Genomic DNA, 121,896 nt, shown 5'->3' with positions numbered 1-121,896 from the left:
CACCCCCCTGCTTGTGTTCCCTCTCTCGCTGTGCCTTTCTCTGTCAAATAAAAAAATCTTAAAAAAAAAAAAAGACCTGTACCAGAGAGAATTAGCCAAGGTTTTCTAGAGAACCAGAACCTATAGGATATATATGTGATAGGTAGATGATGATGAGAGAGAGAAAGAATTGGGGAGGGGAGAGAAGGAGGGGTGGGAAGATGGAGAGGGAGATTTATTTTAGGGAATTGACTCATTCGATTGTGTTGGCTGGCAAGTCTCAAATCTGTAGGGCAAGTCAGCAGGTTGGAAATTCAGGTTAGAATTGATGTTTCAGTCTTGATCTAAAATCTGCAGGGTAAGTCAACAGTCTGGAAACTGAGGCAGGGTTTCTATGTTTCAATCTTGTAGCTGGATTTCTGCAGAGGGAGAATCTGTTATGCCTCTTCCTCATTTCTGATGATTTGTTGGCAATCTTTGGCATTCCGGGCTTGTGGATGCATCACCTCCATCTCTGTTTTCATTTTCATATGACGTTCTTCTGGTGCATGTGTCTGTGTCCAAATTTCTCCTTTTTATAAGGACACCAGTCATATGGGATTAGGGGCTCATGCTCTTCTAACATGACTCATCTTAACTAATTATATCTGCTACTATCCTATTTTTAAATAAGGCCATATTCTGAAGTACTGGGGGTTAGGACTTCACCATATGATTTTGGGAGAGACCCACTTCAGCCTATATCACTATTTAGAGTGATAGCTGTGAATATAAGAAGCAGGGATACTCCAGTGTTTTTGACCTGAACAAAAATGATCAAGTTGCCATTCACTGAGATGGAGGAGAAAGTCTGGAGGGTAAAATTAAGAGTTCAGTGTTGCATATAATTCAAATAAATGTATGTATATATATATTCAAATAAAGACCCACCTCCTATCTTAAACTCCTCACTCAGTTAACAACACCAGCAGGAGGGCAAAGAACCTGTTATCTCTGAAAGAACTGAGCAGAGAGAACCTGCAGTGTTTCCCTTCCCCAGACATACATGTCACCTAAGTAGCCCTTATTTCTGGTCCCCTCCACTTCTGTTCCTAGCCCCACCTTCCTCAGTATCAATGTTTCATTATGTAACATCTACTTATAACACCTCCATATAGGTCCTAGGCATAGATCCACTTAAAAAGTTATTAAAAGAATGAAGTCAGAACTAATTATGAGCTACAGAGATATTCTTTTTAACAGTTGTATTTTCACTAAGAACATCAAGATTCGAAGTGAACCCTAATAGAAACAAGTTATTAATAGTTTGGTTGGCCTCAAATTAATATTAACCTGTGACTCTAATATCCATGATCGGTCTATTTTATATCTTGCCATTTCCCAACCTGCATGCTTTATAGTCAGCACAAGCAAAGACTTGCCATTAGAGTTTTAAATCACTGCCAATTAGGTTCTTAGATCCAAGTGGAGGAATTGCTTCTCCAAATAATGGAAAATAAAATGTATAATATAGCTAAACCAAACCAAACAGAATTTTAAAAAAGAGAGTCCAGGAAACATAACATAATAAAAAAATTATTAAAAAAATAAAAATAAAAAAGAGTCCAGAAAAAAATAGGTCATCTCATAAAATTAAATCTAATTTCAAATTCCATTCTAACTGTGATTTTAATTCTAAAAGTTCTGAGAAATTTCTGGTTAAAAGTAGTTTAATTCTGTCATGGATGTTTCTGTCATGGAAATGACACTATTTAGGGGTGAATGAAAATTTTCAATTTGCCTTTTAAAGAGATGAGATTTTGTGTATATTTATTTGGGTGTGGTGATTGTTTTTCCTCTGCATGGTTCAATAGCCAATATGATTCATTAGGGAAGTGGATATTCGATCTTTATAAGTATTGCCTAAGTCTTCTAGATCCCTAAGGAGTGGTGCTTTTAGGAATACAGATTCCAAGATGATTCTGTTTTGTGGCTAGTATTAATGAAACCCTCAAGACTGTCATCTAGAATCTGGCCTAAAAGGAAGACAGGGATCTCTGGAGCACTGCAGGCAGCTGAAGGTCTTTCCTCAGATAACCTTCTCAGATCGAATTTTGTGACTACACTGATACTCCCAGGGCTCTGTCCTTACCAGGAGGAACAGAGGAAATCAGATTTCAGCACACTGCACCTATCATGCTTCACACCCCTGCTTGTTAGGGAAGCCTGTGGTCCCTGCCCAGACTTGCTCTGACTGTAGAGTGTGTCCAGACACCAGCCAGAATTGGAGAGCAGGCTGCTGATCCTGAGAGAAAAAGACCAATGTAGGGAAGGGTAAAAGCTGAATGTATCCAAAGGAGCAGTGGAGCCAGAGCTTTGTGTTTCTGGGGCTGAGTTTGAGACTTTTATTCTGCCTGAACATTTCCACTATTTTCCTCACAAGCGTCTCTGTCTTGAGGCAAAGGACCGAAGCAAAATGCCTAATGAAGCGTGATGGGGGGGAAGGGGCTGCAAGTGACTTGGGAAGAAGGACTTGTGAGGGAAGAAGAGAAAAGGGTCAGGTTACCGGTTCACACATTCACACAAAACCATTTGAAAATATGAGCTGGAGAGGCAAATTCTGGGACCCACGGAAGTCCCATGAAGCTTCCCTCGGGCCCCTAGGAGTGGGGCATGCGACGCCGAAGTGTGCCTGCAGCTCATTTTCAGCGATTTAAGCTTTGCTCAAGCCCTCGAATGAAGGCTGGTCGGGAAAGGTCGCGGGTGGTCTTAGTCAAGCTCTGGGTCGCCAGGGGCTGAACCGGTTCTTTCCTGACTTCCTTTGCATGGGGTCCTTCAAGGCCCCGGGGCTCGCATCCCCTTAGGTTTCTGCTGCCATCGAGCAGCGCGCTCCGGACAGACGCGGCCGCGGCCCACCATCACCGGCAGGTGCGCACGAAGTTAGCTGTGAACCGCCCAAGCCCAGCTTCCCGCAGCATCCGAATTCTATTGGCGCCGGCGGAGCACCCACCCAACCCCAGACCGAGGGCCTGGTCCCCTGTCCTCCTCCCCGGCGCCAAAGCCCGCTCCGAGCGTTTTCTGAATCTCTCATTTCCCCCCGCCTCGAGTGAGCTGTTGGCACTTCTCCAGAAGCCTCCCCGGCTCTCAGCTCCAATTCCTAAAATAAACTCACGGTGCCAGAAAGCGGGGGAGGGGAGAGAAGCATATGAACGGGGAGAATCAAAATACTAGGAGAAAGACCCAATTCTCCAGGAAAAGGTAATAAGGGGAAGCGAAACAGTGTGAACTCACTCGGAAATGCAAACCAAGCTCCACTCTTTCCTGAGCGCATACAAACGACCGAAAGACAAATCAGCCAACACGCTCAGCGACTTCCCAGAAAGGGCCTCATGAATGAGAATGGGTTGCTAGGTTTCCTCCCTGTCTCCCGACAATCGCTTCCCACAAGACTTCACCGCCCAAAGAAAACAAGCTGGGCCTGGCAACTGCAGCGCGGGGAAACCTAGCCAAGCCCGTGGAAGCCGCCAGCGGCCGCTCCCGCCTTCAGGACCCTGGAGAGCGGCCGCCGCGCCCTTTGGGACTCGCGTCCCACCCCGCTCGCCTAAACTCCTCCCGCGCCTCGCCACCCTGTCACTTGTATTCGCTGCTTCCTGCCTCCACCTTCAATTTTCTTGGCAACCACCACTCTTGTTTTTCACAAACAGATTAAATTGTCTTTTTGTTTTGCTTGAGGGAGCTGTTTGGATTGGCTGAGTTAGGTTCTGGATTGTAGCTTCTCTAAATGTTAGTGGACCAAGAAGCTCTAAGAGCTCAAAAATGAGAGCCTGAGGAGGCAGGTGATCTTAAGAAGCCACTGAGTTCAATCCCTTTACTCTATAAATGAAGCAGATAAATTCAAAGAATAAAGAGCTTTCCCAAGGTTAGCCGTGGAGTTAGTTGCAAGGCTCAGTTTAGAATCTTGGGCTTCTGACTTCTAAAGTAATGCTTCCCTCTACTTTCAAAGAAAATAATAACAATAATCTTACCCTTCTACTGGCCGTTTAGATATCCTAAGCAACAAGTGGAAGGTGGAAGACCTGTGTTCCTGAGAATAAGATGGACACATAGAGTGCAGAAAAGGGTCCTGCATAGTGTGCACTCATGAGACCCAACACAGTCCTGGTATCCCACTATGCCAACCAGCACAACCCAAGTCAAATCAGCCAGTCCCTTCTTCGACCCAGCCTGGGTCTGGGATTGCTCAGTCTTCTGACACTAATCAATTCTCCCCCCAGACACGTCTCACAACAGAACCTAGTAACCAAGTCCAACTTCAGTGTCTCAGCAGGGAGAGCTCTAGGCACGTTAGGAGGTGGGAAATGTCAGAAGGAAAGCAGGAGAAGAGCAAGAGTTGCAAAAATGAACTAGAAGATGTTCATTCACTAGGAAATCCTAAAGAACCAAGAAGTATGAATAAAGATGCTTCTATATACTGTATCTCACATTTAAGGTGCATGTGAACCCCCTGGGAATGTTAACATTCAGATTCTGGTGCCGTAGCTCAGGATAGGGTCCCAGATTCTGTATTTCTGACAAGCTCCTGGTTGTTATTAAAGCTGCTGGTCCAAGAACCACAATGAGAAGCATAGAATTAGAAAGAGAGGAGGGGAGGAGGAGGGAAAAGAGCGGGAAAGGAAAGAAAGGGGAAGGAGAATCCAACCAAAGGCCTTTCCTTTTGCTCTCACCTACCTTCTCTTGCAACTCCAAAGTACAGCCTCAAAATGCTGTAGTAAATGATACTAAATGCACATTTTCTTCGGTCTGTAGCTAGACCCAACAGTAATGGTGTGTTTGTTTTATTTCTCTCCCCCTACCTCTTGCCCTTCCTGCCGCCGGCTCTGCACAGCTCCCAGACTCGCCCGCTGCCCTGAAGCTGCTCAGCCTCCTTTCTAGCACGCTCTCTGGCCTCGCGCGATTCTTCTCTCACCTTCTCCGGCGACCCCCTTCTGGGGCTCCCCAGCGGCGCCCGGACTTGTCCCTCCTGCTTCCTGCTCGCTCCCTGCCAGCGGCTGGGCTCTCGCGGGGGCACGGGGAGCGGCCAGGCCGTCTCTCGCTCCTGCTGGGGGCAGCCCTGGCACTGCCCAGCCGACCCCCAGTGGGACGCCTGCCCAGGGAAGAGGACGCCTGCGCTGGGCAGAGCTCGCCCATGCCCGTGAGTACAGTTGTCTCCACCACGCCCCACCGCCACCCTCACCCAGACACCAGCATCCCCTGCTCCTTCCTAACCTCGACTGACCTGAGCCCCGGGCTAGGCGGGGCTCCCGCCGGCAAGGGGCTAGGGCGGGAGGGGTCGGGGGAGGGGCAGAGAGTTTTGCTAGTTCAAAGAAAAGGAGCCGGCGCCTAGCCTGACACCCCCTTTCCGCAGTAGGCCCTCGAAGCTACTTTTTCCCGGACCATTTCCTTCCACTGTCAATGGAAACTGTGGAAGTGGGAGGGAGTCCTCGCCCTTTCTGAGTCTCTTCTCAAACTCTCGTTCTCAACGTGTCGCTCAACCCCCTTCCTACCAAGCCTCCCCCCGACGCGCCTCCGCCCCCTCCTCGCGCTCCCACTCCCCTGCCCTCTCGGCGTCTGCAGGCTCTGGAGGCCGGGGAGGAAATGACGTGATGTTATTTTTGTGTCAGGTCAGCTTCCAGCTTCAGTTTAGCCCTCCAAGCTCCCGCGCCGGGCTCGGGCGGTCGGTCGGCGTCTCGCTCCCGAGGGCACACGGCGGGATCTATAGGGATACGCGGTGCTCTGGGCCCGCGGAGCTGGGCGGCAGCGTTTTTCCGCTCCACCCCCAGGTCTCTCCCTAGCCCTGGACCTCGGAGCCCCTGGGACGAAAGGCAGCTGCCAAGGGTCTCAGCGGGATCCGGAATCCGGAGTTAGCCACCCACCCCCACCCCTACCCCCAACCTAGTGGGGCCTCCGGCTCCGGCGGCAGGAAGAGGGCGTGGAACTCCTTTCCAGTGAGGGACCAGCAGAGGCAGTACCGGGGTGGGACGGGTGCCGAGCTCGGAGAAGCACCCGGGGAAAGAGAGAAGGTAGGGGGCGGCCCTCCAGAGGCGGGGTAGTCCACGGCGTGACTCTCCAGGGATAGAGCACGCCCTCCGCGCGCGGCGCCCCCCCCCCCCCGGTACACTCACACTTGCACCTCCCTCCGCCCCCCTTCATTCACAAGGTCTGAGCACGCATTCCAGCACAGCCGAGTCTCGCTCAGCCCCCGCGCGCCGAAGGGAGGGAGCGCAGAGGGGGTCTTGCAGACTCTCTCTGCGCTCGCCTGGTTTAGGGCCCACCCTCTGGATTCTGCCTAATTCCGGGCTGGAGGAAGGGGCTACAGTCCCGCAGCGGCTTGGGTCCAGTTTGGAGCTCGGAGCGACCCCCTCAGCCTCCGCCGCAGTGGAGCGCACGGCCGCCAGAGGGAGGCGAGACCGGGATAGCCCGGCCGGGGAGGCGGGAGTGAGGGGGCGGGGAGGAGGCAGAGCTGAGGGAGCGTGAGAGAGGGAGAAGGTGAGAGGAAAGACCGAGAGCCAGAAGAAGAGGAAAACCGGGGAAAGCAATCGCGGGCGTAGTAAGGCCACCAGTTGGTATTGTAATAAAAATAAATAAATAAATAAGGCACACGCGGGACGCATGCGCACGGTCGACGGAGGCGAGCTGGCCGGAGCTGCTCGCCCGGCGGACGGTGAAATCGTGAGTACCCAGCATCTTCAATCCTTCTTTCCCCCTCTCGGACTCACTCTAAGGCCTCGGGCTGGGAGGTGGCCGGGGCCAAGCGGGGCGCGCACGCAGGGCAGCACTTGGAGCTCTGGTCGTCGGCGCGATGGGGGGAGCGGGTGTAGGTCGGTCTCCTCATCCGCCGGTTCAGCCCCGGAGGTCAGTCAGTGCGTATTGTGGGGCTGAATGGGCTTAGGGTGTGATTGGGTCTGAAGGGGGGCGTCCAACCACCAGGATCAGTTTCTGCCGGGTCCAGCAGGGCGTCCGCAGGATTCAGCCTCTGTGGCCTGGGGTCAGTGAGTGGGTAGGGGACGCGAGAGCCTAGACTTTAAAGTCTAAAATGCGTACTGACCCCCGAAGTAGATCGGGGGAACTCCAGGAGGTGGAAACGTAGGCGTTCTCACCGGGCCGAGCGCCGGAGGCGGGCAGTTTGAGCGCAGGTAGGAAGAGGAGACACTCCCTGAATCGCAGAACCTCCCTTTAAGAAAAGCGCAACTCAGGCGGGGGACCCGGGAAGTGCCTGCACACGCGCCCTGGAGGATCTGACTCGGTGCCCGCATTTACGCTCTTGAAAACCTAATGGACTGAACTGTTGCCCACCCTTGGCCCGCGCCAAGTTGGTTAAGGTGCAGGCGCCGCGGGTGTTTTTCTTGAACAAACCCGGGCGATTGAGTCTTCCGCACTCTCGGAGCTGCGCTCGGTAAGTTGGAACGTGTCGCGGCGGCCAGGCTGCGGAGACTGGAAGGGGGCGTGGGCGCGCGGGGGACCTAAGAGGGGCGTCGCGCCAGCGGGAAGGGATCGGGGGACCTTTTAGGGTGGCTGTGCGTGGCGACTCCCCTCCCCTAGCTGGGGGGAGTGGGCGGGGGGAGGGGCCTAGGAGCTAGCCGGAGCGGGTGGGCCTTTGCGGGAGGGGTCTGTGTGCTCCACGTTCGGGGGAGTGGGCGGGAAGCGGTGGGCACTGGGGAGTCTCGGCTCTGCGACCTGCCCACCCAGCGTGGGTGGTGAGTGGGCGGGAAAGGGCCCTGCGGGAGGCGGCGCTCCAAGACAGGAATGGGTTTCCCCGACTCGCCAGTTTCGGAGGAAAATCCGGGCAAGCAGCCAGGGCCCTGCGCGACCCCAGCGGCGGGCGGGACGCGGCGGTGGATAGTGCTCGGAGCCGGCGACGCGGGCGCGGCTGGGACCCCTGGGTGCTAGTGCAGCACCCTCGCGGCCAGCAGCGGACAGTTAGAGGAGTGAAAGTGAATGCAGTTTCTATCCAGGAGGAGGAGAGCGCTAGAGGGAAACTCTCTCCTCCCTTCTTTTCCTTCTGTGAACCTGGCGGAGGCCCATGGCTCGTCATTTGAGAGGCAGTATTGCCTGATAGGTCAGAGCTCTGGGTTCTGTAACTGTCTGGATTCAAATCCCAGCCTAGCTGTGTGACCTCAGGCAAAACTTAACGTTTTGGTGCCTTTGTTTTATCATCTGTAAAATGAAGAGCTCTGTTACATACCAAACAAAAGCTGGTATTACTATTACTGTATTTATGCAAAATTGGCTAAGTAGTCTTCAAAATACTGTATAAGATCAGGAACAAAATGTATTTTGGGGGTAAATATAAAGAGTATATATAATAAAGTAGAAGATGTCCATCACCAAAATTAGAAAAACAGTAAATACTTTCTATGTTGATAAGTAAATTTTAAATACAGTGCATTTCTACACCATCTGGGCCCTTTTTATTTCAAATAATTATGAAATACTTATATACACATTTCAAACAGCATTTGTTAAAATTACTCTAACCTTCAAAAAATGTTTCACTTTGTAAAACAGATGTGCATAAAAAATACACAGTAGGTCATGGTATATACAGAAAATCCAAGGTTTACATTAAAATACTGCACCAGGTCAGTTGTATTTAAAAGAATCTGGAAACTTACCTTGGAAGCTAGAAATGCTAACTTCTCTAAAATGATTGTAAACATTTCAGCCAAAATACTCATAATATCAAGAATATAGAAAGATAGGGGTGCCTGGCAGGTTCAGATGCTTGATCTCCAGGTTGTGAGTTCGAGCCCCACAATGGGCACAGAGACCACTTTAAAAATAAAGAAATACATAGAATGATAAAAGTCAGATTCCTTCATTTTACAGCTGAGGAAACATTCAGAGAGGGTAGAGGTCCCTACTGGAGATCTCCAGCTAAATAGGGCCCCAAATAGGATTAGAGTTAGGTCTTCTGACTCGACCCCCAAGGCTGTTATACACCACACTGATGTGTTCCTGTTTACTACAGATTTATGAACCTTTAACAAATAGGAAACTAGAAGTCATTACATGAGGGAAAATATACAAGCATGTGTTATATACAACACAAGAAAGACCAGACAGTAATTTGGCTACTATCCCACAGCTTCATCATGGTCCCGCACCGTAGAAGGTAGGACTGCATAACTTAGGTAAAGTAGGCTAAGATTACAGATTAAGCTAGAGGCTGAGCCAGCACTGGAATTCAGGGTCCCGCTGGAGTACACATTTTGGTTGCATATTCTCTTAATCCCTTGTAGCAGTTTTTCCTTAGAAATGACTTTTGAGCTTTTCTTAAATTCTTAAAATCTCCTTCCTGCTGACTTAAGAGAGCTTTTTTGGAAAGGCCTTCAAAATTACATAGAAGGAGATTTTATTAAGCCAGATTTTGTGGACAAGCAAGAGTGAACGGGAGCAGGGGGAAGGGAGCTTTCTTATTTTAACACAGTGGCTTGGTGAATAATGGTTTCCATTCCAAGCACTTGAATATCAGTTCCTAAAATCCTACAGTTCTTTTATTTCTGCATGCGGCAGTATAATGATATTCACCTTCCACAGACAGGTACAACAGGTAGTTTCAAGGTCCGGCCCTCACACGAGCAGTTTAGGAATTGTAGACAATGGCAGAGCCTTTCAAGTGAGCATTTGGCCTTACAAAGTTATTTAGGATTATAGGAATGATGTGTCCTTCAGAGGAAGCACTTCTAGGAACTGTGCTTGCATCCTTGAAAAAGGAAACCATGGTTCTCTCCAGTGCATGAACTGGGTATTTTACCCTTGACTTTGCACCTCTGCATACTTACCAGGTGTTTTTAGACAGAAATACAGGGCATTAAGTAGGGAGTAACTTTGTAGCAATGTCCCAAACCAGTTCAGCAGAACCGAGTTTTGAAACCACATGTGTTAAGTCAAGTCCCAGTAGGATTAGATTGTGAATGTGAATTAGATTAGAATGTGAATCACTGTCCAGTTGGGAATATTTCAGATTGGTTTTCAGTGTACCACCAGGTGAGTCACCGTGTGAGCTTCTTCTAGTCAAATACGTATAGTATCAGTCAGCAACTAACAGGGTTCACTCTGAGTCAGAGCTTAGCATTTAGTACAATAAGTGTGAGTCACTGACTACCTGGCACCTATCTGAGATGGTCCCTGAATTTTACCTTGAGCAGCTCAAGAATCTGGACAATGCTGCATGGGATGAGTCAGTTCATAGTACAATCGAATGGGCTTTTGTGGCAGCCATTCACAATAAAGTTTGATGTGACTGAAAGCACAAGGGAATATTACAGGATGATGGATTCATAGAATAAATTGCCCTGATTCTAATCCCAATGATTAGATTCTAGCTATTTGCATGGGGAATCATTTGTGAAATAGGAGTAATATGCTCTGTTGCCTAGCAGTGATATTTTACTTCAGTTACCTCAATGATTTTTAAAGCCAGTTAACTGTTCTGGTTTGGGATGTGCTCGATTTCTACTTATTACTTCATTTTACTCTCTAAACTGTAAAATCCTTTAAAAAATACATGTTAGTATTTGGAATTTAGACAACCGCATCTCATGCAGTTACTTAGCAGTTTGACTTCCTGGGGTCCTGGGCTGTACAACAGCAGGTCAGCACAACAGTGAAGTAGAGGGGTACACCTTGTTCTGTGGTTTGGTTTGGTTTGTGCCTGTCACCTCTAACACTAACTGAACAGTATTCGCTATACAGTAGACTGTATAGTTAAGTTTGGGGACAGTCAAAATTTATAGGCAAATTTTCAGCTGCATGGGGGCAGTCAGCGCCCCAACCCCCATGTTGTTCAAGGGTCAACTGTATTAGCTGGGCCTTTTCTGAACTTCAGATAGAATTTTATAGTACATATTCTTTACATCTGGTTCTTTAGCTCAGCATTATTTTTTTGACATTCTCTCATTGTTGCACATATTGTGATGTTTCAGTGCTGTCCAGTGTTCCTTTGTGCTAACACAATACAGTTCATTTATCGATTTCACTATTGAAGGACGTTTGAGTTGTTTCTAGTATGGGGCTATTATGAATAATGCTAATATTAATATTCTTATTCATGTCTTTTGACAAACATAAGCCCTATTTCCATTGGATGCCCAGGAGTGGAATTGCTGGATAATAGATCCAGTGTATGTTTAGCTTTACTAGATACTGTCCGTTTTTCAAACTGTTTTTGCTCTCCAAACTAATTTACAACCCTACCAGCAATGTATTGTTTCATGTCCTCACCAACACTTAGCATTGTCCACCCATTTAATTTTAGTCATTCTGGTGGCAGTGTAGTGGTAATGCATTATGGTTTTAGTTTGTATTTCTTGGGGTTCCTGGGTAGCTCAGTCAGTTAAGCATCTGCCTTTGGCTCAGGTCCTGATCTCAGGGTCCTGCAATAGAGCCCCGCATCGGGCCCCCTGTTCACTGGGGAGTCTGCTTCTCCCTCTCCTGTTCCCCCTGTGTGCACTCTCTCCCCCTGTCAAATAAATAAAATCTTTTTAAAATTTTTATTTCTCTGATTGCTAATGATGTTGAGCATCTTTTTGTTGGCCATTTGTATATCTTCTATTATAAACTGGCTCTGCTAGTCTTTGGCCTATTTTTCCATTGTGTTGTTTGTCTTTTTTTCATTCAGAAGAGTTCTTTATATATTCTGGGTATAAGTTATTGTCAAAAATGTGCATGTGTCTGTGTGTATTGCACATCCCAGGCTGTGCCTTGCCTTTACTTTTCAAACCATTATTTTTGACTTCTGTAGTTTCTGTTGAAAAGTCCTGCTTCTCTGAAGGTAACATGGCTCTTCCTCCGACTGATTTAAAATTCTTTTCTTTGTTTTTAACTTGCCACAGTTAGAATAAATGTGGTGTGATTTTGTATCTGTCCTGCTTTCAAAGCGCTGAGCTTTTTTATCTGTAGATTGATATCATTCATCAATTTTGGGAAATGTTCACTCAACATCTTCTTGCCTGTTTTCTCTCTTTCTTTTTTTTTTTTTTTAAAGATTTTATTTATTTATTTGACAGAGAGAGACACAGCGAGAGCAGGAACACAAGCAGGGGGAGTGGGAGAGGGGGAAGCAGGCCTCCCGCTGAGCAGGGAGCCCGATGTGGGACTCGATCCCAGGACCCTGGGATCATGACCTGAGCCGAAGGCAGACGCTTAACGACTGAGCCACCCAGGCGCCCTGTTTTCTCTCTTTCTCTCCTGCTTCTGGGACTCAAATTCTACATATGTTAGACTTTCCTTTTCTTCCCCTGTGTTTCTTATTCTGTGCTCTGTTTTATCCTTTTTTTTTTTTTTTTTTTGGTCTTTCTCTCTTTTCTTCCATTTGAATACTTTCTTTTGACCTATGCATTATTTTATTTAACCTGTCTTCTGCTGTGCCCAGGCTTCTGTCAAGCTATCCAGGGAGATGTTAGTTTCAGAAAGTGTTTTGTTCACAATGTATTAGTCTATTTCATTCTTTTTAATACATTTAAATTCTCTGATGAAATTCTCCCATCTTTTCATCAGTTTTGTCCAACGAATTCTCATCTACTAAATCCAATATTGATATTTTTTGTGAGTCTATATCTATTATTTGTTTCTTCTGTCATATTTTTCTGTCTCTTCACATACCTCCTAATGTTTACTATATGTACACATCATATACAAAGAAACTGTGTTGATTCAGATAATATCGTCCACCAGCAAGGACTCTCCCTTGGAGGGGTTTCCTGTGTGAGGATGAGGGGCTAACCACTTCAGTACTAACAGGTATTGGAATGACTTTGGGCCAGTTGCAATTTTAATAAGACATAGGTAGCCTCTGGCTTTTTCCCATTTTTCAAGCGTTTTCTCCTGGGCTTCAGAGTTAGAGCCTAGTGGGTTTCTAACTCCTCAGTCTTGAAAGACTGAGAAACTTAATATCCCCTTCAGAGGTTTTGAGCTTGCTTTCTGTGCCCACCTTCCCCAGGTGGCTTCCATATCTGGTAAATGTCTTGAGGAGGCCAGGCATGTGTTTTGAGGATGGCCTTGTTACACATGGGGACTGGCTCTCCCACATGAGACTATGGAGTTCCTTTATATTCTCAACCCAAGCCTAGAGTCAGCAAGTGCCCTCAGGGGAAAAAACACCTGATGACAGACTGCTCGCTTTTGAAGAGCTCCGTCTCTCAGAAATTTCAGTTAATTTAATCTTTTTGCTTCCACAGCTCTTTGATGTCTTTAGAAATGTGATTCTATTTATATGACCTTTTGGTTGGTGCAAAGAAACTGTGGTCTGCCCTGACCTATTGTCTTTTTTCTTGATGATATTTTTCCTGAATTAAGTTTCTTTTTTTTCTTTCTTTCTTTTTTCTTTCTTTTCCTTCTTTCTATCTTTGGATCATATTTTTATCTTTCTATAACGTCATTTGTTTCCAATATAACTCAAAAAATTAACATTAAAAATCTTGCTCTTTTAAAAAAATCTTGCCATTTACAACTATAAAGTGTACTATATGTTTTATGAGTTTAAAAATGCTAGAAGGAAAAGAAGTATGGTATGATCCCTGCAACTCTTTATGCTTCACATTGCAGGTACATAGTGTAAAAAGCATGAGCTCTGGTATGAAAGAAAGCCAAGTTTGAATTCTGATTTGCTCACTTAGTTTTCTGAACCTCCAATTCTGAATATGTATAATAGGAACAATTACACTTACTTTATAGTAAAAAATGTGCAGCAGAAGGTTCAGGAGAGCATTCAGTAAGTGGAACCTGTTATCATTATTCCTCTAATATTTATCCATCATTATTTTAGGCCCCTGAATATGTATAATTTTATTTTAAACACTTATACTGATGTATTTCTATCTGGTACAGATTTTAAGATTTTTACCATTCAAACAAGGTTCTGAAAAAGTTTTTTTTAATATATAAAAAGCCTATACTTATGACTTAATATCTATGAAAATATTACTTAATAAGTTTATGAATTCATATTTTGCCAAAATTTTTGTGTTTTATAAGACCACAAAATAAATAAAATTTAGTAACAAAGAATTATATTCAAAATAGTTTGCTCTCTGTAAATCTACAACTGACTACTTGGTGTCATATCAATATGGTTTATTATAAGATGTTGCCAATAAGAAAACAGTATTAAGAAATACTTTAAAAAGTCTGCCAGTATTCTCTGGAAAGGACAGCTGGTTCATTTTTGAGAGGAGAGTCTGTGTGGGGGCTAGGAGTAATTTTAACATTATCTCCATGAATGATTCAAATATAATTAATCTTCATATTAAATTTTCTGTTACAAGCCACACTTTTATTTTGACTTACGCATTTGTTTCTTTAAAAAAAAAAGATTGCATTAGAGGCCCCTGGGTGGCTCAATTGATTAAGCGATTAAGCGTCTGCCTTCAGCTCAGGTCATGACCTCAGGGTCCTGGGATCAAGCCCAGCATTGGGCTCCCTGCTCAGTGGGGAGTTTGCTTCTCCCTCTGCCCACCCCCCACCCCCACTCATTTACATGCTCTCTCTCTCTCTCTCTCTCTCTCTCAAATAAATAAAATCTTAAAAAAAAAAAAAGACTACATTAGTATATGGAAACATAGAAGGTGAAATAGAAGGTGAAAATAGTAGTCTTAGAGGCAGATGGGTGTTTCTGGGATACACAGGCATCTCCTAACCCGAGAGAGCACGACAGCACCTCAGGTCTGTGTCCCCAAGGCCACAATGTCTTTAGTTCCTCAGCACAGTGAGAGTGGGCTTCGCTGGTCTGACCTCCAAATTCAGTTTTGTGGGCAGATTTAAGTCAAAGCATAAGAATTATAGGATCTGGTTATGCAACAAACTGGAATTTATCAAATTCCTACTAGAGCTAAGGCTTTGTTGAAGTTAAGTCACTTCTGGCCCTTTAAATGACTAGTTAGATTGTGCTATTGTTTCGGTGAAATCAAGTACTTCCTAACAAAAACATCTGAACATCATGACCAGACAATGTTGAATAAATTTGGGTTAACAGTGGGTGAATGAAGGGGTGCAAAAAGGTATGAAAAAGGTAAAATTCTGCAAAATCTAATAAAGTGAAAAACTCACCTGGGCATATTAAACAAATGTCATAAATGAAAGAAAAGGCTTTATTTCTTTTCCTTATCTTTCCGTGATGTGTTCAGAATCATGAATGTATTAAAATTATAAATACTAATTTATGGAGCCCCTGGGTGGCTCAGTCAGTTCAGCATCCAACTCTTGATTTTGGCTCAGGTCATGATCTCAGGGTCATGAGATCGAGCCCCACGTCCCGCTTAAAATTCTCTCCCTCTCTTCCTCTACCCCCCTAAAAAAACTATAAATACTAATTTAGATAGAACATTTATTTATTTAAAATATATCATATGTATTCTGAGAATCAGGAGCTACATATAGATTATATTTTCTTTTTTTTTTTGAAGATTTTATTTATTTGAGAGAGCATGAGAAGGGGGAGCATCAGAGGGAGAAGTGGGCTCCCTGAGGACTCGATCCTGGGACTCCAGGATCATGACCTGAGCTGAAGGCAGTCACTTAACCAACTGAGCCACCCAGGTGCCCCTAGATTATATTTTCTTAATGGAAACTGGTCATCAGGGTGCCTGGGTGGCTCAGTCGGTTAAGCATCTGCCTTAGGCTTAGGTCATGATCCCGGGGTCCTGGGATCGAGCCCTGTGTCTGGCTCCCTCGTCGGTGGGAAGACTGCTTCTCCCTCTCCCTCTGCTCCCCTGATCCTGCTCTTTCTCTTTATCTCAAATAAATAAATAAATGAAAAAAAAAAAAAAACTGGTCTCTGAGCCTTTTTTTTTTTAAGATTTACTTATTTTAGAGAGAGAGACAGAAAGCACGAGCTGGGGGGAGGGGCAGAGGGAGAGAGAGAAATCCTCAAGCAGACTCCCCACTGAGTATGGAGCCCAACGACACAGGGCTCTATCCCAGGACCCTGAGATCATGACCTGAGCCAAAATCAAGAGTCAGACACTCTCTGAGCCTTTTTATGTATCCCTTAGGATAGGGGTTTTATTTCTGGATCTCTGTATCTAACTGCCTTATATTGTCTCACAAAAATATTATCAAATAACTATGGTACTACAGATAGGCCAAAATGCATAACCATTAACCATTTCAGTTCTTTGAATTTTTTTCAGTTTTAGATGTTTGTTTTACATTTCTATTTAACACTTCATGCCGAGGGGGGATGGGAACCTAAAATTCAGTAGCTATTTTGGCACAAATTGTAGAAAACCAGAACCTTGAGGACCAGAGATTCTCCCACACATACGCTGGGAAGAGCAGACAAAAACATTACATCAGCTCAGCCCCCAGAGACTGTCTTGGGAACACTACGAGAGTATGGAACTGGTGGTACATTGGAGTTTCCATTCTAATGAGAAGCAGCCCTGCTAGAAAAACGACTCCAGAGGCATTTACGGATGGGCATCCAAAAATAACCCAAACCTGTCTAACTGTGGCCCATGCACAGCTGTGGTGTGAAGAGCAAGGCACTATGGGGTGGTGGGATGGACCTGAGCCTAGAGCCAAATGATCTAGATTTAAGTCTGTTTGGGGACTGACTTTGGGAAATTGGGCATATCACACAAGCTCTGTGAGTGTGAATTCCCCACTAATAAAATGGGATCTTGAAATCTGCTCCACGGAGTCATTTCACGAATTAAATGTAAGGTGTGATTACTACTACCTTTGCTTATATAGATAAAGGAGAAATTGCGTTATTTGGAAACCATATGTGGAAAAAGTAGGCTCTGATAAAGAGTTTAGATTTTCTTCCAGTGTCATCGATTGCCACTGAAGGCCACAGGAGGGGACTCACAAAATGTGGACTCTATTGTAATCAGTAAATATTTTAGACTTTATGGGCCATGTGGTCTCTATTGCAACTACTCAACTCTTGCCACTGTAGTGGAAAATCTGCAGGCAATAAAGTACAAGGGGTATTGGGGCTCTCTATAGTGGTCCATGCAAGAGATGGTGCCCACCTGGGCTGGGTGGACAGTGGAACTGGAGGGAAGTGAGTAGACCCTGTGTCCAATCTGGAATGGCAAGCTTGCCAATGACTGAGCAGCAGAGAGAAGAATCAAGGTGATTGCTCGCATGTGGGTGGATGGCGGCACCATGTATGGACTTGGAGAAGATTAGAGAGGAAACAGGGGACAGAAGAGGAGACTCTTGAGTCTTGAGACCCTAAAGTCTTAGATGTCCACAAAACCTCCAACCGTGGCGGTGAGTAGGCAGTTGGTTTGATGTGTTTTGAAATGAAGGGATTGGCCTGGGCTGGAGGCAGAAATGAGCATTTGTTAGACTCTTTATGATATGTAGCTTGCTGTGCTGTGGTACATACATTCTCATGAGGTTATAGTGGGAAATTCTTTGGCATAATCAATGGGATATTACTGCCCTAGAATCTGCACTTCCTTGTCTAAATCTGTGAACAATCTACTGAGAGTTTCTATATATTTACTACAGAGGTCAGCAAACTAGGGTGCATGGGCCAAATCCAGACTGCTGCCTGTTTTTGTATGACCTGCACACTAAAAATGGTTATTACATTTTTTAAAAATTATATGTGTGTGTGTGTGTATGGAGAGAGAGAGAGAGAGAGATTTATTTTGAGGAATTGGCGCACATGATTGTGGAAACTTGGCACATCCAAAATCTTGATGGGTTAAGGCTGGCAGGTTGGGGACTCAGGGAAGAATCATAGTTCAAATCCAAAGGCAATCTGCTAGCAGCATTCCTTCTTGCATGGAGGAAGTCAGTAACCCAGCAACAGCCCAGGGAAGAGATACCAAGGACAGGCATGGGGGGAGGTGTGTGGAGCTTCCATGCCCTCTGTGGGAACACCACCCTCCCAGCATCTAGATGTGTTAGGAAGCTCAATGTTTACATTTTTTAATTGCTGGGGGAAAAAATCAAAAGAAGAATATTTCATGACATATGAAAAATGTTATGAAATTTAAATTTCAATGTCCATAGGTTTTATTGGAACCCCGCCACATTCATTCAGTGACATGATGTCTGTGACTGCTTTTGTGCCAACAGAGGCCGAGCTGAGATGTTGCTATAGGGACCATAAGGCCCCCGAAAGGGCTATAGTATTGACTCTCTGGTCCTTTACAGGAAAGGTTTGCCTCCCTCTCATCTATAACCTAAACGTAGGTGTGAAGTATTACTACATTTTTGTAGGAAACCGTCTGTATGAAAGTAAATCTGACATTCAACCACTAGCAGTGTTATTTCTTAGAAAAACTGTGCACTCGGGCGCCTGGGTGGCTCAGTTGGTTAAGCGACTGCCTTCGGCTCAGGTCATGATCCTGGAGTCCAGGGATCAAGTCCCACATCGGGCTCCCTGCTCAGCGGGGGGTCTGCTTCTCCCTCTGACCCTCTCCCCTCTCGTGCTCTCTATCTCTCATTCTCTCTCTCAAATAAATAAATAAAATCTTTAAAAAAAAGAAAAGAAAAACTGTGCACTTTTAAGAAAAAACAAGACCAAAAATTCAGTTAAAGACAATCTCCTATAGGAAATGAAGTCAGAGGATCTAACTTAAGGTTCCTTTTGGTATCCACCACTTTAACATTCAGCATTTTCATGTGAACAGGAAAACTTAAGGGCATTCAACAAGCCCCAAAAGTACTAAGGAAGAAGGGCCCGAGGGAAATAATATGCACAAAGTCTGTGTGTATAACTCAGATGCTAGAGGCTTTCAGAGATTCAAATCACTTACAGTCTAAAAGCTTTAAATAGGATGGGAGCTTGCTCTCATCACAAGATGAAAACACCTAATAATGGACATGAGGCAAAGTTTGAGGATCCAATGCTTCTATCCCCTGAGGGATCGTGGAGAAGGTAGAATTTGTGGAAAAAGAGACACGGCAGAAAAATTTGCCCAGACAGACCTGTAAGGAGTCCAGAAGGCTAGTTACTTACTTAGGAACACAGATTTTTGTACACTTTCATTATCCTTAATTTGCATGTACATTAACACATTTCACAACCCATCTGCTGTAATTGGTGAAAAATTCGTTCTTCAACTAGCAAATAGTCATCCAGGCCTAATGTCTGTAAGATCTGTGGCCAGCATAAACAGAATGGGTTAGGAAAACCCCAGCAGACTGGACCAGAGTGGTGGGGGGCTTCTGCAGCCCTGGGTGAGGACTTAACTCTTGCTTGTGCTCAAAGAAGGAGGCCTTGTCCGTAAGAGTTTCCATAGTTCCAGCTAATTGCTTTGGGACAATGATAGGAAGCTTCATTACAAATGTTACTCATTAAAAGACAGTTAAAATAAAAATGTTACTTTTAAGAAACCTAATAATCTTATAATAAGCGCATTTAAAAATATAATGTCCATATAATAATAGCAATGCCTTTGTCATACCCAACAAAATTAACACTATTTTAGCATCACTTAACATCTGTATTCATTTGCTAGAGCTGCCATAACAAAATACCACCACCTGGGTGGCTTAAACAACAGAAATTTATTTGCTCACAGTTTGAAGGCTACAAGTTCAAGATCAAGGTGTCAGCCTGTTTGGTTCCTCCTGATGACTCTCTCCTTGGCTTGGCACATACACTTCTTTGTCCTCACACGTTCCTCCTGTATGTGCACGTGCATCCTCCGTGTCTTTCTCGTGTCCAAATTTCTGCTTCTTATAAGGACACCAGTCAGTTACGATCGTGGCCCCACCTCATTGGCCTTATTTTACTGTAATCACCGCTTTTAAAGACCCTGTGCCCAAATACAGTCACATTCTGAAGTACTAGGGATCAGGACTTCAACATAAAAATGAGGGGGACCCAATTCAGTCCCTAACACTAGCCATATCACATTGTTTCTCCATAGTCTCTGTCTGCTTCGTCTACTCTCCATCTTCTTTTTCACACACTAACCTGGGGAAGAAACTGGAGCCACTGCCCCGTGGATTGTCCTATATCATGAATTTATTTACTTCTTCCTCATGATGCTGAACTTGTTCCTCTGCTTCCTAAATTTCTGCAAACTAGATGTCAGATCCAAAGCCTGGAATAGACTTAGGTTCAGTGACTTAGTTCAGTGACTTCCTGGGTGGTGCTTGAACTTCCTACTGCATCGCATCAGAAGGGCACCGTGTCTGTATGACCAGCCCCTTTTAGTCATACTAAGAACATTATTTCCTAAGGGCCTTTCGAAAGCTTGGTAGGTCAGTTCAACATTTGCAGAGTGGCTAACAGGCACAAGGTATGTCTGGGCATATGCAGCAAGGGTAACAGGAGCCTCTGTTTGCCAAAGGATCTTGACTGTGTGTGCTCCAGGCCGGCCCTTTGATGTCCTGTCCCTCAGCAGGGCTGGAAGGCCTCCTTGATCTGCAGTCCTCCACACCCCCCGCACCCCTACTTCCTCCACCCCTCCTACCCCTCCCATCCCTGCCCTTTCACAGCCTCCTCCTGGCTGCAGCTTCCCTGGCTGGCCTTGAGCAAGGATGATGGTGATAATGTTGCATTTCCCCTCCACATTGTTAATTTGGAGAACTCTCTGGGTTGAGGACACTGTATCACCTCCAGAAATGCATCTGAGGATATCAGATGTTTCCAGACCCTGTCCTAGTATGGAAAGGTATCCAGAGTGTACCTGAGAATGGGGGGGGGGGCAATTAGGAGAGCACAGAGGGGCTTTATCCATTTTCTTGTTGGGAGGGTATATTCCTTGTATCACTCAGAACCAAAGAAGAAACTGGCTTCACTCTTAATGTTTCATCCTTACTTTAGACACTTCCGTAAGTGTGAGTTTGTAGAGGATTTAAAATCACATCAAATTTCAGTTCACATTTTTAGGGTTATATTGAAGCATGCATAATACATGATACCCTCTGGGCCCTAGATTTATTTAGATTTCAACACCAGAGAGAGAGATGAAATATGCACAAGATTGAACACAGTGAGGGCCAATGCAACATTAATTGCACTTATTCACTATCTTCTCTATCAAATAAAATTTGAAATGTAATTAGTTAAGCTTCCCGCATTTCTGTTTCTCCACATGCACTTTGGGAACCACTTCTCCACTGTTGGTAGGAAAGACTATAAACGCGATCATTCTCTGGCCGAAAGAGCACTTGTTGTGCTTTTAACCAGGGAAAGAGCTTGCATTCTGGGTCTTTGTACCAACCAACTTCCATATACAAGAGAGCACTGAAATGCTATGTAAGGTGACTGGCATGTTCATCTGAATTTCCCACTGTAACATGATGTTTGGGGAAGTATTTTCTTTTTTTTTTTAAGATTTTATTTATTTGTTAGAGCGAGAGAGAATGCAAGCAGGGGGAGGGACAGAGGCAGAGGGAGAAGCAGACTCCCCGCTGAGCAGGGAGCCCGATGCGGGACTCCATCCCAGGACCCCGGGATCATGACCTGAACTGAAGGCAGATGCTTAACCGACTGACCCACCCAGGTGCCCCTGGGGAACTATTTTCATGACACTTCCTTTTTCAAATACAGACTTGAAAAACTCTAAATATTAGGCACTGTACACAGTTCTGGGCCATGGTGTAGCATTTCCTCCGGGAGTCGGGCAGCTTGTCCACGCTCCGACTACACCCCAGCGCCCTACGATGCGCCCACAGCCCTGTCCCCGTCGCCGCTTGTGAGCCTGTGTTACTGGTGCGTCGCTGTTCCCAGCGCACTATACAGCACACCTGCTCCTCCCCGCCCCGTGTTCTCTCTCCCTATTCTTCTTCCCTCCGTATTTTTCTTTCCTTGTCCTCATGTGTCTTGGCTCTAAGTCATGGAATTCCTTTGTCATACCTAACATAATTAACAATGCCCAGTTAAATACCATGCCCAGTGACCGTTAACTTGTCGAAACAGCAAGTGGGAAAGACTCCGCCACCAGAAGCCCAGCACGGGCGAATGACTTATGTAGAGTCACCCCGTTAGGGCCAGAGCTGAGCTTACAACCAGTATCCCTGCTCTTTTGGACATGCTGCCTTTAAAGTAAATTGAAAAATGGCATCTAAAAAAAATTGCTTTAATTGTAGTTGACACAGTGTTACATTCATTTCAGGTGACAAGTCTATATAAAGTAACAGCATTTTAATAATATTTTATTGGAAGATAATTTACAATACCGTACAATTCACCCATTTAAAGTGTACAGTTCAATGGCTTTTAATATATTCAGAGTGTGTAGCAATCACCATAATCCATTTTAGAACATTAGATGATTTCATCATTGAGAAGAAACCCAACACCCCCAGCTGTCACCCACCAAGCCCCTGTGTCCTGCAGCCCCTAGCAACCACTGACCTACCTTCTATTTCTACAGCTTCGCCTCTTTTAGATATTTCATGTAAAAGGAGCCCTACAGTATGTGGCCTTTTATATCTGGCTTTTTTCACTCAGCAATGTTTGCATGCTTCACCTGTCTAATAGCATCTTAGAATAAGAAGAAAAGCTAGTGATCATCCTTCAATTGGCAGACAGGAAAACTGAGGCCTGGGAAGGTGGCCCATTGCTGAAGTCACAAAGCCTGACAGTGGAAAAGTCAGGGCTGGATTCGGACCTCTTCCTGCCCAGGGCTCAAGCAGGTTTTCTCCCCAGGCTTCCCCGGTGAATGTGCAAAAGCTCCTTAGCTCTGGTTGGCAAGCTAACACAACGACACTCCTCTTTGAAGGTCTCCCCATTCTTCCTCTTCTCAGCTATTTTGTTACCACTTGCAAGCAGGAGGAGGCATTTTAGGTTTCTTCTAGGTTTGTGAATGGTCCAGGGGCCAGATGTCTGAGGGTGGATAAGTGGGGACCCTGCTGTTTCACTCTCTGCTAAATATAGATACAAAGGTATAAGATGGATTTGCTTATGATCTTAAAACACAATTTGGGGGGGGGGCACCTGGGTGGCTCAGTCGGTTGAGCATTGGCCTTCAGCCCAGGTCATGGTCTCAGGGTCCTGGGATCGAGTCCCAAGTGGAGCTCCCTGCTCAGTAGGGAGTCTGCTTCTCCTTCTCCTTCTGCCCCTCCCCATCCACCTCCTTCCTCCTACCCCTCCCCCTGCTCATGCTCTCTCTCTGAAAATAAATAAATAAAATCCTTTTTTAAAAACACACAATTTAGGAACACCTGGGTGGCACAGTTGGTTGGGCGTCTGACTCTTGATCTCAGCTCAGGTCTTGATCAAAGGTCGAAAGTTCAGGCTCCACCAGGGTTGGGCTCCATGCCCAGCGTGGAGCCTACTTTAAAAAAAAAAAAAAAACACATATACACACACAATTTAAGGACTTCCCATATTTGTCATTCTGTCTTCTACATGACATATCATCAGTGAGTACTAAGTTCAACTAATAATAATAACGGCATTAGAGTAGCACTTAACTAGTTTTCAGAGACCTCTCACAGGCATTCTCTCATTTACGACTTTCAGCCGGTCTCCAGGTGGCTGATATCTGGATGAGGAGGTGGAGGCTTAGGAGGATGAAGTAGTTTGGTCCACGTCACACGAATGGCAAAGGTCAGAGTAGAAGTAGACCCTCTAACTTGAAGCCCCGTGATCTGTTCCCTACATGACACAGGTCGCCACACACCATTGTAGAAATTCTGGATCAATTTTATTTTTTTATTAATTTATTCTTTAAGATTTTATTTATTTGAAAGGGTGGGGGGGAGCACAGAGGGAGAATCAGACTCCCCACTGAGCAGGGAGCCCGATGTGGGACTCCAACCCAGGACCCTGGGATCATGACCTGAACCGAAGGCAGATGTTTAACCGACTGAGCCACCCAGGCGCCCCTCAATTGCTCATTATTGTTCAATGATTATTCTTTAAGTGCCAGCCCAAGACTTGCAGGACTTCTCCAAATAAACCTGGTATTCCCACTTGGCTTCTGATCCTGGTCAATACAGGGATGCGCACCTCCGTGATCTGGCTCCATCACACGCCCCTCTGCCTCCTGCCCACAGTGCTCTCTGGAACTCAGTCTGCCAGCAGAATGAATGCCCCAGTTTTTCACAAGTGTCTCACCATCCCTTCCTTCTCTCACTGAAATCTGGCTACTCTCGGAAGACAGCACTTTCCCCCATGGCCCTGGTAATTGCAGATGTTTTTCCACTGAAGTTCTACCACTTAGTTCCATTCTTAGAAGTTAGGTGGGTGTCTCTGTGGCCACTTCCAAAACATTCTTCCCTCCAACACCCTACTCTTAAGTTCCGACACGAGCTACAAAATGAATGAACCTTGAAGACATGATGCTACGTGAAATAAATCAGACGTGAAACGACAAATACTGTATGGTCCCACTTATTCAAGGTACCTAGACGACTCATAATTTTAGAGACAAAGTAGAATGAATGGTGGTTGTCAGGGGCTGGGGGGAGGTGGGGATGGGAAGTTGGTGTTTCATGAATTCAGAGTTTCAGTTGGAGATGAAAACATTCTGGAGACAGATGGTAGTGATGGTTGGAGAGCAGTGTGAGTGTGTTTAGCGTCACTGAACTGTACCCTTAAAAATGGTTAAAATGATAAATTTTATGTTATGTAAATTTACCACAACTAAAAAAAAAGAAAATACTTCTTTCAAATGCATGTCCTTAGAGTGAACCTCTGCTTCTGCTCCTTTCCGTCATCTGCTCACCCTCTGGCCCCTGCCCTCAGGTAGAAGACTCTAGCACGTGGGCATCATCTCCTCTCCAGCATTGGCCCTGTCTTCATTCCCTGTTTCTTCAACATCCCTGTAAATGATCTGTGCTCCCCTCTGGTCTCTCAGCTTCTTGATTTCTCAGTTCCAGAAGGCTTTTCCCCTCCCACACCTCTGCCCTCACTCATGTGACCATCCGTGGGGTCAGCCATGACCCACTGCACCTCCTCAGAAACCTCGTCCTGAAACCCATGCCTGTGACCCATCCATTGGCTCACTCTGGTGCTCCCCTCCAGAAATTCTCTGGTCTCTGAGGCCTCCAGCCCATTCTCATCTCCCTGACTCATGTGTCCTCAGCGCCCTCCATCCCTTCCATCATTCACCACCCTTCCTGCATGTTCCGGGGACGGGCCAGTATCATTTGTATTTGCAGTTCCTTCTTAGAAACATCCCCCCCTCAACATTTGTATGCACCCGCCTCCACATCGTTGGTCTCACTTCAGGTGTCCCCTGCTCAGAGACCCTCCCTGGCCACAACCCCTCATCACGCTATAGGGTATCAATGATTTTAGCATCTCACCTATTTGTTGTCATGGTTTTGTGCTTCTCTGCCTAGAACATAAGCCCTTGGCAGAGACAGGCAGGCTCACCCCGCAGCTCCCCCACCCACCCCCCACCTGCAACACAGACTGCTTCGGCTGGAGCTCAATACATGTGTGACCAGTTGAGCAGGAAAACCCTTTGAAAACAAACAACATGGTCATATTTTTAATCTTTTTCCCTAGATTTATAATCCGGTCATTCTTTTTTTTTTTTTTTTTAAGATTCTATTTATTTATTTGAGAGAGAGAGAGCACAAGCAGGGGGAGCAGCAGGCAGAGGGAGAAGCAGGCTCCCTGCTGAGCAGGGAGCCCCACGTGGGGCTTGATCCTAGGACCCTGGGATCATGACCTGAGCTGAAGGCAGACGCTTAACCCACTGAGCCACCCAGGCGCCCCCCTAATCAGGTCATTCTTTGCCTGATCCTCCTGCAACATCATCAAAGACTCGGCATATTTTCCACATTTGAGAAACGGTGAAACGAAGCACCCAGGAAGGATGTGAAGAGCATATCCCTGCCAGCATTTCCCAGTGTCTTGTGGACACTATCCAACAATGCCAGAGCACACAAAAATCTTTCACAAGGCCGTGATTGTGCTTATTGGGCTCCAGATTAATGCCAAGAACTTGGTAGGATTTCTGTATGAAATGGACACCATCTCAATCACTATTACACATTTTGAAAAGTTCCTCCTCCATAATGCTTTCTGGCCCTCTGACAGAAGGGTCAAAAACATTGAAAGCACAAGGCAAACACCTTGCAGTAAGAGTAAACCAAGAAGGAGCGCTGGAAGAGGAGAGAGGAGGCAAGCCAGCACGTGGAGGCTGGCGTGCAGGTTGTTGGTGCTGCCAAATCTTCCCAGGCGCGTTGTTCCCCTGCCTCATGGTCCCTGGAAGGCTCATGACGTCAGATGCCCTGGCAGGTGACAGTCATCCAGATAATTAGAAACCTCTCTTCCACCCGTCTGTCATTATCATGTCTCTAGCCTGCCTTGTCTTCATTTTAGCTTTCTTTAAGACCATGCCATACAAACAGAAAAGGGCACATAGGATTTCATCCGTCTTCACCACCTCAGCACAGCCCTGTAACCCGCACCCACACCCGCACCATGGCAGCAGTACATTATAGGTTCCCAGAAACCTCCTCACTGAGGTGAAGCGCTGCTCTGACTCCTAACAGTGGACAACGGTTTTGCCAGGGCTTGTATTTTTCTTTTAATGGAGCCATGCGGTAGGTAGTCTGTTTTGCCTGGCTTCTCTTACTCAACGTTGTTGGTGAGATTCGTCCACATCTTGAGGTAATTGTAGATCAGTCATTGCTGAATCATAGTCCGTTGTATGAATATACCACAATTTATCCATTCTACTATTGAGGAACATTTGAGTAGTTTTAGGCGATTATGTGTAGGACATCCAAGAATATCCTAATGCATGCTTTTGGTGCAACCTCTCTGGGGAGTGGATACTAGGGACTGAAATGGCTGGGTCAGAGGGTGTGCATATGGTCAGCTTTCGTGGATTGTGTGAGTGTTCCAAAGGGTCGTACCAGTGTGAACTCCCATCAACAATGTAGGTTGCGCCATATGATCACCACACTTGGCATTTTCTTCATTATTGTATCTCTTCTGGGGGTATGTGTGTGCCATTCCCTGTTTTAATAGTTAGGTTATGGATTGCCATGAAAATGAAAAAGCTGAATTCTGTAATTTGCAGCAATTCACTCATATATTCCTGTGAGAGAGCCTGTTCCTTGCTGAGAAACAGTAAAAAAGCTGGCAGAAATTCTCAAGCAAACCGTTAATGACTGCCTGACACATTCCTTCATGATCTGAAGATTTCCTAAAGCAGCCCCACAGACAAAAGATTTTAATACGCAGTTAGTACTTACAAAGGTGCCCCTGACCTAGGTTATCATTGGGAATGCACCCATCTCCATTCTCCTTGAGAAATTCCCCGTGGTCTCTTGGGATAAGGAAAGCCCGGGATAAAGATTTCAGTCAGTACTCGCAAAATGTTCTTTAATTGTTGGTTGATATTAAGAAAACAAGTTAAAACATGCATAATTGATTAATTCCCTTCAGATCATACTCTTATTATTTCTAATATTTCCCATCAGCCATCATAAAAGTTGAGTTATACAATACATCCATTTAATAACAGCAGAAAAGAAGAGAAAGACATTACTATTATAGTCTTAAACTTGGTGGCAGCTATTTAAACAGGAGAGTAAAGATTTCCATTCAGAGACACTGCAAAACAGATGGTAACATACGTATTTTTTTAAGAGGTGAGGACATGTGTAAGCATCCATCTGGAAGTAATTCTAATTCTAAAATGTCTATTGTTATTAGTAAGCTTTCAGTTGACTTCCCCTCCTAGAACAATGAACTAGCTTTTTCTTAAAATAGCCCCCAAATTATTCAGACAATAAAAAGACAAAAATTTTTGAAGACTCATAGTTTTGCACAGAGGAAGAGCTAAGATCTCCCACTAACCCATGAGCTCCTAAGAACTGTTAGCTCTCTGTGTCACATAAAGTGGAAGATACAGCTCTGATTGGAGTTTTGGTCCATTTGACTATGTAGAAGTCAGTGCAAGTAACTTCCAGTTCCTCATTAATATTTCATGAGCTGGAGTGAGTTGGACTTCTTTCTGGTGGTGACTGTACCACAGGGTAATGTGCCAACATTCCCTCAAACTTGAAATGGTTTTATTTCAGGATCCAGCTAAACAAAATGGAAACATCACTGTTGACCTGGGTTCAGCTTATTTCCCAGCAGCTAAGAGTAACAGGCAGAAGCCTTGGGCAGGCAGTGGGCTTGGTTGTGACTTAATTAGCATCAGGTGATCTGGTATTAACGCTTGGACTCTGTGACTCAGAGAAAGCTTCGTTCACATGTTGGTGTCTTCAGACTAAGTAGCTGAACCCAGGGAGCGTTCAGGAGTGAAGGGATGGGCCCTGCTGATTTCAGTTGGTCTGTTTTTCAAGCTTCATGGCATAGATTCTTGAATGAGAGAGACGTCTTGTGGGTTAACCAGCCTCAAAGCCAAACACCCTCAGAAGCAACCCCCTTCAGGTCCTGGAAGCCCAGTGCTGATCACACCCAATTTGCACCTCCCTCTAACTTGTGTAAGGACTTTGAACACTTCCATTTCCCCAGCCTGGTCACTTGAATTCTTCCAGTTCTTCGGAAGTTAGGCGCCCTCTGAGAGGGACCTGGATCCTAGCTTCCTCCACTGCCCCGGGCCAGTGAGCGCCCAACTTGAAGAACAAACGTGTGCAGCACCTACAGGAGGCTCACACTCAGCCGTCTGCCACGTGGCTGCTGAGCACACCCTGGGTGTGCTTGCCCTGTGGCAGTGTGGAGGAGAATGTAGAATATAGACCTACAGGTGGCATCTGTGAAAACTCATCGTGCATCCAGGGCAAAATAATGTTAGAAAAAGCTTTTCCAGGCTGGGGAAACTTAAATGGCAGGAAGATCCAAATCAGGGTAAAATTAGGAGAAATGCTGTGAAATACTCAGCAGTGTTACTGCAGAACAAGGAAACGAGAGCGTCTCTTGAGGCTGCAGCACAGAGAATATTCCTGGAGTATCACCACCGCTCTTTTGATGGGGCTCGGCGCCACTGGCAGTGAGAGGTCAGCAAGCAGTGCAAGGCAGATGAACAGAAGTGGCTCCGAGGAAGGGAGCATTGTTCCTGGTACAGACCCAATCATTTGAACAGGGTGAGAGAGCTACAGGGCATGACGGGAAAGAAGGGACAATTTGCGTGCGCCATTGTAGTGCAAGAGGAAGCTTCACGCTCAGGGTCTCACGCTCAATTTGTAGTCAGCCTAGAGAGTCGGTATATTTGGAGTTGCTAAAGCTACAGAGTACCAGAAATAGTTTTCGGCCTTCACCTCCCACCCCGGCTGGACTTCATTTGTAACTCCTTCATTGTGAAAGCCGAGGAAGGGCAAAACACAAATCGGTTACTTCTGCAACATCTGGTAAGGAAGGTGTGGGAATGACTGAGCTCCTGGGTAGTGAGGATGCAAGATGTCCTGTGCTCTGTGCCCACCCCATTCCCACTCTTCCTTATCTCAGATGAGAGGGCTGCATAACAATTCCTCCCACTCATAAACCATCTTTCTTGTGAAACATTTGATGTTTTAAATGTGTCGACAGCCTTCTTATCTGTATTACAATTTAAAGAATCTTTCCAAAATATTTAAAGAATCAGAGAGACCCCACTGGTCCGGGAGGTAATGATTCCACTGTGAGGCAAGTGACCAGGCTAATGGGTTCTTGCATCCCAATGACATCATGATCCCAGAAAATGAATGGAAAATTCTAGAGGTGGCTACCTACTGTAGGATTTCATTTATACGACATTCTGGAAAACATAAAACTAAAGGTAAGCAAAGCTACATCCTTTTAAACCTTGAAAGTTACCCCCAAATCTCAATATAGTCAAAAGTGGGAAAGTCATAGGGGCCACATTTTCTAATCAGTGCAAAAATATATATAAGCTAATGACAGGCTAGTCAAGAAATTAAAAATAAACTTCTGAAAAACCTTGGATAAAAAGAAATCTGAGCTTACATTTGATCTGAGTTCTTTGGATTAAACAGTAGTGCCACATATCAGAACTCATAGTTATGATCAAAGCAGTAATTGGATTAAAATGTGTAGCCCAAAATGCATTAATGAGAAAACAGCAATGATGGAAAATAAATCAACTAAGAATTTAGTGCCAGAGGTGAGGGAGAAAGCTAACAAAGTAGTTTTCGAGAAAGTTAGATAAATAAAGAATAATGGAAATGAAAACAGAAGTTCATGAAATTTACAGTGATAAAAATAAGTTATTTTACCAGCAAAAACAGGTTTATTCAAGAATAGCAGAGAATTACAATTTAGGACAGGCAAGCCATGGCAAAAAAAACTGTAGGCTAGTCCCCAACAAAGGACAGGAATGTTGTTGTATGGAGAAGGAGGAAGCTAAGGGAGGGGCTGTTTTGGAAAAAAATGTCCATTTGAGAAAAGCAAGAGTTCAGGGTGATGAGGGTTTCTCATTGGCTGGGTTGCTGGGGTAGTTGATTTCTTGGAGGAGATGCAATGTGTATCTTTTCCTGTTGTGGCCTGTAATTGATGATTCTTTCCTGTTGGGGATTCTTCAGTTGGAGTGTGTAATTGGCAATTCTTCCTGTAATTGACATCAACTGGTAAGGGGTGAGAGCTCCTCCTTCTGGTCTCCCGACTCCATTTTAGTGAGGTTTCCCTTTATTAATTTTCATACACTCATGATCCACAATGGAGAACTGCCCAATGGGAAAATACTTCGAAAGCCAAGGTGTGTTAAAGAAAAAGGAACTCAGAGGCTGTATAGATGGAGTTGAAATTTGGGTTGCCCTCATGGGAAGTTGGCCTCTCTAGTTTCCTTATACATTGGTTTAACTTTCAGGGCCCTGAACTGTCCCCTGATGGTAGGATCATCTTCTAAGAATTGCTGAGGATGGTTCTGAATTTATGCCCTCTAAGGTTCTTGGTTCTCCTTCATTGGCATCTTGTCTATGAGTCTGTACCCTTGTCTATGATTCTAACAGGTCTTAGGCCTTAAGAAGGAAGGTTTTTTTTCATACAGTAGTTGATGTGTCATCATATTCCCAATGTGTAATTCAAAAATGACTGTTTTCAGAGGTTGGAAACTATAATGAAAATAAACAGCTGTTGATGATCATCCAAGCACCAAGTTTAAGTTTACCAGAAATAACTTTTCTGTGCTAATTAAGGTCAGGTTATATTTTTTTCTAACAAGATACTACTTTTGATTCCAAATTACTAAAAGCGTATGATCAAGATTAAGAGTTTGCCTTGGCTTTTGCTTGAACTTTGAAAGAATTCTCTTAAATGCCAGGTTCCTAGGAATTGGGAAAAGCCATGTTTGAGTAGAATTATCTTTTGGTTAAAATCTGACTATTTAATAAATTGTCAACCTAGGTTATTCCCATTTCCTCAGGCTGCTCTTTAAATGCCATAAATTATAGAATAAAGCCTCTGAGGTCACTGACATTGGTTTTGTATTCATAGAACTTCTCAAACAAAGGCAGGCAGTCACTGGGGCATTATGCCTGTGACATCCCCACACGCACTGAAATGATGCCCAGCAGTCCATGCCATATACATGCCTAAAGAGGAAAACAATAGCAAAGATAAAGGAGCACTGACTCCATGGTATTTAGAGAGAATTAATGGAAATGAAATGTGTACAGAGTTCTCCCACAGATACAGTAAAGGCAAAGGAAAAAAGATACATGAAGCTAGTTCGGCTAATCAGATCATATGCCAGTGTCTGAAAGGACTAGCTAAGCTAATACATACCAATGGTATATTTAAAAAATCTTGTAAATAGGTAGCATTCATTCAGTATATGTTTTTAGGGACGCCTGGGTGGCTCAGTCGGTTAAGCGTCTGCCTTCGGCTCAGGTCATGATCCCAGGGTCCTGGAATTAAGCCCCACATCGGGCTCCTTGCTCAGCAGGGAATCTGCTTCTCCCCCTCCCTCTGCAGCTCCCCCTGCTTGTGCACTTGCTCTCTCTCTGACAAATAAATAAAGTATTTATAATACATGTTTTTAGGCCTCATATTAATCAGCTATCACGTTGAAAAATTAAGTCTCTACAAATATTTTATGACCCTAAATATACAACTCTCCCAGAAGCAATTACACTTTTGTCTTTCAAACAAGCAGGCAGTAACTTAAAGCATCGCATTCTGACAGTGGTAAGATGACTATTAATAATGAGTTTCAGTAAATTTGCAAACTAGATGAAATGGATGGATTTTTTACAGGAGATGAAAAATATATTGACTCAAAGAAAGGAAGAAAATGAAAAAACAAATGAAAGAAAAAACTGAAAATATAGTCAACAAGCCACTCTTGAGAGATTTCAGTAATTTTACCGGCAAATTCTGCAAATCTTCACGACAGACAAAAATAATTTCCTAATAAAGATAGATAGGGGTGCCTGGGTGGCTTAGTCAGTTGGGCATCCAGCTCTTGGTTTCTGCTCAAGTCGTGATCTCCGGGTCATGAGATCAAGCCCCACGTCGGCGCCATGGAGTCTGCTTCAGATTCTCTCCCTCCTTCTCCTTCCCTGCCCCTCCCCCCCAACCTCGTGCACATAAATTAATTAAGTCTTTAATCTTAAAAAAAGATTGATTGGTTTTTTAAAACTCCTTATCAATCTCAGCGGTATAATAAAAGAATAACCATCTTTTAGACCCAAGAAGAGTTTACTTAGTAAGGTAAAGTTGATTCAAAATCAAGACATTCATTAATCTCATTTACTTCATTCACTATTCAAAAGGGAAAATTCATATTCTTAATAGATTCATATTCTCAATAGATTTTTTAACTGATAGAATTTAACATTTTAAAAACTTAAAGAAAATTTTCAAACATACTTAAGTGTACAGAGAAAGGGGACGCCTGGGTGGCTCAATCAGTTAAACATCTAACTCTTGATTTCAGCTCAGGTCATGATTTCAGGGTTGTGAGATGGAGCCCAGGGTTGGGCTTAAGATTCTCTCTCCCTCTCCCTCCCCACAGCTTGCATCCTTGCTATCAAAAAAAGTTTTTTTTGTAGAGAGGAAGGTATAACAAAGTCCATGTGTTAATGACACAATCCAACAATATCAATATTTTGCTAATATTTAATATTCAGATTTTATTATCACTTTTTGCCTTTTCTCACACTTTCCTATTCCACCATGGCTCAGCAGGGCATAAATCATCAAGACTAACTACCCTCCACTGAACATTCCAGCACCTAGTAATTGAGTGAAAACCATTGTTATTCATTTAGAGATTTTAGCACTGAGAGGAGATAGGTTGCTCGGAGATTTTATAGGAATAGCATACATTTCTTGTTTATCCAAAGTTCTAAATGATTGAAGATGTCAGCGTTACTAAACCACATGTCAGGTTTCCAAGAAACCATACAAGAAATTCTAATGTTAGAGGAAAAATTAAATAGATTATGAAGCTGAGTTGAAACTCTATGAAGATGAACTGAAACATGGAACACTGAGAAAAGAAAGGAAGAATTGTAAGTGAGGAAAATACTTAACAACCATGACTAGTCCAAGAAATATGAAAAGAACATAATCATCCAGCATTATTCAATGTGGAAGAACAAACTAGAAACATTACAACTGTATACAGTGCTGTAAATTTTAATACAATGTCAGTCACGTGCACCTCTCATCTTGTCTGATAAAAGACTTCCGTGTTCAAAAGAAGACAATGCCTTATATATATATATAATCCTTTCCGGAACCATCAGTAAGGTGTAAGGCCTGCAATAGGTGCATGGATAAGCAAATTGTGTACATCTAGACAATGGAATACTCAGAAATTTTTTAAAAAGGAATGAATGATTGATATACATAACCATCGTGAAATAATCAGGCTGAGTAAAGGAAGCCAGCCAAAGAAGATTCCGTTTGTATAAAATTCTTAAAAAATGCAAATTAACAGATGGTGGGAGAAAGTAGATCAGTGATTGTTGAGAACAGGCAGGAGCGGATGAGGGGGGCCTGCGGGAGGGAGTCCTCAGGGGTGTGAGGACGCTTGCGGTGGATAATGCGTTCATGATTGTAGTGGTAGTTTCACAGGTCTGTGCGTGCCAAAACTTATCAAATTATGCCCTCTAAACAGTATGTGCAGACTGTATGTTTGTTCCACCTTAATAGAGCTGTTTTAAAATGTGTAAGAAGAGACTTGGATGTCATTTGCCTTTGATTTCTGAAGGCTGCCTTTAGTCATGAGCAGCCCTACGATGTTCTCTCAGAGGAGTTTGCTCACTAAATCATTAAGTCTTCCCAGGATTTACAAACATGAGGTGTGTACAAGCAAATAAAATGTGTTAACTAATAAGATACGCAGGAGGGGGCAGGTGGCGCCTGGGTGGCTCAGTCAGTTGGGCAGCTGACTCTTGGTTTCGCTCAGGTCATGATCTCGGTGTCCTGGGATTGAGCCCCGCAGTGGACGCCACGCTGAGCTCGAGTCAGCTTGAGAGTCTTTCTCCTGCTCCTCTTGCCCCTCCCCCCCCACTCACACTATCTCTTAGTAAAATAAATAAATAATAAGATAAGCAGGCACAACTTATTTTGTACTATGTAACTAATAGAAGAAAATATGCTTAACTCCGTAAAACTGTCTTCTTCCAGAAACCTCCAGCACACATTACACATATGGGCAAAGTGCCATCAGTCTTCTCATTAAAGTCATGAAGAAGTCAAAGGTACCTACAAGTACTGCTACTTTTCAGTATTTACAGATCTTCCTGGCCAATGAAATAAGACCAAGGCAAGGAAGCATCTTGGACTTGGAAAGGTACAGAAAGTAAACCGACAAGTGTGACTATTTATAGACCATATGATCATCCGCCTAGAAAACCCAAGAGGATCAGTAGAAAGACTACTAGAATTAACGAGAGAAGTCAGCGGGGAGGCCAGATAGAGTACCCTTAGCCTTCCTATGCACCAAAATAACTACTTAGAAACTTGAAGTGGGGAAGTATTTACAATGCAAAAACAGATCCATAAAATACTCAGAAATAAACCTATCAAAAATGTGCAGGACCTGTTTGAGGAAAGTCTTCAAAATCTACCAAAGAGAGGCTCTCAATGAACACGTATTTCATGTACTGATTGGGAAGACCCAGTGTTGCAAAGATGTTGGAAAAGTAGTCCCTTGAAACCCGCAGATGTTACCACGTCACAGTCCTTCCTTCTGGGAAGCTATTGGGATTTTTTTTCTTGTTAAAGAGACCAGTTGCATCAGTAGCTCGTAGAAAATAATTGCTTGGGGCATCTCCTGCTCCCGGCACCTTTGTTTGGAGGCTGTGCTGGCTCATCCTTGCCCCTCAGTGTCCTGAATGAAGGGAAACCATCGTGTCTCTGCTGCAATGGCGCAGATGCCTGGAGGAGCCCCAGGTTTCCACCCTAGGGGCATTAAAGGGGGCTTGTCTCCCCACGACGTGAGCTGGACAGATGTCTGTCTCCACCCTTTGAACAAGTGAGCCGCCTCAGTGCGGGCATCCTGGACTGCTCCGGCTGGGCACTGTGGACGGGAGTTGTGAGCGTTGTTCCGGCTGTGGAGGAAAGGACGCTAAACACTTGACTGCGTCTCTCTTGCACTCTTGGAGCTACATCCTGGATAAAGGGCTACTCCAGAGGATTCATCCTGATTTGGCAGGTACTCAAACGGATGTCATTTCTCATAAACAGACATATAAATTCAATGTGGTCCTACTCGAAATCCCAGCATGGTATTTCTGGACCTAGAAAAGCTGATTCCAAAATTTAACTGGAGGAGAAAACAGACATGAACAGCCAAAAACAATTCTTTTTTAAACTTGTGAAGAGAACTTCACCTACCCAATATAAAAACATATACGAAAACTATAATCATTAAAACAAAGTCCAGGGGCACCTGGGTGGCTCAGTCAGTTACATGTCTGCCTTCGGCTCAGGTCATGATCCTAGGGTCCTGGGATCAACTCCCGCATCGGGCTCCCTGCTCAACAAGGAGCCTGCTTCTCCCTCTGCCTGCCGCTCCCCCCCACCCCCGCCCCTGCTCGTGCTATCTCTCCCTCTGACAAATAAAATCTTTCAAAAAGTCCAATAGAATATAAGAATTGGTAATAGTAGGAAGAGCTAAATCTACTGCTGGAATAGAAGAACACATCCAGAATTTAATCCCAAAGTCCTATTAAAGGTTCTTTAATGTAGCTTTGGTATTTTTTGCTTTTACTTCATCGACATTTGAATCACAGCATCAAATAGAAAAGTGCACTCGGCAATTTCTTGTTCTTACGTTGCTTTTATGCTTCTCTCCTTTAGCCATTCTCATGGTCTTCAGAAAAAGGGGAGGTTGAAGGGCGTAGACCTTGTTTGCAATGGCTTGCGGTCCACTGGGACAGGCCAAGGGGACTGTCTCTGCAGATGGCAGGACAGGTCAGAGCAGGCCAGGGTCCCCAGCCCTCCCTTGCTTCCTGGGAATAATTCAGCAACACTAAGTAGCAGGTGGGGGTCTGGGTGCTTTGCACATATTGGAGCGGCATAACTTCTTCAAGGTTTCACAGCTAGTTAAGACTTGGACCTGTTAGTTAGTGGGGTCTCAGAACCCGACGGCCTCCCAGGACTTCTGTCCTCCCTCTTGGGACGTTTCCTCTTACTGCCTTGTTAACATGCCTGCCATGCTGGCCTGGCTTCCTCCCACATGTATGCTCTGGCCCACAGTGCTCACACAGTCATGCCTTGTGGGCATCCCTAACTCAACTGTCACCCGGGACTGCTCCCTGGCAGTTCAGCCCAGAGGAAACATCAGGCCTGCAAAATGCCCTCATCGTAGCTGTCACCGCCATGGCTTCCCATAGGTGATGTCAGTGTTTGTCTGAGTCCTCTCCTGACCTGGAAGCGCCTTAGAGCAGGGACTCCGCCATTCGTCCTTTTATTCACAGTGATTGGCAGATGCTAGACAGGAAACGTTGGCTCTAGAAAGGGATGATAAGCACCAAATTTTGCCAGAATTCTCAGAAATGACCTGGAGAGAGTCATAATTGCATCTGTTCAGCGGTCCAGACAACTGACTCTTTGGCCTTGTGTGGTGGTAACTGGCCCCCCTTTTGCTTGCACGGTTGCAGCCCATGCGATCTGAGCGGACGGAGATGCGGAAACGGCAGATGCCTGCAGCCCAGGAGACCACGGACTCCACGCCAGGCCAGCCCGGGGCGGGGGACCGCGGGTCCAACACCTGCTGCTTCTGCTGGTGCTGCTGCTGCAGCTGTTCCTGGTAAGGTCGGGCCTTTTCCGTCTTGCCCTCCTGACGGGCACATGCGTGTCCCTGAGTAGTGCCAGCTTATGATTAACTCTCTAGGCATTTTTGGTGTTATTTTTTTAATATTTATTTGAGAGAGGGAGCGAGCACGAGTGGGAGGGGCAGAGGGAGAGGGAGAGAGAATCTCAAGCAGACTCCATACTAAGTGTGGAGTCCAATGTGGGGCTCAGACTCACGACCCTGAGATCATGACCTGAGCTGAAAGCACGAGTTGGACGCTTAACTGACTGAGCCACCCAGGTGCCCCCATACATGTTTTTAAACAACTACTATATGCCTGACACTGATTTGGGATCTGAAGGACAACAACAAACACACACACACACACACACAAAGGGGCTCTGTATTCCAGCTCAAGGGATTTCTATTCAAATCCCTGAAATCAGGTTAGTGTGTTAAACAACTAAAGAATAGTCTAAGGCCGCTGGTGATCAAATATTAATATTTGGGCAGAAACAATAACTAGATGGTTAGAAAGGAGTGAACTCAAGGCAGTCTACTTGGTAATAAAGGCTTTGTAGAGGAGTTAGAATTTAAGGTGGGTCTTAAAGGTTAAGGTTAAGTAGAGGGTGCCTGGATTTTATCTTCTGCTTTTCTTTCATGAATGTCATGTTTTCATAAAGAGAAATGTCAAAATATATGCTTAACAGAAGAATATAAAAATGTAGGCTAACTTACTGGTACAGTAAGATACACAATCTTTGCTTCAAAAGAGAGATACACAACTTGAATGGAAAGTATCCTTGACCATTTGAGTCACTGTCAAAGGTCTGGAGAAATTGTATAGAGTTTACACCTAGAAATCATAGGAACGTTAAGTGGCATTTCTGAAATCTTGGCTACAAGAAGTGCTTATGCCCACTAAATGTGTGCCTAACTTTAGGCAACTAAATTATTGTATGTTTATGTAGTCTTGACCACAAGTTGGACCAAGCCCTCACTCCCCAGAAGAGAACATGACCAAGTGATAGCACAGCTATCAAAAACAGTGGCGGGACTGTTAGAATTGGGGCGAAGCAGGTGGAGGCTGATATTAAATGTCCAGGAAAATTTGGTCTCTTGCTTGATTTGAGCTAGTGTTAACTTCCAAGAAGTCCCCATCCGGTGGATGGGGCCCAGCAATACCACACTCTGAGGCCTGCTGGAGTCATGATGGTGGGTGCTTGGCCTGTTCAAAGCAAAACCCCAGACGGAAAGTGGGAATATGAGGGACGTGGGAGCCAAGCAGTCTGGCGCTCCCGCAAGGCTTCAGCCCCGAGTAGGCATCTAAAGGACTCGGCAGGAAACCGGAGGAGAGGCCCATGTTTGCACACCATACACACGTGGGTGTCCAGGACCCTCCCTAGACCGGGAGGATACTCCCCAGCGGTGACGGGGTTTCATTTCAGCCCCTCTTCCAGTCTTTCACTCCACTCATCAGTTTCAGTGAGGTAATTAGAGATGATTGTGTGAGAGTTGGGCAGAGATATCTTGGTGCGGAGAGACTCCTGTTGACCCCGTCCCCCTCCCTTCTCTGTTGCCTCAGAGGGACACAGGAGGCCGAGATGGTGGCCTGAACAATGTACAGCACTGACGGTGTGAGTGAGCATAGCAGATGGTGGCTGCCGTTTCCAGAGCAGGCTCCTTCTCTTGGCACCAGCTAGGGTGAATAAATGACGGAGCTGTGCTTAGACATCATCATCATCATAGCCAACACTCCTGCAGCACATACTGTGTGTGTACTTAACAGACAATAGAGCAATGAGAAACAGTGTTGAATTGTTACATTGTACACTGAAACTCATACAACACTGTATGTTCATCGTGCTTCAATTAAAAGAATACAATAGAGAAATGTCTTCAAAGAACTGGAGAAAAGTAATGGAAAACTTAGTCAAACTATAATTCAAGAGTGGGGGGTAAAACAAGACATTTTCAGACATACAAAGGCCAAGAGAGCTAACGGTCTTCAGACCTACCCTAAAAGAACAAGAAAGGGTGTACTTCGGGAAGAAAAAGTGAACCCAGAGGACACGTCATGGGAAGCAAGTAACAATCATGGACACAAACTGATCAAATATAAAACATATTTAATTTTAAAAAGAATCCAACATTGTAAGCAAATAATCTCATGTTCATGGTAGACAAATGAGGTAACTTCAGACTTCCTTAGGAAAAAAAATTACATTTTCTTTCCAAATTAATGGTATTCTTGATTAGTTAGAAGTATAACAGACAGTTTCCACATCGATGGAAGACAGTAAAATATAGAGAACTAAAAAAAAGAAAGAAAGAAATATAGAGAACTATCAATATAGGACAAAAGTGATTTTAACAAAAGAGAATGAACTATTTTATAAATACCAAGATACTTGGTATTAGGGTGACCAGCTCATCCCAGCTGCCTGGGACTGTCTTGGTTTTAGCACTGAAAAGTCCTATGCCCCAGAAAGCCCATGAGTTCCGGGCAAACCAGGAAAATTGGTCACCCTACCTGGTATCCAAATCCACAAAAATACTTCTATTCCTATATTGCAGCTCATGCAAAACCCAATCTCTCCCTACAAAAAAACCCCAAAAAAAACAAAAAAAAAAAAAACAAGATCAATTCCAGATGGTTTAAAGCCCTAAATGTGGGTAGCCAAGAATAAAATACAGGATATATCTTTCTGATCTTGGTATTGGGAAGAACTACTTTTTAAAAAGATCCATAAATCTGACTACATTAAAATATAAAAATGTGTCTAACGAGAGATAGAAACATATTCTACATAAAGACTTATACATGAATATGTATAGCAGTGTGATTAATACTAGCCAAAAAGTAGAAGCAACCCAAATGTCTATCAGCTAATGAATGGAAAAACAAAATGTGGTATATCCATACAGTGGAATATGATTTGACCATAAAAGGTGTGAAGTATTGAAACTGCTAAAACATAGATGAACTTTGAAAAGATGATGCTGGGCGCCTGGGTGGCTCAGTTGGTTGGGCGACTGCCTTCGGCTCAGGTCATGATCCTGGAGTCCCGGGATCGAGTCCCGCATCGGGCTCCCTGCCCGGCAGGGAGTCTGCTTCTCCCTCTGACCCTCCTCCCTCTCATGCTCTCTGTCTCTCATTCTCTCTGTCTCAAACAAATAAATAAAAAAAATCTTTAAAAAAAAAAAAAGAAAAGAAAAGATGATGCTAAGTGAAAGGAGACAGACACCAAAGAACATATACTGTATGATTCCATTTATGTGAAATGTCTAGAACAGATAAATTCACAGAGACAGAAAGTAGATTAGCAGCAGTTCCCTGGGCCTAGGGGAAATGGGTGCGGATGTGTACAGTTTCATTTTGCAGTGATAAACTGTTCTAAAATCATGGTGATGGTTGCACAGTTGTATGAATAAACTAAAACCGTTGACTTGTACCATTTAATTTGTGAGTTTATGGTGTGCAAATTATATCTGAATAAAACTTTTTAAAATGTGTTTAACAAAAGATCAGAAGTAAAATGAACAGATAGAACATACTGGGAGAAGATAGTTACAAGGCATTTAGCAAACAAAGAACATAAACCTAGAACATATAAAAAAGAACTTATAAGAATATAATAACCAAAAGAAAAATAAACAAATGAAATGAAACAAAACATAATCCACTTGTGCTCCTACCAACAAGGATCGGATATGTGAAAGCTAAATATATAGCCTTCTAAATATAATACTCTACCCTAAAAAAACCTCTTGCACATAGGCAAAAAGAGACCTGTATGAGAGGATTCACTGAAGCATTAATCTGATTGAGAAAAATTGAAATATCTCTAAAGTTCATGAACAGAGAATGGATAAATATATTGCAGTGTAGTTATACAATGCAATACCACACAGCATTTAAATGCATGTGCTGGAGGGAAAAAAAAAATGTGGGGCACTTGGGTGGCTCAGTTGGTGAAGCATCTAACTGTTGATTTGGGTTCCGGTCATGATCTCAGGATTGTGGGATCGAGCCCCAAGTCGGGCTCCATGCTCAGCGTGGAGTCTGCTTGGAATTCTCTCTCCCCTCTCCCCCTCCCCGTCCCTCTGTCTCAAATAAATAAACAAAATCTTAAAAAAAAAAAAAAAAGATACACAGGGCACCTGGGTGGTTCAGTCAGTTAAGCGTCTGCTTTCAGCTCAGGTCATCATCCCAAGGGTCCTGGGATCGAGTCTCGCTTGGGCTCCTTGCTCCGCAGTGAGCCTACTTCTCCCTCTGCCTCTCTTTCTGTCTCTCTCTTTGTCTGTCTCTCATGAATAAATAAATAAAATCTTTAAAAAAAAGAAAAGGTACACAGCAAACTTTAACTGTTTCAATGTTTAACTTCTTTGATTTTTTTTCTCAGTATGCTTTTGAGACTTATCCATGTCAATAATACATAGTAGAGGCAATTTTTAAGAAAAGAAAAAGGAAATATGTTTTCTAAGCCCTTGTATTATCTTTCTCAAAATTCTGCTTCATGGTCTTCTGGCATTTTGTTTTATCAAAGAAGTCATGCTGATGCTGAATTTCTTAAAAATAAACTTTTTTTCCTTTGTAAAAGATTGAAGAACTTTTTCCTCTTTGTAGCTCAAAAATTTACCAAAATATGTCTAACCATGGGGCTCCTTTTACTGACTAGCTCTTAAACATGATGAGCAACTATTTTAGCTTCCAGCAACCTTTTCTTGTTCTACTATAACAATAACAATACACTCAGGTTAAAAAATTGACACAAAATATATTTTTCACTTTTTTAAGAACACATTACCTCACTGAGAAATATTCTTACTTTTAAAAAATAAGACATGGAAAAATGTCAAAGCTTAAATAAAGATTGTATTATTTAATTCACAATGTAATTTCCAGTTCTCTTAGAATCTTGTGTCAAATTCATCCTTTCTTTTTCTCTTTGATTTTTCTTACCCATTGTGTACTGATGTTTTCTGCTTACAAAAGAAGCCTAAGAAGTCAGGCAGTATTAATGCTCCTGCAGCGAGAACACCCTCCAGATGCCTCTTAAGTTATTTTTGTTTCAAGAAACCATTATTTACTGAAACTGGCATCATGAAAGCAACAAGTCAGAAGAGTTCCTGCATTTCTAATGACTTTGCATTAACGAAAAACAGAGCTGCACACACGCACAATTATGAAAATCCATAAAGCAAACGTGCTATAAAACTAGGCTGAATTACTCTTCTAAAATGGTGGAAAGAGTGGAAAGGAAAGCTATAATAAAAGAAATAGAAGAGTACAGGAGCAATAGATAAAGCAAACTCAAATAACCAATATAAAAAATCCATTTTGAAATCAGTGGGGAACTAAAAGCATTCCTCCTGAAAGCAAGAACAAGGCAAGGATGTCTGTGCTTTCCCCTCCTGTCTAACATTGTATTTTAGCTATCAGTTGATGCAGTTGGACAAGAGAAAACAATGTGAGGCCTAAGAATCAGAAGAGAAGTGTTAAGACTCTCCCTATCTGCAGAAGATATGAGAGTATACCTGGAAATCCCAAGAGAATGGTTGCTAAACTAATGCAAACAAAATAATTCAATAGGAAGAAAGATACAGAATTAGTGTAAAAAAAGAATAGCCTTCAGAATATAAAGAACTCTTACAATTCAAAAATAAAAAGACAAACCAATTTATAAGTAGGCCAAAGAGGGACGCCTGGGTGGCTTAGTCAGTGGAGGATCCAACTCTTGATTCTGGCTCAGGTCATGATCTCAGGGTTGTGAGATCGAGCCCCAAGTTGGGCTCTGCGCTCAGCAGGGAGTCTGCTTAAGATCCTCTCTCCCTCTCCCTCTGTCCCCTGCCCCCACTCTCTCTCTCTAAAATAAATAGATATATCTTTAAAAACACACACACACATTTAGGGGCACCTGGGTGGCTCAGTCGTTAAGCGTCTGCCTTTGGCGCAGGTCATGATCCCAGGGTCCTGGGGTAGAGTCCCGCATTGGGCTCCCTGCTCAGTGGAGAACCTGCTTCTCCCTCTCCTCCCTGCCTGTGTTCTCTCTTGCTATCTCTGTCTCTCTCTTTCTCTCAAATAAAATCTTTTAAAAAAATTTTTAAAAGATATTTAAATAAAAATAAAATAAGTCAAATTAAAAAGTAAAAGTAGGGGGGCACCTGGGTGGCTCTGTCGGTTAAGCATCTGCTTTCGGCTCAGGTCATGGTCCCACGGAGCCTGCTTCTCCTTCCCTCTGCCTACCGCTCCCACTGCTTGTGCTTGTGCTCGCTCTCTCTGTCAAATAAATAAAAATCATTAAATAAAAAATAAAGTAGGCGAAATATCTGAGTAGACAGGTCTCCAAAGAAGACATACAAAGAGCTAATAAATACATGAAAAAATACTCCATCTCATCAGCCATTAGCAAAATGCAAGTCAAAACCACAATGAGATAGTACTTCCTACCCCCCGAGATGGTGAGAATAAAAAAGACAGACACTAACAAGTGTTGGCAAGGATGTGGAGAAACGTGAGTCCCTCCAGCATCGCTGGTAGGAGTATAAAACGGTGTGGCTGCTTTGGAAAACAGTTTGCGACTTCCTCAAAATGTTAAAAATAGAGTTACCATAGGAAGGCATTTCCACTCCTAAGTGTCTACCCAAGAGAAATAAAAACAAACATCCACAGACAAAACCTGTACATGAACATGCACTGCAGAATTGTAATAGCCAAAAAGTGCAAATAACTTAGGGCACCTGGGTGGCTCAGATGGTTAAGCGTCTGCCTTCAGCTCAGGTCATGATCCCAGGATGCTGGGATCGAGCCCTGCGTCGGGCTCCCTGCTCAGGGGGGAGCCTGCTTCTCCCTCTGCCTGCCACACCCCCTGCTTGTGCTCTCCCGCTCTCTCTGTCAAATAAATAAAATCTTAAAAAAAAAAAAAAACTATTAATCTAAATGTAAACTCTCCCTCAACTAGTGTAGACCACAATATTATAATTTGTTTTGCTAATATTTTAGCATCATAAAGATACTTTTATTTATTTGAGAGTGAGTGAGCACGAGTTGGGGGCAGAGGCAGAGAGAGAGGGAGAAGCAGGCTCCCCGCTGAGTAGGCAGCCCAGTGGGGCTCCATCCCAGGACCCCGAGATCATGACCTGAGCTCAAGGCAGATGCTTAACCAACTGAGCCACCCAGGCGCCCCTAATTTTGGTTTCCTTAAGAAAACCAGTCAGGGTCAATGTTTTTCAAGAAAAGAAAGAAATTCTACTTGGTAATCTGGAGTTCCCTTTAAAATATTCCTTGATGCAGAATGATCTCAACTGACATATAAATGTTTTGTTTCATGCAGTCTTACTGTTAGAAACCAAAAAGAACAGAGACCCAGGAGGCCCTCCCATGAACTCAGACGAGAAGAGCTTCCAACCTGTGAAGAAAGGTAAATCTCGTTGTTTAGCTCACTAAATTGACAGAAATGCCAGCCTTATTGTTTTGATTTTTCATCATTGTAACAGTTTCTCTAACTGCAGTTTAATAATATCAAATCATAATGTGGCACCCCCTTTCCACTCTGTAGAGTTCACTGTGTGACAGGGAGAAAAATTAGTCTCATTATTAATTTCATCCCTGCTAATCACAAACATAAATTGATGCTTCCTGACAAAATATGGTGTTATCCTATTTTCGTATGATAGACTTTTTAAAATAAAAGACCATAATAAAACATACATGTTTGGTTTTCAGAAAGTTTTAAAAGTCCATTTTTTTTCTTAACTATATACTCTAGCTAATGTAGATTGTCTTAATTTAAGTATTTTTGGAAAAAAAAGTTGGGAAGAAAACACATAAATTGCTTTCCATAATGTCAGATTTTAAAATTAATCTCTTTTTGTTCCTGTATTATCAGTTGGCTTACTTTCGCTTACCTATTCTAATATCTTTTCTTGGTATTATATCTATATAATTACAGATACTGGACAAATATCCTAAAAACATTGTTCAAATAGGCCTTGTATTAAACTGCTAATTTTTGAGGGGAAAAAAACAAGTAGCCGAAAAGGTTACTTAAGTGTTTCTTTTTCATTCTTTATCTTATTGATCCTTACCCAGATTTTTCAAAGTCTGGGAAGCATATTAAAATCTTCCACAATTTGGGATGCCTGGCATGCTCCATTGGAGGAGCATGAGACTCTTGATCCTCAGGGTCATGAGTTCAAGCCCCATGTTGGGTGTAGAGATTTCTAAAAAAAATAAAAACTTTTAAAAAATCTTCCACAATTTCTGAGCTTGTTTAAAAATAGCTTTTATCAAGGGGCATCTAGGTGGCTCAGTGGGTTAAGCGTCTGCCTTAGGCTCAGGTCATGGTGGGGAGTCTGCTTCTCCCTCTGCTCCTCCCCTAACTTGTGGCTCACTCTTTCTTTCTCTCTCAAATAAATAAATCTCAAATAAAATTAAAAATTAAAAAAAATATTTTTTAAATAGCTTTTATCTTGAGGCACCTGGCTGGCTCAATTGGAAGAGCATGCAACTCTTGATCTCAAGGTTGTGAGTTCAAGCCCTATGTTGGGTGTAGAGATTACTAAAAAAAAATAAATAAAATTTTTTAAAAATGGCTTTTATCTTATATATTCCGGTATATTGTATTCTGTACTAAAGCTTTGAGGCTCTAGTATCTAAAACGAGAACGCCTCATTGAGGCCTGACGCTAACCATCCTGCCAGTGGGACCTTGGGCACCCCGGGATCATGACCTGAGCCCACGGCAGACGCTTAACCGACTGAGCCACTCAGGTGCCCCCCAGATTCCCCTTTGTATAAGATTATCAGTCCTAGGGGCGCCTGGGTGGCTCATTCGTTAAGCTTCTGCCTTCTGCTCAGGTCATGATCTCAGGGTCCTGGGATCGAGCCCCGCATTGGGCTCCCTGCTCAGCGGGGAGTCTGTTTGTCCCTCTCCCACTCGCCCTGCTTGTGTTCCCTCTCTCACTATCTCTCTGTGTCAAATAAATAAATAAAATCTTAAAAAAAAAAGAATATCAGTCCTGCTGGATCAGGGCTCATCTTAATCACCTCATCTTAACTTAGTTAAATCTACAAAGACTCTATTTCCAAATCTAGTCACATTCTGAGGTACTAGAGTTAGGACATCAGCATATCTTTTGGGGGGACATTATTCAACTCACAATACCCTCCTACAAAATAAACACTAGATCCAATGGATTTTACAGTTTGGTTCCACAAAGCAATTCTGGAATTAATCATTCCAAGGTTATATAGGTCGTGTATAACTACCGAAACGTCTCAGAAATCAATTCAGTAGGGATACCAAAACCAGATGAGGACAGTACAAGAATGGAGAGTTGGAGATAAATCCTGCGTGCTCAGGAACTCTGGCCACATACAGCCACGTGGGCGAATCTTAGACAGTGTTGGGTGATGAAAGCAAGTGGCAGAAGACAACATGGAGTCAGCCATTTTAAAAGTGAAGAAAAAAAAAACACTGAAGGATAGATATTCTTCAGGGATATCTACCTACATAAAAACAATGAAAAGAAAGGTAGGGGGAAGGAAATCATTTAATAGCGATCATTGTTGAACAGACGAAGCTTTCTGACCTCAATATAATTACAATATAAGTAAAAATAAACTAAACCAGGGTGAGTCCAAAGTCAAGCCTAGCAGTCCCTCAGGGTGGGGGAGTCAGGAGAGCAGGGTGCGGCCATGGGACCGCGGTAGGTGCGGCTGGTGGTGACCAGCTGGTTCTCACGGTGAGTGCTGAACTATAGTGTGTGTTTATTATCACCCTTTATAGCTTGCAGTTATATAACATAATCTTTCCCCTTTCTCTCTAAAATTCTCTTTCAAGTTTTAAAAAACCACGAAAAGAGACACAGCCGTGTGGCTGCTCTGGAAGGTGGTATGCTGAGGTCTGACGTACTTCTGTCACAAGTGACTGGGAAATCTTGGTCAGATGCTTCTGGGATTTTTCTTCACTGTTACAGTTGTAAGCTTTGCCAGGACTCATTGAGATGTGAACAAGTACGCTCTTGGCAGTTCTTCTAGAGATCGGCCTGCGAGCATTTGGCCAGCAGCCATGCACTCCAGCTAAACAACCTGAAGGGATCCCACTCGTGTGTTTTTGCCAAAGGCCGATGGAAATGAGCACAGCCCTCTCCCTTCCTAAAAGGGCCGAGGTGCACATTTTCATCCTCAGAAGGGAAAAAGGTTTGTTTCTAGTGAGGAAATGCAAAGTAACTACCGATAACCTAGCTCCCTCTCGCCCCTTCCTTTCCGTCTCCACTCAGCCCAAGTCCCACTCTGGAGGAGGTCAACGCCTGGGCTCAGTCCTTCGACAAGGTAATGCTTACTCCAGCGGGAAGGAATGCTTTCCGGGAATTCCTCCGGACAGAATTCAGTGAAGAAAATATGCTTTTCTGGATGGCATGTGAGGAACTGAAAAAAGAAGCTAATAAAACCATCATTGAAGAGAAAGCAAGGATAATCTATGAAGACTACATTTCTATTCTTTCTCCTAAAGAGGTACGTACCCCACAAGGGGCTTCCTCCCGGGAGGCCATTGGTAAAGTGAACCCTGTCAGTGTTGGGTCACCCAGGCACAGTGACAGCTATTCCAAAACAGAGATGACCACTCCGCCCGCACTCGTAGTATCCAGATGCCAGGGATCGTGGTCCCACAAGCGGGCTCTCAGTGGCCCCTGAAATCTGTGAAAGCTTTTGTGCCTCTTTCTGGAGAAAGTATTCCTGACTTTCACCAGATTCTCCAGAAGGGGGAGTCTATGCATTTTATTGTAAACACTGTTTAAAAACATTATACCCTGTAAGCATTTCTTTAAACAAAATTATCCTTTTATTCTGAGCACCAATATTTTTTACAGGTATTTTTATTTGAATAGAAATAGCCTCGCTAATATGACACAGAGGTTTTACCTGGGTTGTCCTTCCCTTAGAGCAGAGAGACTGTCGGGGGACATCAGTCAAGCTTCCATCCCCCAGTTTTTGTTCCTTCAAATCTAAAATCTATGGGGTCAGGGTGATTTTCTTACATTTTTTGGAGATTTATTTATGTGAGAGCAATGGTGCGAGTGAGTGGGGGGAGGGGCAGAGGGAGAGAGAGAGAGAGAATCTCCAGCAGACTCCCTGCTAAGCATGGAGCCCGACACGGGGCTCGATCTCACGACCCCGAGATCATGACCTGAGCCAAAACCAAGAGTCAGAAGCTCAACTGACTGCGCCATCCAGGCAACCCTAGCTCCTTCTTTCTTTAAATTCCAAGTAGAATTCCAAATTCTTTACATTCTTGAGTGGAATAGTAAGGTAGACCAGGGTTATTCATGGAAGCAGATCATAAAGACCTCCTAAGTTTAAACTTTGGACTTACCCTGAGTGCATGGCCAAGTCAGTGCCAGGTCTGAAGTTGGAGAGCCAGAATGGGGTTTGTACTTTAGAAAAAGCCCTCTGACCAACCAGTGGGGTGATTTTGAGGGGCACTCAGGAGGCAGGAGACCAGTTAGGAGGCCAGTGAACCAATCCAGCAGGAAATGGTGAGTGACCTCCCCAATGGGCTTGGCAGAGAAGAGGGACGAGGTGGAGAGACCTGAGAGGGGTTAAAGAGGCAGGGTCCCCGAGACTTTGTGACTGACTACAGAGCCAGAGGGAAAAGGAAGGATGAGAAGGACTTGGAATTGGATGGACATAAATAGTTCTCTTCCTTCACAAGCTACACAAGAAAGAGATCTGGAGATGCAATCTGTGTTGAATGTAGAGTTAGCCTTTGAACAGCACGGGGTTGTGGGCACTGACCCCACACAGTCGATAGTCTACTAATAACTTTGACTCCCCGAAAACTTAACTACTAAGAGCTTACTGTTGAGGCGCCTGGGTGGGTGGCTCAGTCGTTAAGCGTCTGCCTTCGGCTCAGGTCATGATCCCAGAGTCCTGGGATCGAGCCCCGCATCGGGCTCCCTGCTCAGCGGGAAGCCTGCTTCTCCCTCTCCCACTCCCCCTGCTTGTGTTCCCTCTCTCACTGTGTCTCTGTCAAAAAATAAATAAAATCTTAAAAAAAAAAAAAAAGAGCTTACTCTTGACCAGAAGCCTTACTGACAACATCAACCGTCAATTAACACGTGCTTTGTATATGTATTCTGTACTGTATTCTTACAATAAAGTTACAGAAAAGAATGTTTACTCAGAAATCGTAAGAGAAAAATGCACTTACAGTATTTATCAAAAAAAAAAAAAAATCCGCTATAAATGGACCCATGCAATACAAAAGCATGTTGTTCAAGGTCAACTGTATTGAATTACCTGTGTGTGGGCACAAGGGGCTTTCCAGGAGGAAAGTGGGTGTATGCATCTGGAAAGATAGATCACTGAAGTCAATATTTACTGATCTAGCTAGTCCTATTTTCAGGTTTATACGAAAGAAGAGTGTGTGCGTCGTAGAGCATCAACACTGTCATGGCCTCCTGGGGCCGAGCTGGTCCGGCTAAGGTTCTTCGCACAGAAGAGAAGATGTCTATGTGTGCATCTCTGCAGCCTGTAGTCTTGTTTATCTGGCATCCTACGGGGAGAGTCTGAGCCCAGGAGCTTGCTCTGGTCTGAGACAGCCTTTTCTAGGATGAGCAAAGCATCAGAGAAAAAAAAACCCAACTTCTTCTTAAGGAACTTAATGAACTCCAAGGACCTTAAATTAATTCTCATTAAATCCCCACCAACTACCATCTCCATTATCCCCTTTATGGAGGAGTTCATTAGGGTGCAGCTTACTTTTTGCCCCAAGCCCCACAACTAAGCAGTGACATAGCTGGGACTTAAACACGGGCCCTGACATTCCGCATGGAGCACTGGGTGTTATGCACAAACAATGAATCATGGAACACTACATCTAAAACTAATGATGTAATGTATGGGGATTAACATAAGAATAAAAAAAAAAGAAAAACACGGGCCCTGTGCTCTTAACTCTTCCACGGCGCCACAGTTAGCGTCCGCTCACCAGCCAACCTGACGCTCATTCCCAGAAATCTGCGACTGTGTTCTAGCTGGCTACAGCCTGGGACCTCTAGGGTTTAGCCCTAATGCTATTAGGAAATTAGCAAGGGGTAAGTCTGTGCACGCTACTTTTTTCTTCAAAGGACACAGTACAATCACTTTAAAGAGGGAAAACAATGTTGTGGTTTTCTAAAGCAGTGTGATCCCCACCAGCGCTACCCAGAACTTGTGACAAATACACATTTTCAGGCCCCTCCCCAGACCCACTGAGTAGGAAACTCTGCAGGTGGGGGCCAGCAATCTGTTCAACAGGCATTCCAGGGCCTTCTTTTTTTTTTTTTTTTAAAGATTTTATTTATTTGACACAGAGAGAGATAGCGAGAGCAGGAACACAAGCAGGGGGGTGGGAGAGGGAGAAGCAGGCTTCCTGCCAAGCAGGGAGCCCGATGTGGGGCTCGATCCCAGGACCCTGAGATCATGACCTGAGCCGAAGGCAGACGCTTAACGACTGAGCCACCCAGGCGCCCATTCCAGGGCCTTCTGACACTGCTGAAATTTGAGAACTCCCTGCTCATTATGTGTTCAGTTTCTTTTTCAGCGATTTAGATTTTTGGATGACTCTGTTTGGTTTGGGATTTTTAAAAAACAGAACAAGCCATGGTGCGTTGAGGGTGGATTTCCAAAGAGAAGTATGTCTAATACCACTCTTATGTGTCTACTGACAGGTCAGCTTGGACTCCCGAGTAAGAGAAGTCATCAACAGGAACATGGTGGAGCCATCCCAACACATATTTGATGATGCACAACTCCAAATCTATACCTTAATGCACAGAGACTCCTATCCCCGGTTCATGAACTCTGCCCTCTACAAAGATCTGCTTCAGTCCTTAGCTGAGAAATCGGTTGAAGCATAGGATGTTATCAAATATATTTATTATTAATAAAATAATAAAAAAACTGATGGACTACATCTAGTACAGGGAACTTAGAGGTAGTAGTACCTTCTGCTAGAGTAATACTTGGGCTGTTTTAATAAACAGATGCTTGCTTTTACAGAAGACTATATATTCACAGTGTAAACAGTGGCCACCTGTAGTGATACTTTTGAAAAAAAAAAACGGGGTATGGCTATCTTAGAAAAAGATAGGATATTTACATTTACGGTCATCGCAGCATGTTGTCAATGGCAAAGGACACTCTAGAAGACTCTCTACTGCCTGGGGCGTGCACGTCCTCTGGAGCCAACCAGACCGCCTTTGTTTTGCATGAGTGCAGTTATCTGATGACTCTCCTCCCAAGGAAAAGGCGTTCAAGTGTTTCTTAGCTACTCCTTCCTTCCGTCCAGCTGTTTTGAGTATTTTGCTTCTCAGTGCCACCACAGGACCCAAATTCCCATTTTATAAAGATGTGTCACCACTACTCATAAAAATGGAATTTCACTTTTATCTTAGAATCCGTGTATGTATGTGCACGTGTGTCTGTAACGGTTAATGAAAGTCCTGTGCTCTTAAGTGGATCGGTCGCACCTGTTTGGTAAGAGAAGTAGTGTTTAGAAAATTCTTTTGTTGAAAAGTTAGCATGATTTTATTATCAGAATCTGCCAACCTAAAGAATGAATTTTTAATTCACAACTTAGTCGCGTTCGTAACAGAACTTTGAAATGAGCATATTTCCATTTTTATTATTCAAAGAAATACAGGCATTTTCAGTCTAAAAAAATAAAGCACAAGAGTTTTAGCTCCATTTTTATTCCACATGTTAAATATTGGGGACTATAAGATGAAGTAAGTAGGGAGATATGCAAGGTATCATTTTAGCTCCCAGACTAGGATTCTGATTTTAGATCCCACTATTTTTTTTTAAAGATTTTATTCATTCGTCAGAGAGAAAGAAAGAGAACACACGCACAGGCAGAGGGAGAAGCAGGCTCCCCGCAAGCAATGAGCCTGATGTGGGACTCAATCCCAGAACCCCAGGATCATGACCAGAGCCGAAGGCAGACGCCCAACCGACTAAGCCACCCAGGCGTCCCTAGATCCCACTATTTTTAATTGTAGGCAAATGGAATAACTTTAACAACTTCCAGGTAAAACTAGTGGTTTGTATCCCTGAGTCATCCTGAAGAAACCCATCACTGCAGTGAATGGGAAAGACATCCAAAATCTGGAACGGTTTGAGTAGTGGGTTAGAAATTACATGCAAGGGGTCCACAGCAGGCTTCACCCTATTGGGGGGGGGGCCCTCTTTCCTCCTGGTTACCCTCACCTGGCCTGACGATTACTTCATTACTCTCTTCAAGCCCCAGACTAAGCCCCTTGCCCTCATTCTCAGTGAAACATCTTACTTCCTACTTTATGGTGAAAATGGGTCCCCACCAGCTTCATCTTCCCATGTAAACTACAAATATGTCTGGATGGGCATCTGTTCTCACCTCCATCAGTCCAGTCCCAGGGAATAATGTGCTCTTTCCTCCTTTTCAAGGCATCAACCCCTTACATGTGCTTTTAATGCCATAGTCTACAGCTCATTTTTTCACTAGACAGAGGACATAATTGTGATTGAGGTTATAAACTCTGCCCTCTGGTTTACATTTAAGTAAGGATGACAGGTGTCCATGGCTGCTACAGTATACTTAGCAAGTACTGTAACAGGGAGGAACTGAGCCAGAGAAGTCTTGAGGGGCTATGGATTTTGGCAGAGGGTGTGACAGGGGGTGGGGGTGGGGGGCGGTGGGGGGTGGGGGTGTAGGGAAGGCATTTGTAATTGAAGCAACCCCAGATGAGTCTAGTTGCAGACATGCAGCGTATGAAGTGTCTGTAAGACAGAAGATGTCAAGACCTCAGTTGGACGGAGGGACCTGGGTGGCCAAGATTTTAGGCTGGAGTATTTGGGATTTTTCCAACACAGATGAGTAAGATTGCCAGGCGAGTTCTAGCATGAAAAGAGCTGAAGGTAAATCCTGGCATCAATGGACCAAGAAACAAAGAGTTTCCAAAGAAAATTTAGAAGGATTTGCCTTCTCGGTTCTGGTAAGAAAGTGGGGATATGGCAGCAAATGAACGTGTCGGGGGCACATAGTGGTCAGTTAAACGCTCTTACCTGGAACTCCGTTCCCTCTATACCCCCACGCTCCTGTGTCCTCAACTTCACCTTGGGTTTTTCCCATACCATGTGCATCCTCTGATTCCCCAACTAAAAACAAGCCTGTGTCACATGAATTGCTGACTCCCCTTCCTCTCTCAGCAGACTCGGCACTCCTGCTGTCTCTATTTGCTCATCTCCGCAGGCACTCCTTGAACCTCGGCAGCGCACCCACCCCCCATGGCGGGGTCTCCACGAGCCCAAGCCTGACACCACCGCGTTCAGGGTTGAAGGCCCAGCTCCCTGACACTGACCCTGCCTCACCGGAAACACTACTTCCTTGTCTTCCATGCTGCTCTCGCTGTTCTCCGTGTCCTCCTCCTCTCCCTCCGCTCCCTTCCCAGCCAGTGGGGCACAGCAGCTAAGGGTTTGGGCTGTGGAGCCAGACTGACTCCTGCTCACGGCCTGATGGTGGGTACGTAGTCTTCGTGGGCCTATTTCCTCGTCTATACAAACGGGGATAATAATGGTACCTTATCCCTAGCATTGCTGTGCAGATTTGTCCCCCCAAAGGAGGCAGAAGTTCAGAGAGTACAGTGAAAGGGAGTGGCGGGCAGGACAGCCAAGGAGAGACTGCTGGCTTGCTGTGCAGATTCAAACTAACGCACATGGGGGCACCTGGCTGGCTCAGTCAGCAGGGTATGCTATTCGTGATCTCAGGGGTGTGCGTTTGAGCCACGTGTTGGGTGGAGAGATTATTTAAAAATGAAATCTTTAGGGGCGCCTGGGTGGCTCAGCCAGTTAAGTGTCTGCCTTTGGCTCAGGTCATGATCTCGGGGTCCTGGGATGGAGCCAACACGCTCATGGCTCCCAGATCAGGACCTGGGGTACACTTCCTGTCGCTTTTCATAATCAGCTGCCAGGTCGACATCTCCCCTTGCATATCCCATAGAGGAGTGGGATTCATCTAAATTCTGACTTGTCATCCCACTGCCCCCTTCCCTCCAAGCCCCACCCCTGCCTAAGTCCCCAATCACTCAGCCAGTCACCTAAGCTCTTCTCTAGGTGCTAACTTCTCCCTTCTTTCTCCTTGCAGACACAGTCACCGAGCCCTGCTGATCTTAACTCTGAAATATTTCTCATGTGTCTTTCCTTCTGATCCCCATTACCTCACACCTGCCAGTATCATTGCCAAGAGCCTCCTAACTGGTCTCCCTGCCCCCATCTCAGCATTTCAAATCCACCTTTCAAAATGCCACAAGGTGACCTTTCTCACCGCAAATCTGCTCGTCACCCTCCATCTGCTCCTTAGAATCTTCAGTAATTCCTGACTGCCCAGAGTACAAATACCAAATTCTTGGTATGGGATACATAGTCAGGCTACTGGCTTCCTAGCCAACCCCACACAGGGTTTAGACTCTAGAATATATATAGACAAGTATATATTCATCCTTTCATACTGCTCATACTGTTCATACTTTCTGCTACCCCTACCCCTCTCTACAATGTCACCCTTCACTCAGCGAACTCCTGTCATTCCTATAAGATTTACCTCACACATCACTGCCTCCAAGAAATCTTACCTGACCTCCTGATTCATACTTCCATTGCACTGGGTGCCATTCTCAGGTATTCCAGGATTTTCCAGTAGAATACTTATCATCTGAGTTTACAAATTATATTGACATACCTGTCTTTCCCATTAGACTATAAGCTCCAGAGTCATTGAAAATATACCTCATCCCTCATTATATAAATATATAGATGTAATTATGGAACAAAAATTCCATTCAAAATTTGTTTCACAATATGTCACATCTCAGAAAGAGATCATTACAGCCCACGTGGCTATAGAGCTCACTACCACTACATATCAGTCCAGTGGGTAAATCGCTAGTGACTTCTACGTATATGAAAGAATCCTGAAGCAGCCCCAAAAGGATCCTACAAATTCAATGCAATTCTAAGGTTTTTAAGAATTCTTAAGTAAACTTTGAAAAGCTTATTTTGTTGGGATGGACGGCGCTCCTTTTGGGAAAAAAAAAAAAATGGATATATAAACAAATATGAGTTCCAAACCATTTAAAAGCTTTTAAAAAAGAGAACATTGTAAGAATATTGGAAGAAAACGTAGGCAATATTTTTATAACTTCAGATGGAAAAGGTCTTCCTAAGCAAAACATAAAACCCAGAAACTATAAAATACTAATAGACTGGATTATATGAAAAAAATTTAAATTCTGTGCCACAAAGACAACATAAAAACAATTAAAACACAAATATCAGGCTATAAAACACACTAAAAATTACTATGCAGCATGCATTAGGAGTGCCTACAAACTAACAACTCTATAGACTAAAAAGGAAAGACAATAAAAACAATTAACAGAAGATCAACTGGCTATAAACAAAGATGAGCATAATAAATACAAAAAGATAATCATACGAACTTGAATTAAAATGAGAGGATACTGGTTACTATTTGCTCCCTAGATTTGCCCAAACCAAAAGGTTTGATAATATCTAGTATTAGCAAAAGTGTCAAGAAATGGGCCTTTATATCCTGTTTATATCTGTTATATCCTGGTAAACTAGTTTGACTTTTTGGAAAGCTATCTGGCAATATCTATTATTCTGAATGTACATATCCATTAGCTAGCCAGCTAAACTTTTAAGAATCTATCCTACAAAACATCAAAACAAAAACTACCTACAGGGAAACAGTCTTTAAAGGAAATGTTATATATGCGCATAGACTGCTCTCTGGTGAAAATGTTGTTTTTTTTTTTTTTTTAAAGATTTTATTTATTTGACAGAGAGAGACACAGCGAGAGAGGGAAAACAAGCAGGGGGAGTAGGAGAGGGAGAAGCAGGCTTCCCCGCAGAGCAGGGAGCCCGATGTGGGGCTCGATCCCAGGGTCCTGGGATCACGACCTGAGCCAAAGGCAGACGCTTAACGACTGAGCCACCCAGGCGCCCCTCTCTGGTGAAAATGAATCCCATACATCTATATGCACTCACAAGGAGTGTTCTCAGGTCAACTGTTAAAGGAAAAAAACAAATTGTAGGATATGTATGTGTGCCTATTTATGTTAACATTATGGCCATTTGAGAGGCACCTGGCTGTCTCAGTCAGTGGAGCATTCAACTCCTGATCTTGGGGTCATGAGTTCGAGTTCCATGTTGGGCACAGAGACTACTTAATGAAAAAATATATTTTTTTTGGGCGCCTGGGTGGCTCAGTTGGTTAAGCGACTGCCTTCGACTCAGGTCATGATCCTGGAGTCCCGGGATCGAGTCCCGCATCGGGCTCCCTGCTCGGCAGGGAGTCTGCTTCTCCCTCTGACCCTTCCCCCTCTCATGTGCTCTCTTTCAAATAAATAAAATCTTTAAAAAAATATATATATATATATTTTTTTTTAAATGGCCATCCTAAAAAAATTCCCTCATTGACCTAGCTGGGTACTGTTTCAAGGTATTTACAAATTATTGTTTGGCCCTTCTTACTCACAATTCTAAGGTAGGATGGTGTTCCCCTTTACAGAGGTTAAGTTCCTTGTTCCAAGTCTCACAGCTCTTAACCACTATGCAATGCCGATTCCCTAGGAAAGAGGACTAGAAAGCCTAGTATGAGCCCGTACACACAAACACAGAGACACAGAGAAAATTACAGAGCCAGGGAGATCATTTTCTTTAGTTCATGATTTTGACCTAAAAGACAAAGGTAATAAAACCAGTTTCATAGGTGGTAGTTAAAAGTAGCCTTGACCTATCTCCTCTGCCCTGATAACTCATGAAGGCTCTGGGGTTTTTATTAAACATAACATGACAAACATTTATTAAAAATCAGCCTTCATAAAAAATTTTTTTAAAAAATAAAAATCAGCCTTCATATATAAAAATACTACTACTGTCTTAGACAAGTCAGGTTTTTTTTTTTCTCCACTGGTTACTGAATTTGGAGCTAAACCATCTAAGCTTTCTTTCCTGGCAGGTGCATAAGCAAAAACTTCTGTTTTGAGTCATCTAAAGTACAATAGTCACCAAACAGGATTTTTCCTGAGTAATGTCAACTTAATTTCATGGGAGATGAAGTTGTGGCCTTGGCATTATAAACTATCGACTTGAATTAACTGTCCCAGTGGAATACACTGGAAAAGCAAATAATCAAAATATTAACTATAAGAAAAGGAAAAGTTAAAACTTGATTAGCCTAAGAATGAGAAGTCTGAGTAAAAGAGAATTATCTACTTAAGCATAAAAATTTTAAAAATTAACAGTATGGTGACTATAGTTACCAATGCTGTATTGTATATTTGGAAAGTTGTTAAGATCTTAAAAGTTCTCATCAGAAGAAAAAAAATACTGTAATTATGTGTGGTGAGAGATATTAACTACTTATTGTGACAATCATTTTGCAAAATATATATATATTGAGTCATTATGTTGTACACCTAAAATTAATACAATATTATATGTCCATTATATTTCAAATTTTTAAGTATTTAATGAGGAGTGGGATACCTGGGCAGCTCAGTCAGTTAGGTGTCCGACTCTTGATTTTCGCTCAGGTCATGATCTCAGGGTCATGAGATCAAGCCCTGCGTCGGGTTCCATAACGGGCATGGAGCCTGCTTAAGATAATTCTCTCTCCCTCTCTCTTTGACCCTCCCACCCCCCCCAAAGAAATTATAAATAAATAAATAAAGTTTTTAACAGGGAGAGGCTTGAGCATTTGGTCTTATGGACATGTTCTGATCAATTTTAAAACAGGACTAGGACTGCAATCATTAAGAAGAGAAATAATGGACAGATTAGCGAAACAATCCTGAGATAAATCAGGCTGATAAAGAACCTGTGACTTTAATTGCCCTTCTAGATCACTTATGCTACTTCTGCAATATCTTGGAAATCTTAGTAGTACTCTCAAAGGTTTTGATATTCTGATAGCAGTACTTTTATTTAGAATCATTTTACATTTACCCAGTTCAAATATTCATCCAAAACAATTTAGGATTTAAAAATTTTTTTTCAGCTGTTTGTTACAGGAGTCTATCTCAAACTAGCTTAAACACAAAGGAAACGGATTGGCTGTCATAAGCAGGAAGTCCAGAGTAGTCCCAGCTGCAGCAAGATCGGATCCAGACCTTCTCTCCATTTCTACCGCCTTTGGCTGCTTCACACACAGAGGGATTCCGCAAATTGTCGGCAAAATGGTACAGCAAGGGGTGGCACCTGGGTGGCTCAGTCGTAAAGCGTCTGCCTTCAGCTCAGGTCATGATCCCAGGGTTCTGGGATCGAGCCCCACATCAGGCTCCCTGCTCGGCGGGAAGCCTGCTTCTCTCTCTCCCACTCCCCCTGCTTGTATCCCCTCTCTCGCTGTCTCTCTCTCTGTGTCAAATAAATAAAGTATTAAAAAAAAAAAAAATGGTACAGCAAGGCCCAGATGCAGCCTCCTGCTAATTTAGCTATTCCGGTAGAGACAGTGTTTCTCATCTTTCAGAGAGCAATCCCAGGGAAGGGGCATGATATGGAGTGGGACAGTCAGTGACAGACCCCCAAGGTCATACAGAAGTGAGAAGGCATCCCCTGAATGAATCTGACAAGATGTTTGGAAATGACTGCCAAAAAGACGAAAGGTAGAGCTAAGCCATTCCGGTCAATGCTCTCATGGTTTTTGCTTTTGTATTGTACATCAGCTATACTTTCAAATGGAATTATTACAAAAATAATTTGGATACATACTGTAAACCATATTTAAGAGTTTAAAAAAAACTTTTAGGGCGCCTGGGTGGCTCAGTTGGTTAAGCGACTGCTTTCGGCTCAGGTCATGATCCTGGAGTCCCTGGATCGAGTCCCGCATCGGGCTCCCTGCTTGGCAGGGAGCCTGCTTCTCCCTCTGACCCTCCCCCCTCTCATGTGCTCTCTCTCTCTCATTCTGTCTCAAATAAATAAATAAAATCTTTAAAATAAATAAATAAATAAATAAAAATTAAAAAAACTTTTATTTCAAAACAGCTCAGTCCTCCAATTTTGGAAACACTTGGGCTAATTTAGCTGGATTATATGGCAGGTCACATATGAAATGTTGCTATCTTTGCAGTCATGCATTAAGGGAAAAAAATAGTAATAATAAGCTCTTTTTATGGCACCTAGGGAGAGGAATCAGAACAAGTCATTTGAGGTAGTCATCTGTGCTTTCATTTTCCATCCACCAGTTGGGTAAACAAGTATAAGAGTACACAGGTCCATTTGGAGGGAAAAAGAAAAACAAAAAACAAAAAACCTTTTTTCAGTTAATAATAAAACTGTTGCTGGGGCACCTGGGTGGCTCAATCGTTGGGCGTCTGCCTTCGGCCCGGGTCATGGTCCCAGGGTCCTGGGGTCGAGCCCCGCATCGGGCTCCCTGCTCCGCAGGAAACCTGCTTCTCCCTCTCCCACTCCCCCTGCTTGTGTTCCCTCTCTCGCTGTGTTTCTGTCAAATAAATAAATAAAATCTTAAAAAAAATAAATAAAACTGTTGCTTCACTTTGCAGAATTAAGGTGTCAAAGAGATCTCCCAAGACTCTAGCTCATTACATTTCTTCCTTTAAGGTTAGGAGTCTAAAACATTGACAACCTGGGGCGCCTGGGTGGCTCAGTCATTAAGCGTCTGTCTTTGGTTCAGGTCATGATCCCAGGGTCCTGGGATCAAGCCCCGCATCGGGCTCCCTGCTCTGTGGGGAGCCTGCTTCTCCCTCTCCCACTTCCCCTGCTTGTGTTCCCTCTCTCACTCTTTCTCTGTCAAATAAATAAAATCTTTAAAAATAAATAAAATAAAACATTGACAACCAGTAGTTATCTATCCTGCTTCTGCTGGTCCTCAACACGTGGAATATTCTTTACATCTCAGCTCCTATATGGTCAAGAACAAATGTAATGCACAAACACAAAGATAACCAGGAAAAACTACCTCATGAGTATCTACTATGTGACAAGTATGCTTGTAGGTGTTAAAAATACAGCAGTGAATAAGTTTCCCATAAAAACTTACCGACTCCATCTTTACTAAGTTACAGCTATTGGTTATCTAGTAAAGCCACGATGAGATTCTTCCAATACACGACTCTTACTACTTTTGACTGACTTCAGTTAACTTAACCTTCCTGCAACATAATTCTTCCATTACTGCCTAGGAACTTGTCAATCAGTAATTCTGTTCTGTTTACTGTGAAGCAGCATCTTCAATGTTGGTACTTTTCTTATTTTTGAAACTGACGAAAATATGTGACTTTTATGTCAGTGACTATTAACATCATATTTCCCAGTGGAATATTCAACTCTTCTTAAATGGCTAATTTTCTATAGCTAAATGTGTGTGTGTGTGAGTGGGGCTGGAGGGAGAAGAGTAATTGCTGATTAAAACTCTTTAAACCACAACACTCTAATTGCAGTTTTTATTTTGAGAAGTAAATTCAATTCAAATCCCTGAATTACACTTTGACCTCTAAGAACAATCACTGTGTACCTATAAAACTTCAAAGTATAGCCTGTTATTTCTCTTGGTATCTTGTTAATACTTTAAAGTTATTCTCCATATGTTTGGGTATATATAAATACTTCAGGAGTGCCTGGATGGCTCAGTCAGTTAAGTGTCCGACTCTTGGTTTCAGCTCAGATCATGATCTCATGGGTCGTGGGATCAAGCCCCGCATCGGGCTCTGCGCTCAGTGGGGAGTCTGCTTGAGGATTCTCCCCCTGTGCGCCCCCCACTCACTCTCTCTCTCTCTACTAAATAAATCTTTAAAAAAAAGTATTTCAGAAGTTTTGCCATGCCTTAGCAAAACTTGTAAGCCAGTGCTCATCACCTCTGAGCTAGAAAACCAAGATCGTTATTTTCTGCTTTCCCAGGATGGTTCTTAATTAATTCCCACTACATATGTCTCATTTAATTCTTCTGTATATTCATTTAATGTATAATCATATACGTATATTCATTTAACACAGTTATTTTTATTTCCCATTAGTTGACAACTGGCTGGTATTTTTCACTACTAAGACTATGTGGTCTCTCATATTAATGTTATGTGCACACACAGGATGTGCTTGATGCTCTACTGAGAACCACTCCTGCCTCCCTCACCAGGAGTCCAGGAAAAGAGAAGAGAAAAACATGTTCCATACTACTGCTCAATACTAGTCTTTACTTAAAACTAGGCAGGCATCACCTAATTAAAACTATCCTTTAAAAAAACACCTTAGTAGTTGGGGACATCTGGGTGGCTCAGTCGGTTAAGTGTCCGACTGGTCATGATCTGTCACGGGATCGAGCCCTGCTTTGGGCTCTGCACTCAGCATGGAGGCTGCTTGGGATTCTCTCTCTCTCTCCCCCTCACACCTCTCCCTGCTCGCACACGCATGCACACACACTCTAAGATAAATAAATAAATGAAAAACCACCTTAGTAGTGGGAGAGACTTTTGAAACAAAAGGTAGAGCGGGTGTCAGTATCTAAATAAAATGACAAAATGTGATACATGTTTAATAACAAGAAACTTTATTGAATTACAAATTTAAAAATGGATCACTTAATTTAAAAGTGGGACTATTTTAGTTTTATTCTTCCAAAACTCATTCTTCCAAAAATGCACTTTATTTTTCAAGTGATAAAGGTTAATCTGTGAAATGACAAAGTAGAGACAGGATGGTACCAGTGGGCCAATGCTCATATATAAGGTCATAACATGGACCTTTAATGTTGCTTTCTATATTACAACAAATTGATTTGCATTAAAAAAAATGGGAAAAGGGAGCAAAGGGGAGTGCAAAACGTGTACTGAAGTCTTCCTATAGGAGTCTGATAGAATACAGATTTAGCATAATAAAATGTGGCTTTTGTAAAAGTGGCCTTTAAGATGTGCTAGAGCAAGTGTACCCTAAGGAACCCATGTGAAAATCATTTTTCTTATTCCTAACAAAACAAATGGTACACATGTAAAAAAATTTAATTATAAGATTTGTATTATAAAACCAATTGCATTATAGCCCATATATTTTGCTGAACAACCTCATTCATTGTGTAACAGAAAAAGAGCAAATTTGATTCAGGACAAAAATATGTTCTATCAACCTCCATATGGAAAGACCACAGCTTTAATGATTTATATAGTCCTTAAACTTAATCCTTGGTCAGCAAAGATCTCCAAATCAAAATCAAGTCATAACTGTTTATAGTAACTATACTGTACTAAAATGCTAATATTTTCTTCCCAGGTATGTCTTCCTATGAGGGGAAAAATGGTCAGAAGCTTTCATTCTTTGCCTATGCTGGGATTTATGAAAAACCTACTAAACTACAACAGTGTTCTGCAAAACTAAAATACACTACAGAGTCAAACGGGTAAATAAACAACAAAACCAAACTGATTTCAACAAAGTCATGTTTCCAAAAGTAAAATCTATTAAGAACAAGTCATAAACACGTACAAGAAATTACAAGAAATGATTATCACGATTAGTTACAAATGCAAAATAATATCTAATTATCCCAGACTTGTGAACATAATAATTAAGATCAATCTCATAGGCTAGTTCAAATATTATGTACAATTTAGATAAGTTGCTCAAGTAGTATCTGAATACACACCACATGTGATAAACTTATATTACCTCTTCTCCTCTTTTACTATTTGCAGGTATGTGCCAATATGGGGGGAAAAATGTAATTTCCATTTATATATTAACTGAGAAGAATAGTATTTCTACTGTGTATGTTTGGACTCTAAAAAAGTTAAGGTACATTTTTCTTTTAAAAGAAAAAAAAGGTAAAAATAAATTGCCAAAAGTTTAACTGATAAAAGTTTAATACCAACTTACTACAAAAATGAAAAAAAAGTTTTGAAACAGATACCATATAATTATTATGTGGTCTCCCTACTGATCTGAAACTACAGAAGGCATTTAAGGAAGGAATGCTATGTCAAAAACCAAGACTAACCCAAGGGATGTATGTTAACTTTAAAAATCTGATTTGCAGGAAAACTAGATGCTTGGCCTAGTTTTAAAGCTAATTACAAAATCCATTTTTTAATGGTCCAGACACTTTGCCATTTCTTCCAACTCAACAGAACTGTCAAAAAAAAAAAAGAAGTATTTCGTGAGACCTTTAAATACATACAGTGGGGTGTATCCCACCCCCATTTAACACAGTATATACCTTATACTGCTAAAGAAAGAGGCATTTTTGAAAAAGATGCTGTATTTCTCAGACATGAACAGACACCTATCCTAAGTGACTTTTCCAATTTGGAATCAGTAGGAATATATAACTGAAGAAATAGTATAAAATATTTTATTAACTACCCCTCTTCTTAATGTTTTTAGGTTAAAAAAATGAATTCCAAACTTGAACTTCTAGAGTAACCCATCCTTAGGCATCAGCTTTCTACATTAAATTGAACTTTCTTAAATCCAAGAAGTACTGTCAGAACTATGCTGCAAACTGCCTGTATTCAAAACAAACTGCAATATGCCCAATAATATAGAAATCATCATCAACATCATCATCATCCATTATGCAAAATAAATCTAAGAGCTAGCTGGAAAAGCCAGACTTGCTCAAGAGGACCGAAAATAAATAATTAAAAAATGAATGTTCCTCTCTTAACCAATGTAAAAAACTACCAACTCAGGATAGGAGACTCTGTTTCAAATCATGATGACACTCTCAATACCAGTAACCTTCCCAGCTCAGAACTAAGTCCTTTGTGTATAATAAAATGGGTACTGGTCTCAACCCCTAAAATAATGTCTAGGGCCAAAGTCCTATACCATATTTGCGTAGAATATTCCCCCATTGTCTAGCTTTTAATTCACTTCTGATTTTCAGAAAATGCTTTAACTTGGGTGAGTAATTCAAAATAAGCATTAAAGGGCTAAAGCTAAGTATAGCTTAAAAAAAAAAGAAGAAGAATCACACAAGCTTCACAAAAACCAATAAATGTAACCAGCATTTTTGGAATACCAACAATTATCAGGCACTTTTTAAATATATTATCTGTACTCTTCACCACCGCCTGTGTTGTAGATATTATTTACATGTAATATGTGAGAAAATCACAGTTCACTAATGACAAGCAGCAGAGTTCAAAGCCTATTTGGCTCTGAAGACTATATTCCTACTACGTGAGCCTCCCCAACCACACACCCCTAGCAGCCCCATCTATGGTAACAATAAAAATGGTCTCAGAAGTGATGTGTAATTCTTCTCCCAAGCTTAAATTATATTTCTGTGGCTCACAAAAATACTCAAGAAGGGATCATTTAAGTAACATACACTTGCCTGTGTGGGGCTCATTCAGAGTATAGAGGTGATATGAAGGCTCAGTGAAAAGCCTACCAAACCATGACAGTACTCATCTGTTAATTCCTAAAATAAACACTAAAACCATCCTGCTGGATTTCAACAAGGTAAAGTAATCTTTCCAGAATCAAACTCTATGAAGACAATACCCAAAATCTATGAAGACAGATTTTCTGGAAGTACAAGAGTCAAAGCAATTAAATGAGTATAGTATATATAGGACTATGATACAGTAATTGCAGTTAAGATTCAATCCTGTTACTCCTGCACCAAAACAATATGAAAATAGGAAAATTAAGTTAACATTCTTAATTTCTAATAGAGCACAATATATTATATTCCTTTACAAATGGTTCGTCATGGACTTCTGTAGTACTGGACAGAATGAGCAGATGTATATATTTAGATACCACGGTAGCCTTATGAAAAGACGTGAAGAAATCTTTTATAAATGGGTAAAATATGAATATAAGAAAAAGTCATATACCTTCCATCGATTTCCACATTCATTGCAGACAACAAATGTTGTCATCGGTTCATCAGCACTACGGGTTTGTACCTGCAGCAAAATAAAGTGAAAAATACTACTTTTTACAATACTATAAAAAGTCTGACCTAAATAAGAACATTCTACATTAAGATATACAGTAACCACAGCGGTACCACAATAAAATGTATAAGAGCCTGAAACAAGTTCAAATAAGCTAAGTAATGTCAAAAGGATACATATTTCAAAACTTCCTTTTTCTAAGTCATTCCTTATCTTTTCATGTTTAATTTATTCCAGATAAGTGGGAAAACCATCTAAAGTCACACATACTTTTTATAAATGGCTAATAAATATTAAAAAATTTCATCATAAGAAGCATAAGAAATGTTAATTAAAAGATACGTCAATTTTCTCTTATAAATTAGCAGAGATGTAAAAATTATGAATTTCATTCTGAAAAATACTGTCACAACCTTTCTAAACTTTAGGCAGCAACAAGGTAAGAGCCTCAAACATCCATTCTCTCTGACCTAGGAACCTTACACCTGATCTATTCTAACATGGTAATTAGAAACAAAAATAAAGACCTGTGTACAGATCAACATCACTGATCATTAGGGAAATGCAAACCACAAGGAATTATCACCTCACACCTGTTAGAATGGCTATTATCAAAAAGACAAGAACAAATATTGCTGAGGATGTGGAGAAAAGGGAACTCCTGTGTACACTGTTGGTGGGAATGTAAACTGGTATATCCATTATGGAAAACAGGATGGCAGATCCTCAAAAAATTAAAAATTAAACTACCACACAGGGTAGTTTATGGTAGAGCATGCAACTCTTGATCCCGGGGTCATGAGTTTGAGCCCCACACTGCGGGGTAGACTTTACTTTAAAAAAAAAAAAAATCGTAGAGCCAGCATAAAAAATAAAATAAAATCAACTACCTTATGATCCAGCAATCCCATTCTGCATATATATCTGAAGGAAATGAAATCAATACCTCAAAAAGTTATCTACACACCCGTGTTGACTGCATTATTCACGATAGCCAAGATATGAAAACAATCTAAATGTCCTTCAGCTGAAGAATGGATAAAGAAAAGTGATATATATACACAATGGAACATTATTCAGCCATAAAAAAGAAGGAAATCCTACTATTTGAGACAACACGGATGGACCTGGAAGGAATGCTAAATAAAATATGCCAGAGAATGACAAATACTATATGGTATCACTTATATGTGGCATCTTAATAAATAAAATAAATAAATAAATGTGGATTTCATAGAAACAGAGAACAGATGGTAGTTGCAGGGGCTGGGAGAAGGGGGAAATGGAGAGATGAAGGTCAAAGGATATAAACTTTCAAGTATAAAAACAGTAATTTCTGAGGATCTAAAATACAGCACAGTGACTAAAGAGTAGATCTTAAGCATTCTCACCACAAAAAAAAAAAAAAGTTAACTCTGAGATAATAGATATGTTAATTATCTTGATCTTGGTAATCATTCCACAATGTATATATACATCAAATCATCTCACTGTACACTTTAAAAACATTCAATTATATGTCAATTATTCCTCATAAAGTTGGGTGTGGGAGATCTGTGTACAGGGATGTTTGAAGTGTAATTTTATAATAGTGCAAACACTGGAAACAACTTAAATATCCAACAGGGAAATAATGAAATAAGAGCATACCCATCTGATGGAATATTATACAGCTATTAAGATGTTTACAAAGGTTTTGGGTTGTTGTTTTTTTTTAATAATTAAAGGAAAATACCTACATTATAGTAGCTAAGTGAAAAGAAGTACAGTTCTGCCTTGAACAATGTGGAGGTTAAGAGCACCAACTCCTCATGCAGTTGAATATCCACATCTAACTCCCCCAAAACGCAACTGCTAATAGTCTACTGTTAACTACAAGCCTTACCAACAACACAAACTGTCGATTAATATATATTTTGTATGTTATACCTACCATATACTGAATTCTTTTTTTTTTTTTAAGATTTTATTTATTTGAGAGAGAATGAGAGAGAGAGCACATGAGAGGGGGGAGAGTCAGAGGGAGAAGCAGACTCCCTGCTAAGCAGGGAGCCCGATGCGGGACTCGATCCTGGGACTCCAGGATCATGACCTGAGCTGAAGGCAGTCACCCAACCAACTGAGCCACCCAGGCACCCCATATACTGAATTCTTAAAGCAAGCTACAGAAAAGAAAACGTGATTAATAAAATCATAAGGAAAATACATTTACAGTATTGGACATGTATTTGTTGAAAAAAATTTGTGCGTTAAGTGGACTCATGCAGTTCAAACCCATGTTGTTCAAGGGTCAACTGTACATAAAATGGTTTACAGGGGTGTATGAGTGGCTCAGTCAGTTAAGTGTCTGCCTTCAGCTCAGGTCATGATCTCAGGGTCCTGGGATTGAGCCCTACACCGGGCTCCCTGCTCAGCAGGGAGTCTGCTTCTCCCTCTCACTCTGCCTCACCCCACTGCTCATGCTCTCTCTCTCTAATAAATAAAATCATTAAAAAAATGGTTTAGGGCGCCTGGGTGGCTCAGTCGTTAAGCGTCTGCCTTCGGCTCAGGTCATGATCCCAGGGTCCTGGGATCGAGTCCCAAATCGGGCTCCCTGCTCAGCAGGAAGCCTGCTTCTCCCTCTCCCACTCCCCCTGCTTGTGTTCCTGCTCTCGCTCTCTCTCTGTCAAATAAATAAAATAAAATAAAAAAAATCTAAAAAAATGGTTTACATTATTTAGCTACAACTAAACTAGAAAAACTTCACAAAATACTGCAGGCACCAAAATACTGACCACTGTTCTTTCTAAATGCAGATTAATGGATGATTTTAAATTTTTTGTTCATATTTTTCTGCATTTTCCAATTTTTCTATAAATAGGTCCTTTACATTGCTTTAAAACAGCTAACGTAGGGGTGCCTCAGTGGCTCAGTTGGTTAAGCATCTGACTCGATTTTGGCTTGGATTATGGGATCTGGGCGTGGAGCCTGCTTAAGATTCTCTCTCTCTCCCCTTCCCTCTGCTTCTCACCAACCCTCTCTTTAAAAATAAAAAATAAAAATTAAAAAAAAAAAGAAAAAAAAAGGTCACTCAACCCAGAAATGCAACTCCTGAGAAAATACCCAAAAGAATGGAAAGCAGGGTCTCAAAGAGGTTATTTGTACACAGAAGTTCATAGCAGCATTATTCATAATAGCCCAAAAGGTGGAAGCAACCCAGTGTCCATCAACAGATGAATAGATAAAAAGAATGTGGTATATACGTACAGTGATTATTCAGCCTTAAAAAGGAAGGCAATTCTGGGGTCGCCTGGGTGGCTCAGTTGGTTAAGCGACTACCTTCGGCTCAGGTCATGATTTCAGGGCCCTGGGATCGAGACCCGCATCGGGCTCCCTGCTCGGCAGGAAGCCTGCTTCTTCCTCTCCCACTCCCCCCTTCTTGTGTTTCCCCTCTCGTGGTCTCTCTCTGTCAGTTAAATAAATAAATAAAATCTTAAAAAAAAAAAAAAAAGGAAGGAAATTCTGATATATGCTATAATATGGATGATCATTTATGAACATTACATGGTTTTAATTTGTATTTCCCTGATGATTAGTGATGTTGATCTGTACACATTTCTTTGTGTTTGTAATTACTAACTTAGAATAAATCATGGGCGCCTGGGTGGCTCAGTTGGTTAAGCGACTGCCTTCGGCTCAGGTCATGATCCAGAACTCCCGGGATCGAGTCCCGCATCGGGCTCCCTGCTCGGCAGGGAGTCTGCTTCTCCCTCTGACCCTCCTCCCTCTCATGCTCTCTGTCTCTCATTCTCTCTGTCTCAAATAAATGAGTGAAATCTTGAAAAAAAAAAAAAAAAAAAAAAAGAATAGATCAGGTATCAGAAATAAGCCAGGGACAAAAAAAGGACAAATACTGTTATATGGTACCATTTATCCCTTTGACTACCTAGAGTAGTCAAATTCAGAGACTGGTGGATGCCAGGAGCTAGAGAAATGTACTTACTATCTAATGGGTATAGGGTTTCAGTCTTGCAAGAGAAAAAGAATCCTGGAGATTGACACAATATTATGAATGTACTACTACTCAATTGTATACTTAAACATGGTGAAGGTGGTAAATTTTAGGTTATGTGTATTTTGCCACAACTAAAAATTTTAAAACAAAAGAGAACTCAGGAAAAAATAATAATAAATAAGCTAATATGATTTTTTAAAACTTTATCAACATAAGATAATAGACTTCCAAAGTTCTCAAAAAAAATAAAGTTGTAAGTTATTTTTAGGTTTAAGTTACGGGGGAGATGAGAAGATGGGGGAAGGCAAAACCTGAATACCAACAATATTGCATTCTGAATAAGGTCTATTTAAATTTAGTGTGGGGTGATGAAATCCAGTATATTACTGCCTCAAAGGTGAGAAGCACACAATATTTGTCAACTATCAACATGATTTTTAACTCAAAAGCCCAAAGGGAGAAAAAGAAGAGGCATTCTCAAAAGAATAGCATTCTGCTTATTTAAGGCCTTCAGATAAAAATGGTTTGAAAAATCCTTCTGAAATATTCTCATGTATTTATACCTAGATACTTGCTAACTAGGGCCCTAAAAGTACATAGATAGGAGGAACTTTTGCCCTCTGGGAAAAATGTTCATCTCCTGGTAGGTACATCTTAACCAAGAGTCAAACTTCAGTCTTTTATATCTGTTATTTTGCCAACTTTGGAAATTTTCTATCTATTGACAGAATTGATTCTAAGAAAATCATACTGACTTCCTCTTTAGACTAGATTCTTTCTATTTTTTTTTTTTTTTTTTTTTTAAGCAGGCTTCCCGCTGAGCAGGGAGCCCGATGTGGGACTCGATCCCAGGACCCTGGGATCATGACCTGAGCCGAAGGCAGACGCTTAACGACTGAGCCACCCAGGCACCCTAGGTTCTTTCTATTAAAAGAAACTATTTTATTCTAGCTGATTATGTAAATATATCACTTCTTCGTATGTTTTTTTTTTTTTAATTTATTTATTTAGAGAGAGCATGCACGCGCACAAGGGGAGAGGGGTAGAGGGATAGGGAGAGAGAACCTCAACTAGACTCCACACTGAGCGCGAGCTCGACATGGGGCTTGATCCCAGGACCCTGAGATCATGATGGGAGTGAAAGCGAGTCGGACACTCAACCAACTGAGCCACCTAGGCGCCCTGACTTCAAATGTTTTAAAGAAGCTTTGGCAGGCGCCTGGGTGGCTCAGTTGGTTAAGCGCCTGCCTTCGGTGCAGGTCATGATCCTGGAGTCCCAGGATCAAGTCCTGCATCAGGCTCCCTGCTCAGCAAGGAGTCTGCTTCTTCCTCTGACCCTCCCCCCCTCATGCTCTATCATTCTCTCTCTCAATAAATAAAAATCTTTAAAAAAAATAAAATAAAGATGCTTTGGCTTTAAATACCTTTCTATTTATACTTAATACTTCCTACTATGCAGCATTTTCAGGACAGAATTTTTATTGTTGAGACTTTTCTGCCTAATCGAAAGAAAACAGAGCAATCCAAACTCAGAAATTTCTGAAGCCACTTTCATATGTTAATATATTTTAGTGACTATCGGTAGTAATAGTTCCATAAAACAAAATATTGAAATATCAGATCTATAACTATGATTAAATGAAAGACTTCAAAAAGAGGACTTTGGATTGGTTAAATAGAGCATATCTGAAAATGGGAGTGTTATGTACCTTTAAAAACTAAAAGAGGCAGAAGTTTATATAATGTGCTACCACATGTGTTTAGGAAATGGGGAAACAGGGGCGCCTGGCTGGCTCCGTCAGAAGAGCATGGAATTCTTGATTTCGGGGTTTTAAGTTTGAACCCCATGTTGGGTGTAGAGATTACTAAAAATATATAAAAAACAAATGTAAAAAAAGGGAAAACAAAAATATATTCATATTTGCATGTATATGCATAAAACACGTAGAAAGCCACACAACAAATAACCTGGTTTACCTCCAGGGAGGTGGGACCAAGTTGCTACAGGTAAAAGTGGGAGGGGAATTTTCCACTCACAATCTTTTGTACCTTTTGAATTTTTAACCTTGAGAATGACACCTTCTAAAACTTAAAAAAAAAAAAAAGGTTCCTTTGTACAACTTATATACAATTTAGTAATACTACTTTCTTAACTGCCTAATTTTCTATCAGAAAATTCGATTCCCTAAATCCATTACCCTAAAACATTAACTGTAAGTTGTTCTTTAAGGAGAAAATTTTGAGTTTAGTAGATTACAGACACAGCACAAAAATACCTACTTGACAAATGAAATTAATGACAGTGATAAACCATTTTCACATATGTGGCTCTTTTCAGCTTTCTTTTTGTCCAAGAACAAAAAGGAAGGTTAGTCGCATCATATGTGAAAAGTCATCAATACATTGCAGAAAAGGATATCAGTATCTGGAAAGCAATTAAGCAAAAAGTACCTACACCCAAGTGAGGAAGAGTAAAGAACTTTCCTTAAATTATATGATCCTGCCAAATAAAAAGAATTATAACCTGTTTATATACTAACCAATAATCAACTGCTCAACTCTTAGAATGTGGCCATTTCATTAAATCCTACAATGATTTTTATAAATTTTATTTAATTGATACAGCTTTCACAGTAACAACTTCCATGAAAGTATAAATATATCAACTTATTTTCAATTAACTGGAATGTGTTAGTATTAAGAAAGCATTATCAAAGTACTGGTAATTATCTTTACCACTGGTTTTGAAACAGGAGTTGCAAGCATTCTACTTAATGTAGTTAGTTTTAATTGGATTATAATTGACATACAATATTATATTAGTTTCAGGTGTACTACATAGTGATTTGGTATTTTATACATTACAAAATGATTATCTTTATAGGTTTAGTTACCCTCTGTCACTATACAAAGTTACTACATTACTGACTATATTTTCTATGTTGTATATTACATCCTTGTGACTTATAACTGGCAAGTCTGTACCTCTTAATCCCCCTCATTTATTTCATGCATCCCCCTACCCCTCTTCTCCAACAACCACAACCACCACCAGGTTTGTGCTCTGTATCGGAGTCATTTTTTTTCTTTTTAGATTCTACATATAAGTGAGATCATATGGTATTTGTCTTTCTCTGACTTACTTGACTTACTAGCACAATACCCTCAAGCATCCTTACGTGAAAATAAGAATCTATAAATAATCACCAACCTGTGTGTAAGTACAATTCTTCTTTTTACATTTGCCACATGTGAATAAGTCAGTCTGGGTTCCACCTGTCTTGGCCATCTGATGCTCTCTGATGGCTTCTTTGGTCAAGTTTTTCCGCATCTCTTTGAGTTCATCACTAGCCATTTCCTGTCAGGGAGGTGGCAATACCACTCAGTTATAGGCATTTTCTATATATATCCTGAATGTTTTTTTTATGTTCTATAAGCTCAATAAACCAACTTTTAAAGTTTTAAAAGTGAAAAATTTTTCCTCAAAGAACTCAGAGTTTCCTTTCTTTTAAAATTTCATCAAATACTTGTAAGTTTCTATGTGAAAATTAGATTTAATTACCTCTTAAAGGTTATTAAACAATGTAATAATACTGTAGCAATGAGCACCTCTAGTATCCAGATTGTTGTCTATACCATTGCCCTCCTGAAAAAGGAACCAGGCATCTTTGGAGGAATATCTGGTTTCCATTTTGAATCAAGAAATGCAGAGGATTTGGGGTGCCTGGGTGGCTCAGTCAGTTGAGCATCCAACTCTTGATTTTGGCTCAGGTCATGATCTCAGGGCTGTAAAATCCAGCCCATTAACTCTGCTCAATGCAGAGTCAGCTTAGGATTCTCTCTCTCCTTCTCCCTCTGCCCACCCCCGCGCCCCTGCTCACACTCTTAAAGAAAAAAAAAAGAAAAGAAAAGAAATGTACAGGATAAGCCAAGGTCATCCTCTTGTGCCAGAGAAGCATGGAAGCTACCAAAGACTTTTTTGTTGGTTGAGTCATATGGACGAGGGGCTACCATGAAGGAGCTCCCATTAGCCAAAGATAGGACAATTTCTTCAGCTATCAAAATAAATTACTGTAAAGAACCAATCCCCACTGGATAGATGAAAATGTCACAAGTCCTGGGGCGCCTGGGTGACTCAGTTGTTAAGTGTCTGCCTTCGGCTCAGGTCATGATCCCAGGGTCTTGGGATCGAGCCCCGCATAGGGCTCCCTGCTCGGTGGGAAGCCTGCTTCTCCCTCTCCCACTCCCCCTGCTTGTGTTCCCTCTCTGTGTCTCTCTCTTTAAAAAAAAAAAAAAAAAAGTCACAAGTCCATGATACTGAAAAAGGAGAGCACAAGCATGCAAAAAAAGCAACAAAGTCCCCCCTGGCAGTTACTAGGGCACCAACTCCTCATTCTGCTGTTAACTAAAGGGAAAGAGTTTCAGACAACAGACAACATTTACCTGCCTTTCCTATCCAAACCAAAGGGGTCACCAAGTGCCTGAGTTTACAAAGGAAAATGCTTCTTTATTAAAGAATCTAGCTAATAAATGTCAAAGGAAGGACAGAACTTTATAAATCACTATTTTGCAACTCCTAATAATTTAACCAATTCAGGTAAGGAAATCAGTGGATGAATGAATACATTAGATGAAAGGTCAAAGGAGAACTTTACAATGGAGGAATCAGACTGTTAATATCCAAACCCACTGATCAATCTCAGCATGCTAACAGTAAAGCAACAAGACATTATGTGTCTCCTAATTCAATACGAAGTAAAAAGCACCAATTACAAGTATTTATGTGGGGAAACACAGTTGAATTTGTATGTAATTGAGCCTATAGAACTAGCTTCCAGTTCCCAGACAAGAGAGGGGACAGAAAAGTTAAATAACATCCTGAGGAAAAAAGAGACAATTCATACTGTGGGATACAGAAGAAATAAATTGGTTTCTTCAACAGGTCAGTGTCATGAAAAAAAAAAAAGGGGTCAGGGGCAGGAAAGAGACTGCAAGGGATTTAAATATATATATATACAAAATCTTTAGAAACTTAACTAAAGGTAATGTGCAGACTTGGATCCTAATACAAAGAAATGTAAAATCAGGAAAATATGAATATATAAATTAGGAATTGCTTTTAGCTTTGTTGGATGTAGTGATGACAATGTAGTTATGTAAGAAAACTATTTTTTAAAATCATCAAATTTTTAAAGATATCGCTCTTAGGTTTATAAAGGTAAAAAGAGGGGTGCCTGGGTGGCTCAGATGGTTAAGTGTCTGCCTTTGGCTCAGGTCATGATCCCAGGGTCGTGGGATCAAGCCCCACGTCAGGCTCTCTGCTCAGCAGGGATTCTGCTTCTCCCTCTCCCTCCCCCTCCCGCTCCCCCTGCTTGTACTCTCTCAGGCTCTGTCAAATAAATAAATAAAATCTTTTTTAAAAAAGATGATAGCTTATAGAAAAAAGGTAAAAAGATATAATGTCTGCAATTTGTTTGAAAACAATTCAGGGGAAAAGAAGGAAAAAGAAAAAAGAAAAAAGGGATAGACTGAAAAGGGTCACAATTTTTTTTTTTAAGATTTTATTTATTTGGAGAGAGAGAGAGCATGAGTTGGGGAGGGGGGTAAAGGGAGAGAGAAGCAGACTCCCCACAGAGCAGGGAACCCAACGTGGGGCTCAACCCCAGGACCCTGGGATCATGACCTGAGCTAAAGGCAGACGCTTAACCGACTGAGCCACCCAGGTGCCCCAAGGGTGACAAATTCTTGAAACTACCTGAAGCTTGGGTGATAGATATATAGGAGTTCATTACACTATGGTCTCTAATTTAAAGTTTTAGGTTATTTTAATGAGGTTTTAAAAAAGTGAATGTTAAAAATATAATCATTTTTATTTAGCTATATAGAAAGACAAACAGACTCTCTTGGATGTGTAATATAATAATGAGACTGCAGACTGAACAGCTGTGTCTATAAATAGCAAGCTCTGAATTTCATTTTCTCCATCATTCCCTAAAAATTAAGGAATAGTCAGTAAGATGTGACCAATTTTATGGGGTTTAACCATGAAAAGAACTTGCAATTATATATTCATATATTTATATATTTATATATTCATATATTTATATATTCAAATCTTCAATTCCACATGAATCCAAAATAAGTAAAACAATTTCATTTTAGACAATGATTTAAGGCAATCAACCAAAGATTATGGTATAGTTGTGGAAGAGACAAAGTATTGACACCAACAGATTCAATCACGTTAAATCTAATATATTATACATATAAATATATCAGAATAGCTAATAATGATTTATTATAAATGTAGTACTTATACAGTACTTCATGATTTACACAGACTTTTGACTTGACATCATATAATCACATCATGAAAACATAATATTCACATATACTCACCTCTGCTGTCATTCTAGCGAATAAGTCAGGAGGAATATTTCCACACAGTACATTTTTCCTTAAATTTGGATTCTTAGCATCTTTAAGATTTGATATTCTACTTCGTACTCTATTTTTGTATTTCATGTCTGTATTCCTTATTTCTTGATATATAGGTACTAGGCCATTAAGGAAAATAAGTTAAAATACAGAGTATTTTTTTTCCCATTTCACCAAAATAAGAATTCCTGAAGTTTCTAAGCAGTTCTCCAAAATGGTCTCCAATTTAGAGTAAGCTAACAAGGCAGTGTGTCTACCTCATTTCTTGATCTGTAACTGGCAAGTAACAGTAATCCTACTTTTACACTATGAATGAGCAATGCTTTCTTAATGTTTAATGCCAGTAGCACACAAATTAAAGACGTTTCAAAAAGTAACTTAGGTACTCCGTCTGAGTGAGAAAACTTGTGAAAAGAAGACTGCATTTATATAAACTTTCACTTGCCCAAATCTGAATTCTACAAAGGATCCCAAAAGGCTTGATGACTACACAGTTCCTTTGGGCGCCCTCTGGGAAGAAACCATTCATGGTGGCCCAAAGGTTCATTTCCTCCCCCAGCTCAGCAAGAAGCTAGTTTAGCAGTTTCTTTTCTCAACAGAAAAAAAACTTCAGGCGAGCCTGAAAAGCAGCACACTTTTTTCCAACAAGGCCATTTCCAAAACTAGGAGAGTTCCATGGTCACGTGGTCACCCAGATGTGCACGACACCTCTTCCGAAGCCCCTTCCATGGTGCCCAGGACAAACACACTTCCCTCCTGGGTAATGAACTCAGGGGACCCCGCATGCTTTGCTGAGATTCCCCCAAACGTGAAACCCTACTTCACATGTATAGTGTGTGTGTGTCTTCCATGTTCTTTTGCACAAGTTCAATTGAGATGCCACATTCTCAATATGCAAGGAAGAAATATAAAAATACTATCAACACGTTTTACTTTTGAATAACAAGAAAACAAGAACAAAATGATATAGATGGCCCTATCCTTTTCTTGCAAAATAATACAATGAAGATAGAAACTGAAAAATGAAACTCCAAATTCTATACAGGAGAAAGAAAAATATAATCTAGCAGATTATTTAAACAATCATGAATATACACACAAAGGATATCTTCCTCAATTTGAGATCCTAATTCTTCCTCATCAGCTCCAATAGCGACGTAGTCATCTAAATACAGGCACAAAGAATTGTCAAAAATAAGTGATTATGACATATTGAAAAAAAAATTTCAATACAGAGTAAATTAAACTGTATTTCTATTTCAACCCCACTGCCCTAATAGTCCTTTTTATTTAGTTTCATTAGAATCTGTTCTCTTTCCTACCCACTAGACTCCTCCTCTGGATTCACCTAATGTCCACAGTGGTTCTGCATTGACGACTCCTTATCCCTCAGGAGTGGGGAAGTAATTGATCTAGCAGGAAATTCCTCATTTCACAACTCCATAAATTCTGGTTGCTCCAGCAGAGAGTAGAGAAAGTTATAGAAAGAACTGTCTTGTCTCCTGTGACTCAGGCTTCAATGCAAAGAAACCATTCATTTCATCTGCCAATCACATATACGGACACACTCACAAGACTCCTATGCAAATATTCAAATAGATAGAAGGAAATAAAAAGAAACTAGGAAGAAAAAGAAAAAATATATAAAGAAACAGTAAGGGAATCAAAATAGAAAGGGCAGAGTAAAGAGAAAAATAGGTCATACTAACTATGGTTCAGTATAATAGAAAAGGAGTGAATTTGTATAAGATGATAAATATTCCTGTATCTGATACTTTAAGAATAACCAAATCAGATTAAGGTTCCCATGCATATACATAAATCAAGATCTCTTTTCCACTTAAAAAAAGTAAAAACTGGAATTATGAATATAAAACAAATACTATTTGTCATACTAACATTTAACAACAGGACCCAAATACATTACCATTAACGCTCAATCTGGGGAGCAGTCATTACAGTTGACCCTTGAACGACACAGGGGTTAAGGATGCCAACTCCCTGTGCAGTCAAAAATCCACATTTAACCTTTGACTCCCAAAAAACTTTAACTAGTAATAGCCTACTTTTGACCAAAAGCCTTACCAATAACATAAACAATTAACACATATTTTATATGTTACATATACTATACATTGTATTCTTAGAGTAAGCTAAAGAAAAAATGTTATTAAGAAAATCATAAGAGAAAACAGATTTACATTATTGTACTGTTTTTGTTGAAAAAAAATCTACATTATAAGTAAACCCAAGCAGTTTAAACTCATTATTCAAGGGTCAACTTGGATTAAAGTGGGGGAAAAAAAGATTTGTGAAAAGCCTTTAAGTTACTCTGAATCAAGGGGAAAACATCCATATATTAGAAGGAATCTCCTTCTTGGAACTATACAGTAGTGAGCAGAGGCCCCAGCATGCCTAGTGCTCTCTGCCATCAGTAACCCCTATTTGCCACAACGTCTTCCTGAACTAAGCAGTGCAAGCAGTTATCACCGGGATGCCGCTGGTGAAACAGAATCATGGAGGTGGACATGGCGGCGGCAGTGGTGAGGAACAAAGGACTTGGCAATGAAACAGGGTACACTAAACTTACCTCCCGTTCGGAGAGCTGCGGCAAGCATCTCCCTACACTTTAACCGTACAGAATCAGAAGTGCTTGGTGCCCGAGGAAAAGATGAAACATAAGTATCTCGAGCATTTGTCTCATCCTTTCTGCTGCTTACGTTGCCACTGGAACTACTAAAATACACATACACACACACACACACCAAAAAGAAAACAGGAAAAGTTCTCTTAAAGTTACATCATTACTATCACTCTCTAAAAACAAAAATTTTTGGACTAAATAAATGGGATCATGTTCAGTGACTCTTAAATGAAAAAAGAAATTGCATGCATATAGATTTTTAAAAAGTTAAAATTTTAGGAAATCTGAGACGCATTTCATGTTTTTTTAACCAATTAAACACCTTGATTATCCTTTTAAACATTAAATAATATTTTTGATAAATACAATACACATCACAGCTCAATACAATAAATGAAAACAAGGATCTTGGTTATGAGAAGGGCGAGGAGATGATACCAGAGAATATGACAACTCTCAACCAAGACCAGAGGGGGAAAAACAGTGTTTGAAAAACCTTGTTCCAATTAGACAACCAATGACGTTTATATTTAAAACACTCCCTTCTGGATAAAAAACATGTGTAGTGAGAAATGAGTTCTAAGAATATGAAAATGTCTAATTCCTCCCTAGAAACATCAATTCAACCAGGACAGCTTAACAGTTTTCCAGTCAACCTAATCATTTCAATTGCTTCTAACTTCTTAGAGTCTCACCAAAATATTTTCTGCAGGGTTTCAATTAATGTTTATCACATTGAAGATATCTGCCACAAACCTTTCCAAAGACACCATTCACCCTCCACGGAGTAACTTGCTGAACTGCTCCAAGGAGATACCTCCTCCTCTCCCTCCACATAACCCACTATCAAACTGCACAAAAAGATCCCCAAGGACAGAACAGTCCTTCTGTTTACCTTCTACTTTAATCACCTGCTTCCTGAAGCCTTGTCTTCTTCAGAGAGAGAGTGTAACTGTGCGTGTGTATGGATAGATACCAACCACTTTGTCAGACTTCATATGTGATAATTCTATGCATTTGTCAATAGGCTCGCTCCCTAAACTTCAATTACATAAAACAAATAAAAATATACTAGGAACTTCTTCCTACTCCAGTATCTACTTAAAATATCTGCCTATACTTTTATATTTTATATTCAAGGCACAAAGTCAGCGACTTTGAATATAACACAACTGAAAGCATTTGTTAAAAATGTCATAAACTGGGGCACCTGGGTGGCTCAGTCGTTAAGCGTCTGCCTTTGCCTCAGGTCATGGTCCCAGGGTCCTGGGATCGAGCCCCGCATCGGGCTCCCTGCTCAGCTCCCTGCTTCTCCGAGACTCTCCCTCTCCCCCTGCTTGTGTTCCCTCTCTCACTGTGTCTCTGTCAAATAAATAAATAAAATCTTTAAAAAAAAAAAAGTCATAAATTATAGCCTATACTTTTCAAAAATATTATGGTCGTGACAGATTGAAGAATTACTCCAGATTAAAGGAAACCAGAGATGATAGCTAAACGCAGTATGTGATCCTGGATGGTATTATGGAAAAATCTTTTTCCTCTGCAATAAAATACTCTATTGGAAAAACTGCTAACATATGAATAAGCCCTACAGATTAGGAAAAAAGTACTGTATTAATCCTAACTTCTGGACATTGGTATCCGTATTGTGCTTAGATGTGAGAAAGCGTCCTTGCTCTCAGAAAATACACACTGATGTATTTACGGATATAAAGGACTCTCATTTGGTTCACAATAAAATTATTCATGTGTCTGAGTATGTACACACACATATATATACGCATATACACACATAGTGGCAACTGGGAGTTCTCTGTTCTGTTCTTACAATTTTCTAAAAGTCTAAAACTATCTCAGAAGAGTTAGAAAACACTGAATACATTTTATTAACAACTGATGTTTACCCTTTCTTTAGCTTACCTCTTTTATCATCAAGTTTAGTTAGTTCTAATGCGTAAGACAATAGTGTATGGGATATTAATTATTGTTACTGAACCAATGAGGGGTACATTATCACTTTGGGGAAAATACTAAGAAATAAATGAAGTTAAAATAGGTAGCCTAAAACTTGAGTGCATTATCACATCATTATCACATCAGAATCACTTAAAAAGCTCGTTAAAACCTATTTAGGGGCCCCACCATCATAATTCCTGATTCAGTAGTTCGAGGGTGGAGCCCAAGAATTTGCTTTTGCTAGCAAGTTGCCAGGTTCTCTGCTCTTAAAGGGACCACACTTTGAGAACTATTGCTCTACATCAGAGTCAAGTGTTAAAATACAAGCTTCCCAAGAACAGAGGAACTGTATTTAACCTACTAGGCATGTCACCTACCACATCAACATGCTGGATATTACACAGTTCACTCATTATACGTGACAGGAAAGAATAAATGCAAAGGCCTCACGAAAGCTGAGGAACAATTTGAACCCTTCATTACTGAACTTCACATTTTAAGTTCTTATGAAAGATAGCTAAATTGAGAAGGAAAAAATTTGCATAAAAAGGGAAACAGATACAGGGCCAAAAAAAAAAAAATCTAAAAAAGAAACGTGGTAAATAAGGGAAGTAACCACTTGAATCCTTAATCAGTATCTTCCTTATCAATTCTATTAGTGCTATCCCAGGGATTCCATTCAATTAAGCTTGTTGAATACAGTGTAAGTAATTTCTCCTTATTTATGTAGTGTCTTCTAAGTTTCTTTTAAATTTCCACGAAAATCCTGTAAGAAACCTTAGAATAGGGCGCCTGGGTGGCTCAGTTGGTTAAGCGACTGCCTTCGGCTCAGGTCATGATCCTGGAGTCCCTGGATCGAGTCCCGCATCGGGCTCCCTGCTCAGTGGGGAGTCTGCTTCTCCCTCTGACCCTCCCCCCTCTCATGTGCTCTCTCTCATTCTCTCTCTCTCAAATAAATAAATAAAATCTTTAAAAAAAAAAAAAAGAAACCTTAGAATATTCTATTGGGCTATATACATTTACTAATTCTGTCTGGTTAGAAAATAGAAAAAGGAGTACAGATAGGAGATAGGAGACCATAAATAAGACCATGGAGGAAGTGACAGTCAAATACAACTATGACTTCCAACAGAAATGAATTTCCATAAAGTGACATACCTTTCTTCTCTTGCTTCAGGGCTATTCTGTGATGTAATTGCAGTATCTTTTTTCTTTTCTTCAGGGTCTTTATCTGTTGATGGTCCATCTGAAAATTATGAAATCCCTCAGTTGTTAGCATTTGTTAAAAAAATTACAAAATGGAACTACTGCATGTTATCAGGCTATTGATGCAACAACAAAAAAACAAAAATCCTAAATTTTCAACAGTAAATGAAGTTTATATAATCTATCCTATTAGCATATGTACTTGGGTATTTTTCACAATGCATGCTTAGCATTCCCAAATAAACTCCCTCATTTAGTGGGAAGCACAAAGTCGTACGGCAGTGAGAAGCTAAAATGGCGAAAAATATGTTTAAAAATACAATCTTTAGGGGCGCCTGGGTGACTCAGTTGGTTATGCGACTGCCTTCGGCTCAGGTCATGATCCTGGAGTCCTGGGATCGAGTCCCACATTGGGCTCCCTGCTCAGCAGGGAGTCTGCTTCTCCCTCTGACCCTCTCATGCTCTCTCTATCTCATTCTCTCTCAAATAAATAATAAATAAAATCTTTAAAAAATAAAAATCTTTAAAAAAATAATAAATAAATGAAACGGAGAAAAATCTATAGAACAAAGGAAAGAATGCGGAAATAATATCAGTACTGTCATTTTAAAAATGAAAGTGCAAAGCATATATATTATTTTAACAATTTTTCACGAAGTCAAAAAAAAATTTAAGGTAGTATTCAAAATGTATATAAATATTTCAGGGATAGTAAACAAAGAACATTTTCATAGAAAAGACTTCAGGATTAGTAAGGCCTAACACCTCCTCTATCTTAAATAATCTGTAAAGTAATATAGAGTGCACAAGCTTAAATTTAAGAGGTAAGGAGGTGTAAAATAGATTGGTCCAATGCAATTGTTTAACAATGAAAAGAAACATACGTGTTTAAATCAACCAGAACAGCCTTCTGAAGCTGGGTTCAGAAAATGTTTGGATCTACTGCACAAATTATCCCACTTATCTATATTTTGATCCTTACATAAGTAATAAGAGCTACATAAATACTTTACTTCTCCATATCCCTCTGTATAGCATATAAAAGAACGTATATATATTTGACTGTTCATCAGGACCACCTAGGTAATTTTAAGCACATCCTTATGCTCAAGCTCCTATTCTGATCCATTCAATCCAAATCTCTGTCAGTGAAGCATGAGCATCAGAATCTTTAAAAGTTCCCCAGATGACTCTAATATGCTAATCTGGATGAGGCTAACTGATAGAGAATGGTCTAAATCACAATTCTAGAACTCATCTTGTAAATGTTAGGGTTACCAAATCCAAAATACAATTCAAGTCCCCTATGATAATGTGTTAAGTCTTCACATACTAATTTTATTGCCCCCTTTTATTCTCTACAATTCATTTGGAAGGCCCCAAAGCATAAAGATGGTAGAAAACAAAGATTAATAATGACATTAAAGAATATAACAAGGACTAGGAAATACTCCAAAATTAAGAGGGTAGAAAGCATGTGAAAGGTGATCTAACAATGCAATACTATCTAACCAGGATCCAACGCATCATACGGATCCCACATACTGCTCTAGCAGTGTGAACTGGTGCAATCCTTTGAGGAAGCAGAGCAGTAAGAGGCGTAAACAGCCTTAAAAGCATTCCTACTATATGAACATAGTGTCATGGGCAATACAGCAGACCCACAGAGAAGTGATCCAGCTCTGGACTGAGACTATCTGCAGATCACACTCCATAACCAATCCAACTGTGCACAAGATGCTTAATTTCTCAGTGTCTCCATTCGCATTAGAAAATGGGAAATATAGGGCGCCTGGGTGGCTCAGTTGGTTAAGCGACTGCCTTCGGCTCAGGTCATGATCCTGGAGTCCCTGGATCGAGTCCCATATCGGGCTTCCTGCTCGGCAGGGAGTCTGCTTCTCCCTCTGACCCTCCCCTCTCTCACGTGCTCTCTCTCATTCTCTCTCTCTCAAATAAATAAATAAAATCTTTAAAAAAAAAAAAAAGAAAGAAAATGGGAAATATAATGACACCTAGCACACTGGGCTCCTGGGAGGGTTAAATACATTCATATGTTAAGTATTCAAAACTATGCTCCAGTGTAGCAGTAGTAGTAAATCTGGAAATCTAGCTAATAATCTAAAGAAAAATCTTTAGGCAGAGAGATAGTCATCAAGATATTCTTTATAATAGCTACAAAGTTAAGAAAAAACACATGTAACAGGTAAGTGATTAAATTATGGCATAATCACCCAGTGGATTATTCTGAAGCCAATAAAAGTGAGTTAATGATGATATAAAAATACAAAAATTTTTTCATTAAAAAAGGCAATATAAGTAAATATACATACAGCATTAAAAAGAATTACAGTTGAAACAAAATCCATACACAAAGAAAAAAAGACAAGAAATGCAACAAGATATTAACTGATAGTTGTATTTGAAGAAAGACTTAAGAATTATTTCTTTTCCTCTTCGAATTCTCCATATTTAATGAACATGGAAACCTGTCAATATTAAAAAAAAGTTTTTAAAGAACTTATAATGAGATCAGATACCTCCAGTAAGTATAAAAGAGTACTTCTTTAAATTTAAGATTAAATAAACATAACTACAATGTCCGACAAAATGTAAACCATCTTTCCAGAAATAAAAACACATATATATATGGTTCTCAGTCAACTTTTTAATTTTTTTAATTAACATATAATGTATTATTTGTTTCAGGGGTACAGGTCTGTGATTCATCAGTCTTACACAAGTCACAGTGCTCACCACAGTACATACCCTCCCCAATGTCCATCACCCAGTCATGCCATGCCTCCCACCCCTCTCCCCACCAGCAACCCTCAGTTTGTTTCTTGAGATTAAGAGTCTCTTATGGTTTCTCTCGCCCTCTGGTTTCCTCGTTTCATTTTTCCCTCCCTTCCCCTATGATCCTGTCTTGTTTCTCAAATTCCTCATATCAGTGAGATCATATGATACTTGTCTTTCTCTGACTTATTTCGCATAGCATAATACCCTCTAGTTCCATCCACATCATTGCAAATGGCAAGAATTGATCTTTTTGATGGCTGCATTATATTCCATTATATATATATATTCAACACATTCTATATTCATTCATCTGTTGATGGACATCTAGGCTCTTTCCATAGTTTGGCTATTGTGGACATTACTGTTATAAACATTAGGATGCATGTGCCCAATCGGATCACTACATTTGTATCCTTCAGGTAAATACCCAGTAGTGGAATTGCTGGGTCATTTTCAACTTTTTGAGGAATCTCCATACCGTATTCCAGAGTAGCTGCACCAGCGTGCATTCCCACCAACAGTGTAGGAGGGTTCCCCTTTCTCCGAATCCTCACCAACATCCCTCGTTTCATGACTTGTAAATTTTAGCCATTCTGACTAGTATCTCATTGAGGTTTTGATTTTTATTTCCCTGATGCCAAGTGATGTTGAGCACTTTTTCATGTGTCTGTTGGCCATATGGATGTCTTCTTTGCAGAAATGTCTGTTTATGTCTTCTGCCCATTTCTTGATTGGATTCTTTGTTCTTTGGGTGTTGAGTTTGGTAAGATCTTTATAGATTTTGGATACTAGCTCTTTATCTGATATGTCATTTGCAAATATCTTCTCCCATTCTGTCAGTTGTCTTTTGGTTTTGTTGACTGTTTCCTTTGCTGAGCAAAAGGTTTTTATCTTGATGAAGTCCCAAAACTTCATTTTTGCCCTTGCTTTGCCTCCCTTTGGCAATGTGTCTAGGAAGAAGTTGGTGTGGCTGAGGTCGAAGAGGTTGCTGCCTGTGTTCTCAAGACTTTTGATGGATTCCTGTCTCACATTGAGATCTTCCATCCACTTTGAGTCTATTTTTGTGCGTGGTGTAAGGAAATGGTCCGGTTTCATTCTTCTGCATGTGGCTGTCCAATTTTCCCAACACCATTTGTTAAAGAGACTGTCTTTTTTCCACTGGACATTCTTTCCTGCCTTGTCGAAGATTAGCTGACCATAGAGTTGAGGGTCCATTTCTGGGTTCTCTATTCTGTTACATTGATTGATGTGTCTGTTTCTGTGCCATTACCATACTGTCTTCATGATTAATTACGGTTTTGTAACAGAGGTTGAAGTCCGGAATTGTGATGCCACCAGCTTTGCTTTTCTTTTTCAACATTCCTCTGGCTATTCGGGGTCTTTTCTGGTTCCATACAAATTTTAGGATTATTTGTTCCATTTCTTTGAAAAAAGTGGATGGTATTTTGATGGGGATTGCATTGAATGTGTAGATCGCTCTAGGTAGCATGGACATCTTCACAATATTTGTTCTTCCAATCCATGAGCATGGAACGTTTTTCCATTTCTTTGTGTCTTCCTCAATTTCTTTCATGAGTATTTTATAGTTTTCTGAGTACAGAACCTTTGTCTCTTTGGTTAGATTTATTCCTAGGTATCTTATGGTTCTGGGTGCAATTGTAAATGGGATCGACTCCTTAATTTCTCTTTCTTCTGTCTTGTTGTTGGTGTATAGGAATGCCACTGACTTCTGTGCATTGATTTTATATCCTGCCACTTTACTGAATTCCTGTATGAGTTCTAGCAGTTTTGGGGTGGAGTCTTTTGGGTTTTCCACATAAAGTATCATATCATCTGCAAAGAGTGAGAGTTTCACTTCTTCTTTGCCAATTTGGATGCCTTTGATTTCTTTTTGTTGTCTGATTCCTGTGGCTAGGACTTCCAATACTGTTGAAGAGCAGTGGTGCTAGTGGACATCCCTGCCGCGTTCCTGATCTTAGGGGGAAAGCTCTCAGCTTTTCCCCATTGAGAATAATATTTGCTGTAGGTTTTTCATAGATGGCTTTTATGATATTGAGGTATGTACCCTCTATCCCTATACTCTGAAGAGTTTTGATCAAGAAAGGATGCTGTACTTTGTCAAAAGCTTTTTCTGCATCTATTGAGAGGATCATATGATTCTTGTTCTTTCTTTTGTTAATGTATTGTATCACATTCATTGATTTTAGGATTATTTGTTCCATTTCTTTGAAAAAAGCAGATGGTATTTTGATGGGGATTGCATTAAATGTGTAGACTGCTCTAGGGAGCATTGACATTTTCACAATATTTGTTCTTCCAATCCAAGAGCATGGAACGTTTTTCCATTTCTTTGTCTTCCTCAATTTCTTTCAGGAGTATTCTATAATTTTCGGAGTACAGATCCTTTGCTTCCTTGGTTAGATTTATTCCTAGGTATCTTACGGTTTTGGGTACAACTGTAAATGGGATTGACTCCTTAATTTCTCTTTCTTCTGTCTTGTTGTTGGTGTATAGAAATGCAACTGATTTCTGTGCATTGATTTTATATCCGGCCACTTTACTGAATTCCTGCATGAGTTCTAGCAGTTTTGGCGTGGAGTCTTTTGGGTTTTCCACATAAAATATCATATCATTGGCAAAAAGTGAGAGTTTAACTTCTTCTTTGCTGATTCGGATGCATTTTATTTCTTTTTGTTGTCTTATTGCTGAGGCTAGGACTTCTAGTACTATGTTGAGCAGCAGTGGTGACAGTGGACATGCCTGTCATGTTCCTGACCTTAGGGGAAAAGCTCTCAGTTTTTCCCCATTGACTATGATATTTGCTGTGGGTTTTTCATAAATGGCTTTTATGATATTGAGGTATGTATTCTCTATCCCTACACTCTGAAACATTTTAATCAAGAAAGGATGCTGTACTTTGTCAAATGCTTTTTTCTGCATCTATTGAGAGGATCATATGATTCTTGTTCTTTCTTTTACTAATGTATTGTATCATATTGATTTGCAGATGGTGAACCAATCTTGCAGGCCAGGGATAAATCCCACTTGGTCGTGGTGAATAATCCTTTTAATGTACTGTTGGATCCTATTGGCTAGGATTTTGGTGAGAATTTTTGCATCCATGTTCATCAGGGATATTGATCTTTGGTTCTTTTTGATGCGGTCTTTGTCTCATTTGGGAACCAAGGTAATGCTGGCCTCATAAAACGAGTTTGGAAGTTTTCCTTCCATTTCTATTCTTTGAAACAGCTTCAGAAGAATAGGTATTAATTCTTCTTTAAATGTTTGGCAGAATTCCCCTGGGAAGCCATGTGGCCATGAGCTCTTGTTTTTGGGAGATTTTTGATGACTGCTTCAATTTCCTTAGTGGTTATGGGTCTATTCAGGCTTTCTATTTCTTCCTGGTTCACTCTTGGCACTTTATACGTCTCTAGGAATGCATCCATTTCTTCCAGATTGTCTAATTGCTGGCATAAAGTTGCTCATAATATGTTCTTATAATTGTTTGTACTTCTTTGCTGTTGGTTGTGATCTCTCCTCTTTCATTCATGATTTTATTTATTTGGATCCTTTCTCTTTTCTTTTGGATAAGTCTGGCCAGGGGTTTACCAATCTTATTTATTCTTTCAAAGAACCAGCTCCTAGTTTCGTTGATCTATTCTACTGTTCTTTTGGTTTCTATTTCATTGATTTCTGCTCTGATCTTTAATATTTCTCTTCTCCTACTGCATTTAGGCTTTATTAAGCTGTTCTTTCTCCAGCTCCTTTAGGTGTAGGGTTAGGTTGTATATTTGAGACCTTTCTTGTTTCTTCAGAAGGGCTTGTATTGCTATATACTTTCCTCGTAGGACCGTCTTTGCTGCATCCCTGAGATTCTGAACAGTTGTGTTTTCATTTTCATTTGTTTCCATGCATTTTTCAAATTCTTCTTTAATTTCCTGGTTGACCCATTTATTCTTTAGTAGGATGCTCTTTAGCCTCCATGTATTTGAGTTCTTTCCAACTTTCCTCTTGTGATTGAGTTCTAGTTTCAAAGCACTGTGGTATGAAAATATGCAGGGAATGATCCCAATCTTTTGGTACCAGTTCAGAACTGATTTGTGATCTAGGATGTGATCTATTCTGGAGAATGTTCCATGGGCACTAGAGAATAACGTGTATTCTGTTGCTTTGGGATGGAATGTTCTGAATATATCTGTGAAGTCCATCTGGTTCAGTGTGTCATTTAAAGCCTTTATTTCCTTGTTGATCTTTTGCTTAGATGATCTGTCCATTTCAGTGAGCGGTGTGTTAACGTTCCCTACTACTATTGTATTATTGTCGATGTGTTTGTCCGATTTTGTTATTAATTGGCTTATATAATTGGCTGCTCCCATGTTAGGGGCATAGATATTTAAAATTGTTACCTCTTCTTGTTGGATAGACCCTTTAAGTAAGATATAGTGTCCTTCCTCATCTCTTATTATAGTCTTTGGTTTAAAATCTAATTTATCTGATATAAGGATTGCCACCCCAGCTTTCTTTTGATGACCATTAGCATGGTAAGCAGTGTTCTATCCTCTCACTTCAAATGTGGAGGTCTCTTCGGGTCTAAAATGAGTCTCCTGCAGGCAGCATACTGACGGGTCTTGCTTTTTTGTCCAATCTGATACTCTGTGCCTTTTGATTGGGGCATTTAGCCCATTTACATTCAGGGTAACTATTGAAAGATATGAATTTAGTGCCATTGTGTTGCCTGTAAGGTGACTGTTACTGTATATTGTCTCTGTTCCTTTCTGGTCTATGTTACTTTTAGGCTCTCTCTTGCTTAGAGGACCCCTTTCAGTATTTCTTGTAGGGCTGGTTTGGTGTTTGCAAATTCCTTTAGTTTTTGTTTGTCCTGGAAGCTTTTTATCTCTCCTTCTATTTTCAATGACAGCCTAGCTGGTTATAGTATTCTTGGCTGCATATTTTTCTCGTTTAGTACTCTGAATATATCATGCCAGTCCTTTCTGGGCTGCCATGTCTCTTGTGGATAGGTCTGCTGCAAATCTAATGTTTCGATTGTTGTAAGTTATAGACCTCTTGTTCCGAGCTGCTTTCAGGATTTCCTCTTTGTCTCTGAGACTCGTAAGTTTTACTATTAGATGTTGGGGTGTTGACCTATTTTTATTGATTTTGAGGGGGGGTTCTCTGTGCCTCCTGGATTTTGATGCCTATTTCCTTCCCCAAATTCTGGAAGTTCTCTGCTATAATTTGCTCCAATATACATTCTGCCTCTCTCTCTCTTTCTTCTTCTGGGATTCCAATTATTCTAATGTTGTTTCGCTTTATGGTATCACTTATCTAATTCTGCCCTCGTGATCCAGTAGTTGTTTATCTCTCTTTTTCCCAGCCTCTTTATTCTCCATCATTTGGTCTTCTGTATCACTGATTCTCTCTTCTGCCTCATTTATCCTAGCAGTTAGAGCCTCCATTATGATTACACCTCATTAATAGCCTTCTTGATTTTGACTTGGTTAGATTTTAGTTCTTTTATTTCTCCAGAAAGGGATTCTCTAGTATCTTCTATACTTTTTTCAAGCCCAGCTAGTATCTTTATAGTCCTCATTCTGAACTCTAGTTCTGACATCTTACTAATGTCTGTATTGATTAGGTCCCTGGCAGTCGGTACTGCCTCTTGTTCTTTTTTTTGAGGTGAGTGCTTCCATGTTGTCATTTTGTCCAGAGGAGAATAGATGAATGAGAGAACAAAATGCTAAAAAAAAATGCTAAAATGTTAACACCGACCCCAGAAAAATATACAGTAAAGAAATAGAAGAGACCCGAAACCAGGGGGGGGTGGGGGGGGCAATATGATCAGGCTGGTGAGTAGAACAGAGCCGCACACTAGATTTCTGGTGTATTTTGGTTTGTTAGAAGAAATTGCCTCCCAAAATTTTAAAGAAAAGAAAACATATATATACAAAAATAAGGGTAAATACGATAAAGGGATGAAATATGACTGTAAAGATGACAATTAAAAAAGATTTTTAGGGACGCCTGGGTGGCTCAGTCAGTTAAGCGGCTACCTTCAGCCCGGGTCATGATCCCAGGGTCCTGGGATTGAGTCCCACATCGGACTCCTTGCTCAGCAGGGAGCCTGCTTCTCCCTCTCCCTCCCTCTGCTTATGCTCTCTCTGTCAAATAAATAAAATCTCTAAAAAAAAAAAAGATCTTTAAAAAGGAATTGATGATAAGAAGTTGGTTGAAAAAAGAAAGGAAAAAAATTTTTAAAAAAGAGAGAATGTGATCAGGTGGGAGACTAGGAGAATGTCATACACTAGATTTAGGGTATATTTTGGTCTGTTAGAAGAAACTGTATCCCAAAATTTTAAAGAAAAACTTCTATATATACAAAAAATAAGGTTAAATACAATGAAGAGATAGAATATGACTGTAAAAATGAAAAATTTAAAAAGACTTAAAAAAGGAATTGATAAGATGTTGGTTGAAAAAGAAGAAAAATTCAACTAAAAAATAGAAAAAGAAAAAAATAAAGAAAATTTTAAAAATTAACTTTGAAAGTCTAAAGCATCATGGGAAAAAAGCCGTAAATTCTATGTGCTGTATTCCCCTAGTGTTGGGGTTTTGCCGTTCTCATTGATTGGTAAATTTGGTCTTGGCTGGATGTTCTTGCTGATCTTCTGGGGGAGGGGCCTGTTGCAGTGATTCTCAAATGTCTTTGCCTGAGGCGGAATTGCAACACCCTTGCCAGGGGCCATACACGCTGAAAGCCTTCCATACAGCTTTGGAGGATGAGAGTGAAAATGGCAGCCTCCCAATCTCTGGTCCCAGAGGAGCCGAGAACTCAGGGCCTCACTCCTCAGTGCGACCTCAGTGAAAAGCAGTCAGTCACTCCTGTCTTCCTGGTCTCTGGCTGCACTCCGTACTCACCCAGCCTGTGACCGAGCATTTCTATCTCTGGCACACAACCCCGTTTGGAGTCTCCAAACCCAGCAGATCCCTGCGGTGCGGTCCCGTGCCGCTCCTCCAGGGGGAGGAGGACGGGGTCTCCCCGGATCTGCTGCTTGTTGGGTTCCTGCTCAAAGAGCAGTGGCCTGACTGTGCCGCAGATCATGGTTTATGGCAACCCCGAGCTGCGAACTCACTCCTCAGCTCTGTCTTTGGAACCAGCTTCTCTGCTCTGATACCTGGGAGCTCTGCCACACTCAGGCACCCCCAGTCTTTCTGTGACTCCGGGGGTCCTGAGACCACACTGTCCCACCGAGGGTTTCACCCCCCACTTAGCCACTGGAGTGACGTCCCTCACCGGAGCAAACTTCTAAAAGTTCCAATTTTGTGCTCCGGTGCTCTGTCACTTGCCGGTAGCCGGTGATAGAGGCTCCCTCCTCTGCAGTCCGTCTTCCCGAATATCGCCTCAGATTCACTTCTCCGCATGTCCTACCTTTCAGAAAGTGGTCGCTTTTCTGTTCAGAGAGTTGCTGCTATTCTTTTCTTCAATCTCCTGTTGAGTTTGTAGGTGTTCTGAATGGTCTGATCCCTATCTAGCTGAATTCCTGGGGTCAGAAGAAATTTAGGTCTCCTATGCCTCCACCATCTTGCTCCTCCCTCCCTCAGTCAAGTTTCTATGGCAAATTCTAATTACTTTAGAATATGGAATTAGATCTTAAAAAAAAAAATTTTTAAGATTTTATTTATTTGACAGAGAGAGACACAGTGAGAGATGGAACATAAGCGGGGGAGTGGGAGAGGGAGAAGCAGGCTTCCCACGGAGCAGGGAGCCCGATGCGGGGCTTGATCCCAGGACCCTGGGATCATGACCTGAGCTGAAGGCAGACGCTTAATGACTGAGCCACCCAGGCACCCCTAGATTTAAAATTTAAATGAATTATAAACATAAAGTTTCAATTTATCTTTAAAGACTAGATTTTTTTTAAAAGCTTTTTATTTTGAAATAATCTGAAGCTTGCACAAATGTTTTAGAATGGTGCAAAAAACTTTACTCAGGGGCGCCTCGGTGGAGCAGTTGGTTAACAGTCCGACTCTTGGTTTTGGCTCAGGTAGTGATCTCCAGGTCCTGGGACTGAGACCCACATCGGGCTCTATGCTCAGCGTGGGGTCAGCTTGAGTTTCTTTCTCCTCTCCCTCTGTCCCCCCCCCTGCACTCTAATAAATAAAACTTTAAAAAAACCTTCACTCAGATTCCCCAAGTGTTAATGTGTGGTATACTTGTTTCCTCATTCATTCATTGCCCCCTACTATACACATACATGTGTGCTGCATGTACACAAACACGTACACTATTGTGTGCACACATATTTCTTTTGAACCATTTGAAAATCAGCAGCAAATATCAGGCTCCTTAATTCCAAAATACTTCACTATGTATTCCCCAAGAAAAAAGAAATTCACTTATATAACCACAGTAAATACTTAGTAAATTTAACAATGATACGATACTGTTTACTTACCTACAGCCCTTACAAAAATTCTGTCAATTTTCCCAATAATGATCTTTATAGCAATTTTTCTTTTCTGGTCCAGAATCCAATACAGGAAGATCTGATTTCATTTTCTTAAGACTAAACTTTTTAAATTTTAGGGGCCTTACAATTTTTAGTTCCTAGTTTCCAAGCTCTTGGAAGTAATAGGTTTTTTGTTATTATTCCTGTTTCCTTTGAAATTTTAAAAGGTTCAACTTTTTCGGTTTTTCTCTTCCCTGTAAGGCTAATAACTGCTTAGAGAAATGGCTGATTCCAGGCTGGGGAAGGGAAGAGAGAAGAACCCAACACATTTTTTGGTTCCAGGATATAAAAGAGATAAAACTGAAGGAGTTTGTCAAGCAGACACAAGAGCCAGTTTGAATGGGCGCCCACTGGTCAAATCTGGGATAATATAAATATCAAATTAATATTAACAGTAATGGATTATAATCCATGTTATAAAATAGGAATCCACGGGCGCCTGGGTGGCTCAGTTGGTTAAGCAACTGCCTTCGGCTCAGGTCATAATCCCGGAGTCCTGGGATCGAGTCCCACATCGGGCTCCCTGCTTGGCGGGGAGTCTGCTTCTCCCTCTAACCCTACCCCCTCTTGTGCTCTCTCTCTCTCAAATAAAAAAAAAAAAAAAAAAAATCTTAAAAAAAATAGGAATCCACTAATAGAAAAATAGCTGGGAAGTAAAAGGAGGGTTCTTTCTTGTAGTAGTAGAATGATTTATAAATACTGAAAAAGTGGAAGAGTTAGAGAATCACAATTTTGCAACTACCAAAACTGCCTTTATAGGGCGGTTTGGGCAAGAATTGGTGGATACTAAATGTGGGGCGGGGGGAGGTCTGATGAGAAGCAAGATAGTTTCAGGGTCTTAAAGTGTCTCTCACAGAATGCCTATTAGATACAAGAAGAAAAATGATAAACTATACAGTGTATGCCTTGACTTGGTTATCAAAATTAACATCATCATCAATGCCTCTGGATGCGATAACCTCAGGACACAACACACTTAAGTAGTATTCCAACTACAGATTCACATCTAATCATGAGAAAATAACAGATAAAGTCCAAATCAGGACTATTTTAATCTGCTATTAAAAACAAAGATGAAAAATAGATGGATAAATAAATAAAATAAAAACAAAGATGAGTGCTTATATTCTTCAAATTGTCAATGTCATAAATAACGTACGAAGGCTTAAGAACTATTCCAGATCAGAAGATTATGTCTGTGATCCTAGACTAGATCTTGTTCTGAGAGGGAAAAAAAAGCTATAGAGAACATCACTGGGACGCCTGACAAAACAGGAACCTGCACTGCAGATTACAGTACTATACCAATGTTAAATTTCCTGAATTCCCTATATTATGATTACATAAGAAAATAAACTTGTTCCAAGGAAATACACACTTAAAGGTATTAAAGGGTAAAGCACGATAGATACAACTATTCTCAAATGGTTCAGCAAAGATAACTTGTGCTTTTATGAGTATAAACATACGAGAAGACAGAAAAATGACAAAACAAATATGGCAAATATTAAAAATTAATGATCTAGAAAAAGATACATGAGTTATTTTTATCATTCTTGTAAACTTTCTGTAAGTTAGAAAATTATTTCAAAAACCTTTTTAAAAAGTATGACAACTTCCCCATGGGGGGAAAATTTCTTTTTAAAGAGGCAGTCCAGTTATAAGTGCTGAAAGACAAAAAAAGCTAAATTTGACTAACTTAAAAAGCAAAACCTTCAAGGAGGTCAAACTAATGCCACTCCCTCTTAATACAAGACATTGATTTCAATACATTTATAATTGTAAACAGAAAAAATGCAAACACCAAACGTTTGAATAAACCAGATCATAAATATATATAAGGGAAGATCAATATACCTAATAACTTTTTCCACGATTTGATGAGAGACTTTGCTAAAGATGTAACTTCTTCATCTGTACTCTGCTTCCGAATAGCATTTACTGACATTCCAATTCTTGTGGACTGCAAGGCAATGACAAAAAAAATTTGTACAAGCTGTTTTATTTCAGACATTTTAGTGTTTCATTTTCTTCTTTCCCATTTTCCTGTTTCTACTGTAGAAAAGAAAAAAATCTCAGTTATTTGAATTCTTATAATAGTATACTATAGAATTAAGATACGTGCATATATTATATGTTACATATAATATATGTAATATACATGTAATATATCATGTAGTAATAATATTATTATGCCCAGGATTATGCTGGAAGCATCCACATTCATTAATCTTCCTAAAAACACTTTAAAGTTGAGATCAGGGGCGTCTGGGTGGCTCAGTTGTTAAGCATCTGCCTTCAGCTCAGGTCATGATCCCAGGGTCCTGGGCCTGAGCTCCGCATTAGGCTCCCTGCTCGGCAGGAAGCCTGCTTCTCTCTCTCTCCCACTCCCCCTGCTTGTGTTCCCTCTCTCGCTGTGTCTCTCTCTGTCAAATAAATAAAATCTTAAAAATAAATAAAGTTGAGATCATTATCCCTATTTGTCCAGCAATACACCATTCCTAATTGGCAAAACTGGGATTTTAATGCAGGTCTGCCCACCTCCAAAGTCCATGCTCTTTCCAGCACATCAATGGTTTTCAAATTGTGCTCAAAGAACACAAAAGCTATGACAAGCCAATTAAGGAAGATAAATAAAAAAATGGTAAATTATTTAGTAAGTTCAAGTTGTTAGTAGACAATCTTTCAAAACATACGGTCAATGGAAGAAAAAAAACAACAAAAGGAATTGTTAGTGGCAAAAAAAAGAGGTGAACCCCTGCTGTAAACTTTAAGGCAGAATAATAAATGGGTACTTATGGTTTTTCCTGCTAAATTATTTAATCTTCTCAACAAAGAGATTCAGGAGAGAAATTTGGTTCAAGAATTTAGAATATGGGTTTGGCTGGAATGGCTTACCTATGGAAGGCTATGCAAGGCAGGTAAGGTTCCATAGCAGAAAGATAAAGGGGACTCCACAATTCTAAAATCCAAAAATATTTTGAGATTTATGTTTTGGGAGGGTTTTCCCCCAAAGAAAGAAGTTTATTGCTTTAATAAAATGCTCTCAGAAATTTTTTTTTTTTAAAGATTTTATTTATTTATTTGACACAGAGAGAGAGAGAGAGAGAGAATAGGCAGAGAGGCAGGCATAGGCAGAGGGAGAAGCAGGCTCCCCGCTGAGCAGTGAGCCCGATGCAGGGCTCGATCCCAGGACCCTGGGATCATAACCTGAGCCGAAGGCAGACGCTTAACCAGCTAAGCCAGCCAGGTGCCCCCTCAGAATTTTTTTTAGAGAAGAAAATACTCTGAGAACTTTAAAACTTTTTAGAACTTTTCTAAAACACTTGAATATAGAAAATTTTCCAGAAGCAAGTGCCTGGGCTGGATGGCATAGCCTACAACCGTGTGGACCCAGAGCTGTCCGACTGGATGTAGCTAACTGCTTAGAAGCCAGGCTTGCACTTGCAGCCACCATACCAAGTGTCAAGTCTGACTTCCTTATCCCGATGCCTTCAGCACTCCTTCTTCAGCACCCATTCACAGCTCTTCCTCACTACCACCCCACAACCCACCCCACCAACCTAGAAGAAAACCTACTTTTGGAATGGGTGGTGGAAATCACTGAGTTACTAGTATAGTTCTGAAGCTACAACTGACACAGACTGGAAAAGAAAATGGAATTTTAGGAAGTAGTCAGAGGCAAGCAAAGATACAAGGAGAGCATGAACAAATCGTGTGCTGTGGGTGATTGCTTTTTAATTACCATAGGATGTTTTCATCACTAAAGAGTCAATAATTACCTGCTTAAAACCCACGAAAACCCCTATGGAGATTAGGCATCTGTAATATGCTTACTTAAGGAAGAGACTGTCTAGTCAAAAGTAAGAAATGAGGTTGCTAAGGTAGACTGACAAAGACCTGGGGAGGTTTTTTCCCTCTTTTTTAAAAAGGATATTTGGGGAAGAGTAAAACTAGACAGAGGAAAGGATTATGAAGCTATTTTACTTTGATAACCAAGTCTAGATGTACCTCTAAGAATTCTCTAGACTCTGGATTTTTCCTAAAACCAGTACACTATAATTTACAAGATATAACAGGTGGTCTATAAAAAAAGTGTTGTGTGCTCAAATAACATTAAGAATTGTAGAGTTAGGGGCGCCTGGGTAGCTCAGTAGGTTAAGTGTCTGCCTTCGGCTCAGGTCCTGGGATTGAGCCCCCGCACTGGGCTTCCTGCTCAGCAGAGAGTCTGCTTCTCACTCTCCCTCTGCCCCTCCCCCATGCTCTCTCTTTCTCTCAAATAAATAAAATCTTTAAAAATAAATAAATAAGTTTTTTAAAAAAGGACTGGAGAGTTAAACAGGCTTCTTGACTGCAGAACTAATGAAGGTTTTTGAGATCCACTATACATTGTGAAATTCTAGACAGAAAATGTATGCCTTTGCCCATGTCTGGCCATCTGGTTTCTATAGAATACCAGCTATGCAATAAGAAAGACACTACCTTGGAAAGATGGGGAGGGCATTAAGCAGACTTAGGGAATCAACTGCGCATTGATGGTAAGGCAGAAAGGAATGAGTAGTGAGATTAAGAGACACTGTCAGCATCAAAGGAACTAAGCAGACTTGTATGTTCTAGAAGAAAAATCACCTTTATGATCACTCATGAGTTTTTGCCAAGATAATTTAAGATAGCCACTAAATCTTAAAGTAAAAAATATAAAGCTACTAAAAACACTGTTGAAAGAAACTAAAGACCTAAATAAATAGAAAGGCACCCCATATTCATGGATCATAAGACTTAAATGTTAAAGATTGCAACACTAATAAAATCGAGCTACAGATTCAATGCAATCCCTATTAAAATCCCAGCTGCCTTTTGTACAGAAACTGATAAGCTTATCCTAAAGTTCATATGGAAATACAAGAATAGCCAAAACAATCTTAAAAAAGAAGAATAAAGTTGAAGGACTCAAAAGTCCCAAATTCAAAACTTACTACAAAACTACAATAATCAAGACAATATGGTCCTATATAAGGAGAGACATGTAGATTAATGGAATAGACTTAAGAATCCAGAAATAAACTCCTACATTTTTTTGTCATTTTCAATAAGGATGTCAAGATATTCATTAGAGAGAATATTAAAAAGTAAACAAGTAGATATCCACATATAAAAGAATGAAATTGGACCTCTTCTTTATACCACACATGAAAATTAACTCAAAATGAATCACAGAACTAAATAAAAGAGCCAAAAAAAAAAAAAAAAGAATAAATTTTCATAACCTTGAATTAGGTAACCGAGATTTGACACCTAAAGCACAAGCAACCAAAGAAAAAGAGATAAATCAGACTACAACAAAAGAACACCACTAAGAAAGTAAAAATAACCCACAGAATGGGAGATAACCCTGTATATGATTAAGGGACTTGTATCTAGAATATATAAAGAACTATTACAAAGTAATAAAGTAATAAAAAGTAATAAAAAAGTAATAAAAAACAAACTATCCAGGAGGGATGGGGTGGCTGGGTGATGGACACTGGGGAGGGTATGTACTATGGTGAGCACTGTGAATTGTGTTAAGACTGATGAATCACAGATCTGTACCCCTAATACAAATATGTTTATATGTTAATAAAAAAAAAAAAAACTATCCAACTTAAAAACAGGCAAAAGATCTGAAATGACATTTCTCCAAAGAAAACATATGAATGGTTAAGAAGTACATGAAAAGATGTTCAACATAATTAGTCATTAGGGAAATGGAAATCAATACAATGAGGTATCACTTCACACCCACTAAGATGGCTATAATCAAAGATAATAACAAGTGTTGGCAAGAATGTGGATAAACTGGAACCTTTGTTTACCTGCTGTTGGAAATGTAAAATGGTAAAGTCACTTGGGAAAACACTCTGGCAGGTCCTCAAATACTCAACATAAGGTTACCTATGACTCATCATTTCCATTCTTTCAGATCTCTACCCAAGCAAAACAAAAACACACAAACCTATACATGAATGTGTAAGGCAGGAGTCATAACAACCAAAAAAGTAGAAATAACCCAAATGTCCATCAACTGACAAATGAATAAACAAAATGTGGTATTATTCAGCCTTAAAAGGAATGAAGTACTGATACATGCTACAACATGGATGAACCTTGAAGATTATGCTAAGTAAAAGAAGCCGGAGAGGCACCTGGCTAACTCAGTTGGTAGAGCTTGTGAGTCTTGATCCTGGGAGTCATGAGTTTAAGCCCCACGTTGAGGGGCAGACTGTATTTAAAACTAAAAAAAAAAATCTAAAAAAAAAGGCGGCCAGAACCAAAAGGTCAGGTATTGTATGACTTCATTTATTTATTTATTTTAAGATTTTATTTATTTATTTGAGAGAGAGAGAATGAGAGACAGAGAGCATGAGAGGGAGGAGGGTCAGAGGGAGAAGCAGACTCCCTGCCGAGCAGGGAGCCCGATGCGGGACTCGATCCCGAGACTCCAGGATCATGACCTGAGCCGAAGGCAGTTGCCTAACCAACTGAGCCACCCAGGCGCCCTGTATGACTTCATTTATATGAAATATCTGGAATAGGTAAATCTAAAGAGACAGAAGGTACGTTGATTAGTGCTTGCCTAGGGCAGAAGAGGTGGTTCAACTGGGGAGAAATAAGGAATGACAACTAAAAGGTACCCCAGAGGCTAGCTTCATGCTGGCAGCAGCTGTCAATGCCAGACCAAGAAAGTGAGATCTAGGGAGATCAAATCAGGGCCAAAAGTCCAACTTCTTTTCCTTTCACAGATTTCAAACTTGGAGATTCAGGTTTTATTCTTCTTGAGGAAGGCAACATTTTTCTATAATGGTAACTGAGTATTGATTTATGTTACCATCTTAAAAAAATCCCAGAAGTTAATAATGGTTTACTCCATAACAGGACAATACAAAAAACTTAATAGTATTAAAAATGTTTTGGTATTTCATGACAATTATCTATTCAAATCATGACATATTAGCACATACCTGTAATAATTCCAGGGTCATAGGAATATTCTTAAGCTCCTTCAGTAAATCCAATGCTCCAGCCTATAAAATAAAATAATTGCATATTGAACTTCCCAAATGATAAAGCAAGGACTAACTAGAGATTTAAATTTATGTTTTCCTATCCACAACTCACTATGGCTCATTTATTTGTGTGGAAATAGTATATATATAAAAGGGGGAAAGGGAAAGAGTTTCCCAAATTATGGCTGCAACTCATTAAAGAAATATAAAATCCATTTACTGGGTTATGACCAGCACTTATTAAGTCCTGCTTTGTTAAAGTTCATTTTAAATATAGTATTTGTTTATGTGTCCCAATTAGAAATGTGAAATGTGTTTCTTACTGTGGTGGCATAACACACCCCAGATTTCCATAGAGAACATCTATCTGATTAAGGAGCCAACCCTGAGAAAGTGGGAATGGGGGTCAGAAAATGCTTCAGCACCTCTAGCATTCACTCACACACAGGAAGAGTGGGAAAGGGCATATCTTTACTAGAATTCTTTTGAGGTCTCTCTGTATCTTCCTGGTCTGTCACAAAAACTGCAGTCTACCTGATTCTTACAAAGTAGGAAAAAGCAAATTCTGAGAGAAAACTCAGAATTAAGATGTTAAGCTCATAGACCTGTCCACTGCCATCTAGAATCAAAGGCTCGCATGTTGATAATGAAGAGGGAACAAAATAAGGCTCCTGGAAGAATTACATAAACCACCTAAGGTTAAAAAAGGAATGAAATAAGATGAGAAGCAACAGCACCACCTACACCTTATGGCCATATATTTCAATTTGATACTCATTTAATGTATCATATTTCATATGATACATTCACTTAGTCATATTTAGTTTAATATTCACTTACTGTACTATATTTAGACACATCATTAGTCTATATGCCACTAATAAAGAAAAAATATTAAACTATGGCATAGTATTTCCTTATCATTTGTTTTACTTTTGTAACTCTTTTAGACTTGAAATTTTTATCATGTATCACCCTTTACATATATAAAAGAAAAATATAAGCAAAATAAATTGGCTAAGGTGTTTCTAAAACTATGTCACATTCAGAGTCCCCAATGCTTATGAATAACTTATTGACTCAGATTCAATAAAATCTTTTTTTTATCCCACAAAAAGTTGTGTCAAAAACACTAGTAATAGGGGCGCCTGGGTGGCTCAGTCGTTAGGCATCTGCCTTCGGGTCAGGTCATGATCCCAGGGTCCTGGGATCGAGCCCTGCATCGGGCTCCCTGCTCCGCGGGAAGCCTGCTTCTCCCTCTCCCACTCCCCCTGCTTGTGTTCCCTCTCTCGCTAGGTCTCTCTGTGTCAAATAAATAAAATCTTAAAAAAAAAAAAAAAAAACACTAGTAATACAGCATTTCATAAAAGAATCCATCAAAGAGCTAAAGCCTTTAGCTCTTAGCTGGCTTTGTAGTGTGTAGAGCTAGATGTTTTTCATCCCCACTGCTCTTCAACCATTTGGTTCCTTGAGGTTCAAAGAGCACTCTACTAATGTTTTTCAGAGTTTCTTCCAAGCCACTGACACCCACTCTGCAAATGTTGATACTGGGTTTGATATTCTGCCTGTGAAACTACATCCCAACAGCCATCTGGTTGACAATATATGTGTAACTCATTCTGCTTTCTCAAATGTTAAAATATGAAAACTAGGCACCCTATGAATCAATGAAACACAGCATATTCCAGGAAAATAGAAAACCCTAGAGCATGTCCCTCATTATGCACCCCAAAGGAAAAAACAAGCATGGAACCTTATGGTGTCACATTTCTTAAATATAAAATTGAGTAAAGGCTTCCAGTCATGTAATTTTTCCATTTAAAGTTGAGACATCAGACTTGGCTGTGGAGAATAAAAAAGTATTAAGTTTTCTTCTGGTAACAAACATATATATCATTTTAATTTCACCCAATACCTCATCAATAAAAAGTTCAACAGCAACTATGAAACAGGTTATTATGAAGGATTTTAATGATTTACTGCTTAAAGATCCCTTCTGATTTTAAGATTCTATAAATTCTTTTCATTTAAAGGTAACCAAAAACAGTGCACATTATAGTTGTTAGGTAAGAAAACTAACATTGACTTTAAATTTACAAGTAATCAGGAATTTTTACAGGAATGACATCTCTGTGAGCAAATGGGGTCTTCAATCCCTCATCTGCAAATCCCAAAACCAAAACCCTTTGAAAATCAAGATTTCATGGGGCACCTGGGTGGCTCAGTCGGTTAAACATCTGCCTTCAGCTCAGGTCATGATCTCAGGGTCTTGGGATCAAGCCCCGCCTCAGGCTCCTGCTCAGCGGGGAGCCTGCTTCTCCCTCTCCCACTCTGCTTGTGCGTGCTTACTCTCTCTTTCAAATAAATAAATAAAATCTTAAAAAAAAAAAAATCAAGATTTCTTAAAGATTTTCAATAAACTCATTTGCCAGCAACACCTAATCTCAACATATGTAAAGCCATTTATGTTCTATATATCCCACTTCATGTGAGAGTACTACATTTCACTACAGAAATGTTAATGTCTGATTAATGGGAACTGCCCAGATCTGCTGAGGATATATGATGTGTGTATCATATTATCTTAATAAAATCTGAAAATTGAGGAATTCTCAAATATATCAGACTCTAAAAGGTTTTCATTAAGAGATTGTGGACTTTTATAACTACCATAGACATTTTTCTTCTACCCATGTCTCCATGGACTTTCTGATCCATTTCTGACCTAGGATCAATTAGAAAGGAAGAGAAGGAATCACACTTCTAGGAGTCCTTAGACTTACACAGTGCTGTCACATATAAAGTTGATTCTTCTAACACATCAGCAATGTGGCATAAGCTGTTTTCCAAGTAGAAGCAATAGACAGATTTGCATTAATTTCACCACACTCTCCTTTTTTACTCAGATCTCTTTGGTGAGACTGGAGTCAGAGATACAAGCTATGGAAGAAGAAAAAGCTAAATACCATTCATGGGATGAAACTATGACCTTTCTCATAATTATACTATGCTCTAGCCAAATAAGATGAATATTTCAATTAAAGTTCTTTAAGAAATAAACAACTATGATGATCTGAATGAGCAAAAAGGTGAAAACAAATGATCATATATTAATTCAGTGACAAAAGCTTCTTTGAATATTACTATGTGCCAAGAACTTTGTTAAATATATATGTATTATTTCATCTTCACAATAAACCCTATAGAAGCAGGTAATCTTTTTATCCCCATTTTACATAAAAGGAATTGAAAACCCAGATAATTTAGGAACTTGTGCTGTCATATGATTATTACTAACTAAAACAGGTGAGACCTACCCAGTTCTGTCAAATTACACTTAGACTTCTCAACAAATACTTGTTAACTGTGTACGAAACTCTGAGGAATCCAGCAATGAGCAAGACAGAAATCCTTTCTGACTACAGGGAATTTAAAAATAAACATAAATCTTTGAACATCTACTTCAAACCCTCAATTATACAAAGAAACAAACTCAGAAAAGGAAAGTGACTTGGCCAATTGATAAGTAATATAAAAGGACAAGAACTATAATCTCCTGACCCTCACACCACTGTTCTCTCCATTTCATAGGTCCACTGGTAGCAGTTCTAATCAGTGAACTGGGGTGAATAGCACTGCCAAACAAGAAACTATATTCCATCCTTCCCCAATCATCACCTGCCTCTAAAGGTCAGGTCTATTAGATTGCAGCATCTCCTACAGATAATGATGCAAGAGAAAGAAAGATTCTACCTTATCTTTCAGAGTCAAATCTAGTTCACATTACTGGCTGAATAATAAATAACAGCTATCACATGACTTTATTACATGGCTGGTACTGTCATCAGAAACAAGTACTTTTACAAAATATGGTATTCAAATTTGTATTGAGCACCCAGCATATATGAGCTTGTATAGGATACAAACATCCTTCTCCTCAAGGAGATGTAAGGAGGAGGAAGCAACACAGAATATACAATGAAGAACATGGGCTATATATATAACAGATCTAAATTCAAATCCATGCACTGCCATTTCCTAATTATAAGATCCTAGGAATGTTATTTGTCCTTTTCAAACTTCAGCTTCTTTATATGTAGGAGAGCACAATACACTGACCTAAAACAGTTAAAATGGTCAAATGGAGTAATATAACACTAAGAGGTGTTGAAATAGAGTGCCTGACACATAGAAGATGGTTGATAAGGGGTACAAAGAAATAAAAAAATTTATCTACTTCCATCATAACAATATTCTCAAAGAGCCATAAGCCAGCATTTTAAGTATTATTTAAGCTCAATCAACTCAAACACCTCTTAGAATTATGAGATCCCAAGGTTTAAAAAATTAAGGTGCTATTTAAAAAAAAGGAAACACTGGGGCACCTGTGTGGCTCAGTCGGTTAAGCGACTGCCTTTGGCTCAGGTCATGATCCCAAGGTCCCAGGATCGAATCCTAGATTAGGCTCCCCACTCAGCGGGGAGTTGGCTTCTCTCTCTGACCCTCCCTCTTCTGCTGTCTCTCTCTCTCAAATAAATGAAATCTTTAAAAAAAAAAAGGAGGGGTACCTGTGTATTTTTTTTTTGTATGGATGTGTTTTTATTTTTTTAATTTTTTTTAAATATTTTTTTATTTATTTATTTGACAGAGAAAGAGACAGCGAGAGCAGGAACACAAGCAGGGGGAGTGGGAGAGGGAGAAGCAGGCTTCCCACCGAGCAGGTAGCCCGATGTGGGACTCGATCCCAGGACCCTGGGATCATGACCTGAGCCGAAGGCAGACGCTTAACGACTGACTGAGCCACCCAGGCGCCCTGTATGGATGTGTTTTTAAAATAAAAGCTCCAGGGACACCTCGGTGGCTCAGTTGGTTAAGCGTCTGCCTTTGGCTCAGAGTCCTGGGATCAAGCCCCATGTTGGGCTCTCTGCTCAGTGGGGAGCCAGCTTCTCCCTCTCCCTCCCCCTCCCTCTGTTTGTGCCCATGCTGTCAAATAAATGAATAAAATCTTAAAAAAAAAAAAAAAAGGAAACACTGTAAATATTTACATTATGGCTCAGCAACATCACAATATACTAGGATTATAATTTTACTGTGTCATCTCAAATTTGTAGTTATTCTCAACCAAATGCACAAGCAATGAGAGGAAAAATACATAAATTTGACCTCATAAAAAACGAAAGGTTTTGAACTTCAAAAGACACGATCAAGAGAGTAAAAAGATAACCCAGAGAATGGGAGACAATATATACAAATCCTGTCTCTGATAAGAGTCTAGTATTCAGAATGTAAAGAATTCTTACAATTCAATAATACAAATACTCAGTTAAAAAATGGGCAAAGGATCTGAACATTTCTCCAAAAATAAATAGCCAGCAAACAATGAAAAATGTTCACCATCATCAGTCATCAGAGAAATGCAAATCAAAATCACGAGATACCTCTTCACATCCACTGTGATGGCTATAATCAAAAAAGACAAAATAACAAGTGTTGATGAAGACGTGGTAAAATTGGAACCCTCATCCATTGCTGGTAAGAATGTAAAATGGTGCAGCAACTTTGGAAAACAGTTTGGCAATTCCTCAAAAAGTTAAACACAGCTATCATATGACCTAGCAATTCTACTCCTAGGTATATACCCAAAAGAGAAAAAAAAATATGTCCACACAAACACCTGCACAAGAATATTCTTAGCAGCATTATTAATAACCAAAAAGTGGAAACAGCCAAAAATGGGCATCAAATGATGAAAAAACAAAATGCAGTATATCCACCAGTACAGTAGTGCTATTCAGTAATACAAAGGAATGAAGTACTGATACCTGCTGTAACATAGATGAATCCTGAAAACACTAAGTGAGAGGCCCATCACAGAAGAACACATATTGTATGATTCCACTTATACAAACACATGTTGTGTAATTCCATTTCTATGAAATGTCCAGAATAGCAAATCCATAGAGACAGAAAACATATTGGGGGCGGGGGGAGATATATGATGACTACTTAATGGGCACAGGTGGCTTCTTTGGAGTGATGAAAGTGCTCTTAAATTAGATAGTGTGGTGACAGCTGTACAAATCTGTGAATGAATTGTACACTTTAAAAGGGAGAACTGTATTGTGTATTTCAATAAGGCTGCTATAAAAAATTGTGTAGTCATTCTAAATTTCAATTTATATTAATTAATCTAACCCTGATATGAAAACCAAAGTTTTTTTCTTCAACCCAGGTATAAAACTTAGAAATTTACACATTCCAAGTATCGCAGTTCCTAGGATATTCTAACATCTAATTTCAATTTCTCTCCCAACAATTTAATTCTACTCAGCCCTGAGCCTTCAATGAAGAAATACTAAACAAAGCTCACCACCACTGACAAAATCTATGAATTTGAAAATTCTAAGTTACCTCACTCCTTCTTCTAGAGTCATGTAATAAATCCTTTACAAAAAGAATACACAGGGCACCTGGGTGGCTCAGATGGTTAAGCGTCTGCCTTTGGCTCAGGTCATGATCCCAGGGTGCTGGGATCGAGTCCCGTGTAGGGTTCCCGGCTCAGCCCGCTTCTCCCTCTGCCTCTCTCTCTCTCTCTCTCATGAAAAATAAATAAAATCTTTAAAAAAAAAAAAAAAAGAATACACAGGTTTTTTAGCCCTTACCATATCTTAGGGACTGCCAAGATTTTTAATTCATCTAATTTTTACTATATTACCTCCAATTTACCACCAAAAAAAAAAAAAAAACCACCTAAAATGGTTTTAGAGATGTTAAGGATCTTACCTAAGATCACAACGCTAAAGTTCAGAAGAGCCAAGATTTAAACTCAGATTAGGAGTCAGACTTGCTTATTGACATCAAGTCAAAATGACATTTCAAAAAAAAAAAGTTAAAATGACATAAAAAACAGCTAATACCTGAAAATTTGGAACTAACTTATGTGGTTCACCAAGGACTCAAAGTATACACTTGTAAAACTGCTAATATTGTTTAAGATCAAGTACACACATGGCGCAGCATTTTGGATAGTACTAGGGTCAGGATATTGACTGGATATTAGGGAAACCTGCCTCCCCCAGAAGAGCAAATACCCTTACTTCTTGGTCTTATATTCACCTAACTGTACCCACACAAGGTTCAAAAAAGGGGTCTTTTAGAGAGATGTTGCACCTTAAGAGAGTAGTACAGACTTTGAGCAAAACATTTAGATTCATGTCTTCATCTGCCCACTTTCTAGCTATTTGGCTTAGGACAATTCACTTAACCTTCCAAATAGTTTCCTTATTTTAGAATGGGGATATTACTTATCATGCAAAACTGTCCCAGGGATAAGTACTTAGCCGAATGCCTGGCTCAGAGTAATAGTTCAATAAATGGTAGCTGTTACTATTATTACTTAAATGTGACACCTACGCTTTATTAAACTAAATATCCAATAACAACACTTAAACTTGCCAATTTAAGAGGAAAACTACTATTTTTCAAGTAAAGTTTACTTTTTCATAGTATAAAAATAGTATTTTTAAAAAGCTCACAGAGAAAATCTGGAAACCACACACATGCACAGAGAGAGAGAGAGAGAGAGAGAGAGAGAGGGAGAAACAAATCTACCATAATCCTACAACCCCCAGAACAACTTCTGTGAAATTACTGACCTCTTAAAAAGCTATCTGTGGGTTGATGTGCTTTGGAGGGCAAAGAGGGAGAGTCATTCAGACCACTTCCCTTTCTCTTTATTTCATTTGCCAATTTGAATTTCTGAAAGATATACAGGAAAAGGGAGAAGGAAAAAACATAAAAGAGCCAGTCAATTTTATCTTTCTTTTTGAGGAGCAAGTTTCCATATTGGTCAAGTTTTGAACTATCAGAAAAATGAGATTTGAGGAGTATCTAAGGAGTTTATACTCATTCTCCCCCAGACTCATCATTATTCCTTTATACCTTGAGAACTACAGGTAAATACAAACTGGTCTTCTCCATCTTTATCCACTAAGGAATTACTCATTTTTAGGAAACATCTATTACAAGGAAAGGAAACAAGCCGCTAATGTATTACATGATTAATGGATACACATTATAGCCTGAGTTAGAGAAAAAAAAGTACCCAACAAAAGGCCTTTTTCCCTCAGAGCATCTACTGTGCGAATCTAGGGATATCTCCAGGTAAAGAAAAAAACTTTCCAGTTTAAACAAAATAACAGAAATGTTCAGCCTATCAAATAATCAGATCTCATCACTTGCACTGGGCTGTATCAATGAGAAAAATAAATGGCAAAGGTAATGTCTGGACCAGAAAACAAACAGGAAATACTTTAAAAGGCCAAAATTGCAAATACGGGTTAACAGGGTATGAAATTACAGGCTAGGCAACGCACCTGTTAAAGGAAAGAGGAACAGACTATGTACGAAGTCTTAAGAATTCACTGTTTTAACACTATTTTCTGCTCTAGAATGCTGTCCAGTAGAAAACCTGGGTCCTGGCTTAATCCAAATTGCTCAGTACTTAATTTAAGTGGGTGAACTACTTAATCTCTCTCAGCTTCTTATTCTGCAAAATAGGTACACAATAGCTGTGTTGAGTCTCAAAGGAATTTTACACAGATGCTTTTTAACTCTAAAGTGCTGTACAAATCAGAACATCCCTTTTCTCCTTCACATTAGTTTGACACGGAATTTATTTCATAGATATGAATAAGTTATTTCAGGTACACTGATACTGAAAATGTACTGAGCAGGGTGGAACAAATTCAGGTGAAGACAGTCATGGAGCTGAAGCTGAAAACAGCTGACTGAATCAGAGGACTGAAAGTAGCACACACTGGTGGACAAAAATGCAGAAATTGGAAGACTTCATACAAACCACAAAGAACACATGTTTATATAAACACTTTATCAGTAACAAGATAATGCCACTGGTATTAACTGTAAACCACTTAAGAGTACCCAGCAATGACATCTGGTCAAACGCGTCTACCAGCACACCTTAGTGTGTGCGTTTTAATCATAGCTCTTTACATACTACCACCTGACAATATCCACTTTTTAAAAAACGTTTAGCGACTTGCCAAGTACAGTAGCATACTCTACCTTTTTAATTGCTAAACAAACCTGTAGCGTAGACGAGATCAAGTGAATGTTTAGCACTCTTCAAAAAAAATCCAAAAATTTTAACGTACCAGTTTGATGTCTAAAACTATCACAAACCTCTATGTGATGTTATTTCTAGTTGTTAGCTAGCGATCACGGAAAAGAGAACGAATTCTTTCAAACTGTGAAGGGCTTTCTACACTCTTCAATTCTTAAGCTAAACTGAAGAGGTAATTAGCGAGTAAATCTATTCCTCAAGTTTAAAATAAAGAGAATGCCCCCATCAGGTTTACTACGCTGTACTAACGAGAGAGACTTGGAGTACCAAGAACGGGTACTGACGCCGGCGGCCGTGGGGCCGCGCTACCTCCTCCCGGACGCCTTCCCCAGGACGCGGGCACGGTCCACGCCGGCTTCCCGCGCAGGGAAGGCTGGCGTGGGCGGGCCGGGAGCCCGCGAGGGCCCGGCACGAAGCCAGCCGCGTACGGCCCCGGCCGGTCGCCCAGCCTCCCTCCCGGCCCGCGTCGCCGGCCGCGCTCACCGCGTTCTTCTTCTGCACCATCTTGTCCATCTTCTTGGCAATGCGGACCACCTCGTCCTCCATGGCTCCCGCAGGTCTTCCCCGCGCCCAGCCCGTTTGGGTCGGGAAGTGGGCGAAGCTGGAGCTGAGGGGACGGCAGGCCGAGAGCCAAGCGCTGGACTAGCCCACCACAGCAGGCCCGGGCCTAGGCCCTTCCTCACAACCAAGCCCGCAGCAGCGGCGGCGGCTGCGACAGCGACTCCGCCCCCACAGGCAGCGCCAATCGAGCTTCGCGCGCACCGTGCAGGCACTGCCAATCGACAGCGGATCGCTGGGAAACCGCGCGCCAAGGCGCCCGCCAGACGGGCGTCGACCGAGGCGCTGTCAATGAGTTGACACGCAAACTGGGCGGCCCGGCTTCCCGCCAGGCGGTTGTAAGTCTGTAGGAGGCGGGGCCGAGTTTTGCCGCGCGTGCGCCTCCGGCCCAGTCTCTGCCCAGGGTGAGTTTTACATCCTCAGAGACCCACCGAGCTCTGAATCGAGGGGTGTTCGGAGAGCGAAACATTGGCGGTTTTTAAAGGCAGTCAAAACCCGAGACTTTTTTCCGTGGGAGGCGGCTACCGTGAAAACCAGCACCACCCACTCCCCCTTAAATAGTGCATATAATACGGATTCGATGGCTTTAAGCGTGCCTTTTTTTAAAAGTCAAATCGTTTGTAAGCTCCTCGAGAACCAAGACTTAATCTGGTTTGTTTCCTGACTCAGAATGTTGAACACAGTTTTGAATACAGTTGAGTAATAGTTGAGAGAAACGTTCTCAACAAAGAAATAAGCACCTCAACTGCTTCTGAAGACCAGTGAGGAAGTTGACATCTTTAATTTAAGGGTTGTGCCTAAGCCAAAGTAGAAAATTGAAATAGCTGTATTATTAATACTGGAGAGTATAGTCTCCTTCAATAGGTCTTTGCCCAATTATACATTTTACTACCAACTCATGCTGTTTGCAGACATATCCCATGCTATTTGCGAACATATCCCCACACCATATTTAGCTATCATTAATCAAAATTCACCACCTAATAATGTTTTTTCTGTACTAAGATGACAAATTTTTCCTATTTTTAGTCAGTTATTTGGGAGGAAGAGGAATTTTGTCCTTTCCCCCTTCTCTTTATTTCATGTATTTTGTTTCATTTTTAAATTATCTTTTTATTATTGATTCCCAACTTACAGTGAGACTGTATGATTGGGAAGTAACTGGTTCTAAGGTAGTTGTTGAGATCTGTTTTGTCAATTTTTATAAATATACTAGTGTACTGAAAAAGAACTTGTATTCTAGGGGCGCCTGAGTGTGTCAGTCGGCTGAGCTTCTGACTCTTGGTTTCCGCCGAGGTCATGATCTCAGGGGTCCCGGGTTGGAGTCCCTCATGACTCTGGGTTGGGTGGGAGGTCTGCTTGGGATTCTCTCTCTCCCTCTCCCTCTGTCAACCCCCCCCCCCCCCGCACGCTTGTTCTCTCTCTCAAATGAATAAATCTTATTAAAAAATAAATAAATAATTTGTACTCTGTAATAGCAGATAGGAGGTTCCATATAGGCTCATTAGCCACAAATTAATTTTATTGTTCAAACACTTAATATCTCACTTTGTTGCGTTCTATTAATGAGTGTGTAAAAATCTTGCTTTATGATTATGGATGTGTACATTTACTCTAATAATTGTGATTTTTGTTCTCTTCCCCCAAAGAATCAGTTTGTTTTGCTTGTTTTAAAGAGAGAGTGCGCAAGCAGGGGAGAGGCAGAGAGAGAGAGAATCTTAAGCAGGCTCCATACTCAGCTTGGAACCTGAGTTCCAAATGGGGTTCTATCTCAGGACCCTGAGATCATAACCTGACCCAATATCAAGAGTCAGTCACTTAATCCGCTGAGCCACCCAGGCGCCCCTGTTTGTTTGTTTTACTGTGTTAAATACGCATGTTATCCAATGACAAAACTAAAACAATTTAGTAACGAGTTTGATATCCTTTATCCTAGTGAAAACAATTCTGGATTGGGGGAGTACAATAACTCACAAGCAGTGGAGCACCAATCATGAGGGATTTGGGGCAAGAGCGAGATTTATAGAGCAATGAAGAGACAAAGAGGAAACAAGGCACCATTGGCTAGGAGGCAGGGAATTTCCTTATAAACATAGCAGGTCCTGTTTTCTAGGGTAAATTAGGCTAGCTAAAGCTGAGTTGGAGAATTGTGATTGGTGTGTGTTAGGTTTCCCTGACAGGTGTTTCCCTTTAGTGCAGGCTTAGGTTTGTGACTTAGACCGAGCCACAGGGGCAGCCGCCAGAGTTAGGCCCCATGATGGGTGTAGAGATTACTTAAAAATAAAAAAAAATTTAAAAATCGTTTAAAAAATGGAATGTCTTTCCTAAATTAGATCTACTTTAAGTGCCTTTCACAATATTTTGTAGATTTTAGTGTACAAATCTTTTACCTTGGTTAAATTTATTCCTAGATATTTTATTCTTTAGAATGCTACTGAAAATGGAATTGTTTTCTGAATTTCCTTTTCAAATTGTTCATTGCTAGTGTTTATAAATACAATATATTTTTGTATGTTGATTTTGTATCCTGCAAATTGGCTGGGTTTATTAGCTCTAATTTTTTTTTAATTCTTTAGGATTTTCTACATAATAAAATTACTTCATCTGGGAAAGCCATTTACTTCTTCCTTTCCAATTTTCATGCTTTTTTAAATTTCTTTTTCTTTCTTTCTTTTTTTTTTTAGTAAGCTCCATCCCCAACATGGGGCTTGAACTCATGACCCTAAAATCAAGAGTTGCATGCTCTACTGACTGATCCAGCCAGGTACCCCTACTTCTTTTTCTCACTTAGTTCCTCTGACAAAACTTCCAATACAATGTTGAATAGAATAGTGAAAGCAGAAATCATTCTCTTGTTCCTGATCTTAGAAGGAAAGCTTTCAGTCTTTCAACATTGAGTATGATGTTAGCTGTGGTGTTTTCATAGGTGGTTTTTATCATGTTGAGGAAGTTTCCTTAGTCCTAGTTTGTTGAGCATTTCTATCTTGAATAGTTATTAAATTTTGTCAAAGGTTTTTTTGTGTCAATTGACACGATCACATCAAAGTGTTCCCTCATTGCATTAACATAGTGGATTACATTGTGTGATTTACTTATGATGAACCATTCTTGAATTCCTGACATAAGTCTCATTTGGTCATGGAGTGTAATCCTTCAACCCTTACCTGAAGCCCCTCAATAAAATGGGTTGATAAAGTTAATTGTAATCCCCAGAGTAACCACTAAGAAAATAACTTAAAATATGCAAAGAAGGAAGTGAGAATGGAGTAATTCAACTACAGTGAATTTTCATTTCAGTTACTGTTCTTTCAGCTCCAGATATCTATTTTGGTAACTTTTTATAATTGTTATCTCTTTATTGTTGATAATCTCTATTGATATTGAGATATTGTTCTCCTGATTTCTTATTTAAAAATTTTTTATTTAAATTATTGTTAAATTATTATTAAATTCAATTATTCATAAATTGAATAATTTAATCCTTTTAAGATAATTATTAGTTAAGAACATACTTCTGCCATTTTGCTACTTTTTTCCTATACCTTATACCTTTTTTGTTCCTCAGTTTCTCCATTCCAGCCTTCTTCTGTGATTGATTTCTTCCAGTATACCATTTTTACTCCATTCTCACTTCCTTTTCTGCTTCAGGGAAGGGTCAAAGGGCTAAGAGGACAATGAGATCCGATATCCTCAGCCTGGCCAGGATCTGCCCAAGTTCATAATCTCTGAAAGTACAATTAACATTTTAAAATTATAGCATTCTCGTTTTAATAACCCCAATTCAGCTTCAGTAGTATACAAATGCTTTGCTACTATACAACTCTGTCCTTCCCCCTTTATGGAGTTGTTGTCACAAATTAAATCTTTACAAAATTCATGCCCAGTAACATAGACTTATAATTAATATTTTATGCATGTCTTTTACATGAGGTAGAAAAGAAAGAAGTCACAAGCCAAAAATACAATAATACAGGCATTTATATTAACCCAAGTAAGTATCTTTATTTCTTTATTCCTTTATTTCTTCATATGGCTTCAAGTTACTGTCTAATGTCATTCCAGCCTGAAAGACTTCCTTTAGGATTTCTCTAATGGCAAGTATACTGGCATTGAACTCCCTTACCTTTTGTTTATGTGAATGTTATTATTTCTCCATTTTTGAAGAATGGTTTTGCTAGATAGAATTGTTCATTGAAATTTTTTTCTTTCAACACTTTAAATATAACATCCTACTGCTTTCTAGCCTCCATAATTTATGCTGAGAAATTGGCTGTTATTCTTATTGAGGAAACTTGGACATGATGAGTTGCTTCATTCTTGATGTGTTCAAAATTCTGTCTTTTGACAGTTTGATTTCAGTTGGCTGAGTGTGTATATGTTTTGAGTTTATTCTACTTGGAGTTCAATAAGCTTCTTGGATGTGCAGATTCATAACTTCCATTAAATTTGGTGGGTGTCAGGGGTGGAGGAAGTTGCCATTCATTCCTTCATGGATTCTTTCTGACTCTCTTTTCTCCTTCTAGGACTCCCATCATGTGTATGTTGGTACACTTATGGTTTTCCACAAATTACTTAGGCTCTGTTTCTTTTTTTTCATTCTTTTTTCTGCTCCTCAGACTGGCTAATTTCAATTGTCCTAAATTCAAGTCTACCGATTCTTCTGACCGCTCCAATTTGCTGTAGATTCCCTCTAGTGAATTTTCATTTCAATTATTGTTCTTTCAGCTCCAGATATCTATTTGGTAACTTTTCATAATTTTTATCTCTTTATTGTTGACACTCTCTATTCATATTGAGATATTGTTCTCCTGGTTTCTTTTTTTAAATTTTTTATTTAAATTTAATTAACATATAGTGTATTATTAGTTTCAAAGATAGAGTTTAGTGATTCATCAGTTGCATATAACACCCAGTGCTCATTCCATCAAGTGCCCTCCTTAATGTGTATCACCCAGTTATCCCATCCCCCCACCTACCTCCCCTCCAGCAACCCTGTTTCTTTTCTATAGTTAAGAGTCTCTTGTGGTCTGTCTCCCTCTCTGTTTTCATATTAGTTCATTTTTCCTTCCTTTCCCCTATGTCCACCTGTTTTATTTCTCAAATTCCACATATGAGTGAAATCTTTATTTCTCTTTCTCTGACTGACTTATTTCACTTAGCATAATACCCTCTAGTTCCATCCACATCTTTAAAAATGGCAAGATTTCATTCTTTTGGATGGTTGAGTAATATTCCATTGTATATATATAACAAATCTTCTTTTTTTTTTTTTTAAAGATTTTTATTTATTTATTTGAGAGAGAGAAAGAGAGAGAGAGAGCACAAGAGGGGGGAGGGTAAGAGGGAGAAGCAGACTCCCCGCTGAGTAGGGAGCCTGATGCGGGACTCGATCCCAGGACTGCAGGATCATGACCTGCACCAAAGGCAGTTGCTCAACCACTGAGCCACCCAGGTGCCCATAACACATCTTCTTTATCCATTCATCTGTCAAGGGACATCTGGGCTCTTTCCACAGTTTGGCTATTGTGGACATTGCTGCTATAAACATTGGGGTGTATGTGTCCCTTCGAATCACTATGTTTGTATCTTTTGGATAAATATCTAGTAGTGCAATTGCTGGGTCATACGGTAGCTCCATTTTTAACTTTTTGAGGAACCTCCACACTGTTTTCCAGAGTGGCTGCACCAGTTTGCATTCTCACCAACAGTGTAAGAGGGTTCCCCTTCCCCCACATCCTCGCCAACTCTGTTGTTTCCTGAGTTGTTAATTTTAGCCATGCTAACTGGTGTGAGGTGGTATCTCATTGTGGTTTTGATTTGTATTTCCTTGATGATGAGTGATGTTGAGCATTTTTTTCATGTAGCTGTTGGCCATTTGGATGTCTTTCTTGGAGAAATGTCTGTTCATGTCTTCTGCCCATTTCTTGACTAGATTTTTTTGTTTTTTGGGTGTTGAGTTTGATAAGTTCTTTAAAGATTTTGGATACCAGCCCTTTATTTGATAAGACATTTGCAAATATCTCCTCCCATTCTGTAGGTTACCTTTTAGTTTTGTTGACTATTTCCTTTGCTGTGGAAAAGCTTTTTGTTCTGATGAAGTCCTAATAGTTCATGTTTGCTTTTGTTTCCTTAGTCTTTGGAGATGTGTCTAGTAAGAAGTTACTGTGGCTGAGGTCAAAGAGGCTGTTGCCTGTGTTCTACTCAAGGATTTTGATGGATTTCTATCTCACATTTAGGTCTTTCATCCATTTTGAGTTTATTTTTGTGCATGGTGTAAGAAATTGGTCCAGTTTCATTCTTCTGCATGTGGCTGTCCAATTTCCCCAACACCATTTGTTGAAGAGACTGTCTTTTTTCTGTTGGACATTCTTCCCTGCTTTGTTGAAGAATAGTTGACTGTAGAGTTGAGGGTCCATTTCTGGGCTCTCTATTCTGTTCCATTGATCTGTGTGTCTGTTTTTCTGCCAGTACCATACTGTCTTGATGATTAAAGCTCTGTAATCCAGCTGGAAGTCCAGAATGGTGATACCTCCAGTTTTGTTTTCTTTTTCAACTTTACTTTTGCTATTTGGTGTCCTTTGTGGTTCTATTCAGATTTTAGGATTGTTTGTTCCACCTCTGTGAAAAATGCTGATGGCATTTTGATAGGGATTGCATTGAATGTGAAGATTACTTTGGGTAGCATAGACATTTTAACAATATTTGTTCTTCCAATCCATGAACATGGAGTGTTTTTCCATTTCTTTGTGTCTTCTTCAATTCTTTTCATAAGTATACTGTACTTTTCAGAGTACAGATGCTTTATGTCTTTGGTTAGGTTTATTCCTAGGTATCTTATGGTTTTTGGTGCAATTATAAATGGGATCAATTCCCTGATTTCTCTTTCTTCTGCCTTATTGTTAGTGTATAGAAATGCAACTGACTTCTGTGCATTGATTTTATGTCCTGCCACTTTGCTGAATTCCTGTATGAGTCCTACCAATTTCGGGGTGGAGTCTTTTGGGCGTTCTACATAGAGTATCATGTCATCTGTAAAGAGTGCCAATTCGGATGCCTTTTATTTCTTTTTGTTGTCTGATTGCTGAGGCTAAGACTTCCAGTACTCTGTTGAACAACAGTGGTGAGAGTGGACATCCCTGTTGTATTCCTGACCTTAGAGGACAGACTCTCAGTTTTTCACCTTTGAGGATGATATTCACTGTGGCTTTTTCATATATGGCTTTTATGATATAGAGGTATGTTCCTTCTAGCCCTATACTGCAGAGTTTTTATCAAGAAAGGATGCTGTACTTTGTCAAATTTTTTTTCTGCATTTATTGAGAGGATCATATGGTTCTTCTCCTTTCTTTTATTAATCTGGTATATCACATCAACTGATTTGTGGATATTGAACCACACGTACAGCCCAGGAATAAATCCCACTTGATCATGGTGAATAATCCTTTCAATGTACTGTTGGATTCTAATAGTATCTTGATGAGAATTTTTGCATCCATGTTCATCAGGGATATCAGTCTGTAATTCTCCATTTTGGTGGGATATTTGTCTGGTTTGGGGATCAAGATTATGCTGGCCTCATAGAATGATTTTGGAAGTTTTCTTTCCATTTCTATTTTTAAAAACAGTTTCAGAAGAATAGGTATTAATTCTTCTTTAAATGTTTGGTAAAATTCTACTGGGAGGCCATCTGGCTCTGGACTCCTGTTTTTTGGGAAAAAATTTTTAAAGATTTTATTTATTTATTTGACAGAGAGAGAGAGACAGAGAGAGCATGAGCAGGGTGAAGCAGAGGGAGCGGGAGAAGCAGACACCCCGCTGAGCAAGGAGCCTGATGTGGGGCCTGATCCCAGGACCCTGAGATCATGATTTGAGCCAAAGACAGACATCTAACCAACTGAGCCGCCCAGGTGCCCCTGTTGGGTGATTTTTGATTACTGCTTCAATTTCTTTGCTGGTTATGGGTCTGTTCAGGTTTTCTATTTCTTCCTGTGTGAGTTTTGGTAGTTAGTTGTTTCTAGGAATTTATCCATTTCTTCCAGAAAGATTATATGCCTAATTTGTTGGCATATAATTGCTCATAATATTCTCTTATAATTATTTGTATTTCTTCAGTGTTGGTTGTGATCTCTCCTCTTTCATTCAGGATTATATTCATTTGGGTCCTTTCTCTCTCTCTCTCTCTCTCTCTCTCTCTGATATGTCTGGCTAGGGGTTTATTGATCTTATTCTTTCAAAGAACCGGTTCCTAGTTTTGTTGATCTCTTCTCCTGTTTTTCTGATTTCTATATCATTGATTTCTGCTCTAAACTCTATCTTTATTTTTCTTCTCCTGCTGGATTTAGGCTTTATTTACTATTCTTTTTCCAGCTCCTTTAGGTGTAAGTTTAAGTTGTGTATGAGACCTTTGTTTCTTAAGAAAGGCCTGTATTGCTATGTACGTCCCTCTTAGGACTGCCATTGCCACATCCCTGAGGTTCTGAACTATTGTTTTCATTTTCTTTTGCTTCCATGTATTTTTAAAATTCTTCTTTAATTTCCTGGTTGACCCATTCATTCTTTAGTGGGATGCTCTTTAACCTCCATGTGTTTGTGTTCCTTCCAAATTTTCTCTTGTGATTGAGTTCAAGTTTTAAAGCATCATGGTCTGAAAATATACATGGTATAATCTCAGTCTTTTTGTACCAGTTGAGACCTGATTTGTAACCCAGTATGTGATCTATTCTGGAGAATGTTCTGTGTACAATTGAGAAGAATGTGTACTCTACTGCTGTAGGATGAAATGCTCTGAATAAATCTGTTAAGTCCATCTGGTCCAGTGTGTCCTTTAAAGCTCTTGTTTCCTTATTGACCTTCTGCTTAGATGATGTCCACTGTTGTGAGTGGGGTGTTAAATTCCCCTATTATTGTACTATTATCAATGTGTTTCTTTATTTTTGTTATTTATTGGTTTATATAATTGGCTGCTCCCAAGTTAGGGGCATAAATATTTACAATTGTTAGATCTTCTTGTCAGATAGACCACTTTATTGTGGTATAGTGTCCTTCTTCATCTCTTATTACAGTCTTTGGTTTAAAATCTAGTTTGTCTGAGAGAAGGATTGCTACCCCAGCTTTCTACTGATATCCATTAGCATGATAAATGGTTCTCCACCCCTTCGCTTTCAATCTGGAGGTGTCTTTCAATCTAAAATGAGTCTCTTGTAAGCAGTATATCAATGGGTCTTGTTTTTTTTTTTTTTTTTTTTATCCAATTTGATACACCCTGTGTCTTTTGATTGGGGCATTTAGTCCATTGACATTCAGAGTAATTATTGAAAGATATGAATTTAATGCCATTGTACTACCTGTAAAGTCACTGTTCCTGGGGCTGCTGGGTGGCTCAGTTGGTTAAGCATCTGCCTTTGGCTCAGGTCATGATTCTGGGGTCCCGGGATTGAGCCCCACATCAGGCTCCCTGCTCAGCGGGAAGCCTGCTTCTCCCTCTGCCCCTCCCCCTGCTTGTGCTATCTCGTTCTCCCTCACTCTCTCTCAAACACATAAAAATTTTTTAAAAAGTCACTGTTCCTGTAGATTGTCTCTGTTACTTTCTGATCTTTGTTACATTGGGGCTGTCTCTTCCCTCAAAGGATCTCCTTTAATATTTCTTGCAGGGCTGGTTTAGTGTTCATGAGTTCCTTTAGCTTTTGTTTGTCCTGGAAAGTCTTTATCTCTTCTTCTATTCTGAATGACAGCCTTGCTGGATAAAGTATTCTTGGCTCCATATTTTTCCCATTTAGCACGTTGACTATATCCTGCCAGTCCTTTCTGGCCTGCCAGGTCTCTGTGGACAAGTCTGCTGCCAACCTTATGTTTCTATCCTTGTAGTTTAAGGACCTCTTGTCCTGAGCTGCTTTCAGATTTTCTCTTTATCTCTGAAATTTGCAAGCTTCACTATTATATATTGAGGCATTGACCTATTTTTATTGATTTTGAGGGGGATTCTCTGTGCCTCCTGGACTTGAATGCCTGTTTCCTTCCCCAGATTAGGGAAGTTCTCAGCTATAATTTGTTCAAATAAACCTTCTGCCCCTCTCTCTGTTCACCTTCTGGGACCCCTATTACTCAAATTTTATTTTGCTTTATGATATCACTGATTTTGAAGTCTCCCTTCATGATCCAGTAGTTGTTTTTCTCTCTTTTTCTCACCTTCCTTATTCGCCATCATTTTGTCTTCTATATCACTGACTCTCTCTTCTGCCTCATTAATCCTAGCTGTTAGAGCCTCCATTTCTTTTTGCATCTCAGTAATGGCATTTTTTAACTTCCGCCTGATTAGATTTTAGTTCTTTTATTTCTACAATAAAGGTTTCTCTAGTGTCTTCTATGCTTTTTTTTCAAGCCCAGCTAGTATCTTTATAATCGTTGTTTTGAATTCTAGTTCCAATATCTTACTTATATCCATATTGATTAAATCCCTGGCAGGGAGTACTTCTTCCTGTTCTTTCTTTTAGGGTGAGTTTCTCTGTCTTGTCATTATGCCCAGAAAAGAATAGAAGAAATTGAGAGAAAAGACAAAAATAACAGCACCAGAAAAAAAAAAAAAAAAAAAAAAAAAACAGAAGAAAAGAGAAACAAAACAAAATAAGAAAAAATCAAACAAGAAGTAAAACAGAACGAAACAATAAACTAGATCCTCGGTATATTTTGGTCTATTTGTTAAAGAGACTAGATCTCAAAAGAGGGAAGAAATAAAAACATGTATATACAAAAATACAATAAAATACAATGAATGGAAATAAAAACTAATATATATATTATAAAATACATATATAAAATATATTTTATATATTTATATGTATTTATATTTATATATTTGTAGAATATAATTTATAAATACATGTATTTTATAATACATATAAACATAATAATTTTATAATGCATAAAATATGTGTATTTATATTATAAAATATACATATATAAAGTACATATATATGTAACACTATATAAAAATTTAAAAAGAATTAAAAAAGATTTGAAAAAAGTGATAGCTAAAAAAAAGTAAAACTTAAAGACTAAAGAATAATTAAAAAAATGAATGCTAAAACAAAAAACAAACAAAAAAACATGAATGCTATATTCTGTTTTCCCCTAGCCCTGGAGTTTTGCAGTTTTGTGTGATCAGTAAAGTTGGTATTAGCCAGATGTTCCTGCTGGTCTTCTTGGGGAGGGGCCTGTTGTGCTGATTCTCAGGTGTCTTTGCCCTGGGGAATTGCACTCCCCTTGCCAGAGGTCAGTGTAAATGGCTCAGGATTCCACTATGTGGCACTGTTTTGCTCCCTGAGGTTTTTTAGCACCAATGGGAGGGATGAAAATGGAAGCGCCCCATGTCTAGCCCCAGAGCTGAAAGTTTGTGCCCCCCACTCTTCAGTGAGCCCTTACAGAAAAGCAGTCAATCACTCTTGTCTCCCTGATTTGCATCCAAACTCTCTGTTCACCCAGCCTGTGACCAAGCATTTTTATCTCTGGCATGCAACCCAGTTTCCAGGCTCCAAATTTTACAGACTCCTGTGGTGTGAACTCTCGCCCTCCTCCTGGGGGAGGAAGTTGGTCTCACCACTCTTCTACCTTTTGCTGGGCCCCTGCCCAGAGAGCGGTCGCCAACTGTGCAGTGGTTTGCAATTTATGGCAACATTGAAAAGAAAACTGGTGCCTAGACTATTTTCAGCTGGCTTCCCTGCTCCAATGCCTGGGAACTCTGCTGCACTCAGGCACCCCCATTCTTCTTGTGACCTCGGGTATCCTGAGACCATGCTGTCCCACCTGGGATTCTGCCCCACTTTGCCACCTGAATGCCTTTAAGCCAGGAAGGTCCCTACCACAGTAGACTTCTAAAAGTTGATTTTGGGCTTCACTGTATATAATACTTCGTGGTAGCCTCCTTAAGCAGGCTCCTCCCCATATGGTATCCTCCAATATATTGCCTCGGACTCACATCTCTCTCTCTGCACCTCCTACCTTCCAAAAAGTGATAGCTTTTCTATTTGTAGAATTGCAGCATTTCTTTTCTCAGATCTCTGATTTATTTTGTACATGTTTAGAATGATTTGATAACTAACTAGCTGAATTCCAGGGACCAGATGAACTTAGGGCCCCTATTCCTCTGCCATCTTAACTCCTCCCCTCTCCTGATTTCTTTATTTTTTAATTTTTTTCTTTTATTTAAATTCAACTAATTAACAAATAGTGTATTGTTAGTTTCAGAGGTAGAGTTTCATGATTCATCAGTTGCCTATAATACCCAGGGCTCATTACATCAAGTGCCCTCCTTAATGTCCATCACCCAGTTACCCCATCCCCCCACCCACCTTGGTTTCTTTTAATTCTTTGTCCAATATTTACTTTAGTTCTTTGAACATATTTAAGACAGTTGACTTAAGGTGTTTGTCTAGTGACTCCAACATTTCAGCTTCTTCAGAGGCAGTTTATGTTAATATTCTTTTATTTTATATGTGAATGGGCTAGAATTTCTTGTTTCTTTGCATGCTTTGTTTCTTGTTGAAAACTTAACATTTTGAATATTATAATGTAACTTTGGAAATCAGAGTTGTTGTTGGTTGTGGGTTATAGTTTTTGT

The 121,896-nt window shown here is 40.5% G+C and overlaps 2 protein-coding genes across 8 annotated transcripts; one reads left to right on the top strand and one right to left on the bottom strand.

The window, feature by feature from the left end:
• The first annotated feature begins 5,662 nt into the window (after positions 1 to 5,662).
• On the top strand, positions 5,663 to 51,736 carry RGS20 (regulator of G protein signaling 20). 3 transcript variants are annotated; one of them, XM_064588327.1, is made up of 5 exons: positions 5,663 to 6,666; positions 36,895 to 37,043; positions 44,366 to 44,452; positions 47,315 to 47,549; positions 50,747 to 51,735. In XM_064588327.1, exons 1-5 carry the CDS (start codon positions 6,607 to 6,609, stop codon positions 50,933 to 50,935), a joined length of 720 nt encoding a protein of 239 aa, XP_064444397.1. In that variant the 5' UTR covers positions 5,663 to 6,606; the 3' UTR covers positions 50,936 to 51,735. The 3 variants fall into 3 exon arrangements, with proteins under 3 accessions (XP_064444397.1, XP_064444398.1, XP_064444399.1); XM_064588328.1 differs by lacking the exon at positions 5,663 to 6,666 and adding an exon at positions 6,707 to 7,390 and having other exon boundaries at positions 50,747 to 51,736; XM_064588329.1 differs by lacking the exon at positions 5,663 to 6,666 and adding an exon at positions 33,429 to 35,444 and having other exon boundaries at positions 50,747 to 51,736.
• Positions 19,565 to 109,477, bottom strand: TCEA1 (transcription elongation factor A1). 5 transcript variants are annotated; one of them, XM_064588325.1, is made up of 11 exons: positions 109,209 to 109,477; positions 99,536 to 99,598; positions 94,392 to 94,497; positions 81,184 to 81,271; positions 78,016 to 78,161; positions 76,534 to 76,590; positions 75,387 to 75,541; positions 72,199 to 72,345; positions 64,931 to 65,002; positions 43,197 to 43,311; positions 19,565 to 19,644 (listed from the first exon to the last, which is right to left on the bottom strand). In XM_064588325.1, exons 1-11 carry the CDS (start codon positions 109,269 to 109,271, stop codon positions 19,580 to 19,582), a joined length of 1,077 nt encoding a protein of 358 aa, XP_064444395.1. In that variant the 5' UTR covers positions 109,272 to 109,477; the 3' UTR covers positions 19,565 to 19,579. The 5 variants fall into 5 exon arrangements, with proteins under 5 accessions (XP_064444395.1, XP_064444396.1, XP_064444393.1 ...); XM_064588326.1 differs by lacking the exon at positions 19,565 to 19,644 and adding an exon at positions 36,710 to 36,744; XM_064588323.1 differs by lacking the exon at positions 19,565 to 19,644 and adding an exon at positions 41,214 to 41,332.
• Between the last annotated feature and the right edge of the window lie 12,419 nt (positions 109,478 to 121,896).

Source organism: Mirounga angustirostris, unplaced genomic scaffold (genome assembly GCF_029215605.1).
Source record: "Mirounga angustirostris isolate CCGP_5_RB_7025 unplaced genomic scaffold, mMirAng1.0.hap1 SCAF_4, whole genome shotgun sequence".
Classification (NCBI taxonomy): domain Eukaryota; kingdom Metazoa; phylum Chordata; class Mammalia; order Carnivora; family Phocidae; genus Mirounga; species Mirounga angustirostris.
The sequence above is the reverse complement of the archived record's forward strand: the minus strand, read 5'-3'. Positions and strand labels throughout refer to the sequence as shown.

Excerpts from the sequence above, each read along its gene's own strand:
- RGS20 (XM_064588327.1), top strand. The coding sequence starts at position 6,607 with ATGCGCACGGTCGACGGAGGCGAGCTGGCCGGAGCTGCTCGCCCGGCG. Across the intron at positions 44,453-47,314 it reads CTTCCAACCTGTGAAGAAAG|CCCAAGTCCCACTCTGGAGG; the intron begins GTAAATCTCGTT and ends GTCTCCACTCAG. Across the intron at positions 47,550-50,746 it reads CTATTCTTTCTCCTAAAGAG|GTCAGCTTGGACTCCCGAGT; the intron begins GTACGTACCCCA and ends GTCTACTGACAG.
- TCEA1 (XM_064588323.1), bottom strand. The coding sequence starts at position 109,271 with ATGGAGGACGAGGTGGTCCGCATTGCCAAGAAGATGGACAAGATGGTG. Across the intron at positions 94,498-99,535 it reads TGACCCTGGAATTATTACAG|TCCACAAGAATTGGAATGTC; the intron begins GTATGTGCTAAT and ends ATTGCCTTGCAG. Across the intron at positions 76,591-78,015 it reads CGCAGCTCTCCGAACGGGAG|ATGACTACGTCGCTATTGGA; the intron begins GTAAGTTTAGTG and ends GCCTGTATTTAG.